The sequence below is a fragment of the Vulpes lagopus genome, chromosome X, assembly GCF_018345385.1.
Source record: "Vulpes lagopus strain Blue_001 chromosome X, ASM1834538v1, whole genome shotgun sequence".
Lineage (NCBI taxonomy): Eukaryota > Metazoa > Chordata > Mammalia > Carnivora > Canidae > Vulpes > Vulpes lagopus.
The window spans coordinates 88,254,563-88,398,741 of NC_054848.1; the positions used below are offsets into that span (position 1 = coordinate 88,254,563).

At 41.4% G+C, this 144,179-nt stretch overlaps 1 protein-coding gene, 1 non-coding gene and 1 pseudogene across 4 annotated transcripts; 2 read left to right on the plus strand and 1 right to left on the minus strand.

Annotated features, from left to right (window-relative positions):
• Positions 1-6,290: 6,290 nt before the first annotated feature.
• On the minus strand, positions 6,291-6,393 carry LOC121483645. Its single transcript, XR_005985774.1, has one exon. It is a non-coding gene; the product is annotated as a U6 spliceosomal RNA (small nuclear RNA).
• Positions 6,394-12,104: 5,711 nt separating this feature from the next.
• Positions 12,105-12,695, plus strand: LOC121483579 (annotated as a pseudogene).
• Positions 12,696-21,391: 8,696 nt separating this feature from the next.
• On the plus strand, positions 21,392-110,330 carry PLS3 (plastin 3). 3 transcript variants are annotated; one of them, XM_041741220.1, is made up of 17 exons: positions 21,392-21,531; positions 66,695-66,799; positions 70,163-70,243; positions 82,327-82,490; positions 89,588-89,717; positions 90,115-90,247; positions 91,811-91,892; positions 92,849-93,014; positions 95,940-96,082; positions 98,633-98,728; positions 103,597-103,792; positions 104,775-104,853; positions 105,628-105,742; positions 105,951-106,084; positions 107,050-107,173; positions 107,392-107,516; positions 109,084-110,330. In XM_041741220.1, exons 3-17 carry the CDS (start codon positions 70,171-70,173, stop codon positions 109,214-109,216), a joined length of 1,893 nt encoding a protein of 630 aa, XP_041597154.1. In that variant the 5' UTR covers positions 21,392-21,531; positions 66,695-66,799; positions 70,163-70,170; the 3' UTR covers positions 109,217-110,330. The 3 variants fall into 3 exon arrangements, with proteins under 3 accessions (XP_041597154.1, XP_041597152.1, XP_041597153.1); XM_041741218.1 differs by having other exon boundaries at positions 66,695-66,778; XM_041741219.1 differs by lacking the exon at positions 21,392-21,531 and adding an exon at positions 25,194-25,212 and having other exon boundaries at positions 66,695-66,778.
• Positions 110,331-144,179: the final 33,849 nt, after the last annotated feature.

The window sequence follows — 144,179 nt, forward strand, 5'->3', positions numbered from 1 at the left end:
TCGGGCTCCCTGCATGGGGCCTGCTTCTCCCTCTGCCTATGTCTCTGCCTCTCTCTGTGTGTCTTTCATGGATAAATAAACATAATCTTTAAAAAAAATTTTTTTAATTAGTTCTACCTTTCTGACTCAGTTCCTAGGCTTCCCCCCTTCCCCACCTCAGCCTCATCTCCATCTGGCTGAGCCTTCAGACCAAGAGCAACAGAAAGTTGAGACTCATACTGGAGGCTCTACTCTAAATGATGGAACCCAGATCAACAGGTGAAGAGCAATTGGGACAGCACAAAAAAGGGAACAAAAAGAGGCTTTTTGGCCACTTTTTTTTTTCAGAGTGGTGGAAGGCTCTAAAATTATTTTATTTTTTAAAGATTTTATTTATTTATTCATGAGAGACACAGGCAGAGGGAGAAGCAGGCTCCATGTAGGGAACCCGACGTGGGACTCAATCCTGGGTCTCCAGGATCACACACTGGGCTAACGGCAGTGCTAAACTGCTGAGCCACCCGGGCTGCCCTAAAATAATTTATTTATGAAATGAATAGTCTTCTTCAGAGAAGACCTTTCCATTCATTCAAAGAAATCTTGTATGTTGAGGAGACATGCAGAAATAGGGAAAGATGAAAACTGCATTTAAAAGCAAACCAGGGGGTGCCTGGGCAGCGGAGTTGGTTGCCCTGTCAGACTCTGTTTTGGCTCAGGTCATGATCTCAGGGACTTCAGATTGAGTCCTAAGTCAGGCTCCCCCCTCAGCAGGGAGGAGCTTGCTTGAAGAATCTCTCCCTCTGCCCCTCCCCACTCTCACTTACACACTCTCTTAAAAAAAAAAAATACAGCAAACTTGCCTCCTAAAATTTCACCAGCTCACTGGAATATTATATAATCAAGCAGCAATGTCCCCTAAGGTTAGGATTGTAGGATATTACATGGGTCATAATTATACTAAAAAACTATTTGTTGTTTATCTCAAATTCAAATTTAACTGGGCATCCTATAGTTTTGTGGGGGTTTGTTTGTTTTTGCTAACTCTGGCAACCCTATTGAGGTGCTACTCCCTCACATCTGTGGCATTTAAAATTTAGAGTCAGGTTTTATAATATTCTTTAAAGAATAAATACTTTGGGGCACCTGGGTGGCTCAGTTGGTTAGGTGGGGAGCCTACTTCTCTCTCTGCCCCTCCCTTTGATCATGCGTATGCCCTCTCTCCCTCTGTGTTGGTGTCAAATAAATAAAAAAGTCTTTTAAAAAAATAGACTTTTTACACAGTTAGGTGTAGGAAAAATAACTTGTTTCCTTTGACTGTAAACAGAATTTGAAATCTAACTCTTCTATTGCTTTTCTAAAGGTTAAGACAGTAATGACTTCACCTACAAAACTAAGAGTCTAAGTTCTATGCAGTATGAATATCAGTGTCACAGTAAATCCTAGGTTTAAAAGTTTTCTGGCTTTCCATGGATTCCTGGCCTTCTCAATCAAGGCCTTATATCTATTGATACCAGACTTTGTTTCAGTGAAATTGGGAGACAGGGGAAAATTCAAGGAACACTCCCTTGCTATTTGTCCTGGCTCAGTGAGCACAATGTGGGTTCTATGTCTGCTTCATGCTTGCTGAGCAACAGAGAGTTAAAATCTTTTTCAACATTGCCACTCAAATTGCTGTTTACCATCTAAAGTACAGGGTACAGAGTGAGGAGAAAGGCCACAAGGGTCATTATGCTGTGGTGGCAAAAGACCTATCATTATTTTCATTCTATTCAATGCCAACAAACCATTTATTAAAGGACAAAATTGGAAATTCTCCACTTTGCTCTTTTTGAGGACTTTTTATTTTATTTCCACAACCTGAGGAAAAGAAAGAAGGCTTTACAGATGAAGCACTGCAATTGTCAGGGTCTTCTGATGCCCACAGGCTGCCCTCATCCAATGACACTATGCTCATTGTTGGGACAATCGAATTTCATTTTTTCCTTACATTGACTTGAAATATTTCAAAATCTTGTTACTGAAGCTCAGCTGGCTTCTTGAGCCTGAAATATTTGGTCAATCAGTGGGGGAAACGAATCACATGAGGTATTCAGCCTGGAGGAAACCCTCCCTTCTCTGAAGATACATTCTCTTTCATTCGTACCATGCACAGAACACTCATCCCTTTATGCCACGTAGCAGGGGTGGCTTGTAGCTTGCCTTCCTGTCAGATCCCAGCGGGCTTTCATTTAATCAATTCAGTTTCACTCATCTTAATCCTCTCATCAGAACTTTACATTGCATATCATAGGTTCTTGATAAATATCTGTTAAACAAATGAATGTGGGAACTGTTTTTAGGTTGTACTAACTCTCGCACCTTCGTACCCAGATGTGTGGGGCTTAGAAAGGAGTTTCTTCCCTTTTCACCAGCTCAAAATAAAAGATGTTTACAGCTCTATTATTGACAGCTGCTTGGAGGCAGAGAGAAAGAGAAGAGAGGTTTTGGGATTTTTCCCTGCTGACCAAGTCTAAAAACTGAGTAGCGCTCAGCAGTAACTCCTTGGCCCACTGTGGGTCAATAGAGAGGTTTAGCTAAAGTGAGTATTGACCATAGCGCAGTGTATTCTAGAGTCTTAGAACAAGTCTTTTGTCATGGGCTCAAAATCAAGTGGTGAAAGCTCTAGCCTGGTTAGGATATCTTTCCTCATTAGTTAGATTTGAGGTCAGCGTGTTCTTTCACATCTGTAGGAAGACTTGAATGTAGCCAGAAGAGGATGACAAAATCTGGAGGGCTACAAAAAGTTACTCTGGAATAAGGAGGGCAGGAGAGCTTTAAAAACCGGAGATACAAAAGCAGAATAAATGATGCAAAATAAGCAAGCTTGAGGAAGGGCCAGGAAAAAAACGTGGGAGGCTAGTTGAAAGAGATTCCTCTGAGTAGAAGAATGGGAGAACATATTCAGTACTTAGGAGGCTGAGGACAGAATTTTCCATCTAGAGAGAAATGGCCCTAGATTCCCGAACAAAAAGAACCTCACTTCCTTAGAAGTCAAGGTCATGGTGGGGGGACGCCTGGGTGGCTCAGTGGTTGAGCGTCTGCCATTGGCTCAGGGTGTGATCCCAGGGTCCCCGGATCAAGGCCTGCATCTGGCTCCCCGCAGGGAGCCTGCTTCTCCCTCTGCCTCTCTCTCTCTCTCTCTCTCTCTCTCATGAATAAATAAAATCTTAAAAAAAAAAAAGTCAAGATGGGAAGGAGGAAAAAACACGAAAGAGAATGAGAAAAGCTGGGTGATACAAGGAAAGCTGAAACCAAGAAAGAATTGTGGACCCCACAGGATGAGGACTAAAGCAAGGAGTTGAGGCACGATATGAGAAAATCAGATAAGAATTACTGAAATTGAAAAAAACAGTGATTGAAATTTGATTAACCAACTAAAAAAGGACACTGTGCACTTACTGTGTACCAGTCAATACATCAGGTTCTTTCACTATTTATATCTGATTGAGTCCTCAAATAACTATTCAAGTAGAAATTTTTATTTTCTGTTTCTAGATGTAAAAGATGGTGGCTCATACACATCTTATTCAAGGTCAAACAGTAAGAAATTGAGAGGAAATTCCAACTCAGAAATAATTCAGGTGGTTCCCAACAGATTGAATCCCATGCTCTTTCCACTAGACTTAATGAGTGGAGTTTGCATTAGGCTGGTTCAAATAACTATGTATATCGCTATTTACTCTGATGTAGTCTATTTATTACCCACTGAGATTTAATAACTCTGGAATTTATTAACTTTGCAAGAAAGGCAACTGAAATCCTATAGGGAAAAGAAGTCAAAAAGGAAATGAGATGGGACGCCTGGCTCAGCAGTTAAGCATCTGCCTTTGGCTCAGGGCCTGATCCCGGGGTCCTGGGATCGAGTCCCACATCGGGCTCCCTGCATGGGGCCTGCTTCTCCCTCTGCCTGTGTCTCTGTCTCTCATGAATACATAAATAAAATCTTTAAAAACAATAACAACAACAGCAACAAAAAGGAAATGAGACTGTTCAGAAGACATACTTCTCATTTCCTGAGGTTGTAACAACAAAAAAAGGAGATACTTCTTGGAATCCTTCCACTTTCTCTCAACCCCCATAGCTTCTAATCCTAATTCTATGAACCAGTTTAATGGTCACCTCTTCCGGGTGTACCTTCACCTCATACCCTGACAGGATCCTGGCTCTAAATGGGGAAGAGAGAGTCACATCACTCAGGAAGACGGAGACCCTTGAAAGAGTCTGACAGCTCTGGTCCTTCCAATGTGGGTCTGCCTATAACCTGTGCTCCTGCCAGAGCCTTCACTTGATGTCCTGCCCTCTCCCTCCCCTCATCAACCCCCACCCCCACTTCAAGTCCTTTCAGGGACAGGATTTCTTGACCCTGAACTCTATACCTGTCAACACTGAGTCTCTGGTACCTGGTACCACATCATCCAGATGCTGACCACCACCAGCACTTCCTCTGATTCTATTATTAACGACAAAACCTATGAACTTTACAAATGTTAAATTCATATTTCCCCTGGCCTTTACCATCTTGTATACTTGGGTACAAGTGTTTTTTCTCCTCATTTTAAAGATAAGAAGCCTGAAGAGTTAGGACTTGCCTGAGGACACAGAATATTAAGTGATTTTTTTTTTCTGCTGAATGGGACCAGTGCTTTCACCTATGCCCTGTTGCATTCCGACTGTCCCTTCTGCCTACTGGGTTCATATACGGGCTTGAGATCTGTGACTTTAAGGTCTCACATGCTTGCATTTTATTCTTTGCCTCCACAGATCCACTTCTATTTTTTTTTTAAGATTTTACTTATTTATTCATGAGAGGCAGAGAGAGAGAGAGAGAGAGAGAGAGAGAGAGAGGCAGAGACATATTCAGAGGGAGAAGAAGGCTTTCCCCAGGGAGCCCAATGCGGGGCTTGGTCCCAGGACCCCAGGATCACGACCTGAGCTGAAGGTAGACTCTCAACCACTGAGCCACTCAGGCGCCCCACCCCACCCCCATCCACTTCTTAAAGGAATGCTCCTTCCTAGCCCAGAGATTCTCAAAGTTCAGAGTTCACAAGAATCACCTGGGATGCTTGTTAAAATGCAGATTCTGAGACCTCAGACACCACCACTCCCCCATGGATCGGATTTAGGATGTTTGGAGGGAGGACATAGGAATCTCCATTTTGAAAATGAATATAAGCGATTGTGACGCAGGGAGTCCAAAGATCACCCTTTGAGAAATGCTGTTGTAGGTATTCTGAAATAAGAGAATCCTCAAAGTGAAAATTGCTGGGGGATTCTTCAGTTTAAGTGTTGTGTTGCCTTGAGTTACAGAGTTCTTACACAATGTGAAGTGAATAATGTGGAACATTCAATCAACACAGTTGTTCACTGCCATAAAATGTCAACATTTCAGATCTTTTTTTTTTTTTTTTCCAAAAGACTTCTTAAGAATCCCTCTCTCCACACAGGGTCATGTTTAAAAGGAATTACAGCTGCTCCTACTTTTGTAACTAACACTTCCAAGTCTATGTAGAAAATATTTAAAAAGAACAAAGAGCAGCAAGAGCTATATTTGCAGTCGTGTAGAACAAATCCATTGCCTTCAAAATTATAAATCTGACTAATTAAAGCTAACCAAAAAAATCTACTGCATAAGAGTGGAATTTTTAAGCATATAAGCGGTGGAAGAAACCGCAAATGGAAAAATCAATAGATTTGGACTACACGAAAATGGAAAAAAAATTGAAGCTCAAAAGCCATTACTAAATAAGAAAACCTAAAAGACCAGCCACAGGCTAGGAAAAATAGTTGCAATAGACACTAAAAAGGAATGATAGATTTGAAATATTAGAAAGCTCACAAAAATCAAAATGGAAAATCCTAAAGAACAGGAACAGAGATAAACACAAACGATACAAGTTCAAGAACCTAGTGAATATATTTTTTAAATGTTCAATATTTTAGGGATGCCTGGGTGCCTCAGTGGTTGAGCGTCTGCCTTGGGCTCAGGGCCTGATCCCAGAGTCCCAGGATGGAATCCTACATCGGGCTCCCCACATGGAGCCTGCTTCTCCCTCTGCCTCTCTCTCTGCCTCTCCCTGTGTCTCTCATGAATAAATAAATAAAATCTTTTTTAAAAATGTTCAATATTTTAAAATACCAGTGATAAGGACGCCTGGCTGGGTCAGTCAGTAAAACATGGGACGTGCAGGGTCGTGAGTTCGAGCCTTGTGTTGAGCATAGAGCATACTTAAAATAACATACCAGTGATAAATACCATTTTTGTCCATTAAATTAAGAACTTTTAAATGATCATTTGGGTGTCATCCTTGCATAGGGGTCATGCTAATCCTCTCTGTATCGTTCCAATTTTAGTTTATGTGCTGCTGAAGCGAGCACTTAAATGATCATTTGGGAGAGAATTCAGTGAAATGGACAGGCACATTGAAATATTGCTGGTGGGCAGGTAAATTAATAGAAACTTTCTTTAAACAATTTAAAAATTATTATCATGAGTGTATTTTTTTAAGTAAACTCTACCCCAGATGAGGGGCTCAATATTATGACTCCAAGATCAAGAGCTGTATGCTCTGCCCACTGAGCCAGACAGGTGCCCCTCTTGAGTGTTTTTTGAAAAAAAAAAAAAAATCATACACTTAGACCTAGTAAATCCCTTTGTAGGATTCTAGTCTAATGAAACAGATATTCAGACAAAGATTAAGCACAGAATTATTTTTAAGATGGAACAATTGGAATCATACCAAACGTCCAACAATAAAAGGATGTTCTTTTTAATAAACAACACATGGTATAGTCATGTGACAAAATGTTACATAGCAATTTAAAATGCTTTCAAATACTTAACGGCGCTTGAAAATGTTTCAGATATAAGGACACTTTGAAAACCCAAGATATAGCATTTTTATATATAATATAATGCCAATAAAAATATTTCATAAGCACATTAGAAAGCTGTAAATAAATACAACAAAATGCTAATAGCTGTTATCTCTAGGTGTTGAGATTTTTATTTTCCTCTTAGTACTTTTCTGTACTGTCAATTCTCTGTAATGATCACATTACTATTACAATCAAACTGCAACAAATGGTATTTCCAAAGTTCCTCTGAAAGCATAACATAAAGAAGGAAAAGTTGTCAACTTAATTAATTTATAGTTTGCAAGTGACAGAGAACACTCACCACTTGTTTCTGTGGCAGGCGCTGGAATCCACTTATGGAATGCCAGTGACCTTATATTCTCAAGACAACTGCTTATCTGTCTCCCTAATTGAAAGACTCGCGGATATAGAGTAGAGACGACAGTCTCTGGGAACAGATGTCCGAAGGGAGATAAGACAAGTATTGGGATAAAGTAAAAGGCAAATTTTACTAACAATCCTTAGTCTAACTACATTCTCATTTGGACTCTTAGACTAAAACCTTTCTCTTTGTACAATCTGATACATCATAACACCATTAATATTTATGAGGGTTTTTTTTTTTTAACAGAAAAGGCTCTCCTTCAAGAATTGAAAATTGTAATCATAAGAGAAATGTCTTACTCCTTTCTTGATGACACATGCTAGGATACCTGACCACCCAATCAAAGACCAGCTTTGCAGGAGACAATACTGAGGAATCTTAGGCATCCATCTTAATTTTGCATTGGTCACTGGTCAATTTTGTATGGGTCAACTTGACAGACTGCTAAAACAGATAATTCTGGGACACTACTTGCTAGCTGAATACCCACCTAGAACACAAACTTCTTCATATTAAAATCAGCGTGTAAAATGATCCCTTCTAGGTTACTGAGCGAACAAAAACAAAGTGGGGGTCACTTTAGGTAATCTGAAAGGAAGGTAGGACCAAGATTTTTCTCCTCGCTCCACAGGAGATTATTACTCGAGCATTCCCGAGCTCAGAGCAGGCAATTAGACTTGATGAGGTTAATTCTCTATATTTAAAAGGACAAGTTCAAAACCGAGAGATTTCACAGGTCGGTGCACTATCTCTAACTTACCACACCTCTCTGCCCAGGGCTAGACAGGCCAACTAACACACTGGATAGTCACCATCTGCAATGTAATTTGAAAGATATTTTAAGGATTATGCATCCAAATTTCCACTTCCTCCCAAACAGGCTGTCGTGAAGCCAGATATACCATCATTTGCTGGGACATTTACATTAGAGCTGGATTGAGGCACCGATTGGGAAGGGAGAGCAAGGAGTTAGCTAACGAAACTTAGCAGAGATGAGTTTACCTAATTCAGACCTATCTTTTGGTACTTAGCAAAAGAAAGCAGAAACTGAGAACAAACATGAAAAGACAGATATTTTAAGGATCCTGCAAGGTGGGAGGAGAGTTATTCAAATCAAGAATCCGTGAAAGAGCCCTAAAGGCAGATTTTCCCTGCATTAATGCAACAGACATTTATTGAGTCAGGCCCTGTTTCAGTGTTACAAATAAAAGGAAAGAGTCCTTCCCTTAGATTTCATGGTCTAGGGGGGTAAATATGTGAATTAAAAAGTATAGTCAAGGGGTGCCTGGCTGGCTTGGTTGGTAGAGCATGCAACTCTTGATCTTGAGTTCAAGCCCCACCATTGGGTATAGAGATTCCTTAAAATAAAAAAAGTCAAATCCTATGTTCTAACAAAGCTCTGTTAGACAACTCAGTCTCTTCATCTTTCAACAAACATTTAGTCAGTCGCTCTATCATATACCTGAAACTCTTAGAAAATAGAGACACAAAGCCCAATAAGGTGGAATCATGGCCCTAAGGGAATGGACACCTAGTTGAGGAAATGGACAGATTACAATGGCAACACAATGCTCTGAGAAGTAGGTATAAGATGCTATGGAAATGCGAAGATAGAACCATTCAGTCTGCCTGGAGGGGCTGGAGAAATCATCTCCAAAGACAGGTCATTTGATGTGGGACTTGAAGAATGGTTAGGGATTTGCTAGTTTACAAAGGAACAAGACAGCAGAACTCACAGGGGGACAGAAGAGAAATGGTAAGAGGTACTATCTACCGATACTATTGTAAACATTATAGTTGATCCTTCATTCAGTAACAGTGATCTGAGCGCATGCTATATACCAAACACTGTGCAGAAGTACTAATTCTCTGAATTTTCATAAGAGGATACAAAGGCATACAGAGACTAAGTGATTTTTCCAAAGCCACACAGATAAGAAGAGGCAGATTCAAACCAAGTTCTGACTCTCTCCTAAACACACATGTTTTCCATTCCACCCCCAAAACTGGATTGTATAGGTATACAGGCATATTTGGGAAATGATGAAATTTCTGGTTTGGCTAGAATAAAAGAGAATGTGGGGAGGAGGTGGGAAGTGGCAGCAGAAAATTTGTGGAATGTTTCACTAATTTGCATGTTAAGGTTTACATATCTGATCATTTGCATTTGATTTTAGAAAAAGGGATATCATTCTTTTTTTATGCCTTTCCAAGAAGGTCCTGGAACAGGTACAATAATAGCTTTTTAAAGTTTTTAGAAACTTATGACCCCATAATGTGGAGATGGAAAAAAAAAAACAAGAAGGAATTAAAATTGATTCTTAATGCAACCATTTTTTACTTGCAATTACTTTAAAATACCATGAATATCTATCACTCAGCTTTCCAGACAATATGCCAGAACCCAAGCAATGATAAGGGAACAGCTATCTAAAGCACATGTGGAGGGATCCCTGGGTGGCGCAGTGGTTTGGCGCCTGCCTTTGGCCCAGGGCGCGATCCTGGAGACCCGGGATCGAATCCCACATCGGGCTCCCGGTGCATGGAGCCTGCTTCTCCCTCTGCCTGTGTCTCTGCCTCTCTCTCGCTCTCTGTGACTATCATAAATAAAAAATTAAAAAAAATAAAAATAAAAATAAAGCACATGTGGAGAAAAGTACCAAATAAAAATGGCAACCTTGACATTGTGTCATCACTGTATTGTGTTTATGTAGTTGCATGTTTACATATCCCAAAAACATTGTCAAGATCTGCATATACCTTGAAAACTTGTTTCTCACAAAATGAAATCTCATTACACAATCTAAAATTATGTTAAGTGGTGCTACCAAAGAAAATGGCAATAAAAATTGAGTTGCTGATAAAATACTATATGTTCATTAGTTGATTTTATTTTTTAAAAAGATTTTATTTATTCATGAGAGACACACAGAGAGAGGCAGAGACACAGGCAGAGGGAGAAGCAGGCTCCATGCAGGGAGCCCAATGTGGGACTCCATCCCAGGACTCCAGGATCACTCCCTGAGCCGAAGGAGGCACCAAACCACTGAGCCATCCAGGGATACCTTTAAATAATTTTAGTTGATTTTAAATAATTTTTTTTTAAAAAGATTGAGTTGCTGAGTAGTGCAAACCTATAGTCACTTCATGAGACTTCTGTTTTGCCTTCAGATCAATCATTGTAATGACCGATCTTAGTGGTCATGTTAAAGAATTGTACCCAGCACTGAGGCTTAAGATGTTGGCTTTAAGTTTGTAGACATTAATGTTTATAATGTTTAAGCAAATATATCACTTCTGTGGTGCACCAAAGCATTATCATTAATTTAAGGGCTCTTAATAGGAATAACGGAAAACAGAGGAATTAGCTCCGAGCACTGCACTTTCATTTTAGATAAAGTAATTGAAAAAATCCTACTAATGGTTATGCATTTCTTGAATTTATATAATATTTCATGCTTTCATATGTGTCATACACATTGTTATAAATTATGCACCAATTTCCTTTTTAGAAATTGAATGTGTATTTCTACTTATTTATAAAATGCTATGAGACATTTGAGAAAAATTATACTATTACTGATAAGCATTCAATTAACCCGATTTTCTGACCTGCATGTTGAAGGCTGAGCTGTTCCATCCTTCAGAGGATTTTCTTTCCTCCACACACTCAAAAACTGGGTTGATATAAATATTAATGGCAGTATTGATTCATTTTTGAAAATTTTACATTTAATTCAAAATAGAAAATTAGGCATAGGAAAGACCTTAGTGTTCTGAATCATTTCTGGTAAAAAGAATGATGTATATTACTTACTATTTTAAAATATTCCAAGACAAATTTTAAAGAAGAAAGAATCCCCAACAAGCGATTCTAGTCCTGCACATCCATTCTGTGCATCTGGGGAGCTCCAACACATAGTCATATGTTGCTGGCAGGTTGGAGAGGCTGGTATTCATATTTGGGTTTCATCTTTCCAATTCTTTTTTTTTTTTTTTGCAATCTGTTACCTATACCTCGCTCCTTGGAATTTTCTGCTCTGCTGAAGTTGTACCCTACAATGAGACAGAATGATGAGTCCGTTTTCATGAGCAGTACATGCTTCCATCAAGGTAAAAAAAATAAATTGGAAAGAATGAAGAATCTCTTTTTCAGGTTTAATGAAGACACAGGGCTTCATTGTCCTTTTACAGAAGAGAGTCTTAGAGAGCCAACAATAAGGTAGGGGAGAGAAGAGAATGAAGGAAGCCAACTAGATGAAGTCCCTCCATTGTGTGGCAGAATGACCTGACCAGTGACCTCTTTGCAGACACGGACTTGCTGCTAATGATATAAATACTTTCCTCCAGCTTCCCAAGGAATAATGTACTTCCTTCCATGCCTCTCAAATCGGGGTAATTAACTAGAGGACACAAATATCAGTCCAAACTATCTCTCTGCTTAGTTACAACTCAGGTTTTCTTTACCTTTACCCAGCCTTCTCGTCAAGCACTCAGATTATTAGGTCCTTAACGCTTGGATTTTGCATTTGTTTTGGTTAACTGAGTGCCTGGCCTTGGTCAGTCCTGGCTCTAGGTTTGCTCTGCAAGGTGTAAGGCTTTGGAGACCCACTTACAGCCTGCATGCTGTTTGACTTCAGCCAGTACCCTCTTGTTGACTTCCTTTGTCCAGGAAACGAATAGCTGGAAAGGACCTCACCCTGCTACATGGCCCAAGTGATGGCAATGTCACTGCAATGCATCTTTATTTAGCATATTTGCGAATCCACACTTGAAGTTGAGTTACATAGAAAGAAAAGTATAATCCTCAAAAAGCCACCCTAGCTCTTTCGTCTGGGTTGCCGACATGCCATCCAAACTAAGGAAGGCCCAGAACCATTGGGGCCACGGGAGCCAGGGCAATGCCCCACAGGCAAGCACCAGAAGCCCCCAGAGGGCCAAGGTAATGTTGGTGGCATGCATCACCACAGGATCAACATTGACAAATATCACCCAGGCTACTGTGGAAAAGTCGGTATGAGGCATGACCACTTAAAGAGGAACCAGAGCTTCTGCCCAACTGTCAACCTTGATAAACTGTGGACCTTGGTCAGTGAGCAGACACAGGTAAATGTTGCCAAAAACAGGACTGGAGCTGCTCTTCCCATTCATGTGGTGCGATGGGCTACTACAAAGTTCTGGAAAGAGAAGCTCCCAGAACAGCCTGTCATGGTGAAAGCCACGTTCTTCCTTCAGTAGACACATTGAGAAGATTAAGCATGTGGGAGGTGGGGGTGCCTGTGTCCTGGTAGCTTGAAGCCAAGTAGAGGGAGGTTCATTAAATGCCAACAAGTGCTTTTCTCTTCTAAAAAGAAAAGTGTCGCCCTAAGGGAACTTTATAAAAGGACTTTGAAAGAACCAAAACTTAGGGCCAGTCATTTTGCTTCTGTGGACCTCAGTTTTCCTAATCTGTAAAGTGAGGGAGATGGTCTATAATATTTCTTCTGGGCAGCCCAGGTGGCTCAACGGTTTAGTGCCGACTTCAGCCTAGGGCCTGATCCTGGAGACCTGGGATCAAGTCCCACGTCAGACTGCCTGCATGGAGCCTGCTTCTCCCTCTGCCTGTGTCTGTGCCTCTTTCTCTGTGTGTGTCTCTCATGAATAAATAAATAAAATCTTAAAAAAATAAAAATAAAATATAATGTTTCTTCTAATACAAAAATTCTATATTAATGATCAAATTATTTTGGTACTTAAATGTGATACTTCAAGAGGCCCTATGTGAAATAAAATGTCAGCTCTATGCTATGGGAGATTTTTTTTTTAAGATTTATTTATTTTAGAGAAAGAGAGAGAGCACATGCACACAAGAAGGAGAGAGGTAGAGAGGGGAGAGAAACCCAAGCAGATTCCACACTGAGAGTGAAGCCAGGCGATCTCATGACCCTGAAATCACGACCTGAGCTGAAACCAAGAGTCAGATGCTTAATGAGCTCTGCCACCAAGGTGCTCTTATGCGATGGGTGTTTTTTTTTTTATCAACACTTATCTTAGAATATGCTTCAGCTGCTTAAAACTACCCCCCCCATAAACACAATGATTTGTGTGACCTGTAGTTCAGAGTTCATCAGGTAAGACAACTTGGGCTGTTAATAGTGTATTTTGGGGAAAATTTGATAAATTATGCCTCTGTCTTTATCCTGCCTAGCAGATAAACTGAAAATCTGCTGTTGTTTTGTGTTTGTAACAAACAACTGGTTTGATAAACTTTTCACTAAAATTATCCTAGATTTTAAAACCCTGTAGAGGGATCCCTGGGTGGCGCAGCGGTTTGGCGCCTGCCTTTGGCCGGGGGCGCGATCCTGGAGACCCGGGATCGAATCCCACGTCGGGCTCCCGGTGCATGGAGCCTGTTTCTCCCTCTGCCTGTCTCTGCCCCTCTCTCTCTCTCTCTCTGTGACTATCATGAATAAATAAATAAAATCTTAAAAAATAAAAAATAAAAAAAAATAAAACCCTGTAGAATATAGACTCAAAACACCCTTTGCTTCCAGTCTTCATAATATTAAAACATCTTTTTAAAAATTTTTAAAATTTATTTGAGAGAGAGAGAAAGCATGAGCAGGGGCAGGGGCAGAGAGAGAAGCAGACTCTGCTGAGCTGGGAGTCCAATACAGGGCCCGATCCCATGACCCTGGGATCATGATCTGAGCCAAAGGCAGAAGCTTAACCCACGGAGCCACCCAGGTGCCCCATAAAAATATTTATTATTAGTCCTAGACATCACCTACAAATATTACAAAAGACGAAGATAGGATTATATTCTTCCTGCTGCCATTGGCATACATTGCTATTACATGGATCCACTGACCTACTCTTTAAACTTGACAGTGCCATTTGGTGGAAAGAAAACACCTTGTACAGAATTACGAAAATAAATGCATGCTATTATACACACCTAACATTAGATTAGGCATTACTGTAATAAACATGCCTGCTTACCTGTGAGATTTACTCCTAGTGGGCTAGCCACTTTCCATAGAAATGAGAAGAAGGGTGAAATACTCAGTAGTGCTCCTGTGCTTTATTTCTTGGGATAAAGCAGGGAACATTGCCTATAACACTGTGGTTCTGATCACAGGCTGCAAAGATAGAACACTCTCCTGCCCACTCTCACACCTGCACCCCACTCCTGCATTACAAGCCAGGTGACCTGCGTAAACGTTTACTTATTCTGTAAGCCTTAGCTTTCTCATCTTAAAATGGGGATATATGCCCATTTGTGGAAGTTATTAGCATTAAATGAGGCAATATACGTAAAGTTCCTAGTACAAATCCCGCCTAGTACAAATCCCGCCACGTTGAAGAACTTAATAAGGGGTAACTGTAGATATTGTCATTTTTCCCCTTGGTGAAATTTTGTCATTGTGTTTACATTCGAATTTGAAAAGTGGAAAAGAAATGACAGTAGGATATAACCATCTATCTATTGCTTAGTATTAAGATTGTGAAGACCTAAGATTGTACTGAGGGAAGGGTGCTAATTTCCATTTTAACTTATTTCGTATCTCCAGCTGTGAACCAACTGGGTTTTTTTTTTTTTTTTTTTTTTTACAGATTTTATTTATGTATGTATTTATTTGAGAGAGAGAGCACAAGTGGAAGAGCAGAGGGAAAGGAACAAGCAGACTCTGCACTGAGCAGAGTCCAAAACAGGGCTCAATCCCACAAACTGAGATCATGACTGAAGCAGAAACCAAAAGTCAGACGCTCAACCTATGAGCCATCCAGGTGCTCCATCAACTAACTCTTACTTAAATACCCCTTTAAGAACACAAATACACCCAGATGCCAAATCCATATTGAAGCAAACACAGGAAACTAGTCAGGGGTCCATTGGCAAACTACAGCAGCAAACCTAATCTATTGTTGCTTATTTTTAAAAATAAAGTTTTACTGGCACACCACCATGCCTGTTTATTTAGTGTCTGTGGCTCCTCTTGTACTACAACAGCAGAGTTGAGTATTTGCAACAAAGACTGTATGATCTGTATGCCAAAAATATTTACTATCTGGCCCTTTTTAGATAATGAATGTTTGCTGACACCTGAGCCAGAATAGTCCTTAAGAGTCTGATCTCATTTCACATGATGTTCTTTCCAAAGGACTCCCAAATATTTAAACCTTTTTAAAAAGCTAAGTTTAGTTAGATGCCTACTTCATTCCATCTACTAAATGAGATGTTGTTTGTATGACCCTATGGCATTGATAAAGAAACACACAGGTGAAAGCATTCTTGGTCCTGAATTATCCAAGAAATGTTTGTTGATTCAAAATGAAACTTCTGTGACACTTTCTAAGGAACCCTTTGGTTATTTAGACCAGATCTTCTAACTGCAATTAGTTATTAAAACCTTGTCACAGGGATCCCTGGGTGGCGCAGCGGTTCGGCGCCTGCCTTTGGCCCAGGGCGCGATCCTGGAGACCCGGGTCGAATCCCACATCGGGCTCCCGGTGCATGGAGCCTGCTTCTCCCTCTGCCTATGTCTCTGCCTCTCTCTCTCTCTGTGACTATCATAAATAAAAAATAAAAAATAAAAAATAAAATAAATAAAATCTTAAAAAAAAGTAAAATAAAATAAAACCTTGTCACAGTTTAAATCTTTAAAGCAATATAGTCATGTACTTAAACTTTTCTAAAAGTATTAGAAAAGGTATATATCATCTTTTGCTATCTGGGTTCTGTTTCTGGCTTGTTTAAAATGTTTTTTGCAAAATGTAACTCTCTTTTGTGGTATATTGACAAAGTACTTTGTCCTTTTTCGATGAAAGTGGCAAACAAGGGCTCACGCTTAACCAGGACATAGAATCCTTTATGGTCCAAAACCCTTTTGATTTCTGAGGGTAGTTTGTCTCTTCTAATACAGATCCTTATAATAACTTTTTTCTGCCATCGCATGTCATATCCTCATTAGTATGAGTTTCCTGTGTTTAAACAGCCTGTGTCAATCTCTTTTAATGCAGCTTTATTGAGATATAATTCAGTCATTATTCAAGTCACCTGCTTAAATAATACCGATCAGTGGTTTTTAGTATATTTAGAGTTGTGCAACCATTATTGCAATCTATTTTAGAACATTTTCATGACCCCAAGAAGGACCTCTGTTAGCAGGAACCTCCCCCATTTTCCTCCATGGATGTCTCTATGGATGTTCCTTTCTTGTGCATTTCATATAAATGGAATCACATAAATGTCCAGATTCTTTCATTTAGCATGTTTTCAAAGTTCATTCATCTTGCAATACTGTCAATTACTTTTCAAAGCCACATTTTGCATATTTAGTAGACACTCAAATATTTATAGCATTTTAAAATCTGATTATATTCTCTCTCTCCACACACACACACAACCAGACACACAAACACATGCACACATGCACTCACACGGTCCTAAATTCACCAAAATCTAGCCTAACATTTGAGCATCAAACAACCAAACATAATAGACTAGACATGACTGTTTCTTTTAGGAGTCTGATTAGTGGTGTGGAAAATTATGGATAATCCTTATGAATTTTGAAATATGCTCTACAATTTATTCTGAGAGCTCTCTAGTATATCTTTAAAAGACCCTTCTCATAGGAAACTTTCAGTGTTTGAAATAATTATATTCTGATGCAGATTGAATATTCCATCCAAAAGAATGCTCTTATAACCCAGACACACAAAATAGTGAAGCCAAGATATGCATGGGAGCTAGTGCACTCACCTACTTGCCCTGTAATTTACAGGTGTGTTCGTTTTTCCTCCCAAACCAAAATGTGACATGTGCTAATTAGTTATGTAAACTTCATGGGAGGGACTAACATAGCAGTATCTAAAGCAACTGTCAAAATTGCTATAACCAAAAGCAAGATCTCCTGTAATTTGCAATTTAATCACTGTAAAACAAGGTTCAGAAGTCTGTACTATCTCTAAAGGAAGTATAACAGATATTTTATCTTTGAAGTGGATTAAATAGACGTCAAGCCACTTTCTTTCCTGATTGATGTTATCACTGGACCTTTATAATAGGCAAATTCAAAGCTTTTGTTTTGCAGATGGAGAAGTGGAAGCCTGTAAAGGAAGTCCAATCCCAGAAACTCACCCAAAGTTCTTTTGCTTTCCTCCTTGAAATGGAATGCATTTCCACTTAGCCTTATCACGTTTTATGCATCTTTTAAAGCCTAACTCAAGTACCATTGCACAAGAGATGCCTTCTCTGACTGCTTCAGCCTAATCATTCCCATTCCTTCCAGAGTTACTATAGCATCCCTTGTATATTCTATCTTGAATTGTTGTCTCAGTATTTCATCTACATTGGTTTTGCTATTGAATTATTCAACTATTAATTCCATGTGTGTTGAGACCATACTTTTTCTACATTGCATATAATTGATTTTTAAAAGATGATTTATTTGAGGGAGGAGGGGCAGAGGGAGAGGAAGAGAGAAACTCAAGCAGACTCCATACTGACCACAGAGTCCAACATTCCACAACCCTGAGATCACAACCTGAGCCAAAATCAAGAGTCAGATGCTTAACCCCAGCGTGACGTAATATTTAATTCAATGCCCAAAACATAATAGGCGCTTAAAAGAATATTGTCCATTAATGATATATTTGACAGGAAACCTGAGGGTAACAGTTTAATTCTGAGCATTTCTTGTGATGGAATAGTGACCTTCATTGGATCTACATAACAGAAGTTTACTGTTGATCAAATATATCCTAATCTTAGTAAAGACATTTCATTGGACTTTTTTTGGCCTTTTGTTCTTCCTTTTAACAAATGAAAATATGTGGGGCACCTGGGTGGCTCAGCCATTGAGCTTCTGCCTTCAGCTCAGGGCCTGATCCTGGAGACCCGGGATTGAGTCCCATAACGGGCTCCCTGCATGGAGCCTGCCTCTCTCTCTCTCTCTCTCTCTCTCTCTCTCTGTCTTTCATGAATAAATAAATTTTTAAAAAATGAAATGTGAAAACACTCTTGGACATGTCACAATAATTTCTTTAGGAAAATGTGCTTATAAGATCATTGGCAAGGGCACCTGGGTGGCTCAGGGATTGAGCATTTGCCTTTGGCTCAGGTTGTGATCCCAGGGTTCTGGGATCCAGTCCCACATCGGGCTCCCCATGGGGAGCCTGCCTCTCCCTCTGTGTCTCTCAGGAATAAATAAATAAAATCTTAAAATATATATATATATAATTGGCAGGTTTTAGCAGTCATTCAAATTGATAGTAACTGCTGAGACTTGAGAAATATTTTAACACACCTATCCAAAGAGTTAACATTCGTGTGTTATACATGCATACATTTTGAGTTGGCAACTTGAAAACCACCTTCACTTAGTAAACAATGGAAATAACTTGCAATTATTATATTCTGGGTAAAAAAATTTTAAGAAGTTTCCAGGTCTACCAAGATCAACCTCATGCTTTAATATTTAAGGATAAGAGAAATCTTTAAAATCACATTTTTTTAAATCACAATTGAAAAATCGTATGTCACTATTTGCTATGGATATTATCATATAAGCTATATTTTTAACCACATATAACATGTTGAATAAAAAAAAAAAGAATCAAGGATCAATCCAAGAACATAAAAATATCATAACATGAAATAGAATTATCATACTAAAACATAAGATGAAAGCAAAATATATTGGTTCCTGGAAATTAACTGATAAATCACAAAGCAATTAATTAAAATAGATTGGTACACAATTACACATTTAGACAGTGAAGAGACCTTTTAGATTTGGGGCAACACAAAGGTAGCTTAGTTACATCAAAATGCCTATTTTAATAATATCCATCAAAATGCAGTTCTACCTGGATTATACTGGTGAGTTTGTTACATAGGAATCTCAACTAGCAGGTTCCTGGATGGCTGAGTTGGTTAACTGTCTGCCTTTGGCTCAGGTCATGATCCCAGAGTCCTGGGATAGAGCCCCTGCATCTGGCTCCCTGCTCAGTGGGGAGTCTGTGTCTCCCTCTGCCTCTGTGTTCTAGCAAATAAATAAATCTTAAAAAAAAAAAAAAAAAAAAAAAAGTAGGGGGAATCTCAGCTAGAATCCAAATAGGTGGTTCCATGTTTAAGGTATATTTTTTCTGTTGGAGATTCTTGAGGCCATGAGTAGTGCCACCACTTAGGCACCCTGCAGCTTTGAAACTATAGACCACTGCGCTTCCATTAAAGTGACACTTCTCACCAACAAACTCTTGCAGAATTCTACATCCTCACTGTTAGTGGTGAACAAAGACTTTTATTAAACTTTCAACATAAGCTTTTCTGATTAAAAAAGAAAGCAAAAATAGCCTATGCATAGGATTCTTAATATTTTGACATCCTCTAAATTCCAAAACTTGAAAAATAAACTGAAGTCGAAAATTAACTGAGACAAATATATCTATCCTCGAAAACTTAGCTTGCCGAGTTCCTTCACACTATTGCTAAGTCTGTCAGTTTAAGTCGGAAAGCAGGTGGAAGCTTTTCCGGGGTGACTTACAGGCAAAAGGTAGAAAACCAAAGTACCATATTTAGCGTGTCTCGAAATTCTGTGCAAAGCATTCCAGAAACCAAACCAAAACGCGGGACAACTACTGGAAGCCAGAGATCTCATTCTGGAGCCTATTGTAAATGTGTGTGGCACGGCTGCCCAGTCACCCTAACAGCAATGCGTTGAAATCCATATTTTTGTGGTGACCCCAACCTGACCCAGTATGAAATCTCATAACAGAAATTTAATGTTTCTGAAAGCATGATTGCCCTCTCATTTCTTTTCCACCTTCCTGTGCCTTTCATAAGTCCTTCTGGTTGGTTAATCATTAATAAATATTTAACAAGTCTTTTTTTCTCCAGTGCCAAGTCCTCTGCTTATCTACCTTTTGGGCAGTCTCTGGACTCCCCTACACCTTCCCATTTAAGAAGTCCTGGCACCCACTACAGATTAATTTCTCCAAGGGAATTCATAATAGCAGATCAAATGGGGGTCTCTTTACAAGAGCATTCAATCTTTCAGGCCACTCTTAGTTTAGCATTTTTCCTAAAACACATGGAAAATGGGATGGAACTGAACCAATTTTAAGTTTGTAAAAAAAAAAAAAAAAATCAAGGACACAGTTCTGGAACCAGATGGTTGCCACTCGAACGGGAAAGGGCTAAAACTTTCCCTTCGACAGCTGTCCCACAAGCCAATCACTTGACCTGACCCTGAAGAATGCCCTCAGATTCCGGCCGTCTGAGCCGATTTTGGACCTGGAGTGAGCCATAGGATCGGAATGCAGATACGGAGGGAAACCTCCCAGTGTAGTAATGGAAGAAGCCAGCTCTGACCTGGAGGCAATCTCATGGGCAAAGAAGAAAAGCTACTCTGGCAAACAGAAGAGGTACTCCGGGAAGTAGTAGCACGTCTGCAAGCTTTCTCTGGTGGAAAGAGATTGATGAGAATTGACATCCGTTTCCAGTCGAACGAGTGGAAGGACCTTGCTTCCACCATTCCTTTCCACCGCGACCTGTCACCCCTTTCCGCATGGACAAACCTACCTGACAGGTGGTCTTGCTCCACGACTAATTTACTTGGCACGAAACCAAAGACTTGAGAGCCTTGTCCTGTCCATATTCTGATCCCCGGACCCCGGAAGGGAAAAGGGAAGATCGCTAAGGTCTCACACCTGGGCTCATCCGCGCAGACGAAACTACTAGCAACGTCCCTCCTTGCGCCCAGATTATCTTCGCCGTTCCGGGGGTGGGGGGAACTGTTCCCTCGGGCTTAAATAGGGGCTTGGTGACTCTCAAACTCCCATTCCCAACATTCCCATTTATTTATCTATTCCACTTTTTTTTTAATTTTTACTTTTTTTGCATATGACTGAGCCAGGCACCGAGGGCTTCTAATGCCTTGGTAGCCGGGGAGAGGGAGAAGCCGGCGCGAGGGACCGCTCTCCGCTCCGGCCGCGGGGTTAGAGCCCCCATCCCGCCAGGGTGCCCATCCCGGTGAGTCTTCTCCCGGCTCCCCACCCAGTTGATGTGACAGGCTCGTGGCCCAATCCCCTTCCAGGTTCCCAGGCCGACTGTTAGCACCACCCGAGCCAATGGCGGCGGCCGAGGGGCGGAGGGGGCAGGCGGGGGGAGGGAGCGCTGGCTTTAGAGCCGCCGCCGCCAAGATTCCAAGAGGCAGAAGTTGTCTGAGCGCGTCGGTCGGAGGCTGGGAGGCTGCCGGGCCGGGGCCGGGACTCTGCGACTCCCCGTAAGTGCTCTGGGGGCGCGCAGGGCCCGGCGGGAGCGGGCGCCCGGGGCGCGGGCAGGCGTGCGTCCAGGGGAGAGCATCTCCCGGAACTTGGGCTGGAACGTGCCCGGCGCGGGGGGGACGCGGGGGGACGCGGGGGGACGCGGGGCGGAGAGGGGGCTGCAGACATTTGCGTCCTGGACCTTGGGCGCCGAAGCGGTCCTCGCACCCAGGATGGGTGGGAGTGACAGCGTTCCCACGACCGCCCGCCGCAAAACACGTTTTCTGCTCTTAACGACCGGGGTGGTGGTTTTTCGCTAGTTGCTCTTAACTTGTTGCCTACCTGGGGCCGCGGTCCTTGACGCCCACCCTTGCCCTTCTCCCCCGCCGTGGCGGCGGCCCCGAAGCGGGAACGGGGCGGCTAACTTCCCTTCGCCGTCCTCCCCCTGCCCCTGCCCCTGCCCCCCCGCCCGGGCCTCGGGAAATCCCGGAGCCCGCAGCCTGCGACGCCTCCGGCCCCCGCTCGCCCACCCCGGGTGACCTCGCGGGCTCACGCCAGTTCCGGGGCCCCGAGCGGCTGCCTTGGCCCAGGCAAGGAGCCGGGTTCCGACTGCCGGCCTCCCGCTTGCTTCCCTGGCCATTGGCGAGAGCGCCGCTACCGCGCCGCGTCTCCTATGAGTAAGCACTTTTTTCTCTTCAGTAGCACAAGCTCCGCGGGCCGTAGGGGCAGAACCCCTCGATCCTCCTCTCCCCGGACCCCGCGCCTTCCGTGCGCTCCTTGCCCGGCTCCCCCGGCTCTGCAGCCACGAGCGAGCGCGCGCGGCCCGGGCGGCGGCAGCCGGGACCTCCCGCGGCTCCTGGGGAGGCTGAGCGTCAGGCGGAGCCCGAGGGGGGTGATCTCCCCTCCCCCGCCCCCCAGCTGCACTTGCGGGTGTTTACTTTCCTCCGCCGCAGCACTTAGGCGCGCTAATACGAGGCGGGGGGACGCTGAGCACCCCCGCCCTGGCTTCTCGCCAGTCCCAGAGCTGCTGCCGCTGCTACCGCTCTAGCGCTCGGGCGGCTCCAACCGCCCGGCTCCGGGACAGCGGCTGGTCCCAGGCGGGGGGTGGAGTGGGGCCAGTGCTGTCTGACACTTGCCGGACGCGGTGCTTCTTGCCGCTCCCCGGATCTGCACCCCACCCGCAGGGGCGCTGGCTGAGCCTAGAACTGTTGGCGAGCCTCGCCATTTAGGATCCGACGGACGGGATGCTGGCGGGGGCGGGGGGGATGGGGCCCAGCGCCTGGCTGGCCTCGACGTAGGTTGAAAACGTCAAGTGAAATGACAGACTCCTGAGAGAGAAGCACTTAGCGCCACTTTATTGATGTCACAATGTGTCTGGGAGCCTCAACTTGATCCTGGAGACCCGATTTACAGTGAATTCCAGCGAAGTGGCCGAAGTCCCACACTTGCTGATTGGCATCACGTGCCCCAATCTGATGCCCCTGGGGTAATGGTCACATGACTTCTTTTGCCTTGAAAACTGGAATGTAATGGCTGAAGCCCATTTTCCAAAACTACCACGACAAAAAAAGAAGGGGGAGTGTGAACTAGCCTCTACTCCAGGGAATTCTACTTGGATTTGGAGGAGGGGAACAGAAAGGGAATTTGGTGCTCCGATTTTATCCGAAGTAAAAACGGGAGCTGTTTTTAAAATAACTATTTGAAATAGGTTTGTGCTGGGATATATATCTCCCCAGTGGCTCTCCTAAGTTAAAAAAAAAAAATCTTACTAATTATTTGGTAGGGAAGCCGTCCATTAATTCACACCCACTTCATCCCTAAATGATAGTTTTGAAGCCATATTCCGTAAGAAAGTGTCACAAAAAATTAGGATTTACACATATTCCTGGTTCTGGCCTATATTCTAAATGAACTGTTCTCTTTAATAGGCATCTACGTGAAGGTGGTGGTTCATTTCTTGACTAAAATTAACCACCAGTAATTTGTAGTTTGGAAGTAATTGGACCAGAAATCAGCTACAAAAACAGTGGATTCTAAATCTGATAAATCGAGTTGGTTGGGTTTTTGCCTGTCAGTATCTAGATAGAATGATGAGAAGCCCCTGAAACAACTCGGGTGACGACCAGTACTCGCCCATGTGGCCCAAGTTAAGATTGCTGTTGGAAAAATGTGGCAGTTCTGATACTCAGATTATATTGTGCTGAGTATAGAAATGGGCAGGGCGGGGTGGGGGAGAGAAAAATGGGCAGAGGAGTCTCTGAGGTTAGGAGTTTAAAAACTTATTTACAAAAGTGGATCCAGTTGATACATATTCAGCCTTGAAACTAGGGCAGCTATAAATGAAAGTGGGAACATTTAAGAGATTTTTTGGCTTTGTAGGCATTAGCCAAAAAAAACCCTCTGTCTACTGCAGCAACCTCGGAATGACTGGAGCACTCCATTTTTGTGCTGTGCCTGGGTTTCTGAGCCTAAAAACTAGAACTACTTAAAGCATATAGTTCTGACTCAGGGCTAGCCTTGTGGCACAGATTTGCTCAAAGTGGGATTAAAGCCACACCTGAGCTGCTGGAGTTAACTATACTGGTTGATAGACCCCCCTAGTGGAAGTGAGGTGATCATATATTTTAGATTAAACTCCTAATACCTATCTTAACCTCAAAGAAAGAATACAATTATCCAACCAGGTTAAAGTGATGGGGACATAAGCTCTTTTAAAAATATTAACACATCAAAATAGTATCATCGCTAGGCTCTCAGTCGACCAAGCATTTCATTTCATTGTCTTCAAATGTACACTCATTTAAAACCACTGACTCTGTTACTGACTTAATGGGGGGGGGGGGTATCATTTAATGAACTCAGGTTTTTCTTAAGATTAGGAGGTTGTGAGTCTAATTCTTATGTCTACTGTTAGATCTAGCAATTTATCAACCAGTCTCTTTCCCCGGGGTGGGGAAGCCAAACAAATTATGCTCTGCCTTGACTTAGTGCAGACAGTCAACGCTGAAGTTGAAGGGTCTCCAGTCTGATGCCATCATTTAGATTCCATAGCTAAAAACGTCTGGGCTTATGGCATTTGGGGTAGAAGGATTAATTATAACTGGTGAGTAATATTTTGGTTGAGATTACATCTCTTCTACAAATGGTTACATGCACATTAGACTTGACTATTTATACTGGCAGACTGTCAGTATCCAGGGCACTATCAGAAACCAACTGAAATTTTGCTCCTAGGCAAACCGCATGATTGTTACTAAAAAGAAGGGGGTAGCTTGGCCATGGTACTCGAGAACTAAAGTGATTCTTTTTGGTGAAACCGACAGGGGTGAAAAGGAAGAAAGTCCGCTTTCCATTGGCTTTAGGCATCATTTCTCCTTGCCTTTCCAAGACATATACTGATATATTTTTTACCACATATGATAAATTCAGGAATCCGCTCTTCTGTTTCATGGAGCTCAGCCTCGGCAAAATGCAAACACTAAACTTTTTGCTGTTAAGTACGGATTCCAAAAGTAGCTGGTATAAAATTAAAAACCATCATCTATCAATATACAATTCAGGTATCTGTCTTTAAAATTGTTTCATATTTGCTCACGTGATCGTTTTTCTTTTGGTTGAAGGTAATCCAGGGAGGGAAAAATTTGATCTGTGAAACTAATAAAACACAGATTGGATGAAAACAGATCATGTTTTGAGTCTGTGTAAGTATTCTAGAAAGTGATCTGCCATATATATGTACATTCAGTGTGTTGGGAGGTTTCAAAAGCTTTTTGGATACATTACACTGTTGGAAGTTCTCAGACACCAATGGTCAGGACTAGCTGTTTTTTGTTATACAGCTTTGGTTACAGTTATGGCTTAGAAATACAAAAAACTGTCTAATCATGAAATGTCAGGCTCAGAAGGTCATAACTCTTGGGCCAACTTACTGTAGTTATGAAGGTAAGGCACTGTCAAAAAAATTCAGTATGTTTAATAATACCTAATTTGCCTTAATCTTGGCACTTGAAAAAAAAATCTTGGCACTTGAAAGACAAATGTCAGTATTTGATGTTTTAGGGATGAAAAAAAAACATGCTTTTAAGTGAAAATTGAAATACTAAGGGAAAAATATATCTACCTTCAGAAGAGCTCAATTTTACACGTCTCAGCTACTGACTGACTCCTAGTTTGACCTGGGGAAAGTTACTTAAAATTACTATATTGAGGGGCGCATGGGTGGCTCAGTTGGTTAAGTGGCTGCCTTCAGCTCAGGTGGTGATCAGAGTTCTGGGATCTCGAGCCCCTACCCCCGCCCCCCATGGGGCTCTCTGCTCAGTGGGGAGTCTGCTCCTCCCTCTCCCTCTGACCCTCCCTCCTAGCTGGTGTTCTATCTCAAATGAATAAATAATCTTTAAAATATTACTATATTGATAATGCACATTGAGTACATTATACATCTTCTCATTTATACAATTGTGGGCATGGCTCAAGGTTTTGGGTTTGCTGGGGATTCCCCCCCCCCCCCCCTCCAAATAGTTGTAGTCTGGCTTATTTCAGTTTTGTTAGTTGATTTTTCAAGTTTTAATGCCCCCATACAGAACCAAACTAACTACCTCGTTGGCACTTTGGTAGCTATTCAGGAAGATGGTCACCAGTGGCCTATTCTATGACTCGTGTTAGCTCTTTAAAATATAGAGGTACTGTTAACATCATTCTGAGCAAGGATTTTGGCACATTAAACCCTACTGATTTTGTATTATGAGAAAGCTTAATTTTTCTTACCGTTTGTTTGAGGGAAGGAGGTGGTGTCGTTTATTGGCAAAGGCAGTGAGCATGGAACCCAAGGGCTCTTAGTCCTCTACAGTTTGGACATAAAGGCCATTGTAGGTAAATCACACACGTTCTCTGTGTTCATATTTGAATTTTACTTTATTAAAGCCATCTGTTTCCAATCTGTCACAGCCATGCTGAAAGGATAAGTGAGCTATGGATAAGTGAGCCTTGGCTCTTCAGCAGACAGGTGCTATATAAAATCAAAGTACTGTAGTAGTAGGTCACAGGCACACTAAAACTTTTAACAAGAGTCTACGGAAATGGTAGACTCCTCATCACTTCAGTCTCTGCCCCGTTTTTGCTTGCCGGCAAATGTTCTCCGGCCATCCAGTTTTACGAGCAAAGGAGAAATAGAGCCAGGCATAATCTAACGCAAAATAAGGAGAAACGGCAGATAACAAGAGAACCAAAACCTATATGTAATGCTGGAAGCAATTACTGTGATCGTTTTTTTGTTTGTTTTTCTTCTCCTTCTCAAGTAACTACTGAGCAGGATCTTACTGTTGGTAATCTTACAGAATCCAATGGCTTATCCAACTTCATTCATAGTTTTGTGACTGCCCATAATGGGGGGGCCCCAACTGCTCCCGAAAAAGCCAATGCTTCTCCTTAAATTGCCCTTTAGAGGAGTACAGGTTTGCAAAAGCTTCTAATGGAGGAGATAATCTGTGGTATGTAACTGGTAAGCCCTCATGAACACAGAAAGGGAAGTTAATGTAGATCTGCATTTGAGAAGCCCGTTGGATAGCTGGCTGCTGAGGGGTCAGAGTTAATGCCCACCCTTAAAACCATTAACCTTGAATTAATTTTCAGTGTTTATTGTCATCTTGCCAATTACAAGACAGTGTGTTAACTCTGTCATTCTTTGAGTTACCGTGCATTTTTATTTCGTCAGTTAAAATTATGGTTTTACTTACTGAATTCCAGTATGATTTAACATACAGTGTTACACTAGTTTTGGCTGTACAATATAGTGATCCAGCAGTTCTAGACATTGCTCAGTGCTCATCACCATCAATGTACTTTTAACCCCCTTCACCTATTCCGCCCCCTCCCCCCGGTTGTTGTCTATATTTAAGAGACTTCTTTTTCGTTTTTCTCTTTTTTCTTCACTTGTTTCTTAAATTTTCTTAAATTCCACACATGAGTGAAATCATAGGATATTTGATATTATTCAAATATCATTGGTAAAGTGATAGTACTGAATTAAAATGAAATAAGCAGAAACCTCTGAGTTAAAGGGCTTTTGAAATAACCTGGTATCATGTGGCTGGTTCTGAAGAGTGGATTTTTTTTGTTCATAGTGGTCAATTTCTTTTATAAAGTCTGATCTCTTGTTTCTACTATCTTTGGTTTAAAAGATTCAATAGCAAGTTATTTTTGTAACCCATTTATTGAAAATCTAACTCAGATCTTTTAAGCTGCTTATATATGTGTGTGTGTGTGTGTGTGTATATATATATAGTAATTTGCATAGAATACATATGTTTTTCTCTATAATAAAATTTGTGAGGTCAGTGTAATAGCTTTGAATATTATATGCTCTAATTACATGGTGTTGCACTCAGATTGACATTTCTGCTATTGACACTGAATAATACACTATCTTTCATAAACTAATGTAATTTGTAAGCTTTTTTCCTGTATTTAACTAGCTTGTGTATTTCTGGTTTTGTCCTTTCTTATTCTTTTTGATATTTTGGGGCTTGTATTTCAGGTCAGAGAGAATTACCATTATGGACTGCATAGTGTTTTCTAGAAGTGATCACGATAGGAAATGCTACAATAGTCATTATGTATGATTTAGTTAATCTACTAGAAACCTATCTTAAGTAGTGAATACTTAAAATATTTTTAACCACTTTGTAATCATAAAAATCACAAAGTAATCATAAAAATTTTAGAGGAAAATATAAAAGGATTTATAATGAAGAAAATAAAAATTACTCATAATTGTACCACCTGCTCATATTTTTAATCTATTTCCAGTATAGAAAGTTATATATTTTAAAAATTGGAATCATCCTGTATATATAGTTTGTATTCCATTCTTTTCACTTACTTACTATATGTTTTCTTGTAATGAAGTATTTTTTTTTAGAGATTTTTATTTATTTGAGAGAGGGAGAGCACAAGCAGGGGGAGGGGCAGAGAAGGGAGAGGTAGAGGGTCAAGCAAACTCTATGCTGAGTATGGAGCCAGAAGCTGGGCTGGATCACAGGATCCTGAGATCATGACCTGAGCTGAAGGCAGACACTTAATGGACTGAGCCACCCAGGCACCCGTGTAATCAAATATTTTTGAAAATTTTAAAAATTACTATGATAGTCCATATAATGGGTATTTCATAACTTACACTAATTCCAGGTTGTTGCAAGTTTATGGCATTCCCATATTTTGTAGATAATGCTTCACTGAACATCCTTGGGCAAAAACCATTTTGCAACTCTGATTATTTCCTTGAGATAAATATTGAGAGGAGAAATTGCAAAGATTTTTCTCTTTAAAGATAAAGTCCTCTGCCAATCGCTGAAATTTAAACATTGGCTTAAGCAAAAAGAGGCCTTGATTTCAAACAGTGGTATTCCAACAACAAAAAAGGACTGTTCTTTATATAGTGTATGGTATTTGACTCTAAACTGAAGCTGATTTAGGTAAAGTATATGTCTTGGAAATATTTTGGTTTCCTCTGATCTACTTAACAGGTGCAAAGCAGGATAAAGGAGAATCGTGTGGGGCATACAATCATAGGAAGTCTATTTTTAAAACGGAACTGTTAATGGGGGAAGGGAGACAGGTTTGTTTTTAACTTGCCCTTAGATTTCAGGTTGCTATAAAACTCAGTTCAAGTATCCAGAGCTTATTTGTGACCATAAACCTTCAGTATCGTAAAGGAACTTTTATTTTTTTATTTTCTTAAGATTTTATTTACTAATTCATGAGAGACCCAGAGAGAGAGAGGCAGAGACATAGGCAGAGGCAGAAGCAGGCTCCCCATGGGATGCCTGATGCAAGCCGAAGGCAGATGCTCAACCACTGAGCCACCTGGGCATCCCTGTAAAGGAACTTGTAATCCTGGAGTTAGTTAAGTATATTTGTTGATAGGCTTTTCTCTGTCTCAGGCTGTCTGTCCCTTAAATTACCTTGAGATCACTCAATAAATTCGAAGTTTTGTATTTCATTCACATTGCTTAGATAACTCTGCAGAGATTTCAATAGTGGTGGAAACTGATGCTACTACTTAATTTGTGCCTAATTCTAGTATATGGTGACTCCCCAGATTACAAACACTTGATTTAAGTAATAATTCGTATATTTGAATGGGTCATTGTACACTGTACCTCTCAAAACTTGTCCCGTGCTGTTTCACAGACCCTTCCCTAATGTTTTTCTCCTTCCCCCAGGTCGCCAGTCTCACTAGGGACCATATTGGTCTGGGTGTAGCATGATGACCCAGAAGTGATAGAGAAAATTTGACTGACCTGGGGCGCCTGGGTGGCTCAGTCAGTTGAGCATCCGACTCTTGGTCTTGGCTCAGGTTATGATTTCAGGGTCCTTAGATTTAGCCCCACATCAGGCTCTGCCCTCAGTGGGGAGCCTGTGTGAGATTCTCTCCCCCTCTCCTTCTACCCCTACCTCTACTCACACGTGAATGCTCTTTCTCTCTCTTTAATAAATCTTAAAAAAATTTTTTTGTCTGACCTGACAACTCATTCCTACCATCTCCATTATTTTTTCTTTTCAGAGAGATCATCTACAACTATACTTCATAGTCAGAATGGATGTTAGCATAAAATATGGGTTCCAAGGGCTTTGCTATTTTATGTCTCTGTGACATTAGAGAAGTTCTGTAACTGCTCTAAACCTCAGTTTCATCATCTGTAAAATGGGGCTAATACCCCTTGTTTTCAGTGTTGTCCCTAAAATGAAATGAGAACATTAACAATGAAGCTAGCTGGTAGTAGGTACTCAATAAATACTTCCCCTTTACAATAAATGTTTCCCCTTAGATGACCTTGTCAGATATCTGTATCCACCTGTTCATTTTCCTCTGATTCAGACGCTTTTTCCTTAAGTATCACTATTCCAGATAAACCAGATAGTTTATTTTTTTCTGCTTTATTTAATGGTGTTGTGAAAATATTGCCTTCCATTGCTTTTTATTGTGGATAGGTAAGATTTTAACAATGTTCCAGGTTGAAAAAGATTCTTTACTTAGCTAGGAAAACTGCTTACCATTTAATTTATCTTTTTGTGACAATATGCCACCTAACAGTTTAAAAAGTTCACCTTCAAAGGAAAATTGGAAATGTGACTCTATACATACATTACAGAAACCATTATTAAGCCCATTGTGGCTAACAAATACAGCTTAGGGGTGCCTGGGTTGCCCAGTTGGTTAAGTGTCTGCTTTTGGTTCAGAGGGTCTTGATCCCGGGGTCCTGGGATCAAGCCCCTCATGGGGCTGGGAGCCTGCTTCTCCCCCTCCTTCCTGCTTGTGCTCTGTCACTATCTCTGTCTCTCAAATAAAATCTTTTTTAAAAAATACAGCTTAGATCAGAGTGAAAGGTAATGATAGGTAATGTTGATGCTTGATGGGGAGGTGGGGAGGGAAAAAAGCTTCAGCGTCTTTAGTGCTTCTGCAGTAGGAGGAATAGAAATGTGAGTGTTGGGAAGTTTACCTTTGTAAAAATAGGAGACGAGAAAATAGTGAAAACTTAGTGTTGGGGAATGCAGAGAGGCAAAGGGTTATAAACGAAATCAGCATCTTTCCAAGATGACATGTAGCCTTTGGAAAATGGGTGAATCCAAAACTTGTTAATCTTAAATTTATGATGTCCCTTGTTTCCTCTAGTGGAAGTTTTCAAAAGCAAAAACCAGGAAATGATGAAGGACACTGACACATTCAACAAATATTTTGAGCACTTTGTGGGTCTCCAGTTTAAAGCTACAGTTGAAATCATTTTTACATGTGACCATGAATAATTCACATTTATATCTTATTAAAAAACAAATATAACCAAACTAGTATTAGTGTATGTAGATCACCAAAAAGTAATACTGACAGATTTACATGTTTAAAAATATAAGCCAGCCCACACATTTGGTGTCTGATCCTAAATCAAAGTGTTCCAGCATTTGTTGGCACGGGGGGGGGGGGGGGGGGGGGGGGGGGGGGGGGGGGAGGCAAACTAGAATCTATTCATAGGTGCAAGCCAAAGATGGGAAACTTCCCTAACCAGAGATTTGTGTAAAGAGGAAGGGAAGGAGGATTTGTCAAGTCCCTCAAGATATGTAAGAATTACATAAAAGAAGGCCTCTAGGCCAGTTATTTGTTATTTTTCAAAGATGTTATTTATATATTTGACGAGAGAGAGCGCGCGAGCACGCACGAGCAGGGGGGAGGGATAGAGGGGGAGGGAGAAGCGGACTCCCTGCTGAGCGGAGAGCCTGATGTGGGGCTTGATCCCAGGACCCTGAGGTCATGACCTAAGCCCAAGACAGACGCTTAACCCCCTGAGCCACCCAAGCGCCCCCTAGGCCATTTATAAATAGATGTAAACTCAGGAAAACTTTAAAATGTGCCCATAGTTCCCAAATATATATTGAGAATAGTATAAACTCCAGATGAAGTACTAGTTAACCAGGGATAGTAACATAGATGATGCCTTAATTACTGAGTTTGTGGGATGGTTTCATCATTCAAAAACAACGACAAAAATATGTAACAAAGACTTTTAGATGCCATCACTGTAAAGGTGGGTAAGATACACCTGCAGCCTAGTAGAAGCAAAAAATACAAAATATTGGATTTCATGAAAGCTAAAAATATTCTTCCATGTAGAAAATGAACTTAAATATGGCCCTTTCTCTCAACATAAAATAATTTCTAAATTTAAACCTTGTGTGAACAAAGACATTCATTTATAACCCAATATAATCAAATCTAAACTAAGAACAAATCAAATTTAAACATTGTTATTTCTTTGCAATAATTATTGCATCCTAAAAAACAGTACCCGCTATGAGTTAATTTTACTTAAATAGAACATTGCTCAGCCTATAAATGAAGGTCAGCAGACAGCAGTGTCTTGGAATAAAATAGCCCTTTGGCAAGAAAATGAGCCACACCCCATTTAGTTTTTACAAAAATAAAATTCTTTCCAGCTTTACTAAATTGTAGATGTTGTGCACAGCATGGAGCTCTGCTGTAGTTGGAGCCACAGCTGTGGAAACAGCCATGTGTGCAGAAGCCCCGAGAAACATTGATAAGCCGTTAGTTGTACCTGCAGTTCTTGGACTTTCTGTAGTACAGTATTCTGTTAAGTTTTATCTGACTCCAGAAGAGTAGTGAGTACCTACACCTTAATTTCCTTCCTTGAACTTCTTGATTGTCACAGACTTTACAATGAGCAGGAAAAGCCCAAATTCCAAATCTCATCATCATTTCATTTTGGTGGGAGAGCATCAGATGCTCTGTGGACTATGTCTGGGTGTACCATGGAAAGAACTGTGCTTCTAGAGAGAAAGGAAGAGGAACTCTGAGGGGAAGCCCCATTCTTCTAATTCTTTCACTGTACCTAGCACAAGGCAGATCTCCATACATACATAACATTTAAAAGGACGAAAAAGATGGGATGCCTGGGTGGCTCAGCGGTTGAGCATCTGCCTTCAGCCCAGGGCGTGATCCCAGGGTCCTGGGATTGAGTCCCGCATCAGGCTCCTTGCAGGAAGCCTGCTTCTCCCTCTGCTCCGCGCTCTCTCTCTCTCTCTCTCTCATGAATAAATAAATCTTAAAAAAAAAAAAAAAAAAAAAGAAAGAAATGGCTATGAATAACCTTTACAGATGAAGATTAAATTTGAAAACCTAACCAGCATAATTTGTAACTTAGGAAACACACCAAATAAAATACATAATCGTGAACCTACAAGAAGACTAAGCCAATGGTTTCCTTGGTTTTCTTTCTCGTTCAGTTGTTGTAAACAAATAGGAGTTAATGTTATGGCTGGCATTTGCATTGTGATAACTGCTTAATTTTCGACTCAAAGAAGAAAGTGGGACATACTAATTTTTTTTAACATTTTGAAGTGGTTTTATTGAGTACAGTGTACAGCTTCAGCGGATTTTGGCATATTCAGAGATACGGATAATCATCACCATGGTCAATTCTTAAACATTTTCCTCCCCTCAGAAAGAAGCTTCATGCTCTTGAGTTATTATTCTCCCCCGCCCTCTACGTCCCTAGCTTCCCCCTCATTCTTCAGCAACCGCTAATCTACTTTCTGTCTCCATCAGTATCCACATTCTGACTTTCATACGAATGGAACATAGAGCCACATGGTCTTTTGTGACTGGCTTCTTTCACTTGGTATAGTGTTTTCAAGGTTTATTCACAATGTAGCATGTACCAGTACTTCATTCCGTTTTATGGCTGAAAAAATATTCCATTGTATGGATATGTACCACCTTTTGTTTGTCCATGTGTCCATTTGATAGACATTTGGGTTGTTTCCACTTTTTGGCTATTAGGAATAATGGACAATGCTAATATTAAATGACTAACCACAGGTCAGCTAATGATGTAGAAGAGGTACTGACAAGATGCCGTTTCAATTCTCATTACTGTATTACTGTAAATCTTTGCTTTGATTAACTCTCAGCAGTACTGATTTTTACATCTCAAGGTAGCTGATTTTTGGTTTCCTAATGTTTAGTTGCATATTATCACCTTGTTGCCGATTCCTTTTTCTTTAGTAATATTTTCACTTGAATAATTGAAAGCCTGTGCAAGTTGTGTAATCACCTTTTCTAAAATTCACTGTAAAATAAATAACTCACTGTATAATAGATCTATACAGAATTTCTTGTTTATACGCATTTATTGAACACCTATTAAGTATTGAGCACAGTGGTTTCAGCTGATCTAAAGCATTATTGAACACATCTAATATATTTTTTTAATTTATTTCTCAAATATGAAACATTCCCAGAACAAAATTCAAAAGCTATAAAAGGACATAAAAGAAAAGGAGCCTCCTGCTCCAGACCTGAGCCTCCATTTCCCTTTACAAGAGCTGACCATTAGAACTAGTTCCTTGTGTATCCATCCAGAAATAATATTGAGTACACTTAACGCTTGATGTTTTCGGAAGAGCATGGTGTTCCACATTTGGAACTGATGTTAAGGTTGAGGAATTCTTTACTTTCTGCCTTAAATATGAGAATGAGAGATTATCAAAGAATAATTAAAAGCATCGCCTTTAGTTTCAGATCCATTTTTCTTTCAAGCACCCTTGACCACCTCCAATTCACCTGCATGGCATCAGGTCAAAATAGCTAATGATACTAGAACTGACTTCTGCCATTATGTTCTGGATTCAACCCATAGAGAAGTTTCTAGACCCAGTCTCCTTAGTCTTTTTTTTTTTTTTTTTAACATTTTATTTATTCATGAGAGACACAGGCAGAGATACAGGCAGAAGGAGAAGCAGGCTCCCCAGGGGGAGCCTGATGCGGGAGTCGATCGATCCCAGGACCCCGGGATCATGACCTGAGCTGAAGGCAGACGCTCAACCACTGAGCCATCCAGGCATCCCTTTTTTTTTTTTTTTCTTTTAAGTAGGCTGCAGGCCCAACGTGGAGCCCAGTGCCAGGCTTGAACAGTCTTTTTTTTTTTTTTTTTTTTAATTTTTTTTTTTTTTTATTTATGATAGGCACACAGTGAGAGAGAGAGAGAGAGAGAGGCAGAGACACAGGCAGAGGGAGAAGCAGGCTCCATGCACCGGGAGCCCGACGTGGGATTCGATCCCGGGTCTCCAGGATCGCGCCCTGGGCCAAAGGCAGGCGCTAAACCACTGCGCCACCCAGGGATCCCCCCAGTGCCAGGCTTGAACTCACAACCCTGAGATCCAGACCTGAGCTGAGATCAAGAGTCAGACGTTTAATCAACTGAGCCATCTAGGCGCCTCCCCACCCCCCAGTCTCCTTAGTCTTATGGATAGTGTGTACCTAACATAAGGCTAGGCCTCCCTGAGGGAGGAGGGTTGTAGTTCAGCTAAGAAAAGATATAATTTCCGGGAGAGCCATTTAGAACTTGCTAGATAATTACTTAATTCATTTAACAGGCCTTTATTAATTATCAACAGTGTGCCAGGCACTGGTATCACCAAGAGAAATCAAACAATGGCACATTGTTTGAAGAGCTCAGAGTCTAATCTGGCCACTGATTTTTACAGATGAAGTGACAGGTTTAGTTGATTTTGACTTGCCCCAGCATCCAGTGGTCGAGGACAGGGATGGAATGTAGAGTTGCCTGTTACCTAATTCATCACGTTTCTCACCATGAATTCAAACCCCACATCCAGAATCCAACTTTGTTTACTAGGAAAGCCTCTTCCTCTCTGAATTAGCTCATACTAAAGGGCGTTTTCCTTCAAGTGTTAAGAAAATGGCAGATGCCAAGTCATTCAACTTGACAGGAACTGAGATACACTTCACCTATAAATTAAGCAGCTTGGTTTAACTCGGCCAGCACTTTGTCACTAATGGAAATTCATTAGAAATGGCTTTACAGTGGTGGATTATTTTTCTAGGTCATACATTTAGTCCAGACTACTCTTACACTAACAAAACTGCAGTCCTGATTACTGATCTTAAGAGAGTTTCCTATATTGTGATGTATCCAAAAGATTTTGAAAACTCTAGTGTCAATATATTGGATATACATTATGAGATTGATCACTCTTGATTTCTTTTGAAGTGGTTTTTGTCACTCTCTGAGAGTTGGTATTTCCTCTTTGTCTTATTACACACATACACAAACACAATTCCATTTCATGCATTTATACAAATATTTACTGAGTGCCTTCTATAGGTCAGGGGGTGTCCTAGGACACTGGCAATGATAACTTTGAATGAAACAAACAAACAAAGGTTACCATCCTTATGAGGCTTACATCCTACGAGGGAAAGATAGAAAATAAATGATAATATAGTGTATTTGATGGTAGTGTGTTGTGAAGAAAATTGCAGCAGGATTAAAGATCCAGGGAGTGGTGATGGGCACTGAGGGGGGGCACTTGATGGGATAAGCACTGGGTGTTATGCTATATGTTGGCAAATTGAACTCCAAAAAAAAAAAAAAAAAAAAGATCCAGGGAGTGGGAAGAGGGGCATAGCTATCTCCAAGTCAGGTGGTCACAGAGGCTTCACTGACAGGAAGATATGTGGGGCAGGACATGAAGGAGATCAAGGAGGGAGCCATGATCAGTTCCTGATCTGGGGCGAAGTGCCAGTTAACTAAATAATTCCAATAATGGGGGATCCCTGGGTGGCGCAGCAGTTTGGCACCTGCCTTTGGCCCAGGGCGCGATCCTGGAGACCCGGGATCGAATCCCATGTCGGGCTCCCGGTGCATGGAGCCTGCTTCTCCCTCTGCCTATGTCTCTGCCTCTCTCTCTCTCTCTCTCTCTCTGTTGTGTGTGACTATCATAAATAAATAAAAATTAAAAAAATTAATGAAATCACAGAATTTGTAAAATTTGGGGATTTTTTTTCACTCAGCATAAGTTTCTGGAGATTCACCCAAGCTGTCTATATCAACACTTCCTTTTTATTGCTGAGTAGTGTTCAGTGGTGTAGATGTACTACAGCTTTGTGAACCATTCACCCATTGGAGAACTTCTGAGCCATTTCTAGTTTTGGCTATTACAAATAAAGCTGCTGTAAACATGTGTGTACAGGTTTTTGTGTGAATGTAAGTTTTTATTTCTTTAGGATTCATGCCCAAAAAGTGCAATTTCTGAGTTGTAGGAGAGTTGCATATTTAGTTTTGTAAGACACTGCCAAAACATTTTTCCAGAGTGACTGTGCCATTTAATCTCCCACCAGCAGTGTATGAGTGGTACAATTTTTTCACATCTCTGCCAGCATTTGGTGTTGTCACTTTTTTTTTTAAGCCATTCTGATAGGTGTGTAGTGATTTCTCACTGTGGTTTTATTTTACATCTCCCAGTGGTTAATGATGTTGAACATCTTTTTATGTGCTTCTTTCCTATCCGTATATCCTCTTGGGTGTAATATCTGTTCATGTCTTTGACCTATTTTTCTTAATGGGACTTTTTAAATGTTGAGTTGTAAGAGGTCTTTTATATTCTAGATAGTAATCCTTTGTCCAATATGTGGTATACAACTATTTTCTCTTAGTCTGTAACTTGTCTTTCCATCCTCTGAACCAAAGTCGTTCACAGAACAAAGGTATTTATTTTGACGAAGCCAAATTTGTCACTATTTCTTTTTATGAATTGGCTTTTTAATGTCATGTCATGTCTAACACCCCTTCACCAAACATGGTTCTGAAAGAGTTTTTCTAAGTTGTTTTCTAAAGTTGTATGGTGTTATGTTTCACATTTAAGTCTGTCACCCATTTTGAGTTAATTTTTGTGTAAAAGTGTGAGGTTTAGATTGAAGTTCTTTTTTTTTTTTTTTTTTTTTTAATGGTTGTCCAATTGCCCCAGCACCACTACTTCACTGATGCACTTCTACACCCTTGTCACAAATTGGTTGAGTATACTCGTGTAGGTCTCCTTCTGGGTTCCTTGACCTGTTCCATTGTTCTGTGTCTGTTGCTCTGCCAACCCCACATTGTCTAGATTCATGCAGCCACAAGATAGGATTTGACACCAGACAGATCCACCTTATTTTTCAATATATTTTACCTGTGGCAAGACCTGCTTGTTTCCACAAAAGTTTTTAGACTAAGTTGGTCTGTGACTACACAAAACTATGCTAGGATGTTGATAGAAATTGCATTAATGAATTAGAATTTTGAGATTGCATACATAATGTTAAGTTAAAAATTGTAATTCCAATAAGGAAGGCAATTTAATTTTTTCTGTGGTCTCATGCTAGGTCTTATTTTCTACAGTGGTCCCAATTTTTATGATTTTAATTTTTTATCTTTTTTACAGATTTATTTATTCATTTAAGCAATCTCCACACCCAATGTGGGGTTCAAACTCACGACACTGAGATCAAGAGCCACATACTCCACAGACTGAGCTAGCCAGGCACCCCGACTGCTATGATTTTTAAATCATTGAAAGAATATTAGTCGGTCATTTCTTTCCAGACATAACTTAGATGCCTTTTTTTGATTGCCAAAATTAGAAGTTTCCTTTTTTCCAAATGAATGTCACATTGATATATCTTGATTAGTATATAACTTTCAGGTTCTAAATCATTGATCTAGTTTTCAGTTTAAAACTTTTTTGAAGGCTTACTTCCAGATTTTTTTTTTAAAGATTTTTTTATTTATTCATGACAGACACAGAGAGGCAGAGACACAGGCAGAGGGAGAAGCAGGCTCCATGCAGAGAGCCAAATGTGGGACACCATCCCGGGTCTCCAGGATCACACCCCAGGCTGAAGGCAGCACTAAACCCCTGGGCTACTGGGGCTGCCCTTCCAGAATTTTTAAAACACCCCCCCCCCCATTAGATAGGTTTCCTAAACCTATTGTTCTACCTTAAAGAGATTATGGTTTACCTTTCCTGTTGTTTTAAACAAATGCATTTCCTCAAATAGCAAAACAGAATATGCCACTAAAGCATTGGGATTTAGGGTATTGAAGTTTGGGATGTGCTTGTTATTCACAAATAGTAAACCAAGTTTTAAAACTTTTGGTCATTCTCATGTTTTGATTTTTGATTCTGCAAAATAAAATCTTAAAAATTACAAAAAGAACCTGGTAAACTTCTTAGTTTAAATAGGACACTTGGAAACTGATTCTTAGGTGTAAAAAAAAAAAAAAGTGTTAAATTGATTAGGGCTGAAGAAGAATGGAAGAGAAAATGTCACCTTGTTGCTTTTGGGTAAGGGAAAGTGAATGAGATCATGCTCTCATTTCTGTCTTGCTTTCTCAAGATAAAATTTTTCCACCCTTCTTTCTGCTTAATGAGGGTGGAGGCACCAAAAAACCTCTGGCTATCTTTCCTATCCTGTTTATATTCTAGATTGGCTTTTATTGCTTTAACAGAATGTATCACTGGTGGCCTATAACATTATGTATGTGGTATTAAGTAGTTAGGCTTAGACAGGAACTTGAAAATCACAGTCCAAGGATACTACCTTGATAAGTACAGTTAGCAGAATTAATTTCCCAATAATGAAAACTTCCCTAAGTTAGAGCCTATGGCTCAGTTTTAGTATAATCATCATAGTGAAATTTACTACCACTGATTTCACCCATTGTTTCTCCCCCCCGCCTCACCTATACCTAACTTTGTTTAGGGAATGGTCAAGCTACCCCATAATCTTCCCTATAATCGGGGGAAAAAGTGTAATTTAAGGAAGAATGCAATGAAATGGTGCTTATCATAAACATATTCCAATTTCTTATTTTCACATGTAGGTTATCTGCATTTGTTTTTATTTATTTGGTCTAATGAGAGACTTAAGTGCCTTCTTTAAAGCAGTGAATTCTCAGAATCATTAAGCCTATGACAGTCTACCCCATCAAAAGAACACTGCTAATGGCTTTAGCCAACATCTAAGGTAACATAGTACCAGGGAGAGGGATAAACTCAGAGAAGGATGAAGTTACTCTGGTGTGGGTGACTTTTTGCTAACAATACGATTTTTAGCAAGTGAAAGCCACACAAGCCATTTGCTTTGTGGCAGAATTATAATGAGACTTTTTAGTTTAACCAGGTAACAGATTGCCAAATAAAATACTGAGCAAGCAACACTGGTCAGTTAGAATTCAGGCTCTAAAAACCGGAGCCAGTGTAGTGTAATGTTTACAGATTCAACTTCATTTTCAAAGAAATGAAATTGGGGCATCTCAGCAAAACTATAATTAATAACATTTATGGGGCATCTCCCTCATGTTTGAGCAGTATGGGCAAATAACACTTTATGAGCCCACAGTATTTTTGTACCCAATCTTAAGGATAACCCTACATTGTGTTCAGGATTCTGTACTGGGCTAAATTTAACAAATGACCATTATGTGTGGAAAATAGCAACCATTGTTGTTGAACTAAACTCTCTGGAGGGCAGCCTTTGTGGCTCAGCGGTTTAGCGCCACCTTCAGCCCAGGGCCTGATCCTGGGGGACTGGGGATCGAGTCCCACGTCCGGCTCCCTGCATTGAGCTTGTTTCTCCCTCTGCCTCTCTCTCTCTCTCTCTCTCTCTCTCTCTCTCTCTGTGTGTGTGTGTGTGTGTGTCTCTCTCATGAATAAATAAATAAAATCTTAAAAAAACAACTCTCTGAAGATCAAAAAATCTTTTAATTAAGATACTAAAAATTAATGGCAACATAACCAAAGAAATTAATCATAAAAGAATGGATAGAAGCAGAAAACCTCATGCAATTGTTGAATGATACCTAGTAAAGGAACTCTAAGCTGGGGGCTGTTTACTTATCTAAAAAGTTCCAAAAGTATATATACAGAAAAATGTGGATTTTTAAGCTTAGACCTTCAAGCTGGCTGTTCATGACAAACTCCCAATGAAACGAAAGTAATTTGTGTTGTATTTCGAAAGTGTATATATGTGCTTGCAAGAATTATATGGGAGAATTAGATTTACCTAGAGTACCTGGTGGTTCTTATAGGAAATATTGGCAGTCTTAAAGACGTTTTGTTAGACAATGAGGCAACAATTTTTTTTCTCTGGGAACGTGTCTCCACAGTAATAGCGGAAGTCAGAAAATATTTCACATGCAAATATATCTGAACCTCTTCATGAATGCATTTAACACTTTGAAGTGATGGCAACATCTGGTAACAAGTAGAAACCAGCGTCTTATAAACTAGAGGTTCATGTTACCACTTCATCTGAATTAGTCATTTAAAGGGGTTTTATATGTCTTCCTAAGAACTGACAAGGTTAATCTTGTTCTAGGGCAGGCAGGCAGGAAATGCTAAAGCCGCTCTTTCTTTTGAAGATTTCAGTATTCCTTGTGAGGTCGAAATGTACTCGTTTTAAAGTTTAGAGAACTAGAAGCAGTGGTATCTTGACAGCTAAGTGAGATTTTTCTTTCTTTGTGTGGTAAATTTGAGGGAAAAAATAAAATTCAGAGTTCTTTATACTTTCCATTCTACTTCTTTTCTCTGAAGTACCTTGATTTTCTCAAAGTGGAGAATTTTAAGAATCCTTCCCTTCATATTTCATTCAAATGTGATCGTGGATTCAGTGCCACTAGGAAGATGTAACCTACGATTTGTGTTGCTAGATTGGCTCTCAGGAATCCTCTTATTTTGTAGAGTTACCCAGTGTGATAAGATAAGACACCTTTTGTGTTTATATTTATTTGGTACGTATTACAAGCACTAAAAGTTTGCTCTTGGTTATGTAATCACCCACTATAGCAAATGAGTTTAATTCCCTTTGGATGCAATGTCATTATCATATATTATGTATGCCAGGCACTGTTCTAGATGCTTGAGATAGATCGGTAAACAAAACAGACCAACCACTGCCTTCATAGACATTAACTAATATTAAATATTGAAGCAGTTGAGCAATTTTAAATCATTTAATGCTCTCAGCTTTTTTTTTTTTTTTAAGATTTTATTTATTTATTCATGAGAGAGAGAGAGGGGGAGAGACACAGGCAGAGGGAGAAGCAGGCTCCATGCAGGAAGCCTGATGCAGAACTCCATCCCGGGACTCTGGGATCATGCACTGAGCCAAAGGCAGATGCTCAACCGCTGAGCCACCCAGGGATCTCCACTCTCAGCTTTTAAAGACTTTCATTGCATGAGCTTTGAGAACTCTTATACATTTTATCTGAAGTTTGAATAGGGAAAAATTGACAATTTGTTTGGAATATATGACACTAAGCTGGAACCTGATAAGTAAATAATTGATTTTTTGGTTATCGCTTTTATTTTTCATTTATTAATGTTATAATCAGAACGTTTTAGTAACTGAGGACTGTTACCAGTCGAACATGTGGATTTACTCTTCAGGATGGGCTTAGTTTGTGTGGAGGGAGGTGGTGAAAAAGACACAGTAGCCCTAGAAATTAATGCTAACGTATGGCATTTATAAATGTTGCCTTCAGTCACTTGGAGGATTCTAGAATTCTTAGTGTTCACCATGGAAAATGAATGTATCACTCAGTTATTTTTGCCTATGTGAGTAGTACAAGAGCTGACTCAAAGGATATGACATGATGGTTCCTGTCCTGCAGTGAAATAAGATGATGGCTTGTGGTGGAAACATGATGTGGTCATGCCCATATTCGTTCACATCCCTTGTTCGTTTCCTTTTAGAGAGGAACATCAGAGAGACTTTCTTGTTTCTTAATTTCTCGGTTTCTTCTTTGTATTTTCTTTTTCTGCCGTTTGTCCTTTCTCTTTTCTGAAAATTGCATTGTGATTACTGGCAATTCAGTTGGCCCAGTGTGTGCTTTGCAATAGTGTAAGTACCTCTGAGGACGGTCGTGGCAGAGGCATTATACCCATTTTAGGGAATTCATGACATATATGGGCACAAGACGCTCTGAGTGAGCCCTTTGGGTGTGATAGGCATGTTTCATAACCTTTGTATTTCCTGATGCCATCTAGGACAGTGCCTTTTACAGAGTGGATGCTCATTCGGTATTTGTCTAAGTGAATTAGTAGAAGCCAGGAACTTTATTTTTGCTTGCCAGTGTACTAAATACTCTCCTATAAGCACATGGAATTTTTTATAACTTATTTTCATGGAAATTCTCAAACATATGAAGTAAAATAGGATAGTGAACCCCCCCTCCCCCGGCTTCAACAATTATCAATATTTGATGTTCTTTTTTTTATAGTAATTTTTTTAAATTTATTCATTCATGAGAGACGAGAGGCAGAGACACAAGCAGAGGGAGAAGCAGGCTCCATGCAGTGAGCCCAGCGTGGGACTCGATCCCGGGCCTCCAGGATCACACCCTGGACCAAAGGTGGCACTAAACTGCTGAGCCACCCAGGCTGCCCCAGTATTTGATGTTCTTATTTTATCTTTTTTCTCCCCTTTTTATTTGGGATTTGCTTTAAAATATGCCGTATATTACCCGTAAGTACTATAGCACACCCAGTTTTTGGTTTTATTAATTTATTTTAAAGAGAGACAGAGACAGTATGCAGACATGCGAGTGAGGGGGGAGACAGAAGGAGAGAATGCATCCTCAAGTAGACTTCCCTTTGAGCCTGGAGCCAGCATGGGGGCTTGATCCTGAGGTCACAACCTGAGCTGAAATCAAGAGTTGAAACTTAACGGACTGAGCCACCCAGTGCCCCATAGCACACCTAGTTGTCTTTGGTTTTTTTTCAAGATTTTATTCATGAGAGACACCAGCAGAGACATAGGCAGACTTCCCAGAGGGAGCCCAATATAGTACTCAATCCCAGGACTCTGGGATCATGCCCTGAGCTGAAGGCAGACACTCAACCACTGAGCCACTCAAGTGTCCCCACAGTTTTTAATATTTTATTTTTTTATTTGTATTTTTTTTAAGTAAACTCTAGGCCCATTGTGGGGCTTGAACTCACGATCTTGAGATCAAGAGTCACATGCTCCACTGACTGAGCCAGCCAGGTGCCCCTAGTTTTTAATATTTTATTTATTTATTTTTTTAAATAAATTTTTATTTATTGATGACACTCACAGAGAGAGAGAGAGAGATAGAGAGAGAGAGAGGCAGAGACACAGGCGGAGGGAGAAGCAGGCTCCATGCACCGCGAGCCCGATGTGGGATTCGATCCCGGGCCTCCAGGATCGCGCCCTGGGCCAAAGGCAGGCGCCAAACCGCTGCGCCACCCAGGGATCCCCTTAATATTTTAAAATAGTAATAATGTCTGCACTTCCCACAGACTTTTTTAACTTTAAAACCCTTTCTATTTTAGTTTATATCTGAGAAACACTGTTAATCTGATTTGCTACCCATGAGCTGGATATTTTGAAACAGTTTTTAACAAATTTATTGCCGTTAATCTTTTTATTTTTAAAAAAGATTTTATTTATTCATGAGAGACAGAGAGAGAGGCAGAGACACAGGCAGAGGGAGAAGCAGGCTCCATGTAGGGAGCCCGATGTGGGACTCAATCCCGGGTCTCCAGGATCATGCCCTGGGCCAAAGGCAGGTGCTAAACCGCTGAGCCAACCAGTGTCCCTGCCATTAATCTTTTTAAAAAATTTATTAAAAGTTTCTGAACTACACTATCATAAATTTATGTCTTTCAGACATGAACCTGATTCTGCAAAATGTGCCTTGGAATGGATAAGCTGTATAATGGTCCTCTCAGAATTGATATCAATGCATTAATTTTTCTTTTCATAATTCAATAGCCACAGAACTCCCATGAAAACCTACCTATGCAATTCTGGTAATTGTATTCTCAGTTTTGAAATTTCTTGTCAAAACCTGCATACCTGGGCACCTGGGGTGGCACAGTCAGTTGAGAGTCTGACTTTTGGTTTCAGCTCAGGTTGTGATCTCAGGGTTGTAAGATGGAGCCCCGCGTTGGGCTCCATGCTCTGCACGGAGTCTGCTTCAAATTCTCTCTCCCTCTCTCTCTCTGCTCCTCCCACTCATGCTCTCTAAAATAAATTTAAAAATAAATAAATCTTTTTAAAAAAAAAACAAAACAAAACAAAACCTACATACCTTATGTGTTTTATCTCTCTGAAATTCGAGGACTCCATGATAAAAGTTAATAAATAAAGCACCAGTTATCAAAAAAAGTGTTGATCTATAAGCCTTTGGGGATCAAAATGACTTGGATACTGACACTAGGATGTTATTTGCTTTTTTATCTGTGTTGACATTTGTACCAGTGGTGCCAAAGCAATGGTAGTAAAACTACTGGTGCTTCTTAGCAAGAAGCAAGGCAGCAGCACCACCACCCTGTATTAGTAGTCATTGTATGCAACGCCACATACCCTTACAGTTAGATAAAAACCTACAATGTGCGTTTCATTTATAAGTGTCATTAATGAAGCAGGAAAAATTAATTTTATTGAGTCTGAAGTCTTGGGCATACATCTTTTAATATTCTGTATGATGAGATGGGAAACATACATAAAGCTTTTCTACTGTATATACATGTACACGGGTTATCCTGAGGAAAAGTACATGTGCAGTTGTTTGAGTTGCAAGCTAAATTAGCCACATTTTTTAAAAATGGAAAACTGTCGGGGATCCCTGGGTGGCGCAGCGGTTTGGCGCCTGCCTTTGGCCCAGGGCGCGATCCTGGAGACCCGGGATCGAATCCCATATCAGGCTCCCTGTGCATGGAGCCTGCTTCTCCCTCCGCCTGTGTCTCTGCCTCTCTCTCTCTCTCTGTGACTATCATAAATAAATAAAAATTTAAAAAAAAAATTAAAAAAAAAAATGGAAAACTGTCTTTAGGGCAGCCCCGGTGGTGCAGCGCTTTAGCGCCGCCTGCAGCCCGGGGCGTGATCCCTGGAGACCCTGGATCTAGTCCCGCATCGAGCTCTCTGTGTGGAGCCTGCTTCTCCCTCTCCCTCTGCCTGTGTCTCTGCCCCTCCCCCCTCTGTGTATGTCTCTATGAATAAATAAATAAAATCTTGAAAAAAAAGAAAAAAACCTGTCTTTACTTCAAAGATTGAATGACATGTTAACTGATTATCCAGACCTGAGTATTTGGGAGATATGTCATCAAAAATGAACCAAGTGAGCCTCACTGGCTCAGTCAGAACATGTGACTCTTGATCTTGATGTCGTGAGTTCAAACCCATGTTGGATGTAGAGATTACTTAAAAACTTCTAAAAATGAACCAAGTGTTCCTGTTACTACAAGGCAACCACTGAGAGTATTTGTTGCCAATGATAAAATTGGAGCTTTCAGGCAAAAATTCAAAATCCTGAAAACTTGCATCAGCCGTTAAGTGTCAATACTTAGATTTTTCTGAGATTGGTGGTGTTTTTAGTGAAAGTGATTTGTTAGGGACGCCTAGGTGGCTCAGTGGTTGAGCCTCTGCCTTCAGTTCAGGGCGGGATCCCACCAGGAGTCTGCTTCTCCCTCTGCCTATGTCTCTGCCTCTCTCTCTGTGTGTCTCATGAATAAATAAAATCTTTTTTTAAAAAGTGATTTGTTAGATATTGTAAAATGAAGTGGGACAACATTTGGAAAATCTGTATTAGTCAAACAATATTGTTCCAGGGGAGCAATGCTTGATTGTTACATTTGATGTGCAAGGTAGTCCAGGGAGTTTTAATGTAACAGGGTAGGAAAAATTCATCTGTATGATACCAAATTCCACACTGCAACCAACATTTAAGAAGCTACCAATTCTCAAGTTTTGCTGTAGCATTATAAGGAAGAATATCCATAATTATCTGAAAGGGCTCTTAAAATACTTCTTTCAACAGTGTATCTGTGCAAGGCCATATTTTCTGAATACGCTCGCTTGAACCTAAAACAACATTGAATGCAGAGGCAGACATGAAAATCCACCTGTCTTTCTATTAAGTTAAATGATAAAGCTGTTTGCAAAAATATAAACAATACACTGTCCATTTTGGGGGGAAAATTTAGTGATTTTCATTAAAAATGTTACTTATGTTAGCATGTAATGGTTTATTGTTACTTTAAATAAATGCCTTAAAATTTTCCCAGTTGTAGTTTCTAACATGATAAATGCATTCGTAGATCTACCCTCATATCAAAAAGCTCTTTGGTGTCTTCAGGTCCTGAGGCCAAAAACTGAGGAATTGCGGAGTTGAATTTTTCTTGTTTCTAGTCCTTTCCTTTTTCCTCTCCCATTTCCTTTTCTTTCCTCTTTCCTTTTTTTGAATGAGAGACCCTCAGGATAGAAAAGTGTAGAGGATCTGAGTTGTTCCGTATGGTTTTACTAGCTGTGAACAGAACACAGATGGCTTTTTTCCCCCAGTGTTATTGAGATGTAATTGACATTAACATTGCGTTAGTTTCAGGGGTACCACATAATGACTCGATATATGTATATATTGTAAACTGATCACCATAAAAAGACTAGTTAACCTCCAACACCTCATTTCTAATGATGAGAACTTTTAGGATTTACTCTCTTAGCAAACTTCAAATACACAATTCAGTATTAACTGTAGTCAGACAGCTGTCTTTTAAATCTGTTCTTTGCCCTGTCTGTAGTTCAACTATTTCTAGAAGACTCGAATGCTTCAAACTACCTTCTATTTATGTCAACCTTTTGTTTTAGTGCATTAGGACAAGGTATATAATTTAATGTATAATAGGACATTCTATTTTAAGATTCTGATTACTTTGTTACACAAACACTGAGCTAATAAATCCTTATTATTGAGGAGACATCCCTTGGAATTAAGATATATTTGTGGGTTATTTCCGCCTCAAATATGAAACGAATGATAACATAAACCAGACACGCTTGATTGTTAAAACGGACATATCCATGCTGCAGGAAGACCATGCACCTACTACTACTCCTGGTATAAATATCCTAAACTTTGAAATATAGTCCAAAAGACAGTAGCAGTTCCCTATATGTTAATTTCTGGATGATCCCCTTGCTGTGATGCTTCACTCACTGTGGGAGTTATTTGTTTGCTTTATAAGTCACGCAGGTGGGTAAAATCCTGTTTCATTAGAGGACAATAGGTCAGTGTTACCGAGGTGTGTCATTAAGCACAGTGGGAGGGGCCCTGGTGTATATGTCATACATGGAAAGAATATACTCGGTATGGGTGCGGTGGGGAGCACAGTGTTTCAATGAGAGTCACCCTGATACGTTGGTGAAACTCTCAGGAAACTTCGGGTGTGCCTCTTTCCTTCCTTTCCACTCTTAGGGGTGTGTGTGTGTGTGTGTGTGTGTGTGTGTGTGTGTGTGTGTGTGCAGAGGTGCGTGTGTGTGAACTTTTACTTTACAGATTTGTACCACCTGAACATTCATCATGATGAATTTTGGAATACAGCAGCAGAGTAGGTTTTCATCCTGTGACCTGCTGAGAAAAGACATGACCTGTCTTCCACAACTCCTGCCACCATGTCCTATTCCCACACCAACTTTCACTACCCACAGTAAAAGCAGGTTCTGTTCCCACGCGGCGTCACACAGAGGCGCTCGCAGCAACCTGCACACCCACACATACTCAGATGAGGATGCATGTAGGTTACAAAATGGGCCGCAGACTAAAACTGGTTCAACGACTGATGCGGTAGAGCAGTCTTTTAGAAAATGGCCTCATATCTCCTAAGGAGAAGATGTGCATTTTTGAAGGGAGTAGCCATCTATTCCTGGCACTTTCACAACCTCATGAGGTTTTGCAGTTTACAAAGTTCTATTATGTTGTAAATGGACTTTAAAACCAATGACCAGGGGCGCCTGGAAGCATCTGCCTTCGGTTGAGCCTCGCCTTCAGCCCAGGGCATGATCTTGGAGTCCTGAGATGGAGTCCCACATCGGGCTCCCAGTGTGGATTTCTGCTGCTTCCCTGCCTGTGTCTCTGCCTCTCTCTATGTCTCTCATGAATAAATGAATAAAATCTTAAAAAAAAAAAAAAAAAGACCAGCTGTTGATGGGATTTCCCTGTGATCAAAGATTAGTCTTGGATTCACGAAGCTAGCAAGGAGATGCGCTCCATCCGATGGATTCTGAAGGGAAGGTCAAGAGAAGCTGATTCCAGGTACCATTATTATTGAAGAGATTAATAGCACTTGAGGCAGACCCTTCTAAGTGGTTGGAAGTGACAAGGATGGTGCAGAAAAGGTAAGGCTGGGAAAACACACTTTTTTCTTTTTTAAGATTTTATTTTTATTTTTATTTATTCACGAGAAACACAGAAAGGGGGAGAAGCAGGCTCCCTATGGGGGAGCCCGATGCAGGACTCGATCCCAGGACCCCAGGATCATGACCTGAGCCAAAGGGAGAAGCTCAACCACTGAACCACCCAGGTGCCCCAAAAGCCAACATTTCTGGTCTAACAGTGATCCTGTCATCTTACTGAGGCGATTGTCTGCACCCTAATTTCCTCCCATCTGTATGATGCACCATAACATATACGAGTATCTCCTTTCCAGTTAGCTTAAAGTGTTCGGAAAGTACTTACTGTCATATATTCCCTGGCAGGCTACAGGCGGATGGTGCTGTGCTTATTTTTACAAACGGTGAAATTGAGACTCTGGAAAGTTGAAGGGGCTTCACAGAGTGAGTCAGCAACAGAGACAGATGGAAAAACACATCGTCTGGCTCCTGCCGCTATATTCCTACTGTTCCGGATTTGTTGCCTTTTGATATTTCATGCAGTTTTTGTGATTAATGAAATAAAGTGCTTCCATTAAGGAGACAAAATGTTATGCAGAGTATACTAATGGTGGTTAGTGATGAGGACAGGAGAACACTCTGCCTCATGACGTGGACCATCCTGAACCCTTTTACAAGCGAATGCAGTAAGAGTTACCTCCTTATTTTAAGAATTCAATATGTTGTCCGAACATGCCTTGGTTTGCTTTCTATTATTTATAAAGGACTGGAGTTTCTCTTCTCTCACTTTCTTTTTTTTTTTTAATAAATTTATTTTTTATTGGTGTTCAATTTACCAACATACAGAATAACACCCAGTGCTCATCCCGTCGAGTGCCCCCCTCAGTGCCCGTCACCCATTCATCCCCACCCCCCGCCCTCCTCCCCTTCCACCACCCCTAGTTCGTTTCCCAGAGTTAGGAGTCTTTATGTTCTGTCTCCCTTCCTGATATTTCCCACACATTTCTTCTCCCTTCCTTTATATTCCCTTTCACTATTACTTATATTCCCCAAATGAATGAGAACATACACTGTTTGTCCTTCTCCGATTGACTTACTGCACTCAGCATAATACCCTCCAGCTCCATCCACGTTGAAGCAAATGGTGGGTATTTGTCGTTTCTAATGGCTGAGTAATATTCCATTGTATACATAAATCACATCTTCTTTATCCATTCATCTTTCGATGGACACCAAGGCTCCTTCCACAGTTTGGCTATTCTTCTCTCACTTTCATTCATATTAGGTAGATAGGGCAGATGGTAGTAGGCATGTTGTATCCCAGAAAGATTATAAGGTCTGCCACTTAGCACCTTGCTGAAGCCAAACACTCTTATGTATTTCTGTCATCTCCTTTAATCATTATAGTAACCCTGTGAAGTATGTGGAGTTAGCTCGATTTTACAGATACAGAGAAGCTAAGTAGTTGTTCGAAGTCAAACAGTTCAAGTCTGGCAGACTCCTAAGACCCTAATGCTTGCACCATGCTCCATTTCCTTTCAAATGTTCGACTTGCCCCATGTCAGTATTGGAAATGATCTCTTAAGGTGCGCCTGGGTGGCCCAGTCGGTTAAGCACCTGCCTTTGGCTCGGGTTATGATCTCAGTGTCCTGGGATGAAGCCCCGCATTGGGCTCCCTACTCAGCGGGGAGTCTGCTTCTCCCTCTCCCTCTCTCTCTATCCCTCCACCCACTTGTGTTCTCTTTGTCAAATAAAATCTAAAGAAGTGGTCTCTTAAGCCTAGCACAGTACCTCTATGAATTTTCATGTTCTCTCCCCTAAAAGGCACCCCACAGAGAACCAGTTGCTTCATTTAGCAATTGACTGATTAGAATTGCTTGATTGGTTTAAAAGTTTTATTTATTTTTATTTATTTATTATTTATGATAGTTACAGAGAGAGAGAGAGAGAGAGAGAGAGGCAGAGACACAGGCAGAGGGAGAAGCAGGCTCCATGCACCGGGAGCCTGACGTGGGATTCGATCCCGGGTCTCCAGGATCGCGCCCTGGGCCAAAGACAGGCGCTAAACCGCTGTGCCACCCAGGGATCCCGCTTGATTGGTTTAAAAGCAAATTTCAATAGGAAGAATTCCAGTGATCCCGTATCTAAGGCCTGCCATGGGCCGGGATATGATCTCAATTTATGTAGAGGCGCAGGAGCTGAGGCAACTCGCCCAAGGACTCCCATAGTCCTGAACTACTCTGCGATACTGCCTCTGAGTAGAAGATTATTCAGTTCAGCCAAGTATTGGCTTAGTTCCTATGCGCTGCGCCTATAGAAAATATAATTCCCACACTTAACAGCTGACATTTTCAAAAGAGAACAAGACCTAGATCCTCAGCGATAAATGCTACATAACGCCTAGCATAGGGAACATAAATGTATGAATAGGTATAAATCGAAATGAACAATAGAGAATGTAAGTGGTCTGAGACACTTTATTTGTCTTTCTAAGTAATGTACTTTCCTATGGACGAGTGACTTGGGCACTTGGGAGAAGCTGGTTCCATGTGTTCTAAAATAAGCAGGTTACTTGGCTAATGTTCAAGCTCTAAATAGGTATGTGGGTTGTAGCTATTTGACCTGAACCAACTTTTAAATTCCCTTGTGGTCTCTCGCAGGATTTCAGTGGAGCCGGAATTTTTAAAAATTAACTTTTCACTAAATCTTGTAAAATTAGAATTTATTAATATTTGGCAAAATACCGTAAGGCTGTCAGGAAGAGGATTCGTAAGTATTGTATCATTCCTTTGTCAGGGTGTTCTCTTTTTCTAGCAGGAAGTGTTATGACTTGCTTTCTAAAGTTGCAATTGTAAGAAGAATGTTGGGTTTCCAGATTGGCTTTCTGGGCGTGGGAGGTTCCTTCTATTAGTGCTGGGAGAGAGAAAGAAACAGGTTTGCTCTCGTCGCAGAAGGGTAACTATTTTAATATTATTTTGTTAGGCTCTAACTTCTAGGTGATTGAATATTTAAGCAGAAATTTATTTAAAAACCTTGAAATTCTTACTGTGTGTTTGGGTAGTTAAACATTTGGAGATGCATTCTAAACCTTGCTTATTCAAAGAGAACCAAATAGGAGAGAAAAGTTTTGAAGTTTTAGAATCTAAAATTTTGTCTTTATATTCTACCTTTTTATTATTTGAGGAATATTCTAGGAACTTTGTACTTTCTAAAAATTGGTTTTGAAATCTTAATTATATACCTGTATCTATCAAGTGAGAGGCCCAGAGGTTTAAATGACAGAAGCTATTACTTTATATCTTGTCAGGGTGGAGGGGAGTGGAATTTCAAATGCATTTGATGCCTTTGATCCATAAATGGTTTTTCAAAATTCTGGAAAAGATGAGGTAGCTGTCATGATAGAATAGGTTATGATTAGGCCAGTATTCTTCTCATATAAAATGACTTATGACAAATGTTGTGTTACTATTTATATTTTACAAGATACATGAAAATCATTGGTGATGAAATTTTGGTGCTGTTACTGTAATGCGGTGGTGATAGTGCATTCCAATGCCCACAAAAAGTCCTCCGGGATTTCCACCCATTGGTTATCATATATTTCTCCTTTTTCCAGCAGAGCTAGCTATCTGCCTCTGATACGTGTATGAAGTAAGAAGTGTTTTCTCCGTTAACAAGTACTATATCTTAGAACATGTAAGCAGGGTATGCAACACTGTGGGAGGCACTTTGAGTACGTTTTCAGTTTTTCAGCGTAGCTCAAAGCCTAAGCTAAAATTGTATCTCTAGTGACTTCTGAATTGTACATCATAATATTTTGGTTTGAATTGAAGCATGGTAACTAGTCTGACCTTGCCTTGTGATGTGTGTGTTTATGTGTATATATATGTGTGTGTGTGTGTGTGTGTGTGTACGCGCAGAAGCCCCTGAAGGTTGTCCTTGACTTCCATGTTAATTTTCATAGGAAAGGACAATGGAGGGCATTCCTGGTGGCTCAGCGGTTTAGCACCACCTTCAGCCCAGGGTGTGATCCTGGAGACCCGGGATCTAGTCCCACGTTGGGCTCCCTGCATGGAGCCTGCTTCTCCCTCTGCCTGTGTCTCTGCCTCTGTTTCTCTCTGTGTGTCTCTCATGAATAAATAAATAAAATATATTTTAAAAAAGAAAGGACAATGGAAATACCCCTCGGATGTGAAGCTTAATTAATTTCATTAGCAGCAAATGTATTTTTTCATGAATTACTCAGATATCTGAAGAAAGTGTCAGTGTTCACTTAGGCAATATAGACAAGCTTAGATTTTTGCAAAGGAGAATGTGCTGGGGTTTTTTTTGTTTTGTTTTGTTTTTAAGATTTTATTTATTCATGAGAGGACACAGAAAGAGAGGCAGAGACATAGAGAGAGAAGCAGGCTTCCTGTGGTGAACCCGATGGGGGTACTCGATCCCAGGACCCCGGGATCAGGACTTGAGCTGAAGGCAGATGCTCAGCCACTTAGCCACCCAGGTACCCCAAGAGGGTGCTGATTCAGTCCAAGGAATTAATACAAGCTTAGCTTTGTAAAGGTGGGAGGAAGAGAGGGACTACTTTGTTGTTTGATCTTTGGCTTTGTTATAGTATTCTTCATCACATCAAGAGGGGCTTTTAGAATATGATGAGGACATACCTTAAATATCTGTAAACTCTTGACTGGTAAGAATGTAAAGAATGTCTTCAATCTGACTAGATTGAATTGAATGTTTCCATTATTGGAAAAGTAACCAACTTATTTTTAAATAGCCACTACTTTAAGGTCTTATCTCTCTCTCTTTTTTTATTAAGTACAAAAAGAAGAAACATTTACTTTAAATGGAAGTATTTGATATCCCTCCAGGAAATGACACAGGATTGGGCACCCTTTAGGGTTTAAGTGACTCATAGATATTGGTACTTGGAAAAAAAAAGATCAATTAGAATCTAGCTTATGCCGGATTCTAGAATAGAATAGAGGTATTTCCAGAAAATGAACGCATTTCTTAAGAGAGCTATGTAGGGCAAAACCATGAGATGTCTGGGGTTTGCTTTAAAATAATTCAAGAGAGAAAGAGATAGAAAAGGGAAGGGGGCGGGAGGGGAAGAGGAGAAGGGGTGAAGCAGGGTGCGGGGAAATCCTGATCAATGTACAGTCTGGGTGGGGGTTTATGAGTGTTTATTGTACTATTTTCCCTTTTGCGTATATGGAAAATTTTCATAATAGAACATTCAAATATAGCTTTATTTACGTTTATTTCCAAACATTACTTTTACCTATGACTTATGGATTTGTCAAAGCATGATTGGTGCCCGGTATGTATTATTAGAAAGGTGAAATGTGCTGCTTGGTTGTCAAAATTGTAGCAAGTAAAAACTGTTCCTGGAAAAAAAGAGAAAAACCTTTCTGTTGGACTTCCAGCTAAATTCAGAGGACAGGCTGCAAACATCTTGAGTAGTTTTGTAGTATCTTGAAGCAGTAAACAAGAGTAAATAGCTAAAGCATGCTAATAGGCCAATTGCATGTGAAGGATATGGGAACATTATTTTGTCTTGACTATTTTGTTCACAGCTTTCTCTAATAGATTATGCATTTTTAAAACCAAGGAGACAACTATTTAGCCTGCTTTATGTTTAAGTATGCTCTCTTTCCCTTCTTGCCTCAATCAGAGTTCATTTATTCAACACACATTTTTTAGGGTCTTATTATGAGCCAAGATACAAAGTCAAATAAGAAGAAAAAAAAAATAAGAAAAAAAAAAAAAGTCAAATAAGATACCAGCCTTGCTTTCAAGGAGCTCCCAGACTGGTGGAAGAAAAAGAGAAGTAGGTGGTCATCCTATAGTGAGAGGGGACAGGGCTACAGGAATTGGGGTGGGGGAGTTAGTGGTTACCAACTAGGGCTCTGTGGTGCATCTCTTTTAAAACGATGGAAAGAAGAGGCTCCTGGGTGGCTCAGTGGGTTTAGTATAGTCTGCCTTCTACTCAGTTCAGGTCATTCTGGAGTCCTGGAATGGAACCCCCCACCCCCTGCTCAGTGGGGAAATCTCTCCTCCCTCTGCCCCACCCCCGCCTCACACGTGTGCACTCTAAATAAATAGAATCTTTTTTTTTTTTTTTTAAGATTTTGTTTATTTATTCATGACAGGCAGAAACAGAGAAGCAGGCTCTTCCCAGGGAGCCCAGTGCAGGACTCGATCCCAGGACCCCCAATCCCCGGGATCACAACATGAGCCGGATGCTCAACTGCTGAGCCACCCAGGTGCCCCAATAAATAGAATCTTTAAAACAATGCAATCAAGAGAATTTGAGATGGCTTAATTATTTGTAGGTACTAGAGAAATCAGAAGAGGGCTAACATAGCTTAGTTTAATTAACTCTGTGCAGTTACCATGTATGACCTCGCAAGTAACAGCCGTCTCTGCTTCCTTGCACTTCTTAATAAAAGCCTTTATACTTCTCTCCTACATCTCAAGGGTTGTTGGAGCAGCGTACCTGCAGGAGATAGCAATGTCTTCCTCACATTAAATAGTAAGCTAATGTTTAAGTCTCCTTAAACATTCAAGGATTCATCCAAGGCAAAGTTGCACTTGTAGGTGGGCCACTATGTGGGGTGGGGTAGAGTTAGCCTCCGGTCACTGATGAGCCTTCTAAAGTTCATTTCTCCATCGATTTGGAGTTTGAAACCCATTGTCATGGAAGTAGTAGGTAAGGTTTTTCAGGTCACTTCACAAATGTTCCTGACATGATCTACTGTGTTACCCGAAGTAATATATTGTTGTGTTCATGTTATTTTAATCTAAATGAATTATAGAAGCATAGTTTCTAAATGTAGCCAGATTTATGTTCCATCAGCCAGTTGCTTTAGTCTGGAGTCCTCAATCCTGTATGACCTAATACCATCTACAACACTGCCTCGTGGGAAAATGCTGTCAGTTTTATTTGGGGTCATCTAGCCGTGTCCTCTGTTCAGTTTTACCAGTTTGTGGCAGAAATATCAAGTAGAATTAGCAGCAGATCTAGGCCTGACAACCTCACTGAATCAAGTATGCTGTACGTGTTGAATGTTGCTTTCGTAGAACTTTGCTCTCCACATTGGCTATCGGAAGCAATTTGTCATAATGCTGAGGTGCTGGGACAATCGACAGTAAAATCTGTCACCACTTTCTTTCTGCTCTGACCTTTCCCAAACTCTCAGGACTAGGACCCTGTGACGTGGGAGGGCATTTAGAGTTCAACTCCCTTGTTTTGACTTTCAGAGCAACAAATCATTAAACTGAGAAAGATGCACGTAACCACTTAAGCTCTCACAATTAATTATTCCTATACCAAGATTCCACCGAAATTTTCTTTTTTAAAGAGGATTTTGGGGCAGCCCAGGTGGCTCAGCAGTTTAGCGCTGCCTTCAGCCCAGGGCCTGATCCTGGAGACCCAGGATCGAGTCCCATGTCGGGCTCCCTGCATGGAGCCTGCTTCTCCCTCTGCCTGTGTCTCTGCCTCTCTCTGTGTGTCTGTCATGAATAAATAAATAAAATCTTAAAAAAAAATTTATTTGAGCGAGAAAAAGTTAGAAGTGTGGGGAGGAGGTGGGAGGGGTGCAGAGGGAAAAAGTGAAGCAGACTCCCTGCTGAGCAGGGAGCCTGGAGATGTGGGGCTCAATCCACAAACCCCCAGATCGGATCATGACCTGAGCTGCAGGTAGATGCTTAACCGACTGAACTACCTTGGCGCCTCTCTGCTGAAATTTTCTAAAAGAAAGCACACAAAACTCCAAACTGCTTGCCTCTTGAGAAAAATCAATTGTTCAGTTTAAGAACAAATCACACAAAACAAAGAAACCGACTATGGGTGCCGTAGTGATGACTTACATATAAAAAAAAGATCCTTAAAATAAGTAAATCCCGTAGATACTTGAGTCTTTGCTTATGTTTGTACTAAGTTATTAGCACTGATACAGTGGGAGTGGTTGTTCACAGTACTTAGCATTTAAGAGGGTGAAATGTAGTCATATTAAATCCAGTGAAGCATGAGCCTATCTTATAGAGGAATGAATGGGCCACAAGAGAGGTAAGCATTGGTGCCCTTACTTCTTAAAAGTATGGTGTGTTTTATTGTTGGTACCCATTTAACATGAATGTTTTGAAGAAAGAACTTGTAGAATTCCATAGTATATAGTGTTTACTGAACCTGTGTCCTGTATTCTGTATGTTTCCATAATAGGTTTTAGTGATTTCAATTCAAGTTGAATTGAATTCAAAGTTACCCTTTAACGAAAACAAGTTAGTATTGGCTAGGGAGTCATTGTCTACGTTTTCTGGTAACTGCATATTTTTCAGTACCATGGTCACATTTGTTAAGAAACTTTCGGTGATCTTGGGTAGCCACTATAAGGGCATGAGCCTTCTTTCCAAAAGCAGTGTGTAGCCTCTTTGTTTTTGCTTTTACAGTAAGAGTACTTCGTTAACTTCACTCCCGCACACTCTTCTAATTTTACACTTGTGGTGCAGCTTTGCATCTTGGGTAAAATCATGTAACTACCCTAGGCTCTGGTTTCTTCCTTAAGACGGTTTCAGTAGTGGTTGGATATTGAGCTTGCTGGGAATCCTCACTACCCTCAAAACCCTGCAGTCAGTTGAAATATTTTTTTTGAGCCACACCTCTACTCAGGATCCGACAGTGGATCATTATGGTGGGAGTATGGAAGAGGAAGATGGAGTAAAGACTCTGTTCTTGAGATATAAACAATCTTTGAAATGAGACTAGCAGAGCAAGTAGTTAGCACACACAAGTATTTGTGTGCTTTTTTCGAAAGAAGGAATCCCTTTTATTGGGGAAGAATATTCTCGAAGCAAGTTGGAGGAGCTATATGGAGGAGGGGGCAGGTGAAATGAATCAACTAAGATGGCAGATGTCCCAGCCAGATGGGCCTCATATGCACTTTTGTAACTAAGGGAGGAAGGCTATAATGAAATTGCCAGATTTTGCTATAAGATTTGAAAGCCTATAGGATTTGAAGAGGAAGGGCTACAGAGGGCAGAGTCACTGGGAAACATGCTCTGGAAGAGGGTGAGGCTTCTGCTAAACTAGGAAGGGTGAGTACGATTTGGATAGGGAGAGAAGGAAAGTGATGAGGGCATTCTAAGTGTGAGAGGTGAAGACAGAAGGGAGCCTTAGTGGGAGAGAAGGAAAGAGGAAGGGGCAGGATAAAACAAAAGGTACTGATGTAGGAGTTAACAGGACACATTCAGGAGGATAGTTTTGATCAAAAAGCTGAGTGTTGCTGAAATGTAAACCTGGTGAGGTATGTCCGGTAGGACCATTTCAGAGGACCTGAATATCGGGCAGAGATTAGACAAGCTCTTTTATTTTTTTAAAAAAGATTTTATTTATTTATTCATGAGAGACACAGAGGCAGAGACACAGGCAGAGGGAGAAGCAGGCTCCACACAGGGAGCCCAACGTGGGACTCGATCCCGGGTCTCCAGGATCATGCCCTGGGCTGAAGGCAGTGCTAAACCGCTGAGCCACCCAGGTTACCCTGGACAGGCTCTTTTAAACATAAGCAATTACAGCTTACTAGAAGGGGACAGGCATGATCAAAATGATTGTGGGCACTAGCTGTGGGACATATTTTTATTCAGAAGATATTTATTGAAAATGCGCTGTGGAGGCACCTGGGTAGCTCAGTCAGTTAAGAGTCTGACCCTTGATTTCAGCTTAGGTCACGATATCAGGGTCATGAGATCAAGCCCCATGTCGGGCTCCATGCTGGGCTTGTAGCCTACTTGAAATTCTCTCCCTCTCCCTCTGCCCACCCCCTCCACTTGCATGCTCTCTCTCTAAAAAAAGAGAAAGAAAATGCACTGTGTTTATGCATTTTTCTAAGTGCCATGGTGAATACAGAGATAAGTAAGCCGTATCTTCACTCTAATAAGGTTATAGTCTTTTTGGGGAAATAAATTCATTCAAAAAGCTGTTATTTCAGTAGGCTGCATAGCAGAATGATTGAGAATACCATTTTGCTGCTTACCACTTTAGTGGCAAGCAGACCTAGGTTTGAGACCTGGCTCTACCTCTCAAGAGCTGTGTGACTTTGGGAAAGTGACTCAACCTCTCTGAGCTTGTTTGCTCTTTTGTAATAGGAGAATAACAGTATCACCCGGTTTATAGAGTTTCTTCTGAGACGTAACTTTCATAATGCATATAAAGCATTTAGCAGAATGCACCTACATAATAAGTCCTCTGTAAATGTCAACTGTAATGTAAACTTATAATAATATTATATTATCTTAATTATTATTATTATCTACTCTATAGGCACTGTGATCAGGGCTGGGAGTATGAAGATGAATGGGATATGGCCCCTTCCGTCAAAGAGCTTTGTTATAAATGCTATCTTTGTGACTGCATTTTCCCATTCAAACATTGGTACCTAGGCTCTGACAGTAAAACAAGGTATTTAAAATTGGAGCTGTCTGAAAAAAATCCTGTGCTGGCTGTTATAGAAGAAAACACAGCCAGTACTGGGCAGAGGATTGTCATCTCAGGTGGGTTCAATCTGAAGAGACATCCTCAAAGATGTGTTTGAAGAGCAGAAAGGAGGGACACCTGGGTGGCTCAGCGGTTGAGCGGCTGCCTTTGGCTCAGCACGTGATTCCCCGTCCAGGAATCAAGTCCCACATCGGGCTCCCTGTGTGGGGAGCCTGCTTCTCCCTCAGCCTGTGTCTCTGCCTCTCTGTGTCTCTCATGAATAAATAAATAAAATCTTAAAAAAAAAAAAAAAAAAAGGAAGAGCAGATAGGAGATGTGTGGAGAGCATTCCACTACAGAAAAAGCACAGGAGAGAAGGAATGGGGGAGGGGTAAGAAACGGTGGCCTGCTTGGGAAATGGACTTTTTCTTGAGTGTGAGTCAAGGGTGCCAAGCATGTGATGGGAAGTGACATTGGAAATTTACACAAGTATCAATACAGAAACATGTAGGGCCTTGAGTGTCACGCGTGAAAGGTGGGATTTTGTGTTTTGCAGAATCGATCATAGATCTCTTCAGAGAGCTGGCAGGGTAGAGATTACATTGGAGGGACACAAGACTGGAGCTAGACCAGCTAAAAGGCTTTCGGAATAGGCCAGACATGAAGTGATCAGGGGCATGATGGAAGAATCCAGACTGCTTGTTTACTTCACCCCTCCCTGTGTTTGTTGTGGCCAGGCTTCAGTTTCAAATTTGTAAGCCTGCAGAACATGAAAGGGAAACCTGATTTGGCCGGGGAGATAGCTGAAAAGGGGAGCTAATGCAGCAGGCAGTTTAGTATAGACAAGACGCTGCGACTTTCCTGACTAGAAGCCTCCTTGCTGAGCTTCCTTCTCTCTTGGCCAGAGGGTCAAGTCCAGATTCTGAGTGTAGCCCTTCGAAAGTGGATCCTGACCTTCGGCTCCCCGTTGTGTGGGTCCTAAACACGAGGCACAGTGAGTGCTCCAACCACCCTGTGTGTCTCCGCCTCCAGAATAGAATCTTCTCTTCACATCTCTGTGCCTAGAATGCCTTTACCAGTGAGGTCTGTCTGAGGAATTCCTACTTAACGTTCCGAGATAAGGTTCAAAAGTCCTTCTCGGCTAACCTTCCATGACCCCCACCACTGCTCTCACCCCACCACTCAGGAGATAGGACTCGGAGAGCGTGACCGCACTATTATTATGTCTCGGTTTCTCTGTTTCTCCCACTAGATGGTAAGTTCTTGGAGAGAAGGGGACTTGGGGTCCTAATTCCCCATAGAACACAGCACCCAACACAGTGCCTGGTGAGCCTTCAGTTATGGACCAGATATAAATGAATAAGGGAGTGAATATGGTAGACAGTCAAGTTGAAATCTTCTAGAAAGTCCTTTGGAAATACAGGTCAGGAGCTTGAATAATCATGGCAAGAGTAGGTGAGCTTCAGCTCAGCTTTGAGCACCCATGTGACCCGGGGCTAGAGCTGTTATCTTCCCTAACTAGGGAGGAGACAGGGTGGCAGTTTCTGTTGGTGCAGGTGAGTATGTGAAGTGTGGGTGTTCCAAAGCGCTGCCCGGTTTGGACAAAGGAGGGTGACACATACACCTCTTTCTGTTGACCTCTGTTGAATTATTCACACACAGTAGTGGCACTGGTGTTTTTGGTTGTTGTTTTTTTCTTCATTGTGAAAGAATGTGGTTTTCCACATTTTGCCCACCTTTTGTTGCTCTCTTCTTCGTGATGCGAGCTTAAATATGTGTTGCCAAATCTCTGATTTAAGTAACCTGACTTGCTTTCCCAATCATTATTTACCTGGCCTGCTAGTTAGTGGCCGGGGATCAAATCTCTGGTTGAATGGCCCCCCGCCTTTGTCTCCTAGCTCCCTTTCAGTGGCCAGAAAAAGGAATGCAGAGTTCCTCACCAACTCCCGATTATCCACTGATGGGATTCCCAGCGTGTGGGCCCTGCCTCCCGCCCCACATGCTGCTGCTGAACACAAAGATTAGCAAATAGGTCATTCAGTGGCTGCATTCCTCCAGTGAATCGCTGTAGGGGGTGAAAACTGGCACCCCTCCTCCCCTCCATCAAATACCTTTCAGAACTTGACTAATAGTTTCAGGTAGTTAGTTGTAGGTACACCTTCCTCAGCAAAAGATTTGTGTTCAGGATCTGAGTGTAGTTAAATAAGCCGGTGGAGTGGTTTCATAATTGGTGCATTGTTAGTCAAACTCTGTAATTAGGGATGACTTCACTGGCCTAAGATTTCTCTATGGGTGACGCCCTGAATTCAGACCCAGTCGGTCTGTCATACACCATATCCTTTTATGAAGAAACCGACAAAACAAGGGTTTTTGTTTTTTTGCTTTTTTTGAAAATCTGTTTTCCTTTGTCTCAGATGTTTAGGGAGAGGATCTGTGTTGGTTTTGTTGTTTTTTGTTTTGGGGGGTTTTATTGTTTTGTTTTCTGCAGCTTTCCCTTTATAGAGGCGGCCAGCAGAAGACCTAGGGAGGAAACAGAATTTGGGACAGATCAAAGTGCTTTGCAGATGAGAATTCAGAAAAATGCAGGGACCCTGGGAACTTTTACTTTTGATTAGTATTTCATTTGGCTACATTGAAATGAAAGGAAAATATTTCTATTTTCTTGAATATCAGCGTGCACGCTTCCACCCCACCCCACCTCCACCCACCTGTCTCCCATGTAAGAAAAAATTCACTTCTGTGGGAAGACAGGCTGGGGACTAAAAAATAAAAATAAATAAATAAAGGTCAGGCTTTCTTTTGGCCTGCCAATCACATACTGTGAACCTGAGGTTAAACTTTTTCTTCAGCAGGTGAATTTACGTTTCACCTCTTTACCTGTTACTTTTCATCACTGATGGAAAAAAAAAATGTGCAGACTGGAAGGAATAGGACACTATCGACAAGCTGATAGGGATTTTTTTTTTAAGATTTTATTTATTTATTCATGAGAGAGGCAGAGATACAGGCAGAGAGAAGCAGGATCCACGCAAGGAGCCCGACGTGGGACTCAATCCTGGGACTCCGGGATCATGCCCTGAGCTGAAAGTGGTGCTAAACCGCTGAGCCACCTGGGCTGCCCAGATAGGGATTTTTTTAAGTGGTCCTGAAATGTTGAAAGTCAAATCTGCATTTTCAAATATATCTCCTGGACACTCTTCAAGTTGGAGTTAGAAACCAGCCTTGATGAAGGAGCCAAATTGAGTCATGGGTGAAGAGTGGCTGACAGGTTTCATTGGGCCCATCCTTCTTAAATTACTTTGACTAAAGGCTTCTAATTTTTATGTATGAAGGACATCTTTATACTCTGTAGTCAATAATTATAGGGCAAGTGGAAAAACTTTTCACAGACCCCATTTAAAAAGTTCTTACTAGGATTTATGTCTATTTTTATAAAGCCTCTCACTACTTCAACATTCACTTATTCCACCATTTTCTTTCACCAAGGATTTGCAGTTACTGTATTAATATTTTTTTACAGGGTAACTTCACATATGCCATCTTTAATCTGCATGAGGACCCTGGGGAAGGAGGTATTTATTGCTATTTTCAAATGGGGAGACTGGGAGCCAGACAAATAAACTTGTTCTTAGACACCCTGCTAGGAAAGAGCAGAACTGCGCTCCCACTTGGTGTTTACTGATTCCACATTCCAAGTCGTTCTATCTTTCTCTATAACACTCTACGACCCCGGGTGGGAACGACTATCGACCGTGTTTAGGACAATAATGAGGTCAAATCCCCGGTTTTGCTTCATAAGCCCCAGCCTAGGATGTTTTAGTCACTTTGAGAGAAAAAGACCCTAAAGTGCAGTGAAAAGGAATAGAGTTTCTGTAATTTGAATGTGTAAGATTTTCATTTTTAAAATCTTCATTGTAGGGGCACCTGGGTGGTTGAGCATCTGCCTTTGGCTCAGGTCATGATCCCAGGGCCCTGGGATTGAGTCCTGCATCGGGCTCCCTGCATGAAGCCTGCTTCTCCCTCTGCCTATGTCTCTGCCTCTCTCTGTGTGTGTCATGAATAAATAAATACCTAAAATCTTCATTTTAAAAACCTACCCTACAAGCTTTCCTGAATTATTTAAATGTGCTGTTTTTCTCCCAAGATAGGACTTAATGGCTTCATTTCCTTAAAGATACCATCAAATACCTATAAGTAGTCTTGAGGGAAAAAAACCTTCTTTTTAATCCATCATGGGAAAAGGCCTGCATTACATAAGTTACTTTAAAAACTGACTTTGGGATACCTGCATAGCTCAGTCGGTTAAGCATCTGACTTCGGCTCTGGTCATGATCCCCGGGTCCTGGGATGGAGCCCCAACATCAGTCTCTCTGCTTAGGGGGAAGCCTGCTTCTTTCCTCTCCCACTGAGCCTCTGCTCTCCTCTCCCGCTTTCTCTCTCCCTCAAATAAATTAAATTTTTTGTTGTTGTTGTTGGACAGCCCAGGTGGCCCAGCGGTTTAGCGCCGCCTTCAGCCCAGGGCATGATCCTGGAGTCCTGGGATGGAGTCCCACATCGGGCTCCCTGCATGGAGCCTGCTTCTCCCTCTGCCTGTGTCTCTGCCTCTCTCTCTCTTTCTCTCTCCCTCTGTCTCTGTCTCTCATGAATAAATAAAATCTTTAAAAAATAAAATAAACTTTTATTGTGACATCACTAAAGCATCTATGGTGAGGCTTTTTTTTTTTTTTTAAGATTTTATTTATTTATTCATGATAGACAGAGAGAGAGGCAGAGATACAGGCAGAGGGAGAAGCAGGCTCCATGCAGGGAGCCCGATGCGGGACTCAATCCCGGGACTCCAGAATCTCACCCTGGGCCAAAGGCAGGCGCTAAACCGCTGAGCCACTCAGGGATCCCCTATTGTGAGGCTTTTAAATTTGACTTTGGGGGCACCTGGGTGGCACAGTCCATTATGTGTCTACCTTCCGCTTAGGACATGATCCCAGCTTCCTGGGAAGAAGCCCTGCATCAAGACTCCCTGCTCAGCAAGGAGCTTGCTTCTCCTCTCGCTCCCACTGTTTGTGCTCTCTCTCTGTGTCAAATAAATAAATAAAATATTTTTAAAAATTGATTTTGTATTTCCTGGCTTTAGCTCTGGTGTTTCAGGGTAGCATTTATTTGAAATAATTATAAATAAATGAAATTGGGTTTATTTAAGTGAGAGAGTCCTAAATTCAACTATTCTGTTATCCTGGACCAACTTGCCTGGAAATGTTTTGGGGATAAATGCATATTCCAGTTCTTTTTATTCATGTTCCAATGTGCCTCCTGAAGTCTCCTGTGAATCATAGGTGTTTTGGGGGAAGAAAACAATTTTTATTCTGCCCTTCTAGGTTCTTTGGCTGATCTAATGATATTGACATAAGACAGATTAACAAGAGAAAAACAACAGTTTAATGACCTGCATACCTCCTGTATCCAAGGGAGAGACCTAGGAAAACTGAGTAACTCCCTAAAATGGCTGAAGTAACCATTTTAAATACCACTTTCAGCTAAAGACAAAAGAAAATGCTGGGGGTGGAGAGTCAGTTACGGGAGGTGACCAGGAAAAGCATGGTAAACAACAGTAAGCTTGTTATGCAGATTTAAGACTAAGCCTTCCCCCACTAGTAAGAGTTTCTAGAGATTTAGATATTCTCTTCCTGTAGAACAGGGAGACGCTCTGACAAATGGAGATTTCCTGTATGAATATAAATATTTCATACAAAAGGTTAACTTCTTTTCAGAGCTTCACAGATGTTTGCTATTTCTTAAAACTAACCAGGCTAAAATAGTCAATATGTCAAGGAGACATTTCGGGATGGTATATTTTGCTCCCCTTCAGTGTAAGAAAAGTCACTTTAGGCTTTCGTTAAGACGGGAGGATGCCTGGGTGGCTCAGTCTCTTAAGCATCTGACTTCAGCTCAGGTCATGACTCTAGGGTTGTAGGATCGAGCCCCCCCCCCCCCCTCCATTGCATTGCATTGGGCTCCCCACTCAGTGGGGAGTCTGCTTATCCCTTTCCCTCTGCCCTCATGTGCACATAAATGTGCACTTCCTCTCAAATCTAAAAAAAGACAATTAGAAATAAGAAATGAGAAAACTTGAAAGTATATTAATGCTGTGTTATATTGATTTCTTAAATTTACACTTTTGAAGTATAGTTGACATACAATGATTATTTTCAGTTATACAGCATAGTGAATCAACAACTCTATACATCGCTCAGTACTCACCACCATAAGTGTAGTTACCATCTGCATTAATTTTTTTTTAAATGTTGCCTTGAAATCATTTCTGTGAGATCTAAGTATTTCCTAATTTTGTAGGAAGGACAAAGGTACTTATGTCCTGGTCCATCTGAAAAGAAATTAATAATCTTAAAGTCTCCAGAGCCTTTTCCCTTCTATACCCTTGTTGCAGCCACTAATTCCCTTTGTGTCAAATTATAATTATTTATGTGTTACCTTCCCCAGATTGTAAATTCTTTGAGGGCAGGAACTAGGCATACAACAGATGCCTAAAATATTGGTAAAATTGTGTGAGGATGGAGGCGTTGTGTCTGTGTTGGGGATGAATATGAAGAAGAGGGAAAGAGATTTCTGCCCTGGTCAGCCTTGCTGCCTGCAACGGGAAGAAGGGTTTAGTCAGGGTTGAAGAGTCAGACAGGAGGGGTAGCTGTGTCTACAACCATCTCTGTCTAATGCGCTTTTTCATAAAGAAGGGATATGGTAGTATGAGAATAAAATCTTTTTTTTTTTAACTCACATACTTTAGATCATTACTGATGTACAAATTGCCCAAACTGTAAAGGACCTTTAGAGACAAAGGAGAGGCCACATATTTTAGATTTTCTGAGATGGTCTCACTTTCAAACTTTGTGTGCCATTGTTCTACATGGTATATAGTTCATGGAGATGGTTAATAATTTCGTATTGAAAACATGACTACTTAAAACTTGCATAAAGAAAATTGGAGTAAATCCTATATAGAATTTTTGTAATCAGAGTGTTAACACCATAATAGTAAAATAAAGGATGCAAGTACTACCATTAGATTACAGTTTAACATATGAAAAAATGGCTTTTTACTCTTATTTTTTAAAATGCCTACTTCATATCTAACTGAAGATCTTTCTTTACTTTCTAGAGCCTCAGACTACTCTGGAAGGTGATTTACCTAACTTATCTACTGAGGAGTTTGTCCCTCTTCAGTGACATTTTAACATCATAGGTAAGAAAAGTTCATGCAGAAGTAAGTTTTGTTTTCTGTTTTTTAAAAGTATGGTTATGGGGGGCACCTGGGTGGCTAGATTGTCAAGCGTCTGCCTTATGCTCAGGTCATGATCTCAGGGTTCTGGCATCAGGTGGCGTCCAGCTCCCTGCTCCGAGGGGAGTCTGCTTCTCCCTCTCGTTCTTCCTCTCCCCACCCCCTCAAGCACTCTCTCTCTCTCTCTCTCTCTCTCTCTCTCTCAATAAAATCTTTTTAAAAAATAAAATAAAAAGTCTGTTTTTAGGGCACCTGGCTAGCTCTGCCAGTGGAGCATATGACTCTTGATCTCAGGGTCATGAGTTCGAGCCCCATATTGAGGGTAGAGTTTGCTTAATAAAAAAATAATAAAATGGTTTAAAATAAATAAGTAAATAAAAGTCTGTTTCTTTTTTTTTTTTTTTAAGATTTTATTCATTTATTCATGAGAAACAGAGAGAGAATGAGAGAGGCGGAGACACAGGCAGAGGGAGAAGCAGGCTCCATGCAGGGAGCCCAATGTGGGGACTTGATCCCAGACCCCGGGATCACGCCTTGAGCCAAAGGTAGATGCTCAACCACTGAGCTACCCAGGCGTCCCAATGAGTTGGGGAGTAGTTTTTTAACTGTTAACAAAAAATGGGGTGGCTGGGTGGCTCAGTTGGTTAAGTGGCTGCCTCTGGCTCAGGTCATGATCTCAGGGTCCTGGGATACAGCCCCACATCGGGCTCCTTTCTTAACAGGGAGCCTGCCTCTGCTTCAGGGACTCCAGGATCACAACCCGAGCCAAAGGCAGATGCTCAACCACTGAGCCACCCAGGTGCCCCTAGCATATACATTTTTGAAAGGGTAACATCTTTAGGGCCATGAAACTATTTTGTTTGATGCTGTAATGGGGGATACATGTCATTATGTATTTGTCCAAGCCCAGAGAAGGTATAGAGCGAGAATGAACTCTAAGGTTCTAAGATAAACCATGGACTTTGGTGAGTATGATGAGTCAGTGTAGGCTCATTGATTGTAGGGAAAGAGCCATCTGGGGGGTGGATGTTAACAGGATTGACTGTGCAGGTGAGGGCAGGGGGTGGATGAGGACTGAAATCTGTACGTCTGGCTGTTTTGCTGTGAACCTAAAAGTGTCCTATAAAAGTAAAATCCTTAAAAAAGACTGAGGGAAAAAAAGGAACAACAACAACAACAAAAACCCAACCAAACCCAGAGCAACACATAATCATTTTCATGCCTTTCTGTCTTAGTATATGTGCTGCCAAAGTGAGCACTTCATGTCTTTCTGTCTAAAGTTGTTGATAAGTTTGTATTTGGGGATTACCCATTGTGAAACAGACCTCCTTTCTCTATTTACAGGGCTTAGTAAAGTTTGTCTGTAAAGGGCCAGATCATAAATGTTGTGGGCCAAGAGGCAAAATCAAGAATATTACATTCTTGGGACACCTGAGTGGCCCAGCCGTTGAGCGTCTGCCTTTGGTTAAGTGTCTGCCTTCAGCCCAGGGCATGAACCTGGAGTCCTGGGCTCCCTGCAGGGAGCCTGCTTCTCCCTCTGCCTGTGTCTCTGCCTCTCTCTGTGTGTCTCTCATGAATAAATAAATAAAATCTTTTTTTTTTTTTTAATTACATTCTTGGGCAGCCCCAGTGGCGCAGCAGTTTAGCGCCGCCTGCAGCCCAGGGTGTGATCCTGGAGACCCTGGATCGAGTCCCACGTCTGACTCTGTTCATAGAACCTGCTTCTCCCTCTGCCTGTGTCTGCCTCTCTCTCTCTCTCTCTCTCTCTCTCTGTCTCTATGAATAAATAAATAAAATATTTTTTAAAAATTACATTCTTAATATCAAGGATATAATAACAATATTTCCATGAATTTTTGCTAACAACATTCAAAATATAACAATAGAGTACATTTTTTTGGAACACAGATCTACTGGTGAGAAAAATGGAATTCTTTCTTGGAGGGGGACAGCCTTTCCTTTAATTGGGGTTCAGAGTTAACATGCCATATCAAAATTGGCTGCAGGGACGCCTGAATGGCTCAGTGGTTGAGTATATGCCTTCAGTTCGGGTTGTGATCCCAGGGTCCTGGGATTGAGTCCTTCATGAGGCTCCATGCAGGGAGCCTGCTTCTCTGTGTCTCTCATGAATAAATAAGTAAATTCTTTAAAAAAAAATCTACAGAATCGGCTTTAAGTGTTTAAAAATAAACACCATACTTAGCTGGGGGGCCATACAGAAATAAGCAGTGGTCCAGATTTGTCCTACAGGCCATAATTTGCCAACCTCAGCTCTGTCAGATAAATAGATAAAATAGGGCCAAATCGGAAATGGTGTAAACCCAAATAGAAGTTATATGAACAAGGATGTGTTTATTAGCACACATTTGTGTGTATTTCTTTATCAAAGTGAAATTCAAGTTGCTTTAGTTGACTCTAATAGGAGTGATTGATGGGTGTTAGTATACTATTTGAAAATCAGTGTTTTCAAGAACCGAAAATGGCCTTCCCTGGGGGGTCCAGAGGTGCAGCTTTACAGCTTGTCCTTATTTAGACAATTTTGTTCAAAATACTCTGTTTGATTATGTAGGCATGCCATTTAAGGAGGCTTTGAAAAGTACAAAAGGATTGTCTCATTTTTTAATTAAAAAGATAACTGTATCAGCATTAATTAAAAGCATTCTTCATTTGAATATGTTAAAGAAAATCAGTGTTTTCACATTGAATGATTTTTTAAAATTTTATTTATTCATGAGAGACACAGAGAGAGAGGCAGAGACACAGGCAGAGGGAGAAGCAGGCTCCACGCAGGGAGCCCGACGCGGGACTCCATCCCAGGTCTCCAGGATCACACCCTGGGCTGAAGGTGGCGCTAAACTGCTGAGCCACCCGGGCTGCCCACATTGAATGATTTTTAAGTGACTTAATGGGAAAAAATGGTTGCAATGTGAGGTGATGGATGTGCTAACTAGCCTTATTGTAGTAATCATTTCATAATGTGTTAGTATATCAAATCATCATGGTATACACCTTAAACTCACACAATATTACATGTCAATTATATCTCAATAAAGTGGGAAAAAATGGAAGTAGCCAGGAAGAAAGAGAGAGAGATAAGGGCTTAATAAATCAGTTACATATTCCCTGAATTTTTGGCCACATAGTTTTTTTTTCCTGAATAACTTTTAGTAAATAATGACTTCTCATGTGTTTTTTCTTTACTGTGGCTTTACCTATAAATATGGGAATGTATTAGGATAGTTTTAGCAGTTTGCAGTTTAAATTGTCCCTAAGATGAAAATTTCACGGGAATGCTTATATTCATCACAACGATCTTTCAGTCTTAAACTTTTTTTTGTTTCTCTTTAGATCTTTAAATGGAGGAGATGGCTACCACTCAGATTTCCAAAGATGAGCTTGATGAACTCAAAGAGGCCTTTGCAAAAGTTGGTAAGTATTTTTTATAGCTGTAGCAAAGCCATCTTTATTTGGCCCTAATGAAGGTTAATTCTCTAAAAAATTATATGAATGGTTGATCGTGAATCTTGGTATCATATTTTTGTGAGGTGAGGATTTGGAGCTTTCACCATATTCTCACAGGGATGTATGACCCCCGAAAACATTAGATGATGTTTTACCTCATTTTTTTTGCCTCATTTGCTTGGCTTTAGTGCCTTTTTTCATGGCTCTTCTGTGCCTTTGGATAATGCAGCCCATTGTCCCTTCTCACGTTACATTTAGTATCAGTAGATGGTGGGAAGACCTAGCATGCCATTTGGTTTTTCCTTAAGCCTCATAGGACATGTCTTAGAATTTAGCAGCTATGGAAGCAGTTTATAGTATTTACAGTCCAAATTTTAGTGCTCAGGTCAAATCAGTAGAAGATAGTGGGAAAACAGGGTAAGAACTGATTATTGATGTATGCACTCACACGAGTCAACTTGGGCTTAGAGAGGTAAACTACTACTATTGGGTATTTCCTTGATGAAGGGGTATAAAGTCAGATCATAATGATTTGTCATTTAAATCAGGCTTGACTCTTTGACCTGTGTTGCAAATCTCATTAATGAAAAGTAAGGAAGTATACGTCTCTATCTATTTCCATACATTCATGACCAGAATTTTCTGTGAAGGCATTTAGTAAGTAAGCATGCCTTGGGAAGAATAATGACCGCCTCCCCATCAAAGTGACTATTCATAATCTCATCAGAATTCTAAGTAGAAAAAGCGGTTAGGCCTGAATTTAACACACTTTTCTGTGTGTATGAAAAACAAAAAAAGCAGTCTGTTAACTGGCCATAGATACTACTTGCTGTAAGAAGAGTACTACCCAGTCTGATAGAGATTGATTACAAGAAAACAGCAGATGAATTCCTGGCTGCAAGGCTTTTAAAATCTCATTACTCTGTAGAAATAGCTTTATAATTGTTTTAGGGTTGCATATCCTTTGAACCTTCTTTTTTCCTTCTACTCCTCTTTCAGTGTTAGGGACAGCCTAATTTATCTCTTTATGACTAGAAGTTTGGAGTAAGGACCAGGACTTATTATTGCCATTATTGAATCTCCAAGGCCTTGCTTCCTCAAAAAAAAAAAAAAAAAAAAAAGTCTATTGTTGAATACAGACCTTGTTCTCATGTGAAGCATATTGGCCATAATTGTGTGCAATACCTTTTTTAAAATTTAAAGCTATTCATGTATGGTTGACTTGATGGAACTGGAATACTGTTATCAGTAAAGGAGTTTCATTGCTCCTTCAAAGCTTTAACGAAATGAAGAGGGTTGACCAGTTGTTTCCATGGAGGAACCAGGGTTAAATTGCAGGAAGTAAGGGATCAGTTAGAGCTTAGACTGCAAGAGAGGGTCATCTTAGAACTACTGTCTTGTTTTAAATCCTACATCTGGGCAACCTGGGTGGCTCAGCGGTTTAGCGCCACCTTCAGCCCGGGGTGTGATCCTGGAGACCCAGGATCGAGTCCCAAATCGGGTTCCTTGCAGGGAGCCTGCTTCTCCCTCTGCCTATGTTTCTGCCTCTCTCTCTCTGTGTCTTCCATGAACAAATAAATAAAATCTTTAAAAAATAAAAATAAAATAAATCCTACATCTTGGAGGGGTTAGGGTAGACAAAGAGATTCCCAAAGGCACAAGATTGGACCGTACATCTTACTGATGTCCCTAACAGGCACATGTTCATTCCTGAGAGATGCAGACTCTTATTGTTGTATATGCTGTAAATCAAAATCCTGGATTCCATTATTTCTACCTGCTCTGCATATTATTATTTTGTATCCCCTGCTCAGCATCTAGCTCAGTGTTGCACGCATACTAGGTTCTCAATCAATATTTGACTGAATCCCAAGGAATTACACGTAATATTTACATGTTCTGAGACTTTGTCATTATCAACTGTAAACGAAAAGGGCCTCTGTTATGAAGATTTTCATCATGGTGGAATTTATTGCTAGAGGTTTTGGCCATGACATCGTAGCACATAAAAAAATTTTTTTTCAGCATAATAAAGGCTTGTGTGTAGTCTGCCTTTTAGAAAAGTGTTTAAAGACCCGGCTGAATCTTTTTATTTTCCTTTAAAATCTTTGTAGTTTGTAGTTCTTACTTATGGAGCCCTCAGGCAACTGTCAAAGGTGTTATGGAAATCTTTTTTTTTTTCTTTTTTTTCATTCAGGGAAACCTGATTTGAAAAACAAGCTCTAGAACTTATTTTCCTGTCAAGGACAATTCTTCCTTATTGGTGGGGGGAGGACAGGGAGGACCACTTTGTCTCTGTTTAGTTGTGACAAAATATGGAAATCATTATGTGATTTTTCCCATCTATTAACAATAATAGCCTTGATTATCTCTTTAGAAATTCAGCAAAATCATAGTGTGTGAGGAAAATCTCTGTAATTACCACTAACTATAGGTTTTGTCCAATCAATTAATAGTGCTTTGAAATTCTCTTTACTAGCAGTAAATCCAGTATTAAGATTTAAAGTTCTTCTTTCACTCACTTTCTGCACCTGCTTAGTGTTAAGCTCCAAGCAGTATATTTTCATTTAATTATTTTAATTTTCTCAACATTTGTTTCCAGTGTTTCCCACTGGGATAGCAGAAGCCTTGGCTCTGTCCCCCCCCCCCCCCCCATAATGTTTCCGTTTTAATTTAAATGCGTAAGTTCTTTCTACAGAAGAATAAATAAAACTTTCAGAACACTTAAGAAGTAAATATTTTTCCAACTAGAAAATGTCTTTTACCTTCTGAGAATTTAATCTTGTTATAGAAGCTAGAAGTCATTTGGATGATTACTTGTCATAAAGATAAATTCATGTAATGTAAATCTTTTCAGATTGGCCTTACTCCTGCAAACACTGACATCTGACTTTTTCCTCTCCTAAGCAATTGCTACTGAGCTTAAAAAAAACAAAGACACAAATTCAGCACTTTTGAAATAAAAGAATAACGGGGTTTTGTAAATGGCTAGGAATACCACGGGTATATTCCTTTGTGGCTGCCCACCAAACGAAGTCAAAAAATTCTGGTTATGGTGATTTTCTCCTCTCAGGAAGCTGAGTTGTTTCAAATTACTTGATATTCTGTAGTACATAAAAACCACATCAGGATGATGCCACAAGAAGCACAGTGGTTTAATTTACTTTTAGTATTCAATAAAACTACACCAGTGCATATTTGTTTAATTATGACTTGAAAAATAAAACCTATAGGCCAACCAAAAAGATAACTAACCAGTGCTATTTCACTGAGTCATCTACTTAATCATCAGTGGAATATTATAGATGAAGTCTTGGGATGGCAGGGAACCCATGTTTTGATGGTGTGGAAGATAAGAGAACTAAAATGTGGATGGGTAGGCTTCAGAGCAAGAGCACACATGTGTGTGGGGGGGGAACGTGCTCATGTCAGTTTGTGTGGACGCGTGTGTGTATTTTTTAAGTCGGAGAGTGGCAGCAGGTGGGAACTGATGGCCAAACTGCTGGAAATTTTGAGTTGGGAAAGGATAGATAGACAACATGTATGATCGCCTGCATTCAGCCTTCCAGTCTTGCCCAGCCTTCAGCTCCACTTGACCTCCACCTTTGAGGATCCACCATTAGGATGAACTCTTCAGTAGTGACCTCTCTTCTACCCTTAACTGGGACTCATTATACTTCTCTTTATTTGCTGGAATGAGCTACCTCAAAAGGTATATAAGCTGTGAAAGGCAAAACTCATGCTTAGTTAAGCATCTGGAGATAGTTTAGCAGCTGCCTTTTCTAAAGTTTCATTAAATGCCTAATGAAAGCTCGACTTTGCTGCTTAGATCTTAGGATGGAATATAACCTAAATTCTTCTGCACAAGTCTTTTGGCTGAGTCTCCTAAGTCATTATGTAAGAGCATTCAGGATCGCGTATATGCATACCACGCGTGTGTAGATCCATTACTATTAGACACCTAGATTCCTTTTGTCCTTTCTTTTTTAGTGCGAAAATTTTGTGGTTGAACTAAATGGAACTTTTAGACCCCAGCTTTTCAAAAGGATGTGCATCTGTACTTGATTGGATTTCTTCTTTAGGTTCTAATGAGCACTGTCCGTGATGGGTTAGTAAAGAGGTTGCATGTGTGTTACAGATGAGGGCACACATATGCAACCTCTTTATAAAGAAAGACTAGATTTAGACAGATTCAAGGATGGTTAAAGCAGCACAGACACACAACCTGGGAGTCAAAGGAAATCCCGGTTTTTCTTAACAGTCAGGTTGCTAAGATGAAGCAGCACCCCAAAAGATGCATTTGAAGTAATGAATTGCGCCACATTCCACCTGGACATGGGCAGTGTAAAACAGCAGCTAAAATCAAAACCACTTGAATTCTGGCTCAGCTTTCCCCAGACAAGTACTTAAAATAGCTTAAATAACAGGATGCAAGGGGAGGGAAAACATTTCCTTTTAAGGATATGCATTCTTGGTGTGATTCAAACTTCTGCAGGAACATGGCTGTATAATAAGTTTATTTACTTTGAGGTTACTTGGGGGAGGATGTTGAGAGAGTTAACTGGCATTTAAAATAATACTTGGTACAAGAGCATAAATGGGGTTTCTTTTAAGACAGAATGCAGATGTGAAGCTACATGTGTCATCAGAGAGAGAGAGACACACACACAGAGACAGAGCGACAGACAGAGAGAATCTGTTGTTACAAACGGTCGGTTCCTTTCTGATGAATCCAGAAGCCAATACGAAAGACAGGCTTCTCTGGTGCAGCACTGGGAGCCTGTTAGTGATTTTTTTTTTTTAAGTGTAGTGATTTCTCTTTAAAAATAACACTTGGTCAATTGACTGAAATTTTGGCTGTTTACTTTCTGCGGGAACTTTGTTCAGTGGAGAGGTGTGCAGTTTCTTTTTCCCTGCCGTTCGTTAATGTCGACTCCTACCCACCATATTTTCTGAACCCAAAAGTTGAGACCTGCTTGCTCAGAAAGATTAAGGACGCTCTAGATAATACAGGCTCTGTGATGGTATCTACCTTATCAGGCAGTTGAAAACAGGATGCTGAAACAGGCGTCTTAGAAATGGCAAAACCCGTTCGACCCCATGCCAATGTGTAGTTAAAGAAGATGTGGCAAATGAGCCAGAAGGACGTTCCAGAATATTGGCAGCTTTTATGAGAAAATAGAGGGCTGCCACTATGCCGGAAGGTTGTGATGTTAGTTTCCAGTTGTTAAAACTGTTTTCAATCTAGGTCTATGTTCTTTGGGTCAGTTTGTTATTAGATTCTCATGTTTGTGTCAAAACTCAGAATAGAAAAAGATCACCAAACAGTTTTGGGCTCCTGGTTAATAATGTCGCCAATAGGGGCGCCTGGGCGGCTCAGTGGTTGAGCATCTGCCTTCGGCTCAGGTCGTGATCCCGGGGTCCTGGGATCAAGTCCCGCATTGGGCTCCTCACAGGGAGCCTGCTTCTTTCTCCCTCTGCCTGTGTCTCTGCCTCTCTCTCTCTCTCTCTCTCTGCCTCTCATGAATAAATAAATGAAATCTTTAAAAAACAATAATTCACCAATAAGATGGAAGCTTTCTAAAATGCCATTGTGCTATCTCATTTTCTGGCTTTCCAAAGCACAGCATAATAGATCTCTGATAATAGTTTAAGGGTGTGTGTGTGTGTGTGTGTGTGTGTGTTCGCGCGCACATGCACACGCGTGTGTGTTTTGGCGGGGGATAGGAAATAAAATTAGCATAAAACTCTTTAAAAATAATTGCACCCTATTTTGTCTTTCAAGTACTTTTCCAGCTGGGAGATTTTGTAAAATTAATTGCAAGCTGCCTTTTTAGGCTCCCTCTGCCTTTTTATTGAAATTGAAATTGTCTTCAAAAAGATATGATTTAGGAGTTCTAAGAAAGGCTTGCTATAATTTACTAGTACTTAACACTAAAATGTCTTTGATGACAGGAGGTAGTACGAGCTAGATCTGCCGATAAAATATGGGAGAATTGCAGAGTAGGTAAAACTTCTAAAATATGTAAAACTAGATGTATATGATCGATGATTCTTTTCCCAGCTTGGGAAAGATAGAGGATAGCTAGATATTCCAAGTGTCTCCTATTTTCACAAAGATTTTAAAGCCACAGTTTCCGGCAGCTCCAGTGGCTCAGAAGTTTGGTGCCACCTTCAGTCCAGGGCCTGATTCTGGAGACCTTGGATGAGTCCCACTTCGGGCTCCCTGCATGGAGCCTGCTTCTCCCTCTGCCTGTGTCTCTGCTTCCCTCTCTCTGTGTCTCTCATGAATAAATAAATTAAATCTTTATAAAAAATAAAAATAAAGCCACAGTTTCAAGTAAGAACCAGAGAAAGTCGCTCTGATTAATTTCTCTCTCTTTGGTATCTAACTCTGCCTGCCACAGAGTAGGTACCCTGCTTGGTCTGGAGGCTCACTTATGCCAAACAACTGCACACGGTATTTCTTAATACAGTCAGAGGAGGTCTCTACATTTAGAACAGGAGAAGTCCTGACAACCAGCACGGGTTGTCTACTTGGGTACTCCTTGGTGGGTGTGTTCACTTAGAAAACCAAATTACAGATCTGAAGGCTGCCGGGTGGGGACAGGATTAGAACAAAGGGAATGAGATTGAATGTTATTTAAGGGATATTTCTGTCATTATGGTTTCCTGGTGAATTGCCATTCAGTCTTTTAGTGCTATTTCTGTGTTTTTTTTCTTATTGTTTGTTTAATTCTGTTTCTAAAATGCTCATTAGATTAGAGCATTCTTTTCCTGGTTAATAGTTGAGAAGCAGAGTTTTTTTCCCAAAAAATTTTTTCCCGTTGCTTGTTATATGCAAGGTACTGTGCAATGGATTGAGATAGAGATAAAAAGATTTAGAAGAGTCTCTGTTAAGAAATTTGCAACCTAATAAAGTAGATTGCTGTATTATTGACAAAGTCTTACTCCAGCAAGCCCCTTTAAAATGTTCCTGTCACTAACAGCATCTGTTTATTACTACTCTTACTTCAGAATGGAGTTTCCACATGTGGTTATTTTACATTACTTATATTTTAGGGTGGGTACTTCCTGGCATCTTTTAATCACATCAGTGAACTGTCTCCTAATTAATGCCCAACAGAGGTTATTTCAGAAAGGGCTCAAGCAAATGCTGATTCTCACCCCCCCCCCCCTTGTACACCTCCGTTCCACCCTCAGGCTAAGAAACTGCCAAATGGACTAGACTCTGGGTGGGAGGGGAACCTTGGTCAGTTTCATGCAGTTTTGAATTCACAGTTCTCCAATATTTATTTTAAAACATCTCTGCCTTCTGCTTCTGTTATATCACTGAAAATATAAAAGGAAAAATTAACCACCTGTTATATGCTCAGTCAAAACTGGAGCCAATCAGGGATGCCTGGGTGGCTCAGTGGTTGAGCATCTGCCTTCGGCTCAGGTCGTGATCTCGGGGTCTTGAGATCAAGCCCTGCATCGGGCTCCTGGCAGGGAGCCTGCTTCTCCCTCTGTCTGTGTCTCTGCCTCTCTCTGTCTCTCATGAATAAATAAGATCTTTAAAAAAAAAAAAAAAAAAACTGGAGCCAATCACAGATTAAATTATCCTCAGAGGGATCCCTGGGTGGTGCAGCAGATTGGCGCCTGTCTTTGGCCCAGGGCACAATCCTGGAGACCCGGGATCAAATCCCATGTCGGGCTCCCTGCATGGAGCCTGCTTCTCCCTCTGCCTATGTCTCTGCCTCTCTCTCTCTGTGTGACTATCCTATAATAAATAAATAAATAAATAAATAATCCTCAGATATGTCATTTCAGGTATAAAATAAAATACATTTTTAAAATTTTTTAAAGATCAATTTATTTATGTTAGGGAGAGAGAGTGCCTGAGTGGGAGAGGAAGAGGAAGAGGGAGAGAATCCTCAAGTAGACTACCCACTGAGCACAGAGCCTGACAGGGCTCAATCTCAGGACCCTGAGATCATGACCCAAGCCAAAGTCAAAATATCTTAAAAATATCTTTAGATCAGAAATTGCCAAATGGACAAAGTTTTGACAGTGGCAAGGAATAAGCTAGCTTTTCCTAAAAGTTAGAAAAACGAAGGACTGTTGTATTGAGATGATGTGATATAATAGTGATCAGAATTTTAGTACTGTATATGTTTTTTTAATATGTATTATGATTTTACCTCATATTTTTGGAAAGAATGTGTGTGCGTGTATATGTGTGGTTTGTGAAGTCTTGGCTACTCAAATTTAGAATCAGAGTGTGTTAGAGTCAAAAAAGGGAACTTGGAGGCCATTTGATCCAAATGACTCCTTTTACAGATGGGAAAATGAAGGCCTAGAGAGGTGACTTATGCAAATCCTATGTCCCATTACTCACACTTGAATCCCTTCAACTATGCTGTGTATCTTTCACTATGTCACACTTACACCCTAGTACCGAGGTCTATTTTAACTTTTTAATTTATATTATTTTATTGGGGGGGAGGTGGGTGAGGAAGAGAGTCTTAAACAGGCTCCACACCCAGCATGGAGCCCAACACGGGGCTCCATCTCATGATCCCAAGATCATGACCTGAGCCGAAACCAAGAGTCAGTCAGTCACTCAATCAACTGAGCCGCCCAGGCACCCCTCTAATTTTAAATTTTTAAAGAAAATGGAAGTGGGATGCCTGAGTGGCTCAGCGGTTGAGCATCTGCCTTTGGCTCAGGGTGTGATCCCGGAGTCCCAGGATCGAGTCCCACATCAGGCTTCCTGCATGGAGCCTGCTTCTCCCTCTGCCTGTGTCTCTGCCTCTCTCGCGCGCGCTCTCCCTCTCTCTCTCTCTCATGAATAAATAAATTAAATCGTTTAAAAAAAGTAAAATGGAAAAAAAAAAAGTAAAATGGGAGAAACAAATTGGTTTATGTATGGGGAAAAAAAGTGTATTTAAACTCAAGAATTTCATTCATCAAAAGTTGCTAAAATCCTGCCACAGTACCATGTGGATTACTTTGTTCTTTATAGCAACTGCAGATGTTGTCGCTAGATTGATTTCTACATATAAACACTTTACTAGTAAAGTGTTTGATATATGGCCTTTTATTAATTCAAACAAAGAAAGTAAAGATGTGCCCTAGGGAGATTAAGTGCTTTGTCGAAGGAAATATTCGTGATTTTCAGAAGTTTGAGGTAGTTTGAGGATGATGTTTTAGAAGTACAGATACTCTGATAGATTTAAACGTGCCAGTTAGGTTTCAGAGTATTTGTTTGACTCTAGAAGTGTACTTCATTAAAATTAAACCTAGAATTTCATCAGCCCTCAAAGTATTGGGGAAATGGTTTCACATAGGATATTTAATATTAGAATAGTGGACAGAGCCATCCAGGTGGCTCAGCGGTTTAGCGCCGCTTTCAGCCCAGGGTGTGATCCCGGGGTTCGGGGATCGAGTCCCACTTTGGGCTCCCTGCATGGAGCCTGCTTCTCCCTCTGCCTGTGTCTCTGCCTCTCTCTCTTTCTGTGTGTGTCTCATGAATGAATGAATAAAATCTAAAAAAAAATGGTTGACAAAAATTGACTACTATGAATGACCCTTAGATCACACTGAGAGTAAGGTCCAAAGTACTTTCCATGGCCTGAGTGTACATGATCAGCTCCCCTGACCTCATCCCTCACCTTCTCCATTGTTCACACCACTCACCTAATACTGGATCTTTGCTCTTTTCAAAACATACCAGACACTCTTCCATATCACAGACTTTGCATTTGCTCTTTCCTCTACTTGAAATCTCTTCTCCCAGATAACTACTACATGATTTGCTCCCTTACCTCCAATAAGTCTTCATTCAAATACAACTTCGTCAAAGCAACCGTCCTTGACCACTGACATTTTGAGCTGCATAATTCTGTATTGTGGGAGGAGGTCATATGTGTTATAGGGTATTTGGCAGCTCTGCACACGGGATGCCAGGAGCATCCTCTCTCACATCAGCCCTCACCCTAGCCTGCAGTTGTGGCAACCAAAAATGTCTCCAGACATTTCTGAACGTTCCCTAGGGGAGGCGGGCAAAACATTCCCCAGTATGATTCCTTTCCCTGCCTTTCAACACAGCACTTAATGTTATATTGCATTATATATATATTTTATAGTCCTGTCTCACCGTATATGGGTTGTTTTTTTTTTTAAGATTTTATTTATTTATTCATGAGAGACACAGAGAGAGGCAGAGACATAGTCAGAGGGAGAAGCAGGCTCCATGCAGGGAGCCTGATGCAGGACTGGATCAGGGGACTCCAGGATCACGCCCTGGGCTGAACGCAGACGCTAAACTGCTGAGCCACCCAGGCGTCCCTGTCTCACTGTATATGTTATTTGCTTAGTAGTTGTTATTAGAATGTGAGCTCTGGGACACCAGGACTTTTCTTTCTTTCTTTTTTTTTAAAGATTTATTTATTCATTCAGAGAGAGCAAGAGAGAGGCAGAGACACAGGCAGGGGGAGAAGCAGGCTCCATGCAGGAAGCCCAATGTGGGACTCGATCCCGGGTCTCCAGGATCACACCCCGGGCTGCAGGAGGCGCTAAACTGCTGTGCCACTGGGGCTGCCCACCAGGACTTTTCTTTTGTTGGTGGCAACATCCCCAATTCCCAGAACAGTACCCAGTACAGTTTTAAAGGAACATATCAAATAGATTGATTTCACAGTACATTTTCTTGAGTAGTGCTGTGGTCCTCTCGAGTCATTTCTCTATTGAGATTGCATCCTTTTGGGGATCCCTGGGTGGCTCAGCAGTTTAGCGCCTGCCTTCGGCCCAGGGCCTGATCCTGGAGACCCGGGATCTAGTCCCACATCGGGCTCCCTGCATGGAGCCTGCTTCTCCCTCTGCCTGTGTCTCTCTTCTCTCTCTCTGTGTCTCTCTTGAATTTAAAAAAAAAAAAAAAAAAAAACTTAAAAAAAAAAAAAGATTGCATCCTTTTATCATAAGAATTCAATTTATGTGGGAAATTCAGTGGGGGCCTAAGGAGTAAAAAGCATTGTTGAACAGTAGGTATTTGAAATTGCTGGTGAAAGTCCAATTTTCTTTATTTAAAAAAATATGCCCAAGTAACTACATCCCTCAGGACATTAACTCTCTTTTCCGGTAAATTAACTTTTGGTTACCAATTGTTTTTTTCCTGTTTTTAACAGTTTCAGACTAAGCATCATCAACACTTAAGATATATGCTCCATTAGAACCGTCCTAGCACAAAAATAAAAAGGTTATTTATAGAGTCATAATAAACATTTGTATTACTCAGGGCTGCATTTACTTTTATGAACTCTGTATTTGTCTTAGATTAATGTTTATTTACATTAGCTCTTTTAAAAATGGCACTGAAGATGGTAGCTTAATCTCAGGTGTGCTTTGTAATATAATCAGCATCAATTCATAAAATATTCTACTAGACTAATGGAAGGATGAGGGACATAAAACTCCTAAATAGATACAATACAAATTGTTTTATACTATGGCAGTGTTTTATTGGTATATAGTCTATTAAACATTTTTTAAAAGACCTGTCAGCTTCGCGATTTAAAAATAATTTATTAGACAACTCTACTTTGTTAGTATTAGGAATGCTATTTTAAGGGAAGCTACTTATACACTGTTTAAAATACAGGAAACATGATGTAAAAGCATGCTCTTTAAGTTAAAATTTGTGTTTCCCTTTTAAACAACCTTAGATCCCAGATAGTAAGAAGAACAAATGGTGGGGCGCCAAGGTGGCTCAGTGGTTGCCTTCGGCTCAGGTCGCGACCCCAGGGTCCTGGGATTGAATCCCAGGTGGGGCTCCCCGCGGAGAGCCTGCTTCCCCCTCTGCCGCTCCCTCTGCCTCTCTCCATGTCTTTCATGAATAAACTAAAATCTTAATTTGAAAAAAAAAAAGAAGAGCAAATGCTGTATTCAGGTGGGCTTTAGGAATGGAGTCTCAAATGAAGAAAAATGCTCCCATTGTAAAAATACTCTAAGGGGTTAACTGATTTCACCTAAACTTTTTCCTTTTTTGCCTGTTCTCCTTTTGTACAAAGATCTCAACAGCAATGGATTCATCTGTGACTATGAACTTCATGAGCTTTTCAAGGAAGCCAATATGCCATTACCAGGATATAAAGTGAGAGAAATCATTCAAAAACTCATGCTGGATGGTGACAGGAATAAAGATGGGAAGATAAGTTTCGATGAATTTGTCTATGTAAGTATGTGAAACTCCACCGTTATTAGGAGTCAGGGTGGTTCCTTTGTCTAGTAGGATCTTACAGTAACAAGTCCTATTAAGTTCCTAAGTGTATCATATTAATACTGTTACAACTAATAAAATTTCTCTCATCCCACCGAATGCAGTTAGTTCTTTTAGCCATTAGAGTATCTTGGCAAACGGACTGAGGAAGAGAACACTGCCCCAGTCAAAGCTAGAATACACTAGAACCCACTACCTGTGTTGAAAGGTGAACCATTTCCCCCAGGGCTGGGGCATTTTTTTCAAGGTGCTAAGTTCCATGCTTGAGGTGCTCTTTCCCTCTCCCTTGGTGAATAGGGTGCTCCCAGATTTTAGTGTTGCACCCTTACTCACAGCTTTGGAAGCTTCCCCAGTTGAACTTTCTGATTAAAAAGATGTTACGACTCTCACGGTCGTATTATTTAACTCGACCATTTCCCCTAGAATGATAATTTTGATAATTAAAAGGTAGAAACACATCTTTGTAGTCCATTCGAAGAGGCATTTAAAATTTTCATCTTCCTCCCTAGTATCATCAAACACTCCTCGAGGCCCAGGGCTGACTTCATTCTACCACTTGCAGGCACCGGGTTCATAGCACACTCGGTGCCTGCAAAGCAGAGGCCTAGCGCTCCTTACCAAAGCCTGATTCTTTCCCCTCTACCGAGCTGGGGTGACCTGCCCCATTTTCAGCCCATAGTTGCTGATGGAGTATTTGAGATGTATGTTAAGGAGTAGCCGTTGCCTCTTCCCTCGGTTGACAACACCCTTACGATTGTAGTGGTTTTATCTATTAATTGAAGACTGAGTTTGACTAGATCTGATTAAGCATTCCTTTTACTCTATTACAAACAGGTAATTAGTAGCTTGTCTTTATCACAAACTTCCTAGCACTCTTACCCGCCTTTTCCATGGTAACTGAAGCTCTCCCTATAGCCAGGGAAATTCTGGTATGTTCTCTCCCATTACAGTTAACTCCTTTAGAACACTGTTAAGAATTACAGAAACAAATGGACTAAATAATGATGTCTAGTAAGCTGAGAGCATTTGGTGGCGTTGGCGGGAGAGGGGACAGGAGCGGGGAGGGCTACTGTTTTAAAAATGTAGACGTGTCATAATTGTAATGGTGTCGTTCCTGCTGGCTTCTTTTGAAATACTGATTTCCTCCCCACTGTTTTTGTCTTCAGTTATTGGCAAAGCCTTTTGTTTTGAATTCTGTGTTCAATAGTAAGTTGCAATTGACTTGCAGTATGAGCACTTGCATGTCCTCTGATGTATGATGTGTTCCCCTTGTAAGTGCATGTTGAATTGTGAATTTAAAGCAGCTTAGAGAAGGAGTTTAACTATGATTGGTTATTTTTGATATAATTTACTGCCCAGAATTTTAATCTACTAGAAAGAATGGGCCTAAATCATTATGATTTTGCAGTGTTGCCAGTATTATTAAGGACAAAATTATGAGAGTGTCTTTGAGAAAAATGATCTTGGGAAATATTTCATTTTGTAGATCTTGAGATGTCGCAGAATCTTCAGAATCCTTTGAGGCTTTTAAGTGAGAAGGCTTGATTACCTTAGTATATTCTTAAAAAGTAAATGACATGCCTCATAGTTTTGGCATCACTAGGAATCTTTAAAAAATATTAAGGAAGATGTTTTAGGTTAAAATGTACATTTTAAAATTGAAAGGAATCGATATGTTTGTACTCTTTCATTTTTCCAGTCGAAAATAAAATCCTGGATTCCTGAAAAAAGGAAGTAGCCTCCCTGCCATTACACAGGGGACTAGTGGCTTTTTCCAGTTAGCTACCTTCTATTCAAGAAATGTTATATATGAAGGACAGGGATGCCTGTGTGGCCCAGTGGTTGAGCATCTGCCTTCAGCTCAGGTCGTGATCCTGGGGACCCGGGATGGAATACCACATGGGGTCCCGACAGGGAGCCTGCTTCACCCTCTGCCTGTGTCTCTGCCTCTCTCTGTGTCTCTCATGAATAAATAAATAAAATTTAAGGTAAAAAAGAGATATGAAGGACAGTAAAATAACCTGTCTGAGGTTTCAGAATGATACCACCATGACCAAATAGAAAGATGGGTGTCTGACCAAATGTCTGTCCACTTCTGTCTGCTTTGTCACCAGTGAGACATCTTAAAAATGGTCAAAATATGAGTAGGTCTGAGTTATCTGTGAAAAAGGAAGGGAGTTAGTCCTACCAGGTATTAACAGGAAGTAGAAATAAACCTGCTCTTGCATCTTGGGTTTTTTTTTTTTTTTAATTTAAATTGCTTCATAAGAGGTGTTAATTGCAAAGCAGCCTACAGACAAAATCAGTTTATGTTAATTATTGAGAAAAATATGTATAGGGCAAAAAGGAGTCCCTAAATTAAATGTAAACTTCAAACGTTAAAGTTAAATGTAACACCCTGATTTTGTTTCTTCTGAGTATTTCAAAATGAAATGACTGGACTTTTTTTCCTACAATGTAATAGTGGGGTGTTTTCCTGCATCTTTAAAAAGACTGGTATGGCACTTTCATTCAGCAGAGATATCTGCATTAAAGTCTTAACTTTCACAGTGAGAAATATGCTCTTGCAGGATGGTTCTAAGTTGTTGACCTGTTTGAGGACTTTTGCTAGTAGCACCGATGTCATCAGATTAAATAACTTCACATAAGTAAAGTGCTTAGAACAGTGCCAGGCATATAGCAAATACTATGTGGATGTTGTTGAGGGTAGTAATTTGTTTGTTTTTTAAGTAGTATTCTCTTCCTATTATTAATAAGCTCAGGCCTACAACAGATTTAAAAAAAAAAAAAGGAAAAATTCGAAAAGTACTACTTTGGAAACACTTTGGAAAGCAAGCCTCAAACCCTGGAAGCCAGTCAATATTTTGCAATTTCTGAAATCTTTCCTTCCCCTTAAGTCATTATGCCTCCGGATTGCTTTCATCTGGCCACTAGTCCTGTACTGAGCTGGAAAGTTGATAAAGCTTTAAAAAAGAAAAAGAAACATGTATATGTATATGTGTATGTATTCCATAAGAGACCGGAAAAGATGTAGATAGAGAGCCAGAGTGAGCAGTGTATGCCAGGAATTTGTTCGCGCATGACAAAGCCAGCCCTTCCTCATCGAGGGAAAACAGCATGAAACAGTGAGCTCATTAGTATCACAACGGGCAGCTCTGAAAAGATTCATTGAGAAGACTTCAGCACGGCGGTTGGCCTTGTGTTATCTCTGATTTCAGAGATGCTTGTTAAGCCAGGGCTTCTACTCAAATAGCTTTATCATCCACTGTTGCAATTTCTTCTCCAAAGTAGAAAATAAAATGCAAATTTTCCTTCAGTGAATCTGTTGAAGATACATAAATCTTCAGTTATTCCTTTTTTTTTTTTTTTTAATCTAAGGAACAGAGGAAAATACCATGAACCTGAAAACTTGAGCTGGAATAATTTATTTAAAAATATTTAGAGGGGAGCCTGGGTGGCTCGGTTAAGCTGACTGCCTTCTGCTCAGGTCATGATCCCTGCATCCTGGGATCCAGCCCACACAGGCCCCCTGCTCAGTGGGGAATCTGCTTCTCCCTCTGCCTCTGACCTTCCCCCCAGCTCCTTCTCTCTCACTCACTCTCTCTCTCAAATAAATAAATAAAATCTTTTTTAAAAATAATAAAAATATTTAGAAAATGAAGATCAGGGGATCCCTAGGTGGCTCAGCGGTTTGGCACCTGCCTTCGGCCCAGGGCATGATCCTGGAGACCTGGGATCGAGTCCCACGTCCAGCTCCTTACATGGAGCCTGCTTCTCCCTCTGCCTGTGTCCCTCTCTCTCTCTCTCTGGATCTCATGAATAAATGAATAAAATCTTTAAAAAGATAAAATGAAGATCGTATAACCTTTGTAACACAATTAAAAATAAACTAATTTAATTGCAACTCTGCTTTCGTTCCCAAGAATGAGCTTAACTAGAACGACAGAAGTCACTGTATTAGGATATTATACAGCAGACATTACTTTTTTAAATTTTTACTTATTTGTATTATTCCTCTTTTCCATGCTGTATATAAATTTGCATTTATTTTTCAGCTGCACTTGTGATTGTAGAAACCAACCTAATTTTTTATTTTTTATTTTTTTAAAGATTTTATTTATTCATTTATGAGAGAGACAGAGAGAGAAAGAGGCAGAGACACGGGCAGAGGGAGAAGCGGGCTCCATGCAGGGAGCCTGACGTGGGACCCAGTCCCAGGTCCCCAGGATCAGGCCCTGGGCCGAAGGCGGCGCTAAACTGCTGAGCCACCTGGGCTGACCCCAACCTAATTTTTAGAAGGAAAAGATCAGGAGGCAAAATAGTCCGAATTTTTTTAAAAAAAATTACTTTTCATAGGTCATTTCTGAAGCAGTAACATTTTGGATGCCTTTTTTTTTTTTTTTAATACCATGCCAGTGATTTATGTATTCCAGTCTTGAGGGAAAACACACATTTCAGATTTTAATTTACTAGACAATGTCTTACTAAATGGGGTTCCAAATGAGGTAGAATAGTGAATATTGCATTTTTACCGAAGAGATATATAGTTATTGAAGGGGGAGCTATGATGACAAAAATCCATCCCAGTGAAAACTGCTATATTCGCTGATCGTCATTTTGTTGTATGATCTTGGCTCAGAAGTTAAAGTAAATTAAATGAAATCAGAATTGGACTTTAAAAATCAGTGTATGTAAAAATAATGTCGATAATTCAGAAATTACCCAGAGTGCATGAGTAGTCAGCTCTACACCATTTGATACTTGACTGGAGTCAGTATAATGGCCATAAAAGAGGAAAATTCCTTTCGTTGGTCATGTGCAATATTTAGAGTAGTCTGTGTGTATGCAAATATATACATATACAGACATAGACGCATGCACACCCATTCTAAAATTCTACCTCTGAAATGACAGAACAGAAAACAAATCACAGCTGTGGAAATTGAGTAAGCTTGATTTTGTGGAACTTAACTGCTATTTTCCGAAATAAAATTGGATCTCTAAGTCCTAGGAAAGTCAAAATTTTAGAAAGGTAAGAGGAAACCATGACTTCAGGAGAGGCTACCAGCAACACCTACAGTTACAAAGTGGATTAATGACAAAAAGATTCTCTCCTGTGAAATCTAAATATCAAAAGGCCATCTCTGCTTTTGGCCTGACACAGTCTTATGCAGAATCCAGGGCTGGGTTAATGGCACATGGGGCTGAATTTCAAGCTTCTCTGTGCCTGGTCTCTGGTCTCGCATATACAACCTGAACTGCTAGGTATTGTGACCCTGGTCTATGAACTTCAAACATAGGCTGCACCTCCTGAGATGTCTGTGTGTGTGTACCTGTCAATAATGCCAAAAGCCTTTGACTCCTCTGTTTGTTAGCAACTCTTCCATTAGGGTCATACGTTTTCTTCTGTAAGCCCACTTATGTGTTTTAAACACCTTTTCTTAAAACGGTTTTATTTATTTGTTTATTTGAGAGAGAGCAAGCACATATGTGTGCACGTGTGAGTTGGGAGGGTATGGGCAGAGGGAGAGGGAGACAGAATCCCAAGCAGACTCTGTGCTGAGCACAGAGCCCAGCGCAGGGCTCAATCTTAAGACCCTGAGGTCATGACCTGAGCCTAAATCAAGAATCACTTAACCGACTTAACCGACTGAGCCACCCAGGTGTACCTTTTAGAGAAATTTTTTTATGAAGATGCTACATCTTGCTCTTATTTTACTGGAGGTAGCTACTTTAGATCAGAAACAAGTTTGGGCTTAGATCATTTCCAGTATTTAAAAATATATAGGGGGGATCCCTGTGTGGCTCAGCAGTTTAGCACCTGCCTTTGGCCCAGGGCCTGATCCTGGAGATCCAAGATTGAGTCCCACGTCGGGCTCCCTGCATGGAGCCTGCTTCTCCCTCTGCCTGTGTCTGCCTGCCCCCCCCCCTCTCTCTCTGTCTCTGTCTCTCATGAATAAATTTAAAAAATCTTTAAAAAATAAAAATATATAGATAGCCCTGGGGCACTTGGGTGGCTCAGTCAGTCAGGCGTCCGACTCTGGATTTCAGCTCAGCTCATGATCTCAGGGTCCTGGGATCCAGCCCCACCTTGGGCTCTGTGCTCAGTGGGCAGTCTACTTGAGGATTCTCTCTCCCTACCTCTCCCTCTACCCCTCTCCTCCCAACCTGTGCATTCTCTCTCTCTAAAACAAATAATCTTTAAAAAATACAGAGAGATAGCTAGTACTTTAGAATGTCCATTCATTCAATCAGGCAGTTAGGGTAGGATATTAAATTTGCTTTGTTACCACCTGCTCTTGAACAATTAGAATGTACATGTTAATTTTGTTAGCCATGTTCTTCAGTGTGAAGAGAAACTGGATTTCATAAACAAGTCAATCACTGAAAAGTCTCTTCTTTGTGTTTATTCTCCATAGTTCTCTTTTTTTGCCAACTTAATCCATTTTTCACCTTATTATTCTGTAAATTTTGATTGAACAAACTCTTTCATAAACAAACAAGTCAATCACTGAAAAGTCTCTTCTTTGTGTTTATTCTCCATAGTTCTCTTTTTTTGCCAACTTAATCCATTTTTCACCTTATTGTTCTGTAAATTTTGATTAAACAAACTCTAAACCCTCAAAAAGGTTTTTTTGATTGAGTCATAAATTTTCATCTTTCTTTGTGCTAAGAATTGTGGTTAAAGAAGGGGGATCCTTTAGCCTTTTCTCTCCAGGGAACAAACAAAGCCTTACTTGTTGGCAGAAAATTAGCAGATTTACCTATGCCTTTGGACCACACTAGTTTTCAGCTTAAAGCAGATTTGATGCATGTGGCACTTAACGTTTTTGACAAGTGTGTGCAATTGACTGTCTGGCTTCATTTTCAGTAGCAGTATTGTAGTACTTAGTTAGCATCTTAAAAACTCAAGCCCAGTTTTCCATTTCCTTTAACACTCACCACCTGTGTGGGGAAATGTAGGTGAGTGGAGTATAAAAGAAGATAGAAGAGCTTATCCTTGCGCCTGATGTAAAATGAAACGTGAATTAACAATGTATTTTCATTAATAGATTTTCCAAGAGGTAAAAAGCAGTGACATTGCCAAAACCTTCCGCAAAGCAATCAACAGGAAAGAAGGGATTTGTGCTCTGGGAGGTACTTCAGAGCTGTCCAGTGAAGGAACACAGCATTCTTACTCAGGTAATAGTAAGAGTTTCACGTGTGTTAACACAATGACCTAATTAGAGTGCCTGCTATAATGTATTTATTGTATTGTTTTGTTAGCTTGCAAGAGATATTATACAGTATGTACAAAGATAGACTTTGTTGTAATAGAGCTCTGCAATAATGTAAGTAATAATTTTTGAAAGGATTCAGTAACTAACTTCTCTAAGGATCAGTTAACCTTTGCTCTGTTTTCTTGTTATTACTTTTGTACTTCATAATAGCCATGTTGTATTTAAGTGTCTGGGTTTCCAAAGAGGAGAACCCCATGTTTGTGACACATTAACTTTCAGCACTACTGTACAAATTATTTTAGGCTTTAGAGTCAATCTAGAGTGTGAACTAATTTCTTGTTAATTCAACATGACTTTAGAGGAAGAAAAATACGCTTTCGTTAACTGGATAAACAAGGCTTTGGAAAATGATCCTGACTGCAGACATGTTATACCCATGAACCCAAATACCGATGACCTATTCAAAGCTGTTGGTGATGGAATTGTGCTTTGGTAAGACGTTGGTTGATTTTGTGTCCAGGCTTCCAAAACAGCCTTCCACATAATTGATATATTGGTTTCTGAGTGCTTGACAGCTTCAGCTGGGGAAATAATTAGAATTGAAAGTCATCTGAGTGTGTCTGAGAAAGTACCACAAATACAAATCTAAAACTCAGTCATTTAGACTGGGGACTGCTTTATAAGGACACTGAGAGCTTCCAATTTCTTCTCATCCCTTGAGCAAGCAGAACATGACAACTATGTTGGACATAACATATGTCAGTGTCTCCTTATTTCTAAAGCACCATAGCTTCAAAATACGAAGACTCTCCTCTTCAGTTCTCACCCTCCAATTACTTCTGAAAAATGTGTTTGTCCTTGCTACTGCCCCAGAGCTAACAGTGTCTTGGCAGAAAAGATGTAAGATCATCAACACTTTGTCAGTTGATGGGTTGGCTATCTGTTGAGGCAGTGTAGCACGATGGCCAAGAGCATGCTCCATCATCAGTCTGCCTGGATTTGTCTTCAGCCTCTGTCACTCAGAAACTCTATCAGATGAACAGTCAGGATATTCCAACCCCTTTGTATTTCATTTTGCATCTACTGTGATCCCTGTTAAAAAGCATAAGCTATCCCATTTTGTCCATGTATAGACACTAAAGAATTCCCCCATGTGTTTTAATACAGAGAGATAATCACATGATGCTACTGATTTGATATTTAAATTTGACATGGGGGGGATCCCTGGGTGGCTGGCTCAGTGGTTTGGTGCTGGCCTTTGGCCCAGGGCGTGATCCTGGAGTCCTGGGATCAAGTCCCACATCGGGCTCCCTGCATGGAGCCTGCTTCTCCCTCTGCCTGTGTCTCTGCCTCTCTCTGCGTCTCACGAATAAATAAATAAAATCTTAAAAAAAAAATTGACATGGAAAGAAGCATGGTTTTTCCTGTGCAGAATCCCATATTTGGGGGGCAGTATTATAAGCATCTAAAATGTTACCATCTAAGTCCAAATTTTACCAAATGAGATTCTTCCAAATAAATCACAGATTCTAGTTTAATTACTAGAACCTTTCTTCCTCTCACCACTGAATTAGCACCAAATATCATGCCTAGCTCATCATTTAGGCTCTCAATAAATATGATGAATGAAAGAATCTCACAGTCAACGAATTCACCTCCTTGTAAATAAATGGTCATTCTTACTTGCAAATTGTATAATCGAGAAGAGATACAATTTCAGTGTGGGACTTTTTTTGTTTTAAAATTTATTCGTGAGGTTTTTTTCATTATCCAAATTATTGCTTCTTATAAAATAATGAGAAAATACCAAAAATTAAAACTAGGAAGTATTGCTCCAACCCACAACTCAGAAATACCCAACTACTGCAAACATTTTTGTCTTTTTTTTATTTGCATTTTTCATGCATATAGTTTTTTTGTGATCAACATGATAAAAGTCATATATTGCATTGAGTTTTTCAGATTACATTAGACATGTCATGAGCCTTCAAATATTTGTGAATATTCGCAGGCTCTTTAAAAGTAAACCAGCTCCTTGTTTAATTATTGTTTCAGTAAAATGATCAACCTTTCAGTCCCCGATACAATTGATGAAAGAGCAATCAACAAGAAGAAACTTACACCCTTCATCATTCAGGTACGCATACAGTGATCTTGCACTTTCCCGGGAAATTGCCTAGTGAGTGCCTATTCTGTAGACCATCAGTTCTGCCCTTCATTAGCTTGCCATTTAATTCTTACAACAACTCTTAAGTTGTTGAGTTTAGAACTATTATCCAAATTTGACAGAGGAGAACTGGAACTCAGAAAGGCTCCTGAGCTTGCCCAAGGTTAGCAGTGGAAGTGAAGTTCAAATCCAGGTCTAGCTCCAAAGCCCTATGTTCTTTTCATTACACAGTGTTCAAGCATGCAGAAATGAGCAGAAGTATTTAAGCTCTTAACTAATTAGCATGCTTAAGCAGTGGAGCATTTTTCTTTTCCATCAAGTGAATATTATACTCTGAGATAGCAAACTTCCCTTGGGCAAGAGCACCTCTTGTGATGTGGAGATTGCAACTTCTAGAAATTTTTCGGACAAATTCGGAATAGACCTCTCATTTAGGCATTTTAAGAAATATGACTCTTGGGGCACCCGGTTGGCTCAGTCAGTAAAGCATGTGACTCTTGATTTCAGGGTTGTAAGTACAAGTCCCATGTGAGGTATAGAGATTGCTTAAAAGTAAAATCTTTAAAAAGAAAAAAAGAAAGAACTACAACACTTAACCCACACGGATATCCTGACTCGAGTCACTCTCAGCCTTTTCTTTTCATGACAGTGTCAGTGTACTTCAAAAGAAACCACATAAAAATACCAAGTTAATTTCCCACAGAATTCTGGAAAAGACAGTAACAATAATAAGGCTGAGACTTGTTTTAGCTATGCTTGGTTTTTTAACACCAAAGTCTGGAGTTTGTTGTCTGGAATTTGTTTTCTGTGGATCATGTGTGGCTGAAATTAATTTCCTCATTGAGCATTATTTTCAGTAAAGGGAGTCGACTCCTAAAAAAAATGGAAAGGTCAAGAAGCTAATGTGTACATTGGCTGTCTTGCAGGAAAACTTGAACTTGGCCCTGAACTCCGCTTCTGCCATTGGGTGTCACGTTGTGAACATCGGTGCAGAGGATTTGCGGGCTGGGAAACCCCATCTGGTTCTGGGACTCCTCTGGCAGATCATTAAGATCGGTTTGTTCGCCGACATTGAATTAAGCAGGAATGAAGGTAATGGAACACAGTCATCTTGAAAGATGTTTATTGGTTATTTTTTCCTGGTCATGCAGGCTGTCATGCTTTCACTTAATTGAGGTGATTAGATGATAACTAGAATTAAAAGAAGGTAATGCTATAGTGTTATCCTGGGAAACAGTCTAATTATGACTTTTCTTCTTTAGTAGTAATTCACATTTGCCTGGTACTTTAGAATTTGTTTTACAGTAAAGACACAAAAGCGCACGCAGAGAGTTTGTGGAACATTCTCGAGGCCCCCAGACTGGGTATCTGTTCTTTCCTAATCTGCCTCCACAATTCCCACCCCATCCTCCACCCCCAGCTCTACCAATGTGCACCATCTCCTATTATTTTGAATATCTTTTATATTCTATCGCAGATTGAAACCTCTTCAAACTATTCTAACCCACCCTTTATGGTCACAAGATTTCCTCAACTTCTTACAGCATGGGGTTTTATATCACATCATGGATTTGTAGAATGTATAGCCATACACAGTTCGATTGCTGTGTGTCCTAGGTGCTACTACATGATCCTCTGCCTATAAAGCTTAAAAACAGTAAACACCGCTCCAGATATTCCTATTTTATTCCAGAAATCACTCTCTCAATCCTAGTTACCTCTGGGGAACATCTATTTGAGGTTCTCAGGACTCCCAAGGCCCCAGAATGTCCGTCAGCAGTATTATTTTGCACATTTATCCATGATAAGACTTTTTTTGCACTTTTGAGACTATCACTCTTGCTCTTTGCATCTGCTCACAGGTACCTGTTTGAACAAATACTGTGACTCTCATTGCTAGCCTTCTTCATGGTGGTGTTTGTCTTGTTAAAGAACATGAAGTCTGTTCAAAGAGGAAAAGGGGACAGCAAAATGACATTACATTGGCTTGTGTAATACATCAAATGGCTTGTCTTTGACAAGGTCTCAGATACATAGATGTCAGGCTATTCGATCCTTTCTAGCCTTTGACTTGGTGGAGATGAGGAGCAAAAGGAAGGGTCCTGGACAAGCGACTTGCTGGCCCTGCCCTCACTTAAATCCCTCAGGGTCAAAATGATGTGGCATAAGGCAGAGTCTGCGAAAGATGAAATTTGCCTGATGAAGGTGTTAGGTTTTTTTTGTTTTTTTTTTTTAAAGATTTTATTTATTTATTCGTGAGAGACACAGAGAGAGAGAGGCAGAAACACAGGCAGAGGGAGAAGCAGGCTCCATGCAGGGAGCCCGACGTGGGACTCCATCTCCAGTCTCCAGGATCAGGCCCTGGACTGAAGGCGGCGCTAAACTGCTGAACCACCTGGGCTGCCCTGAAGGTGTTAGATCTCTTCAGAAATCAGGCAGTGTCAGTGTGCTCATTCAATCTGGACCTCCTTTTATTTCACGGGAGGTAATTATAGCATCAGGACTACACAACTCATTCCTGAAACAGTGCTAAAATTTAGACAGTTCGCTGTGGAGGCACCTCCACTTCTACCTATTACCTGAGGGAATAACTTACCTGAAACGCTTGGCTTCTCCTACACATTCAATTCAGCATAATTGAGCAGCTTTTACATGTTAGATGCTATAGAAAATGTAAAGTAGGGGCACCTAGTGGCTCAGTGGTTGAGCATCTGCCTTTGGCTCAGGTCTTGATCCTGGGGTCCTGGGATCGAGTCCCACATTGTACTCCCCACAGGGAGCCTGCTTCTCCCTCTGCCTATGTCTCTGCTTCTCTCTGTGTGTCTCTCATGAATAAATAAATAAATCTTTAGAAAAAATAAAAAAGAAACTGTAAAGTAAAATTATATCCCTTTAAAAAAGAGATTTAACCCAGGACACCTGGCTGGCTCAGTCAGTAGAATGTGGGACTATTGATCTCAGGTTGGGAGTTTAAGCCCCACGTTGGGGGGAGAGATTAAAAAATAAAAATACTGGGCAGCCCTGGTGGCTGCCCTGCATGGAGCCGCTTCTCCCTCTGTCTGTGTCTCTGCCTCTCTCTCTGTGTGTATGTGTGTCTATGAATAAATAAATAAAATTTTTTTAAAAATTAAAAAATAAAAATACTTTAAAAAATAGATTTACCCCTTCGAGTCAATTAATTATACTTAAATATTACCGTAGTGTCTCTATACTCCTTTAGTCAAAAAGTGAGGTATAAAGGCTCTACCATTTTAAACATTCTCTCCCAAATCTCTGATTTTAATATGATTTAAAAAGGACAATTTAGGGGGCACCTGGATGGCTCAGTCGGTTGAGCATCTGTCTGGATTTCAGCTCAGGTCATGATCTCAGGGTCATGGGACTAAGCCTCAAGACAGGCTTTGCGCTCAGTGGGGAGTCCACTTGTCCCTTCCCTCTACTCTTTCCCCTGCTTACTCTCTCTCTCTCTCTCAAATAAATAAAATCTTAAAAAAAAAAAAAACAATTTAGGTAAACTTGTGACATAAAATGTTTAAAAACTGTAATTCTTTTTTAAAGATCTTATTTATTTATTCATGAGAAACAGAGAGACTGAGACATAGGTAGAGGGAGAAGCAGGCTTCTAGTAGGGAGCCTAATGCAGGACTCGATGTGGGACTTGATCCCTGGACCCGGGATTATGCCCTGAGCTGAATGAAGGCAGACACTCAACCGCTGAGCCACCCAGGCGTCCCTAAAAACTGTAACTTAATTACCATTTGGAACGTGAAGACCAATAAAGAAAATAAATTATAGTGTGATAATATTTGCTATGCATTCTCATGACATAGTGTCTTTATCAAATCATTGTATGATTATCTACTAATATATGTCTGTTGTTAGACTATCAGCACCTAAAAACGAGGAACTAGGTCATATGTGTTACTGCACCTCTGTTACCTAACAGAATGTCAAAAGACCGAATGAACTTGTAATGACCATTGTCATATATTATGGTGGTTGTTTTTTTTCTTATAGCCTTGGCTGCCTTACTTAGAGATGGTGAGACTTTGGAGGAGCTTATGAAATTGTCTCCGGAAGAGCTTCTGCTCAGATGGGCAAACTTTCACTTGGAAAACTCGGGCTGGCAAAAAATCAACAACTTTAGTGCTGACATCAAGGTAACAGGGCAAGGAACCATCACGCTTTCCGGGGGAGGGGGGAGTATTGTGGATGCCGTGGGTGACTTCCTCCCCGCTGACAGAGGGAACATCCTGCCAGTTTGTCACCAGGCCTTGCTGGCCCTCGATTTGATGTAGATTTTCAGGAGAGATGAAACCTTAGGAGTACAAGCACCAAGCCTAGCTTTCCTTCTGGGGGAAAGGAGCAAAGTATTACAGTCCTAACACTTTATTCTGTCACCTGTTAACCATGGAGTATCTAAGGGTGGGCCACGGCCGTTCCCTTCCTACTTGCCTTCCTTTCCCAGACCTCAGGGTACCTGTTAGTAAATCCTAGAAGACCAAGAAAGGGCCCCAAGATTCCCCTTCCCCTTTCTTATTTGTCTTTGCTTCTATTGTTTGCTCCTACCTTTAGACATTGAGTTCATGAGGGTGGCGATGAGCTCTTATATACACATGGCTGCATCTCCTACCTCAGCGCCGGCCCTAGCACCCTCCTACTAAAGCCCCCCCTCTAGCCACAATACCTGGCACATCAAAGACCTGATAATATTTCTTGTGTTACATTTACTGCGCACGAGCAATAAGGAAAAAACGAGCAGAGGAAGGAGGCGTTGGCAACATTTCTTTGCCACAGGTTGCTCTAACTTCCCAGAGAGAGGGGGCCGAAATTATCATAGCAAAAACCTCACAGAGTTCTCATTAACTGACTTTCTCCAAAATCCAAGTGTTGGGACACAGGGAGCAAATTGAAGGATCTTCACCGGATGTCACTGACCCACAGGGCTATGGAAACAGCAGTCCGTGATCCTATCAATGTGTTCAGCGGCGAGAGGAAGTCGTGGGATATTTGCATTACTGATTTCCTCAGGGAAAATTAAGGATAGCTCCCAAATTATGAGACCAGTAGGCCCCCACCCACCCCATCTTTTAACCTACACAATATGCTTGGCCAGTATGTTTCTGCTTTATGCACTAGATGTGTTCTTGAAAGCCAGTCTTAAATGGATTTTCAGTTCTGGAACCTATTTGAAATGTACAAAAGAAAATAATTGTTTTTAAAAAAATGGAGCCTGCCTTGAATCTTTTTAAAAAGCAAATGATTGTACAGTAATGTGAAAAAAGGCTTCCAGTTTATCTATGCTTCAAGTTCAGTGGCACCTCTGAAGCCCTTTTCAGGGTAGTAAAGACACTGCTGGGTCTGCTCTTTACCCATCCTTCTCAAGTGCATAGGATTCGATTATGATTTATGTACCATTAGGAAGAGATAGTAAGCGAAAGCATTTTCTCGATGGTAATGCCCCATTATAGGGAGGCAGATCCTGTGCTGGCCAGTGATGGGATCTGGGTTTGCATTTCATGAATTGCTCTGAAGTGAATTTCACTCACCTGCTTTTCCCCGTTCTTAGAATCATTTCTGGCATTATGTATCAAACTCACTCAGGTAGCTTATATAAGATGCATCTCCCAGAGATTCATATTTGATAGGTTTGGGGCTGGACCGGGTGGTGTGCATATTGAACGACTTCCCCCAGGGGATTGGGACACACACATAATCTACTAGAGTTTACTAGGAGGAACATTCCTTTATAGCCCATCTGGATTGTCAAGGTTCAGTAATAGAAACGGACTGCCGCTAGGAAGGTCATCTTCCAATATAACAGGATTAAGGAGTCAAAGCCTCCAGTTTCAGCCCCCTAAAGGCAGAAGCTTACTTGACATGTGTGTTGAAGACTCTTCTTAAGTGTTTGCACTGGTGCAGTTGAGTGTCCACACAGCCTGAATTCACCCAGCCTACCCCCATATGAGTAGTACCACTTCTAGGTATTGGGATCCCAAGTAAAAACATTCAAACAATGAATGAGTTCAGGAGCTTAAAAACCAAAAAATCTTCAGGGATGCCTGGGTGGCTCAGTCAGTTAAGCGTCCAACTCTTGATCTTAGCTCAGGGTCATGAGATTTGAGCCCCACCTGGGACTCCATGCTGAGCAGACAACCAAACTTGTTTGGTTAACTATATTCAGGTTATACAGAGTTAAATGTTATCTCACCAGCTCAAGTGTTACTCATTTTAAAAATGTCGTTTAAATTTACAATTAAATACATCTTTAACATAACTAATCTCTTCTCCATAGGTTGTGGTATATATCGTGTTTTGTAATGACATAACTTGTTTATTTTCTCTTTCCCTATGCTTCCTGGATTTCTGCTCCTACTTTCTTTTCTTGCCTGTTTTATCTACCAAGCTTATTGACTTCAGTAATTCAGTGAAGGTACAGAACTAGTTACCTGTTTACTAGCATCATTATATTGGTAATATTAATCAATTGTAGAGTCATGATAAAATCCAGTTATCTGTATTTGAGGCAGACATTAGGCCAGATAGATGGACTTTTCTGGGGGAAAGATCTGTTAGATTAGAAGACAGAGATTTGTGCCATGTATATATTCTCACAAAATCTAATGCAAATATCCTTCCACACATAGGACAATGGGATATATTCATTCTTTGTCAATGTGATCTCACTGAGATTTTCAATTCATTTGTAGGATTCCAAAGCCTATTTCCATCTTCTCAATCAAATTGCACCAAAAGGACAAAAGGAAGGTGAACCGCGGATAGATATTAACATGTCAGGTTTCAACGTAAGTATAGGTGTTCACTTGAATTCTACAGTCTTGCAAAAATAGTGCCAATTTATTCTAAATAACAAGAATTTTTGTAATTGCACGTAATGGTGTTGAAAATTTTGAGCATTATTTTAAAATTTATTGCTGTGGGTATAAATCAAAGGCAGAAAGATTAGCTTTGGTTTGATAGTTTATTAGTGAGTTCCATAATGATGGCTCTGTTGGCTTCTATTGATTGCATAGAATATTCAAAGCAAGGGTGGGGAAATAAGTGGTGAGAACTAACCTTTTCCAATTGTTTGGATTATAATCACAGTGAGAGATTTAATGACTAGATATGCATATATGCATCTCTAATGTTCCTGTGTTGAGAGTAACGTGAATATGTGTTTACAAACTGCTGATCCCTGAAATCCAATTTAGGGACTCACTCATGGACCATGTTCCCTGGTCACATCATTCATTTGTTCAGTGACCTTGAGCAGATTTCTTCCCCAAATTGGATCTCACTCTGCTCATCCATAAAGTAAGGAGTTGGACTAGACAATCTAGTCTCAGGTTTCTAGGATCCACTGGTTTGTTCTTTGGACCCGTTAGTTACAGAATGCACTGTACTAATTTAGAAAATCCATATTTCTAGACTATTATGCAGTCAGATTGAGTAGATTACACTGGCTAAACCACTTACACTGCCCTTAACAGAACTGAACTCTTTGTTTGGGTCACTTGGTATGGATGAGGAGCCATCCTGTGCACTCAAGAGCTGTCTGGGAAGGCTAGCCGAGTGACCTTATGCCCGCGTAAATGGCACCAATATACTAACTGATTCTGATTCACCTCTTCTCCATTCAGTCTTCCCTGGTTGATCATGAAACATTCTTGTTGAGGCAAAAAATGATGGTTAATTTTGTCTGTCTCGGGGCACCTGGTGATTCAGTCAGTTAAACCATCTGCCTTCGGCCCAGGCCATGATCCTGGAGTTCTGAGACGAGCCTCACATTGGGCTCTCTGCTCAGCAGGGACCTTTTTTTTTTTTTTTCGGACTTTTTCCTTATTGGTCAGTGTCCTTCATCTTTTTCAGCCTTATTACCTTCCTTAGGGCCTGATTGATGATTGATTTTTATATATCCAGGATCACGTCAGGTTTTCTCATGGTCCTTTGTAATGCCTTCCTGCCCCCATCCCATACTCCCCCATCCCAAGCAACCATTGATTTGCTTTCTTTCCCCTTACATTAGTTTGAATTTTTGTGAGTTTTATGTAAACAGACCCCTACAGTATGTATTCCTTTTGCATCTAGCTTCTTTCACTCAGCATAATTATTTTGAGACTAATTCATGTTGTCACATGTATCATAAAATGCTTTCCTTTTTTATTTGTGAATTCTATTCTGGTGAATGGATATACCACAATTTGTTTACACATGCACGTGTTGATGAACATTTGGATTGTTTACAGTTTGGGGCTATTACAAATATAGCTGCTATGAACATTCAAATAGAACTCTTTGTATAAATATATGCATTCGTTTCTCCTTGTAAATACCCAAGAGTGAAATGGCTGAGTAGTAAGGTATGTGTATGTTTAACTTTTTTAGGAAGTGGCCAATTCACTTTCCAAAGTGGTTGCACCATGGGATCCCTGGGTGGCGCAGCAGTTTGGCGCCTGCCTTTGGCCCAGGGCGCGATCCTGGAGACCCGGGATCGAATCCCACGTCAGGCTCCCGGTTCATGGAGCCTGCTTCTCCCTCTGCCTGTGTCTCTGCCTCTCTCTCTCTCTCTCTGTGACTATCATAAATAAATAAAAATTAAAAAAAAAAAACAAAAAACAAAGTGGTTGCACCATTTTACATTGCTATCGGCAGTATGTAAAAGTCCCAGTTCATCCACACCCTCACTAACACTCTAGTATGGTTAGTCCTTTTAACTTGAATCATTCTATCAGGTGCGGAATGATCTGGCATTGTGGTTTTAATTTGTATTTCCATGATGACATGTGATGTTGAACATTTTTTATGTGGTTATTTGCCATCTATGTTTTGTTGCTGTTCAAACATTTTGCCCACTTTGCATTGCATTATTTGTTTTCTTATTAGCAAGTTTTGAGTGTTTTTACATATTTTTGACACGAGTCCTTGATTGGATATGTGACTTGCAAATATTTTCTCTCAAATGTTTTTCAAAGAACAGACGTTCTTAATTTTAGCCAAGTCAGATTTAGTCATTTTTTTTCTTTTATGGATCATGCTTTGATCTTGTGTCTAAGAAATTTTAGCCTAAAAAGGTCACAAATATTTCTTCCTACGTTTTTTCCTAGAGGTTTTATAGTTAGAGGCTTTACATTTAGAAATATAGTATGTTTGGGGTTAACTTCAAATGTGGTGTGGGGTAGGGGCTGAAGTTATTTTGGCATATACATATTTTTATTTGATTATTTTTTTATTTCACTATTTTATATTTGACTATTTAAAATATTTTTATTCCTATTTTAAAGCTTCCTTATATTCCAGTTAGGAATGCCAAGATGATCCACAAAGAAAGGATTTTTTTTTTTAAGATTTTATTTATTTATTCATGAGAGACAGAGAGAGAGAGAGAGAGAGGCCGGCAGAGACACAGGCAGAGGGAGCAGCAGGCTCCATGCAGGGAGCCTGAAGTGGGACTCGATCCCGGATCCCCAGGAACAGGCCCTGGACTGAAGACAGCGCTGAACCGCTGAGCCACCCGGGCTGCCCTAAAGAAAGGATTTTAAAATAAGCTGGCAAATAGCATAAAGCAAACAATATGAAAGTAATAACGGACAGGTTACAAGAAATAAAATAGGCTCTATGAGAGGAAATCACTGTGCTCAGAGAGAACCCTGAAGAAAGGGTTGAATACTACTCAATTGCCCAGCTGCTGGAGGCTTATGGATTGTTCTGCAAAAGGTAACAAGCATAGCACAATAAATACACATTGTTCTGGAGTCCTCTACAACCAAGGCACCTCACTGGAGGTTAAAAAACATAATTAAAAGGGCTCCTGGGTGGCTTAGTTGGTTAAGCGTCTCCCTTCAGCTAAGGTCAATCTCAGGGTCCTGGGATAGAGCCCACATCAGGCTCCTTGCTCAGGGGGGAGTCGGCTTCTCCCTCTCTCTCTGCCCCTCCCCCTGCTTGAGCTCTTGCTCTCTCTCTTAAATAAATAAAATCTTTTTTTTTAATGGGGGGGGGGTGTTCTTAAACTAATTAAAAATAGCATCACCCATTGAAGACAAAGTTAAGACTGTCAAATTGTACATGCTGGGCAAGTTTACTTTAAAAGTAACCTTCAGAGGCGCCTGGGTGGCTCAGTCGGTTAAGCCTCTGCTTCCAGCTCAGGTCATGGTTCTGGGGTCCTGGGATCAAGCCCCACATCAGGCTCCTTGCTCAGCAGGAAGCTTGCTTCTCCCTCTCCTCCCTTCTTGTGAGCTCTCTTGCTATCTCTCTCATTATCTCTCTCTCTCTCAAATAAATAAAATCTTTAAATAATAAATAAATGTAACATTCCTCAAGCTTCATTTACCTTTATCTCTCCTTTCCCCACAAGATTATAAACCCCTTTCTCACATGACACTGTTCCACAGAAGTGCTTATGTTTGTCCTGGGGCAAAACTGTAGCGGGTAGATGTAGTAACGTCCCAGTGTGCCACTCTGTTCTTTTATAAGTGTAGGTCACCAGAAACAGAAGATCCAAAAGCCACTGTTCTTCCTGCGGCTCCAGGGTTTTCACTTGTAGCCTTGGGAGGTGGGAGTAGTAGGTGCCTGAGAAACTGTGTTTTTGACATTGGGCTGAAATGATTGGATAACTTAAATTCTTCACCAACCCCTGTGTTAATCCAGAGTGGGAGGTGGGGTAGGAACACCCCAGTGGCTCAGTGGTGGCTCAGTGGTTGAGCCTTTTGCTCAGGTCAGGATCCCGGGGTCCTGGGATCGAGTCCCACATAGGGCTCCCCATGGGGAGCCTGCCTCTCCCTCTGCCTGCATCTCTCTGCCTCTCTCTGGGTCTCTCATGAATAAATAAAACCTTTAAAAAGAAAAATCCAGAGCTGGGCACTTGACTTTCCAGAGGGGAGAAAATAGAATGGGGTAAGGGTAGAGAAGGTTACAAGTGAGGAGTCATAGGAATTAGTTGGAGGTAAGTATTCTTTACAGAAATGAGCAACTCCGCATCTGCCTGGGTGGAAAAGTTAAACAAACAATGACCAGGGACGCCTCAGTGGCTCAGTGGTTGAGTATCTGCCTTTGGCTCTGGGTGTGATCCTGGAGTCCCGGGTATTGAGTCCCACATCAGGCTCCCCATGGGGAACCTGCTTCTCCTCTGCCTATGTCTCTGCTTCTCTCTCTGTGTCTTTCATGAATGAATAAATAAAATCTTTTAAAAAACAAACAGTGACCAAAAAAACAAAAATTCTTTGCACTACTATTGCTATTACTACTAAAGAAAACTACTATTTGAAATATGCATTTTAAACCTGAAATTAAATTCTTGGAAACTGCTATTCTTGATTATTATTTTTAAAATATTTTCTCACAATTTCTCTGTCTCCCACCCTATTTAGGGTCCAATTGAAACGTTAAACAGTTTTAGCTTTTTGAGGAGTTGTTGCAAGAGTGACATAATAATCCCAATTCAATGAAAGGTTTTATACTGAGCTAAGCGATCTGGTGCCACCTAGGGTGTTTTTGAGGTACTGCAGTCAAATTCGGCCAACTTTTTTTGCTGTTGCATTCAAAACAATTTTATAATAAGCACCATATGTTGGCTAAGAGAAAGTCGAATTGTATATCCAGCCTATCATTGTAGGGAAACATTTCTATATTTTTAGTATAGCCTTTTAAAAGATGCCTTCTTATTTTACTTCAACAGGAAACAGATGATTTGAAGAGAGCCGAGAGTATGCTTCAACAGGCTGACAAGTTAGGTTGCAGACAGTTTGTTACCCCTGCTGATGTGGTCAGTGGAAACCCCAAACTGAACTTAGCCTTTGTGGCTAACCTGTTTAATAAATACCCAGCACTAACCAAGCCGGAGAACCAGGATATTGACTGGACTTTACTGGAAGGTAATTGAAGGTTTCTCACATTCTAATGTGTGGGTCTACAGACTAGAAATACAGAGGACGTGGTGATTCCAGGATTTTGACTGAATAAGTTTCCTTCTCCACTTTCCTTTAGCAAATATCTGCTGGAAGTAGACCCAAGGGCTGAGTAAAAAGTGGCAGCTGACAGAAAGGAATGATACCAGATTATATATGCATGAAGTAGAAGGTTCAAAATGAACAAATATAACAGTCATTCCTTGGCATCCCTGGCAGTACTATAAAATCTTTAAATGTTATGCTTTCAGGTTTCACGCAATTTGTTGCTTTAATATAGGCATGGAAAAGGAGTACTCGTGTGTAGCTTAGAATTTATAAATGTGTAGAGGGAAGACGTAAATTCATGAGTATAGAGAGTTCATATGACCACCCCTCCCAAAAAAAATTTTTTTTTGATCACAAAAAAATTTTTTAATGTAAAACTGATAATATCAGTTGCTTTTGAGGTATAAGGATTTGGGGAGATACTGGGGAAGCATTAGAAGGGGGAAGAGATCATAAAAAATTCATAGACCGGAGCAGCCCGGTGGCTCAACAGTTTAGTGCCACCTTTAGCCCAAAGCCTGATCCTGGAGAACCGGGATCGAGTCCCATGTCGGGCTCCCTGCATGGAGCCTGCTTCTCCCTCTGCCTGTGTCTCTGCCCCTCTCTCTCTCTCTCTCTCTCTCTCTCTCTCTCTGTCTCTCATGAATAAATAAATGTTTAAAAAATTCATAGACCTCTAAATTGTGTAGCTGGTTATAATGTATTCTTTGATTTTAAAATAAATTCAAAAAATATTTTAAAAATAAGCCTGTATCTAGAGAGAATGTTTAGAGATTCATACTGGAGAAAACCTCTAGATCTGTACCGAAGAAAATGAAATAATCTTACCCATGAATTGATATTATATGCACATATACAAGGTGTTTAATTAATATATAAACTTTGTGAATATTCTTAATAGGAGAAACTCGTGAAGAAAGAACCTTCCGTAACTGGATGAATTCTCTTGGAGTTAATCCCCATGTAAACCATCTCTATGCGTAAGCCTTTTATACTATTATCTTAAGCAGTCAGGAACATTGTGAATGGATGTCCCAGAAAGAACTACAGCTCTGAACATTTTCCAGATGTCAGTTTACACTGGTTACTTTGACTGGAAGTGCTGAATGGTGACATCCATTATCATTTTCCAAATACACAGAAGCCCAGCTTCTTTCTTTACATGATCGATAAGTGAAAGAATGTATGAATGTCTTTCTAACCCCCTACGGAATAGATCCTTCATATCTTTAAACAGAGACCGGGGAATGCCTTAAGTAGACCATCCATGATGTCTTGAGGCTGTTGTACTCACTGTTCTCTCAGCCTGGAATATTCTTTTCTGCCTCTAATGCCTTACTCCCTTACTATATTCAAGCCACTAATTCAGACCCTGACCACCACCTAACACTCTGCCACCCTAACCCTGGTTCTTGTTATCTTCATAGCAGTTATATACATCCCCGAATCAAATTATCTATTTATCCATATACTTGTTTATTGTCTTTCTCTGTGTCTGACTCTAGTGTAAGGCCAGGGATTTTTGTCCTGTGTGCCCAGCTTCTAGAATACTACCTTGCCAACCAGAAGCCCTCAATAAGTATTTTAAGCAAATGAGATGGTGTTAGCTCTATCTTTAGGACAAACTGTTAGAAAATATGAGCCTTGGGTATTATCTGTGATTTTATGTTTTAGTTGGCGTACTGTTATTGTTTTTAAGGAAACAAAGGCTCAGCTGTCTGAAAACACTGATTAAATGATTTTTAAATCTTTAGTGACCTGCAAGATGCCCTGGTAATCTTACAGTTGTATGAACGAATTAAAGTTCCTGTCGACTGGAATAAGGTTAATAAGCCTCCATACCCGAAACTCGGAGCCAACATGAAAAAGGTAGATCATTAAGTTGCTGCATACATTTGTTACAGGCCATTTTTATGCTCCGTTTGTTTCTTTTGTCGGGAAAACTCGTGAATCTGAGCTTCTGGAGAACAGGAACCATCTCTTACTGATTTTGATGGGTCAAGCTCGGGGCACCGAGCGCACGTGCAGCTGAAACACACGAAAAATCCTCACCGATTTACTCTTTGTGGGTTTCCAGCTAGAAAACTGCAACTACGCTGTTGAACTGGGGAAGCATCCTGCCAAATTCTCCTTGGTTGGGATCGGAGGGCAAGACCTGAATGATGGAAACCAAACGCTGACATTAGCTTTAGTCTGGCAGCTGATGAGAAGGTAGGTGCACAGCGGGACCTGCTGAAGCCCCACGGGCCTAACAGTCTATGACTCGGTCCATGTTAGTGTCTGGCAGGCGTGTCGGAGACCACGAGAGGTTTGCAGTTGGAGAGATGCTGGATGTTCGCAGGGATGTTCCTGGAAAGTCAGGCCGCAGAGCCATGAACGTTTCCTGACTTTATTTTTTTTTTATTATCTTTTTTATTTATTCATGATAGACATAGAGAGAGAGAGAGGCAGAGACACAGGCAGAAGGAGAAGCAGGCTCCATGCAGGAGCCTGATGTGGGACACGATCCCGGGTCTCCGGGATCATACCCTGGGCTGAAGGCAGCACTAAATCGCTGAGCCACCCGGGCTGCCCATTTCCTGACTTTAATAGGAAGCCTGGCCCGTAAATGTGAGCCCCGTTTAGTGTCAGCCAATAAAAATACAGCAAAAAATTCTGAACAGTCCATGTATCCATTTGAAAAAGATCTCTCAACTGGAATGCCGAAAAGCATTCATTATGGTTGAGGACCAGCCAAAGCACAGCTGCTTTACAGTCATTGTCACTGTTGGACTAGTACAGAGAAGGTACCTGCTAGACTGCTGAGCTCGCTTGGGAAAGCTCTGAAACCCCCGCACCAGCACCACCTGCAAAGGGCCAATCAGTGGTGAGCCACTGCTACTTGAATGATTTTATATATTTTTTAAAATTTATATCTATTTTTTATTTATATATAATATATATTATTTATATATATAAATATATGTGTGTGTGTGTGTGTGTATATATATATATATATATATATAGAGAGAGAGAGAGAGAGAGAGAGAGAGAGAGAATTTCTTCCCCTGAAATCTTTAGTCTTTCAAACCTAAGGATGGAAGAAAAGAAATTGAAGGGAAAGCACCTTTCTATTGTCCGCATTTCTTTTCTCATGAAGTAGATTTTCAAACCTCATCTTCCCTTTCTTTGTTTAGATACACCCTTAATGTTCTGGAAGACCTTGGAGATGGGCAGAAAGCTAATGATGACATCATTGTAAGCTGGGTGAACAGAACATTGGCTGAAGCTGGAAAATCAACTTCTATTCAGAGTTTCAAGGTAAGAGTTGCACATTTGACTCTTAACCATTAGGGTTGCTAGGAAGTGTCAGTCATTTGGAAGGAGAGCCTTTGGTTGGTTTGTCGGCGTGAATTTGCGTTGTGCTGATGGCAAGACCCCCATCACTCACGGGCGGGGCGTATGGCAACCTTATATGAGTAACCCCACGCCAGTCTGTACAAACTTAAACTCTCGGATGTATTGTCCTTTGACACTAGGACAAGACGATCAGCTCCAGTTTGGCAGTTGTGGACTTAATTGACGCCATCCAGCCGGGCTGCATAAACTATGACCTTGTTAAGAGCGGCAACCTGACAGAGGATGACAAGCACAATAATGCCAAGTAAGAGACACCAATGGTACTGACGATTAATGTCCTGGCAAGAGCACAGGCTTTGTAGCCAGACAGATCTGCGTTCTCGCTCAGGTCCTACCATGTAAGAACGGTATCACCTGAGGGAAACCTTGGAGCCCCAGACTCATCATCGGTAAAGATGTGAGCAGTAATACTTAGCTGAGAGATTTGGCAATGAATTAAATATCTAAAAGCCTAGCATCGCGTCTGACATAGTAGGGGCTCGATCAGCTGTTGCTTTAGGGAATTACCGAAATACTACAGTTTGTGTTTTTAATGCAGCTCAGCTACACGAACTTCCAACAAGGAGAAAATGAGCTAAGAATATTCTTCTGCCTCACGCTTTCTTTTTTTTTTTTTAATTTTATTTATTTATTTATTTATGATAGTCACAGAGAGAGAGAGAGAGAGAGAGAGGCAGAGACATAGGCAGAGGGAGAAGCAGGCTCCATGCACCGGGAGCCCGACGTGGGATTCGATCCCGGGTCTCCAGGATCGCGCCCTGGGCCAAAGGCAGGCGCCAAACCGCTGCACCACCCAGGGATGCCCTCACGCTTTCTTTTGAAACACATTATTTACGGCTGTCTTTTTTTTTTTTTTTTTTTTTTTTACCATGCACAGATCACCTTTCCTACATATGTTGAGTTTATTTTTTTATTATTATTTTTTTTATATGTTGAGTTTATTATCTTGCTTCCTAAATGAGCAGGATGCTTAACCTGCCACTGACACTGTGCTTTGGAAGTTGTCTGCATTTCAGCAATATGGAGAAGGGCCTTTCCACCTGTCAATTCCCTTCTTCACCAAAGACCTAGACTGTGAGACCTGGTTTTCTAGGCAACCCATGAAAGCTTGATTAGCATACATTGAAAATCAGCCCACTGAAAAACTTCCTTTTTCAGAAACTTGATCATCTTTACAAATTTGTGTTACAAAACCCCTAGAAATGTCTTGTGTATTAATTGTAGTATGCTCCTTCCGATTTCCTGAGCTGGACACAAAAGTTCTTTCCTCCCTTATTTTGTGGACCTTTTGTCTTCCTTGTTCTGACCACTCTGTCCACATACCTTCCAAATTCTTTCCCCTCCTTTGACTGCGTGGAAGATTGCACTGCATCTCCCAGAGCAGCTTGGAATCAGACATGTGACATAGTCTTCCACCCCTCATCTTTAAGATCACATGAGAGCATCCGTTATCCTATTAACGGATGAACTCAATGTGCTCAATGAACATATCAACACTGACTGTACGGCTGATCTGGATAATTGTATGTATTTTTTCTCATCTTCATATCATGTCAATGCTCCAAAAGTAATTCTCCTTGCAGAAGAGGGGTGAATAAAATCAGTCCCAAACAGCAGAGCTTAGAAATGGGATGTCACTCAAGAGTGACCGCCAAAACAAAACAGAAACCAACAAAAAGTAAACCATCCCAATTTGAAGTTTCAATGTGAAAGTTTCACATCCCAGCCAAATGCTTTTATAAGAGGAAACAGATGTCTCATCTCCTGTCCTTGGCTAGCAAGGGGTTCATCTTGATTTTTGTTGCCAATAGGTACGCCGTGTCCATGGCTAGAAGAATTGGAGCCAGGGTGTATGCTCTCCCCGAAGACCTTGTGGAAGTAAAGCCCAAGATGGTCATGACCGTGTTTGCATGCTTGATGGGCAGGGGGATGAAGAGGGTGTAAAAATCACCCGTGGAAATAAAAAACAGCCTTGCTCCCAGGTGTATGATTAGCAGGTCAGCTCTTCCCAGGTGCAGTGCTCATGGCTTAAGGAACCGTTGGTCATTCAAAGGACTCATAGTTGTGATTCACAAGACTCCTCATCTTGAGAACTCACAGGGGAAAGAGTTTTAATGGAAACACCTCCTCTTTCCCGGAGTCAAAGTCGGATTTGTCAGGCACACCTGAAATGCACTCATGGCCAAATCATTTACTCCCGCCTCCTACATCGCTGGCCTTGACTTTTCCCATTGCTGTATTGTCATTTCTGTGTATCTTCCCCCCACCCCTTAGAATGTCCACCTCTTGGGACTTGCTTAGATGATTCGATATGAATATCATTAGACCATAAGTTTGCTTTCCATCCAGGATGCTAGTTCTTGTTTGAGAGCTGTGGCCAGAGGGTATTTGGACAGGAGTATCCTTCGCTTATCTTTGTAGTACTGAAAATTGGCAGAAGTAACTGGCTGTGCAGAAGGTAATAGAAGCTTTTCGTATTCTTTTATTCTTAAAATCAGTATCTTTTTACAGTATTCTTTCTACGTGATCTTTTTTGTACATTTAAGGATATTTTGATTACATTAAATAAGACTGCTGATTTTGCTACTTTTTTTAAGGGGTCTTCAAGTACGTAAAAACCATACATTATAGGTAGAGGAAAAGTGTTCCTTGATTTTGCATCTGCCCTCTCACACCCAAGCTGTAAACAGTTGACATATTTGGTCTTAAAAGACTTGGTTCAATATATGCTTATTTGTTTTAAAACCTGTATCATCAAACTCTCTCTTTAGATTGAAAATGCTGTTGAATATGACACTTTTGAGGAGAGAGTGTGCTCAGAACGTGGACAGGATACATAGGCCAAGCATGCTAAGCATACCATAAATTTTCTAATTTTACACCTAAAACAAGGAGATGAGGTCATTAAAAAATAAAAATACATATGTAAAACTTAATGTACTCTTGCTTTGTCAAGCTGTTTGCTGTACTTTCTGAGATCATAATGTTACGCTAACTCTGAAAAGTGATGTAATCTGGTAGCAATGCATTAGTTCAAATAAAGGCATTTACATAATCATTAGTCTCTGCATGTTTCTACCCCTTCGTGGTTTGCCAGTAATGTCTGCCAGATTCCGCGCCCCCCCCCCCCCCCCGTATTCTCTTTTTCTGGTGTACTGTACAAAGTGACGGTTGTTCAATTTAAGCTTTTGGAGCTGAATTACAGGGACTGAATTAAGGAGAGTCCCAGTGGGCTTCAGAGGGTTTTCTCCAATTTACCAGAATTTCCTTATCCGTTCCTCCCTTTTTCCTTCTTTCCCATCTCACTCAATCTTTTCAATGTTCTGTGATATACAGAAGACCTAAACAATGAGGGATCCAAATAACCAGTGAGGGGAGATTGTTTATGGCAGGTTTTCTTAACCTTCTCACCATCGCCATTTGGAGCTAGATAATTCCTTGCTGGAGCCGGAAGGGGCTGTCCTGTGTATTGCAGGTGGTTTAGCTGGGCTCTGTGGCCTCTACCCCTTAGGTGTCAGTAGCACAGCCCCAGTATGTGGAACAAATATGTCTCTAGACGTGGCCAAATGTCCCCTGTGGGGCAGAATCACCCCTAGTTGACGGCAAGTGGTTCATGGTACCATTTTAAGGATTTGTGTAAATGAGTAATGTGTAATACAGTCCTTTGATGAACTGCATGGTGACAGTGTAAAATACTGTATAGCTCAAGTAAGAAAGATTTTTCTGAGTATAATACAAACCCCAAAGACATAAAAGAATAAAAAACGTGGGACACCTGGGTGGCTCAGCGATTGAGCGCCTGCCTTTGGCCCAGGGCGTGATCCTGGAGTCCCCGGATCGAGTCCCACGTCAGGCTCCCTGCATGGAGCCTGCTTCTCCCTCTGCCTGTGTCTCTGCCTCTCTCTCTCTCTGAATCTCATGAATAAATCAAATCTTTTTAAAAAAATAAAAACGTGACAATTCTGCTTTTGCAAAAAAAAAAAAAAAAACTTGTACAAATAAATACAATAAGCACAGTCAAAATATAGATGACCAGGTGGAGGGGGGCAGTTTGGTCCCATTGCCTTAGTCCCTTTGGGCTACTAAAACAAAATACAGACTAGATAGCCTATAGACCACGAATTTATTTCTCACAGTTGTGCAATCTGGGAAGGCCAAGATTGAGGTGCCAGCAGATTGGCAGCGTGGTAAGGGCCTGTCTCCTGGTTCATAGAAGGCATCTTCTAGCTTGTAACGTCACATGGGGTTGGTGAGAGAGCTCTGTGGGGTCTCTAAGAAGGGCACTAATCCCATTCACGAGGGCTGCTGCACTCTCATGACCTAAGCACCTCCTAAGAGCCCCACCTCCTAATACTATCACCTGGGAGATAAGATTTGGGGGAGACAAACATTTGGTCCATACTGCCCATATGATAGGTTAATTTTCTTAATATAAAGACAGCTTTAATGAATAAATAAAAGGCAAGTCTTCTGCAAACATATACCAGAGTACCTGGTAAGGATAAACCCCGCTTAAGACCTGTCTTCTGCTAAAGAAAAGATTTAATTAGAAAATGGGTAGGGGTGCCTGGCTGGCTCAGTCAGTAGAGTGTGCAACTTTCGATCTTGGGTTTTTTCTTTTTTTTTTTTTTAAGATTTTATTATTTATTCATGAGAGACACAGAGAGAGAGGCAGGCTCCATGGAGGGAGCCTGCTGTGGGACTCGATCCTGGAACTCCAGGATCACATCCTGAGCCGAAGGCAGACGCTCAACCCCTGAGCCACCCAGGGATCCTGTCGATCTCGGGTTGTGAGTTCGAGCTCCACTCTGGGTGTCAAGATAACTTAAAAAGAAAATATTAAAAAGAAAAATGGGCAAAAGAATTGATTATCCAATTCAAAAACTGATTAGCCAATGAACATTAAAAGGGAATGCTGATTCTCAAATTGAGGGTTATGCAATTGAAACCAAGAACTGCTTTTCTTGTCTTTTTTTTAGTAGCCTTTTTTTTAAAAAAAGATTATTCATTTATTCTCTGTGTCTCTACACAGAGAAGCAGAGACACAGGACAGGCAGAGGGAGAAGCAGGCTTCCCGTGGGGAGCCCGATGTGGGACTCAACCCCAGAACCCCAGGATCACGCCCTGGGCCGAAGGAAGAAACTCAACCACTGAGCCACCCAGGTGCCCCAAGTCCATACACTTAAAGTTTATACCTAAGTATTTCCTTTGCTTTGGAGTGAGGTTTTTTGGTAAATTCTTTGGGATTTTCTACAATCACGTATGTCATCTGCAAATGTTTTCTTCCAATCTAAAAATTTATTAAGAGGGTAGATCTCGGACAGCCCAGGTGGCCCAGTGGTTTAGCACCGCCTTCAGCCCAGGGTTTGATCCTGGAGTCCCGGGATCGAGTCCCACACTGGGCTCCCTGCATGGAGCCTGCTTCTCCCTCTGCCTGTGTCTCTGCCTCTCTCTGTGTGTCTCTCATGAATAAATAAATAAAATCATTTTAAAAAATTAATGCAGACGACAACCACATACTGGGAAACAGTATTTGCGCAAGATTTTTTGTATAAAACCATTCAACACCAGGTGTTAGGAACTGCAGTGACTCAGGAGGAATTGTTCAGATTTTTTTTTTTTAAAGATTTATTTATTTTGAGAGAGCATGCACACATGAAAGTGGGAGCAGAAGGCAAAGGGAGAGGGGGAGAGAGAATCTCAAGCAGACTCTGCTGAGCGTGCAGCCTGCTGCAGGGCTTGATCTCATGACCCTAAGATCATGACCTGAGCAGAAACCAAGAGTCCAAAGGTTAACCAACTGAGCCACCTAAGCACCCCAAATTTTTCAGATCTTGTTCACTTTATGAAATGTCCCTCAGTGAAGAACCTAGGACTTTAGTCTTCCTCTTTCACCACTTTTTATTCAACGTACTTACCGAGGATGGAAAAGTTTTCAAAGTTGTATTTTCTGTTCAGGCTACTGTTAAACTATTTTTCATTAATAAACAATATAGAGACCCACTCTAAGGCTTGTATAAGATGAATGAAACACATACTTTTTCTTGAGCACTCTAGTTGTGTATCAGGGACACAAACACTTAACACAAAGTAAAATATAACAGCAGGAGTTTGTATCAGGTAGGAGCACAAAGTCAGAAAGTGTGCATTTTGACAGTGGTAGACAGAACGTGTACAAGTTACAGGTGGTGGTGGTGGTCATAGCAAAATCCCCAATGTGGGCAGCCCAGGTGGCTGAGCGGTTAGCGCCACCTTCAGTGCAGGGCATGATCCTGGAGACCTGAGATTGAGTCCTGCATTGGGCTCCCTGCATGGAGCCGGCTTCTTCCTCTGCCTGTGTCTCTCCCTGTCTCTCTCTCTCTCTCTGTGTCTCTCAAGAATAAATAAATAAATAAATATTTTTAAAAAATCCCCAATGTGAAATGATGATTAGTCTCTGATAAGTTTGGAGATAAAAGGGCCAGGTAGGTGTTAAAAAAAAAAATCCTGCGTATTCCTTTTTGAGGTACAGATGTGACCCATCCTTATTTCCTGGTTTCAAAGTCCTATTTCAAAACTGTGCAGCGGGGGCGCCTGGGTGGCTCAGTTTGTTAAGCGTCTTCCTTCAGCTCAGGTCATGATCCCGGGGCCCTGGGATTGAGCCCCACATGGGGCTCCCTGCTCAATGGGGAATATGCTTCTCCCTCTCCCCCCCTACTTCTGCACGCTCGCCCTCTCTCTCTCAAATAAATAAAAATCTTAAAAAATAAAAAACTGTGCTGTGTTCATTAGATTTCATGGAAGGGGCCCCTTGTAAGGCTTGGCAGCTTAGACTTACAATACAGTCTTCTCAGTCCGGTATCACTGATGAGAAACGGAAATAGCCCCTCACCTATGGGAGCTGGCCTGGCACTCCCGGCTAAGCCTTGCTCTCCGCGAGCTTGGGCCAACGCGTGGGCCGCGGGCCGCATCCTGAAGTGAACCAACGTCTCCCTCTCCTGGCGAATATGCGACGCTGCTGCCGCTTTCCACCTCGCTATCCTCTAGGACGGCTGCGCAGGGTTGGCGAAACATTTCCTGTCTTTAGATACTTAAACCTTGTCTCCAACAGCGATTCTTGATTTTGCCTTTCCCAAATCCTGGCTCCAGATTCAGAATACATAATAAATTTTTAAGATGTCCTTTGTGGGCAGCCCCGGTAGCCCAGCGGTGAGCGCCGCCTTCGGCCCGCGGTGTGATCCTGGAGACCCGGGATCGAGTCCCGCATGGGGCCCCTGCATGGAGCCTGCTTCTCCCTCTGCCTGTGTCTCTGCCCCTCTCTGTGTGTGTCTCTCATGAATAAATGAAATCTTTAAAAAAAAAAGACAATAAGAATACATTTTTCTAACTTTTAATTAAGTCAAAACCCCTGTAAGAGCTTTTTCCTGTCAAATGTCGTAATAATGATGATAAATGTGACAAAAGAGTTTCACGTCCTGTGTGAGTTATGCATAAATAGAATATGACAGTTCTTTTTACTTCAAAGATTGTATTTGAGAGAAACAGAGAGCAAGAACAGGGGCAGGGGCAGAGGGAGAGGGAGACGCAGGCTCCCCACTGAGCAGGGAGCCCCAAGCCCAACTCAATCCCAGGACCCCAGGATCATGACCTGAGCTGAAGGCAGACGCTTAACCCACTGAACCACCCAGGCGCCCCTAGAATATGGTGGTTCTATCTCACTGACCAAATACATTTCACGTTAAAACATACTCAATTTCAGCACAAAGACTGATGCGGTGACTGTCTGCCAGAAATGTTTCCAGGATGCTGGATTCAAAATCAGCTCTTCTTTTTTGCTCCAAATATGCACAGAGAGGCATTGTGGGTATGGATTCAGGCACACAGGACTCACCAGGGGCCTATTGCTTAGATCCAGCCACCAGGACGTAGCCACTTTGTCAACTATGACAGCAATAGCAAAATATGTCAAACTTTAGTAAGCTTCTAAAATCTGCACTAAATGTAATACTTCTTGGTGCTGTATAACATCCTCAATGGAAGAAAAGTGCTCACTAGCTTTCGGCTAGTCACCTGGCCCCCTAAGAAATACTACTGCCTTCTACTTGGCACAACACCGTCAATGCTAGCAATGCTCCAAACCCAGTTATGCTTTTTCCTTTACCTGAAACAGGAAAACCCCTTGATTGCTTATCTCTTTTAGGAAATCACCTGTGCTCTGGACGGGCCTTCTAAAGACTCGCAAATAACTCTGCTGTAGTTCTATTTGTTAATGGTTCAAACACAAAAGGGAAAACTAAGAATTGCTAAACAGGATATGTGATCATAGATTTAAATTTCTCCTTCAAATATAAGCTTCTCGTGGACCTTAAATCGGTTCAGATGGCTAAATGAATTGCCCTTGCCTGCACTTACCATCTGACAAAATATAAAACAGGATATTGGGATGCCTCAGTGGCTCAGTGGTTGGGCATCTGCCTTTGGCTCAGGTTGTGATCCTGGGATCTTGGGATCAAGTTTTGCATCAGGCTCCCCACAGGGAGCCTGCTTCTCCCTCTGCCTCTCTCTGTGTCTCTCATGAATAATTAAATAAAATCTTTAAAAAATAAATAAAAGAGGATATTTTACATCAATAGTAAATAGGTGATTTCAGGTTAGTCCATGATGGCTTAGAAAGAAAGAGATGTCCTGACCTCTCCAGGAACCTGGTTAGTTAAAAGACCTTGAGATGTGTTGCCATTGTCTAAGAAGATAACCATGATAAAAATGGATTTCACCAAAAATGCTCCATGAGATCATCCTCAATGGCAGAGAGGATTTGGCCACAACACTCTGTTGACAGAGACACATGCACATTTTGCTGGTATTGCCATTTTAAAATATTAAATATTTTTAAAATTCTATTTATTCATGAGAGACACAGAGAGGCAGAGACATGGGCAGAGGGAGAAGCGGGCTCCCTATGGGGAGCCCGATGTAGGACTCAATTACAACCTGAGCCAAAGGCAGATGCTCAACCACTGAGCCACCCAGGTGCCCCTAAAATCCTTTAAAGTAGTGCACTGGGGGATCCCTGGGTGGCTCAGCGCTTTAGCGCCACCTTCAGCCCAGGGTGTGATCCTGGAGACCTGGGATCGAGTCCCACATCCAACTCCCTGCATGGAGCCTGCTTCTAGGAGTCTGCACCTAGATGCCAGGTGAAGGTACCCATGGAGCCCTTTTAGTTTGCTGACTCTGGGATCTCTGGTAAGCTTCTCTCAGATGAAACTCTGCTTATTCTGCATTCTGAGCTCCTCTAGTTTGTCCTCATCCTGCTCGGTGGAAGATTGGGGTGTGAGAGACTCCAGATGTTTCACAGGGTATGAAAAATTGGGTGTATGAGAGACTCCAGATATTTCCCAGGTGGGACTTTGTGGGCCACAACATTTGAGTTTGTGGCTGAGCTCATCTACAAAGTAAGGAGCTTTGGAAGGTCCTTATAAGTCTCAGGAATTGTGCACAAGTGTCAGGAAGCAGTTAAGTCTGATTGAAATAGGAAGGATTATTTCAACAAGGGAAAACAATAGGTATCCTTCAATCTAAGAGCAAGATGGCAACCATTAGGGGATTCACAAAGCCTTGAGGTAAGTCCACAGCATAAACTGCTGGGGGACTTGAGGAAATGAATTTGGACAAGAAATTCAGACTGTTTTGACCAAAGGCACATCAAAATCTCAGCAGGCACAAGTTAGTCTAGAAAAACCATAGGACATCTGCCACTGCAAAGAAATCTTTCCAGGCTGCCTCAGTCAGCAGAGCACGTGACTTTTGATCTTGGGGTTGTGACTTTGAGCCCATGTTGGGTGTGGAGATTACATGAATGAATGATTGAGAATAGGTTATCTGATTTAAAAACAAACCATGCATAATTGCTGTGAATAAACTTTGGATCAGTTCTTCATGTTTGAAATCACATGAGCTCAGGAAATTTGCTTGAGGATTCCTAGAGACTTCTTTTGAAAAACATTTTTCCACAAAAGTAGAGTTTCTGTCTTTGCCTTATGTTTCCATTAAAAAAAAAAAAAATCTGCGATTTCCTTTGCTAATTAAAGTGGTTTTCCTTAGAGGAGGTTCTTAAATGTGGAGATGGGATGTAGACAGGATAGACTTACCAGTGTGGGAACCATCTGGATCAGAATTACACCTGCTAACGCCATTATCAAGGTAAGGATAGACGTGGGAGGACCCATACATGAAGAATTCCTTTCACTAAACCTAGGTCAATTCCTCTTGCTTGGCCTGGGACTCGCCAGAGCGACCACTTGGGGGTGTTCTGAGCCAGTTTCTTGTTATGCTCATATTGAACACTCCTGCCATCTAGTGGCCAAATTGCACGGTGCTACTTGCTTATCTAAAATTGACAGATCGTTTCACAGAGCCCACCAAGTTCACCATACTCCTGGTGCTTGGATGAAATAACAACAAAGCCTTCTCTACTTCAAGATGCAATGAACACTTTAAAATTTTGGAAATAGGGGATTCCTGGGTGGCTCAGTGGTTTAGCACCTGCCTTCGGCCCAGGGCGTGATCCTGGAGTCCCAGGATCAAGTCCCACATCAGGCTCCCTACATGGAGCCTGCTTCTCCTTCTGCCTGTGTCTCTGCCCCTCTCTCTCTCTCTCTCTCTCTCTCTCTCTCTCTCTCTGTGTGTGTGTGTGTCTCATGAATGAATAAATAAAATCTTTTAAAAAATAAATAAAATTGTAGAAATAGTCTGCCTGTAATGGGAAAACAAAAGTCTTCATCTGGGAAAAATTGTGATTTGACCTTGAGGCTGAGAATCCTTTGACCCCAACCATGCATGACTATATGTGTGGGTATTTGTCCTGAAATCACAATGGGATACATTCAGGCAACCGAATTCTGAAAGCACAACAGGTGGGCATGCAGATTTCAGGCACAGTCTGCCACACTAGCCTCTCCTACCCACCCCAAGGGTGCAACCAAGGAGTGGGGGGCAGGATCTGTATCCCAAAAGGCCAGACAGAATTGTGGAGTTAAAGGGGATGCAGGAGCTGGGGAAGTGAGCTTGGCACACTGAGTATTGAATTTGAAAACCGAAATCTGTCCACATGGCGCAGGGTGGACAAGTGCAATGGTCAAGAAAAATTCTTGAGATGTTTTATGGTACAAAAAGGTGCTTTTATTATAGCACGGGGACAGGGCCCATGGGCAGAAAGAGCTGCCTTGTGATCGTGAGGAGTGACTGTATACATTTAAGTGTGTGGAGGGAGGGGGTTAGAAGTAATATTAATTTCTAAGGAATTTCTCTATGCTGAACAAGAGGCGTGCAGAACCTTGGAGATTGGGCTATTAAGATATGGTTGTGGTTTTAAGATTTTATTTTTTCATAAGAGACACAGAGAGGCAGAGGCAGAAGCAGACTCCCTGCAGGGAGCCCAATATGGGACTCGACCCCAGGATCATGCCCTGAGCCAAAGGCAGACACTGAACCACTGAGCCACCCAGGCACCCCAAGATATGGTTGTTTTTAGTCTCTAATAAAACATCAACATAGGACGCTTGGGTGGCTCAGTTGGTTAATCATCCGACTCTTGATTTCAGCTCAGGTCAGGATCTTAGGGTTGTTGGATCAAGCCCCCCAGTTGGGATCTGTCCTCAGTGCAGAGTCTGCTTATACCTCTTCCCTCTGTTCCTCCCCCCTACTTGCTCATGCACGCTCTCTCTCTCTCCCTATCTCTAAATAAAATCTTTTTAAAAACTTTTTAAAAATCAACATTAAGGCAGATATGAGTTCCATTCACTCTCTGAATGTCTCAGGTATTTATCAGTGAGCTACAAGTTGTAAGGAGATTTAAGCTATGTTTCTCTTGCTTTTCTCATTTTCTCCCCTGAACAATTTTGACCCTTTAGTCTTTAAGGTTGCTGACAGTGGAAGGTCTTATGTTGTATAACTTCTTCCTGCTGAATAGAGGTGTAGAAATGTCCCTCCGTGTGGGTCAACATTGGTCAGTTGGGGATGTAGGAGTTATGAGAGGCAGAGGTAGCCGAGTCCAAGGTAAATAATGTATGTGAATCTCCTGGAGTAGAATGGATCGTCTGTTGGCTTGAAGTTATGGCAGTGAAGGAGTCTCCACAGCAGGCACAGAGGCATCAGACACAACAAAATAAGATTAATATTATTATAAGAAAAAGAAGCCCAGTAGAAAGATTCTCAACAGTTCACCAAAATCCTCCTCCAGTCCTGATCATTAAAAGAGAGGGAAAGACAAGTTTAGCACCAATTTGAGCATTCATATCTTTTAGCAATCCTGTTACATTTATATGATTATGATTTTAAAAAATCGGTGCTAAACACCATCATATAGACTCTATTTTGTTGAGTGAGCACTCAGGTAACAATCAGAAGCACTTTCATGGAAACAAAAGAAAAATATAGGTTAACGTTTGGAGCAAACTACAAACCCCGTGTCTGATTCTCGAGTCCTGCCAGTAAGAAGATTTTTTTAGATGTCAGGCCTTGAAGCATCCTCAGATGGAGTGGGAACAAGCAGCTGGAATCAGATGGATTTGTCTGGTTTGTAATTCAAATGTCTCCCTCTGGTGATCCTTCTGAATGGCCCATAGAGCAACAGTCTACACAGGAATTTTATGGCAATTTCTCAGAAGCTGACCTCCAGCTGTCTGGCATTAGTTTTCAGGGCTTTAGAGAAAAGGGCAGTTTTAGTTTTTAATGGCTTTAAGTCTAGAGAATGGAAGAAGACTGGAAACATGAGTTTGGAGACCATGACCAGATATTTGAGGAAGCCAGGAGAATTCAGAATCTAGTCTGGTGTATAAAAAATAGCATTAAAATCTAATATCTACAAAGATGTTTACCAAAACACATTGTCCCTCTGTAAGTGCTCTCATTTTCATCAATGATAGCTGAACCAAGACTCCTTTGTTCATGAATTGGGCCCAGCTTTAACAAACTTGGCCTAATTATATATAGAAACTCAGAAACAATAGTGATTGGCCAGCTAGATCTCTCTTTTTTTTTCTTAAAGATATTATTCATTTATTCACAAGAGACACGGGGAGGGGGGGCGCGGGCAGAGACACAGGCAGAGGGAGAAGCAGGCTCCAGGCAGGGACCCCGATGTGGGACTCAATCCCGGGTCTCCAGGATCACGCCCCGGGCGAAAGGCAGCGCTAAACCGCTGAGCCACCCGGGCTGCCCCAGCTAGATCTCTTAAAATCAGCTTTGCTGGAACTTTTATTTATTTTTTTTTCAATTGCTTCATTTGTTTGTTATTTATTCGTGAGAGACACAGAGAGAAAGAGAGGCAGAGACACAGGCAGAAGCAGGCTCCCTGCAGGGAGTCTGATGTGGGAGTCAATCCAGGGTCCCCAGGGTCCCCAGGATCACGCGCTGAGCCACAAGGGCTGCCCTTTGCTGGAACTTTTAAAAAGAAATTTCTAGGGCAGACAGGGTGGCTCAGCGGTTTAGCGCCGCCTTTGGCCCAGGGCCTGATCCTGGAGACCCCGGTCAGGCTCCCTGTATGGAACCTGCTTCTCCCTCTGCCTGTGTCTCTGTCTCTCTCTCTCATGAATAAATAAATAAAATCTTTAAAAGAAAAAAAAAACAAACATAAACTTGTATTTGTCAAAAGTCCTTTTCATGATTCTCCTTGAGGACAAAACACATTTTGCAAGGGCAGCAGAACAATAACTAGAAATGACAAAAGATTTTTTTAAAAATGGTCACAGTTAAAAATCTAATATGAGAGGCACCTCGGTGGCTCAGTTGGTTAAGCATCTGCCTTCTAAGCTCAGGTCATGATCTCAGGGTCCCAAGATCGAGCCCCACATCAGGCTCCCTGTTCAGTGGGGAGCCTGCTTCTCCCTCTCCCTCTGCCCCACCCCACCACTCTCTCTCTCTCTAATAAATAAAATCTTTTTTTAAAAAAATCTGAGTTTAATATAATATAGCCAACAAGGAAATCTGGTTATTTATGTGACACATGACACTTCAGTAATTAGAATGTCAGGTAACGGGATCCCTGGGTGGCGCAGCGGTTTGGCGCCTGCCTTTGGCCCAGGGCGCGATCCTGGAGATCCGGGATCGAATCCCACATCAGGCTCCCGGCGCATGGAGCCTGCTTCTCCTTCTGCCTGTGTCTCTGCCTCTCTCTCTTTCTCTCTGTATGACTATCATAAATAAATAAAATTTAAAAAAAAAAAAAAAAAAAAAAAAAAAAAGAATGTCAGGTAACAACGTTATACCAGAACATACAAAAACTTTAGGAATTTTGGTGCACCTGACTGGCTCAGTGGGTGGAGCATGCAACTCTTGACCTCCGGGTTGTGAGTTCAAGCCCCATGTTGGATGTAGAGATTACTTAAAAATAAAATCTTAAAAAAAAAATTTAGGGGGATGACTGGGCTGCTCAGTGGTTGAGCGTCTGCCTTCAGCTCAGGGCATGATCCCCCTGGGATCAGATCCCACATGGGGCTCCCCGCAGGGAGCCTGCTTCTCCCTCTGCCTATGTCTCTGCCCCTCTCTCTGTGTCTCTCATGAATTAAACAAATAAAATCTTAAAATAAAATGAAATTGAAAAAAATTGAAATAACAAAATAAAATAAACTTTAGGAATATCATATAATTTCTAGAATAGTTATAGCATTTATCCAAAAAATACAACGTAAGGGTTATCGTTAGTTGTTTGACAGTGCTTCCAGAGTAACGTAACGTACCAAAAAAACATGCCTAATGAGTCCAAAAAGATTTTATTTATAATTCATCTCTCAGGGAGGTTTCTCAAAACCCTCAGAAAGTTTTATTTTTTTTTTATTTTTTTAAAGGTTTTATTTATTTATTCATGAGAGACAGAGAGAGGTGCAGAGACACAGGCAGAGGGAGAAGCAGGCCCCATGCAGGGAGCCCTACATGGGACTCTATCCGGGGTCTCCAGGATCAGGCCCTGGGCTGAAGGTGGCGCTAAACCGCTGAGCCACCGGGGCTGCCCCCCTCAGAAAGTTTTAAAGCACATGCCTAAATAGGATTACAGATTATTATGAATATTTACATTTACCAAGGTGGCAATAAGGGATTCTACAGAAATCTATATAGTTGTTAGGAAAACTTAGCTCCTTTTAACATTGAAAAGTTTTAACTTTCTCAAGTAATCAAAGACCTGATAAAGACAAAACAGAGATGCTTGGTTTTCTTGGGCAGATAATAGAGGGGGAATAAAAGACCCTTTATTTACATTTTCTTATCAAGAGCAGACCAACAACCCAAGACAACCTTGTCTTTTTAACAGAAAGGAATGCAGAAGTTGAATTTTATACCAGTGTACTTTAAAAATCCATTCAACTGTTTTATTTATTCAACCTACTTGTATTTTTTTTAACAATTACCCATGAAAACTTTGAGACAAAAAAATTTTTTAAAGATTTTATTTGAGAGAGAGAACAGAAGGAGGGGGAGAAACAGGCTCCCCACTGAGCATGTGGGGCTCCATCCCAAGACCCCAAGATCATGACCTGAGCTGAAGGCAGACGCTCAACCGCTGTGCCACACAGGCATCCCTGGATTGCAAGATTTAAAGAAAGGACATGGGATGCCTGGGTGGCTCAGCGGTTGAGCGTCTGCCTTTGGCACAGGGCATGATCCCAGGTCCAGGGATGGAGTCTCGCATCAGGCTTTCTGCATGGAGCCTGCTTCTCCCTCTGCTTATTTTTTTTTAATTTATTATTATTTTTTAATTTTTTATTGGAGTTCGATTTGCCAACATATAGCATAACACCCAGTGCTCATCCCATCAAGTGCCCCCCTCAGTGCCCGTCACCCAGTCACTCCAACCCCCCACCCACCTCCCTTTCCACCACCCCTTGTTCATTTCTCCTCTCCCTCTGCTTATGTCTCTGCCTCTGTGTGTGTCTCGTGAAAAAATAAAATCTTAAAAAAAAAAAAAAGGCCTCTACATGGCAGCCATGAGTTCTCTGGGGGATCCTATCCTGAGGACTCACATCTCAGGTGTTTGTCCGGAGGTTGCAAGTTGCAAGGGGATTTATATTTAGCTGCATTTCTCTTGCCTTTCTTGTCCTCATCACACAAACCAGGAGCCGGGGCACCCAAGTGAACGAATCCTTAGGGACCAGAGCAGAGGCAAAACCAGAGCAAACAGGAGCAAATCAGCACCAGGTCAGGATGGTTCTGACTGTTGTGCCCAAGATTGCGAATCCGAGAAACCACCAAGGAGCCGACACCGATGCAAGTACACGAGGGTTTATTTACAAGCTCGAGTTTGGGTCCGAGTATACTCCACACAGCAGAGCAGGGGCTTGGACCCCGAAGTGGGTTACAGCTGGGTTTCTTATGGGTTGGTCTAGGGTATCTTCAAAAGGGTGGAGGAATTTTTTCCATTCCAATATGGGGGAAAGGGTGGGGGAGTTTCTTAAAATCTGATACGGGATTCTCTGCCGAGGGCATTCTGAGCTTTATTGTCTTTCCGATATGGGATTCCCTGCCTAGGACAATCTGCAGTTTTTCCCATAAAGCTCAGTTCTTATTCCCAGGGGCCTAAGATGGCTGTACTTGTGCTAATGCTAAACTATAGGTGGGATGGCCTTAATTTTTCTCGGCCTCCACATTTCTCCTTCTCAGAGGAACCTAAGGAAGGACCCAATCATGGGTCCAGGCTGGTCTCAGAGTGAGCCAGTGGGAATGATTAAATCATGATTCAAACCAACCTTGTTGCTGTTCTCGCTCCCATTTACGTCTAGCCAAACCTTTTCTGACTTTTGCCATAGATTCCGGGACTCTTCCTGAGTGGTCAGTAAAGAAGCAACACTCCTCATTTGGGGCAGGCATAACCCCCCTTGCTTGCAAAAGCCTCTCTACAGTTAAGATGCTCCTATCTTTTTAAACCTTAAAAGACTTTAAAAGCAAGGCTGAATTAGGTGCACTTTTTTTTTAGGTGCACATTTTTTAAAAATTTTATTTATTTATTCATGAGAGACAGAGAGAGAGGCAGAGACACAGGCAGAGGGAGAAGCAGACTCCCTGTGAGGAGCATGATATGGGACTCAATCCCCAGACTCCAAGATCACGCCCTGAGCCAAAGGCAGATGCCCAACCACTGAGCCACCCAGGTGTCCCTAGGTGCATATTTTTAAATGGCTAATGGGGATTGGTTCTGGCACGAAGAGGACAGAGCATAAGCAACATTAGTGGGGTAAGTGAGAACGACGCAGTCTTAGCTTTAGGGGATTGTCCTTGTCTGGTTGGTCTTTCCATTCTGGAACAAAGTCCCTGAGAACGGCATGTGGGTCAGCTGGCTGGACGTGGGTGTAGTGGACCCAGGGAGTAATCCCGTCGACCTTGAGAGTGGTGGGAGTGGTCAGGATCACGATGTAGGGTCCCTTCCAGCGAGGCTGAAGTGTCTGGTGTTGGTATCTCCGCACGTACACCCAGTCACCTGGCCGGTATCGATGGGGGTCCGGGGGTGGCCCAGTCTCAGAGGGCCCTCAGCTTAGGCCACACCTGTTCATGGGTTCGTTGTAACATTTGGAGGGAGAAAAGGAGTTGGTGATCATCAAATTCAGCAGCACCTCAGGTTTTAAATTGGGGATAATAGGTGGAGGAAGACCGAACATGATCTCGTAGGGGGTCAGTCCCATCTTATATGGGGAGGTCCTCACCCTATATAGGGCGAAGGGGAGGAGAGTCACCCAGTCCCCGCCAGTCTCCAGGGCTAATTTAGTTAAGGTCTCCTTTAATGTTCTGTTCATCCTGTCTACCTGTCCTGAGCTCTGGGGCCTATATGCACAATGTAATTTCCAATCTGCCCCAAGTACTAGTGCCACTCCCTGTGTTACCTTAGAGATAAATCCTGGTCCATTGTCTGACCCAATCTTAACAGGAAAACCATGCCTCGGTAAGATGTCTTCCAGCAGTTTCTGTGTCATGGTCTGTGCTGTTTCATGTTTGGTGGGAAATGCCTCTGTCCATCCTGAAAAGGTATCTACAAACACTAGTAAATACTTGTACCCGTATTTCCCAGGTTTTACCTCAGTGGGCTCCTGGGCGGTCCCCTTGGAGCCGGGTGCCCGGGTTAGATCCATGGACGGTGGCATTAGTTAACTGGCATGCGTGGCAGCCTGCCACAATCTGCTCCATCTTTGCTCGAGAGTCTTTAATAGTGATCTTTGCATGTCGTCTGAGGTCTTCCATCTTCCTTGTTCCCATGTGAGTGCTCCGACGCATTGGACAGACAGGCCACGCCGTCCTAGTTCCTCTGGCAGGATGATGCTGGAGTCTGCGGCCCTCCACCAGCCACGCAAGCACTGGGTCAGAGGCAAGCGTTTGATCCAGTGTAAGTCAGTGTCAGTATAGTCGGGGGTGTCGGGCAGGGTTGGTGCCCCCGGATCAGGCAGTGTGGTTGTTAAAGCCTGGGTCACCGTAAGGGCCGCCTCCTTAGCTTCTGAGTCGGCTCGCCAGGTTCCCCCGCTACTGGTGTGTCTGCTCTCTGGTGCCCGGACAGTGGATGATGGCTAGGGCCTTGGGCAGCCAGAGGGCCCTCAGGAGTTCAAGGATCTGTTTTGCTTTTAACAGTCTTTCCCTCTGCTGTCAGGAGCCCTGTCTCCCTGTAAAGGGCTCCGTGGATGCGAGCGGTGGCGAAGGCGCACCTGCTGTCGGCGTAGATGTTGATTCGTTCACCTTCCCCCATGGTCAGCGCCTTGGTCAGGGCATCAGTTCTGCCCTTTGAGCCGCCGGTCCGGCTGCCAATGGCCCTGCCCAGACGGTCCACGTCTCCGTGGTTACAGCTGCCCCCGCGTACCTGACTCCTTCTTGGACAAAACTGCTGCTCTTATCAAGAGCAGACCAACAAATCAAGGAAACTTTTGAACAGAAAGTAGACTTTTAATTTTATACTCTTGTACTTTAAAATCCATTTACTTTGATCTTAGTCTGTCCTGAACACCTCTAAAATTCCTTTCCAAGGATTTCCCTTCACAACCCTTTTACACCTTCCTCTGCATTCAGAATTTGTCCCAAGCCATTTCTTTCCAGTCTCCTCTGGGACAAAATTACTTTCTTTTACCTTGAACAAAAATATATTCCCATTCCTTACATTTTTCTTACATATCTCCTTTTCTACATACAGAGTTGCTTTCTTTATCAGTCATCAGTCTTATTTTAGCAGAGTTTTTCCATTCTTAGGAACCTTAGTCTCCAGTGAAAACTAAGGAGTAACCGATTTTTGAACACCAGAACTCTTTAGACAGCAAATTTATGAAACAGTTAAGTACAAAGCATGTTCACCAACAGATTCAAATCAGTGTTTCAGCACTTTTTCCCGTTTGGAAAATACCTAGATGTCCGATGAATTTAATTCCATTTATCATCAAAGTGTAACTAAGATTTCAGGTTACCAAGGACTTTGAAAGGTATCTTAATAATTACTTATGAAAACTTGGAAACAGACAATTAACCATCAATTTAGCCAATTTTTTACTAACAAATTGCAGAAAGATAACAGAACTTATGTGACCTTCAGTAAACCTCAATAGAATAAAAGTTTCAGGCTTAGTAGTGATAATTTTCAAGACCTATTTGCTATGTCCCATCTGGATCCATTTAAAGTCAATCAATTTGCTCCCCATCGTCAATTTTTATCTGAGACACTGGTGGGGGAATCTGGAGGGGGCAGTGTTAAGTAATTGGTGGTCTTCTTGCTATTCGTCTTCTAAACTCAGGACAAGCACCTGAATTGGGTGCCCTTCCTTGTTTAGGATTTTTGCCCCTTCGGGGTGGAAGCAAATTTGTGCCCCCATCTTGGTGAGCAAGTCCCGACCTAACAACGGGTAGGGACACTCAGGGATGACCATGAAGGAATGGGATACCCGGCCCATGCCAAGATCCACAGTTCTTCAGGTAGTCCATGAGTACTGTCTGGTGCCCGTGGCCCCTTGCACCCATGAAGTCTTGCTTGCCAATTTCCTTTGGGTCTGTAATAAAACCAAGTGTTGTGCCCCAGTGTCCACTAGGAATTCAACAGGTTGCTCCTCCACTCTGAGAGTTACCCTGGGCTCGGGGAGGGGTGCCGAACCCCGACTCCCCTAGTCATCCAGGTCCTCCATCTCTAAGATCTTGGCAGGGGCCTTAGGTCTTTTGTCTTTCACCCAGTGGCCCTCTTCCTTGCAATGGCACATTGGTTTTTGTTCAGTTTAGGGCGCTCCCGATGGGGACCAGGGCCACCCTCCTTACCTGTCCCTGAAGCCAGCTTCTTGAGGTGCCTCCGTCTTTCCCGTGGGTCGTCCATGATTATGGCCAGCAGGATCTTGGCCAGGTTTCGGGTCTGCTGGTCACTTAGTTTGGTTTGTTGTTCTTCCGGACTTTATTATTATAGACTTGTTCTGCTACTATTACTAAGTCCTGCAAGCTCTTCTCTCCTAGTTTCTCTACTCTTTGCAATTTCTTTTCTTTTTTTTTTTTTTTTTTGCAATTTCTTTTTAATGTTCAGAATGGCCTGATTAACAAAAGCCATGATAATTGCAGCCTTTGTTTCCGGGGCTTCTGGGTTCATAGGGTGTACTGCCTAAAAGCCCCCATGACTCTAAGAAGGCCGCTGGACTCTCATCCTTACCCTGTCTTACACCATAGACCTTGGCCAGATTGGGAGGCTTGCCCGGGGCAGCCTTGAGACCTGCCCCTAGAGTCTGGCGGTGGACCCAGAGTCTCTCCTTACCTTCAGCCGAGTTGTAGTCCCAGGTGGGGTGGAATAAGGGGAAGGCAGCATTTATGAGTCTGGGTTTTGAGTCGGCTGTCTGTCCTCTCCCAGGATAGACTTCCGGGCTTCCACCTGAATTCGTTCTCTCTCCTCGGTGGTGAAGAGAACCTGCAAGAGCTGTTGGCAGTCATCCCAAGTAGGCTGGTGGGTAAAGAGAACAGTATCTAAAAGCCCGATTAGATCTCTCGGATTATCAGAGAACTTGGCATTTTGGGTTTTCCAATTATATAAATCACTGGCGGAGAATGGCCAGTACAACATTAGCTATCCACCAGTCTCGTCAGGGGGGTCCCATGGCCTGGAGGGGAGGGGCGGTGGAGTCCACGGCCCTGCGTTAGGGTGTGAGGCCGCCTGGTGGGTCCGTCAGCACATCCCCGCTGCTGGCCGGCGCACAGGGAGGGATGGCACCCCTTCTGCAGCCCCCGGTGCCTCCAATGGAGGGGCAGAAGGGTGAGGGGGTGCCCAGTAGGGCAGCGGGAGGATCAGGTCCTCCGGAGAGGAGTCCTGTAAAACTGGATAAAGAGGCACTTTTGTCTTACAGTCAGTCTCCTTCTCAGCCTTTCCGCAGGGCTAGAATCTTGGTAGGTCCTGCTTTGGGGGGTAAAAATGGTTTTAGCCAAGGAGGGGGACTCTCGATCATGTCCTGCCAGGCCAGGATGTAGGGCACCTGGTCAGGTGGCCGTCCGGTTTGTCCCTGAAGATCATGGCCTTAACCTGTAAGATAATAGGTAGGTGGACAGTTCCTTCTCGGGGCCATCCCACGCCAAAGGTTGGCCATTCTGACATGCAGTAAGTCTGAAATTTCCCTTTCTGTATGTCTGTGCTCAAATTATGAACCCTTTTCTTAATGTCCGAGAAGTGGGAGAGCATAAGGGACAGGGGTGTGGTTTGTGTCTGCCCCATTATGTCCCCCATCCACACCAAGGCACAGGCAGTTATGACAGTTAACAAAGAACACGGTCAAACACAAAACAGTTAACAGTGAACACAGTGACACAGACAAACGTTCCAGTGCAGCCACAGAGACAAAACAGAAAGTAACCCGAAGGGCTGGCAGTGGGCCCTCCTTACAGATGAGGACCCCATCCTCCAGGCGGGGACAAGGGACGTCTCCTCAAGACCCCCGGTCGATGGCCCGCCAGCGCGTCCACCTAAGCCAATGTCGACCCAATCCAGATCCGAATTCCTACAGGTAAAAGTACAGTTTAGAGCTCTCAGAAAATATGCGCACAAAAGATGGAAAAAGTTGAGTGCACTCACCACGCGTGGGACCCTCCGGATGGGGTCCTGGAGGTTTCTTGGATCCCGGACGAGCCCCCTAATGTTGTGCCCAAGATTGCGAATCCGAGAAACCACCAAGGAGCCGACACCGATGCAAACACACGAGGGTTTATTTACAAGCTCGAGCTTGGGTCCAGTATACCCAACACAGCGGAGCAGGGGCTTGGACCCTGAAGTGGGTTACAGCTGGGTTTCTTTTTTCTTTTTCTTTTTTTTATTGGTGTTCAATTTGCCAACATATAGAATGACACCCAGTGCTCATCCTGTCAAGTGCCCCCCTCAGTGCCCGTCACCCAGTCACCCCCACCTCCCTCCCATCTCCCCTTCCACCCCCCCTAGTTCGTTTCCCAGAGTTAGGAGTCTCTCATGTTCTGTCTCCCTTTCTGATATTTCTCACTCATTTTTTCTCCTTTCCCTTTTATTCCCTTTCACTATTTTTTATATTCCCCAAATGAATGAGACCATATAATGTTTGTCCTTCTCAGACTGATTTATTTCACTCAGCATAATACCCTCTAGTTCCATCCATGTCGAAGCAAATGGTGGGTATTTGTCGTTTTTTATATATATATATATAGATTTCTAAATTTATTTATTCATGAGAGACACAGAGAGAGAGAGAGGGCAGAGACACAGGCAGAGGGAGAAGCAGGCTCCACGCAGGGAAAACGCTTTGACTTGTGCATCTGCGTGAGGAAATGGCCACCGCTCCCTAACGTAAAGAATGCTATGAAAAACTGTATGCCAACAAACTGGACAATCTATAAGAAAAAGATAAATTTTTAGAAACGTACAACCTCCAAAACAATCAGGAAGAAGTAGAAAATTCAAACAGAGCAATTATCAGCAAGGAAATTGAATCAGTAATCTAAAAACTCCCAACAAACAAATCCTGCCATAAAAGCCCAGGAGCAGATGGCTTCACAGGTGAATTCTATTGATGTGGGAAAGGAAGGCAGAAGGAAATATAGATTAAATGTAAATGTCCTTAGTAACCTGTAGCCCATTGACAAATACTTGAGGCAGGCCGACTAGAACATTCCCCCAGGATGCTCCCAACTGTCTTAATGTTAATGTCTTGCTAGAGGGAAAAACAACCTTAATCTGACAATAGCAAGGCCTCTGGTATCCTGTGGGTCTTCTTTAGCATATGAAAGTGCTTTTGAAACTTCTCTTATCTTTACCTCCCCCAACCCAAAGTATATAATCAGTTGCTCCTCAATTTCCCAGGGCAGCAGCCCAGGGGTCCTGTCCCCCTGCTTTAATATAACCACCTTTTTGGGGCCCCTGGATGACTCAGTGGTCGAGTGTCTACCTTCAACTCAGGTGGTCATCCCAGGGTCCTGGAATCGAGTCCTGCACCGGGCTCTCCATGGAGAGCTTGCTTCTCCCTCTGCCTATATCTCTGCCTCTCTCTCTGTGTCTCTCTCTTTTTTTTAAAAGATTTTATTTATTCATGAGACATGAACAGAGAGAGAGGCAGAGGGAGAAGCAGGCTCCCTGGGAGCCTGATGTGGGACTAGATCCTGGGTCTCCAGGATCACGACCTGAGCCCAAGGCAGACACTCCACTGCTGAGCCACCCAGGTGCCCTCTCTCTGTGTCTCTCATGAATAAATAAATAAAATATCAGAAAGGAAAAAGAAAATTGAAAATATATCTGCACAGAAACTTGTACAGGAATGGTCATAGCATCATTACTCATAAGAGCCAAAAAGTGGAAACAACCAAGTGTCCATCAACTGATGCACTGATAAATAAAACTTGAGGGACGCCTGGGTGGCTCAGGGGTTGAGCGTCTGCTTTAGGCTCAGGGCCTGATCCCAGGGTCCTGGGACTGAGTCCCACCTCAGGCTCCCTGCAAGGGGCCTGCTTCTCCCTCTGCCTATGTCTCTGTCTTTCTCTCTGTGTCTCTCATGAATAAATACATACATACATACATACATACATACCAACACTGATATGTGGCTGTTCCCTATCAGACTGGCAAAGGTTAAAACAGATCATTCTTACTGTTGTGAGGCTGCATTCAAATGGGAACTTTTTTTGCAAATGAAAGAAGTTACTCTTTAACATACAGTGTTTTATTAGTTTCAGGCGTACAATATAGTGATTCGACAATTCCCTACGTCACCTGGTGCTCATCAGGACAAGTGCACTTCTTAATCCCTATCACCTATTTCACCCATCCCCCCCACCACCTCTCCTCTGGAAACCATCAGTTTATCATCTATAATTAAGAGTCTGTTGGGGCTCAGTGGTTGAGTGGCGCCTTCAGCTCCCGGCATGGTTCCGGGGCGTAGTCCTGGAGTCCCAAGATCAAGTTCCCCTTCGGGCTCCCTGCAGAGAGCCTGCTTCTCCCTCTGCCTGTGTCTCTGCCCCTCTCTCTCCTGTTCTGTGTCTCTCATGAATAAATAAATAAAATCTTTTTAAAAAGTAGAGTCTGCTTCTTTTAAAAATAAAAAGATTTATGTATTTATTTTTAGAGACAGGGCACGAGTACGAATGGAGGGAAGGGGCAGAGGGAAAGGGAAAGAGAATCCCAAGCCAACTCTATGCTGAACATGGAGCCTTTCATGGGGCCTGACCCCACGACCCATGAGATCGTGACCTGAGCCAAAATCAGGAATCAGATACTCAACCAAGTGAGCCACCCAGGTACCCCAAGAGTCTTTTTCTTGATTTCTCTCTTCCCTTTTCTCATTTGTTTCTTAAATTCCACATGTGAGGGAAATAATACGGTATTTATCTTTCTCTGAATGACTTATTTTAGCATTATACTCTCTAACTCCATCTTTGCAGTCACATATGGCAAGATTTCATTCGTTTTTATGGCTGAATAATATTCCATATATACCACCTCTTCTTTATCCATTCATCTGTCAATAGACACTTGGGCTGCTTCCATAATTTGGCTATTCTAAATTATGCTAATATAAACAGAGGATGCATGTAACCTTTGAACTAGTGTTTCTGTATGCTTTGGGTAAATACTAGGTAGTAAAATTGCTGGATCTTAGGTAGTTCTATATCTAACTTTTCGAGGAAACTCCATGCTATTTTCCACAGAGCATCACCAGTTTGTATTCCCACCAACAGTGTACAAGTGTTCCTTTTTTCTCCACATCCTTCCCAACATCTGTTGTTTCTTGTGTTGTTGATGTTAGCCATTCTGTCAGATGTGAGGTGATATCTCATTGTAGTTTTGATTTGCGTTTTCCTGATAGTAAGTTATGATGAACATCTTTTCATGGGTCTGTTGGCCACCTGTATGTCTTATTTGGAAAAATGTCTGTTCATGTCTTCTACCCATTTTTTTATTGGATTATTTGTTTTTGAGGTATTGAGTTGTATAAGTTCTTTATATATCATGGATACAAATCCTTTTTTTTAAAGAAGATTTATTTTTTTTTAATTTTTATTTATTTATGATAGTCACACAGAGAGAGAGAGAGAGATGCAGAGACACAGGCAGAGGGAGAAGCAGGCTCCATGCACCGGGAACCCGACGTGGGATTCGATCCCGGGTCTCCAGGATCATGCCCTGGGCCAAAGGCAGGCGCCAAACCTCTGCGCCACCCAGGGATCCCACAAATCCTTTATTTGATATGACATTTGCAAATATCCTCTCCCACTCCATAGGTTGCCTTTTGGTTTTCTTGATTGTTTTCTTCACTGTGCAGAAGCTTATTTTTATGTAATCCCTATGGTTTGTTTTGCTTTTGTGTCCCTTTGCCTCAGAAGGCAAGAAAAATGTTACTACAGCTGATGTCAAAGAGGCTACTGCCTTTATTCTCTAGGATTTTTATGGTTTCAGGTCTTACATTTAGGTCTTAAATCCATTTTGAGTTTATTTTTGCATATGTTAGAAGAAAGTGGTCCAGTTTCCTTCTTTACCATGTTGCTGTCCAGTTTTCCCAACACCATTTGTTGAGGAGACTGTCTTTTTCCCACTGGATATTCTTGCCTGCTTTGTGGCAGATTAATTGAGTGTATAATAGGGGATTTATTCATGGGCTTTCTATTCTGTTCTACTGATACGTGTGTCTATTTTTGTTCTAGCAGCATACTGTTTTGATTACTACAGCATTGTAAAATAACTCAAAATCCAGAATTGCGATACCTCTGGCTTTGCTCTGCTTTTCAAGATAGCTTAGGCTAATTGGGATCTTTTGTGGCTCCATACACATTTGAGGATTTTTTTGTGCTAGTTCTGTGAAAAATGCTCTTGGTATTTTGATAGAGATTGCATTAAATGTGTAGATTGTTTTGGGTAGCATAGACATTTTAACAATGTTTGTACTTCCAGTCCGTGAGCATGGAATGACTTTTTTAAAAAAATTTATTTATTTATTAATGAGAGAGAGAGAGGCAGGCACATAGGCAGAGGGAGAAGCAGGCTCCATGCAGGGAGCCCAATGCAGGACTCGATCCCAGGACCCTAGGATCATGACCTGAGCTGAAGGCAGATGCTCAACCACTGAGCCATACAGGTGCCCCAGTGTCTTTCTATTTCTTTGTGTCATCTTCAATTTCTTTCATCAGCATTTTATAGTTTTCAGAGTACAGGTCTTTCACTTCTTTGCTTAGGTTTATTCCTAGGTATCTTATTGTTTTTGTGCAGTTGTAAATGGGATTATTTTCTAAATTGCCTTTCTGCTGTTTCACTATTAGTATATAAGAATGCAAGAGATTCCTGTACACTCATTTTTATTCTGTGACTTGAGTTCATGTATCAGTTCTACCACTTATTTGGTAGAGTCTTTCCGTTTTTTTTTTTTTTTTAAAGATTTCATTTATTTATTCAAGAAAGACAGAGAGAGGCAGAGACATAGGCAGAGGGAGAAGCAGGCTTCACGCAGGGAGACCAATGCAGGACTCAATCCCAGGGCCCCGGGATCATGACCTGAGCTGAAGGCAGACACTCAACCACCGAGCCACCCAGGGTTTCTGTATATAGTATCACAAAAGTTGAACTTCTTCCTTGCCAATTTGGATGCCTTTTATTTCTTTTTGTTGTCTGCTTACTATGGCTAGGACTTCTAGTACTATATTGAATAAAAGTGGTGAGAACAGACATCCTTATCTTTTTTTTCTGAACTTAAAGGAAAAGTTATCAGTTTTTCCCCATTAAAAAATGTTAGAAAAAAAAAATGATGTTAGTGGGGCAGCCCCTGGTGGCTCAGCACTTTAGCGCTTCCTTCAGCCCAGGGTGTGATCCTGGAGACCCAGGTTCAAGTCCCAAGTCGGCTCCCTCCATGGAGCCTGCTTCTCCCTCTGCCTCTGTCTCTGCCTCTCTCTCTCTCTCTTGTGTCTCTCATGAGTAAGTAAATAAAATCTTTTTAAAAAATGATGTTAGTGGGACACCTGGGTGGCTCAGTGGTTGAGTGTCTGCCGTCAGCTCAGGACGTGACTCCGGGATCCAGGATCGAGTCCCACATCGGGATCCTCGCAGGGAGCCTGCTTCTCCTTCTGCCTATGTCTCTGCCTCTCTGTGACTCTCATGAATAAATAAATAAAATCTTAAAAAAAAATTTGTTAGCTGTGGGTTTTTCATATATTGCCATTATTATGTTACAGTGTGTTCCCTCTAAACCTATTTTGTTGAGGGTTTTTAATCATGAATGGATATTGTACTTTGTTAAATGCTTTTCCTGTATCTATTGAAATGATCATATAGTTGTTACCCTTTCTCTTGTTGATGTGATGTACCACATTGATTTCCAAATGTTGAAATACTCTTGCAACACAGGAATAAATCTTACTCGATCACAGGGAATGATTTTTTTAATGTATTGTTGGATTTGTTTTGCTAGTATTTTGTTTGTTTGTTTTGTTTTGCTAGTATTTTATTGAGTTCTGCTTCTAAAATTTTTTTTTTAATTTTTTTTATTTATTTATGATAGTCACAGAGAGAGAGAGAGAGGCAGAGACACAGGCGGAGGGAGAAGCAGGCTCCATGCACCGGGAGCCTGATGTGGGATTCGATCCCGGGTCTCCAGGATCGCGCCCTGGGCCAAAGGCAGGCGCCAAACCACTGCGCCACCCAGGGATCCCTTGAGTTCTGCTTCTATATTCATCAGGGATATTGGCCTGAAGTTCTCTTTTTTAGTGGTGTCTTTATTTGGTTTTGGTATCAGGGTAATGCTGGCCTCATAGAATGAATTTGGAAGTTTTCCTTCTTCTTCATTGAATAATCTGAGAAGAGTAATACCTATTCTTCATAGAATTCACCTGGGAAGCCATGTGGCCCTGGGCTTTTGTTTGTTGGGAGTGTTTTGATTACTGATTCAATGTATTTTCTGGCTATTAGTCTGTTCAAATTTTCTATTTCTTCCTGTTTCAGTTTTGATAGTTTATATGTTTCCAGGAATTTGTCCATTTCTTCCAGGTTGTCCAATTTGTTGACATACAATTTTTCATAATATTCTCTTATCATTGTTTGTATCTCTGTGGCGTTGGTTGTTAAATATCCTCTCTTGTTTATGATTTTATTTGAGTCCTTTCTCTTTTTTTCCTGATTAGTCTGGCTGGACATTTATCAATTATACTGATTTTTTTTTTTTTCAAAGAATCAGCTCCTGATTTCATTGACCTATTCTATTGATTTTTTTTTTTTTTTTTTTTTAGTTTCTGTATCATTCACTTCTGCTCTAATCTTTATTTTTTCTATTCTTGTGCTGGTACTAAGTTTTGTTTATTATTTTCTTTCTAGCACCTTTAGGTTTAAGCTTAGGTTGTTTATTTGAGGTTTTTCTTGCTTTTTGAGCTAGGCCTAATATAGTTACATACTTCCCTCATATAGTGCGTCTTAAAGGTTTTGGACAGTTGTGTTTTCATTTTCATTTTTTTGATGTAGATTTTTTTATGTCTTCTTTTATTTTCCTGGTTGACCCATTCATTGTTTAGTAAGATGTTCTTTAACCATGTGTTTTGTGGTCTTTTTAGATTTTGTCTTGTGGTTGACTTCTAGTTTCATAGCATTGTGGTCAGAAAAGATGGATGGTATGACTCTGATCTTTTTTAATTTGTTGAGACTTGTTTTGTGGCCTAGTATGTGATCTAGTCTGGAGAATATTCCATGTGCCCTTGAGAAGAACTGTATTCTGCTGTTTTAGGGTGGAATGTTCTGCATATATCTAGTAAATCCATATGGTCCAGTGTGTCATTCAAAGCCATTGTTTCCTTGTTGATTTTCTATTTGGACTATTAGTCCATTTATGTAAGTAGGGTGTTAAAGTCCTCTACGATTATTGTATTATTACTGATTAGTTCCCTTATGTTTGTTATTGATTGTTTTATGTATTTGGGTTCCTATATTGGGTACATAAATATTTATAATTGTCATATCTTCTTATTGGATTATCCCCTTTATTTACATTGTGTCCTTGTTTGTCTCTTGTAATGGTCTTTGTTTTTGTTTTGTTTTGTTTTTTAGTATTTTATTTATTTATTCATGAGAGACAGAGAGAGAGGCAGAGGCACAGGCAGAGGGAGAAGCAGGCCCCACGCAGGGAGCCTGACGTGGGACTCGATCCTGGGTCTCCAGGATCAGGCCCTGGGCTAAAGTTGGCACCAAACCGCTGTGCCACCCGGGCTGCCCTGGTCTTTGTTTTAATGCCCTGGTCTTTGTTTTAATGTCTAGCGTTTCCAATATAGTATTGCTACTCTGGCTTCCTTTTGACAACCATTTGCATGATAGATGTTTCGCCATCCCCTCACTTTCAATCTGAAGATGTCCTTAGGTCTAAAATGAGTCTCCTGTAGGCAGCATATAGATGGGTCTTGTTTTTTTACCCATTCTGTCACCCTATGTCTTTTGATTGGAGCATTTAGTCCATTTACATTCAAAGTAATTATTGATAGACATGTATTTATTGTCATGTTATTGTTTGTTTTGTGGTTGTTTCTGAAGATTTTCTCTGATTTTTTTTGGTTTTCTCTCGTTCATGGTTTGCTGGTTCTTTTTACTGATATATTTGGATTTCTTTATTCTTATTCTTTGCATATTTATTAATATGGTTACCAGTAGGTCTATGTATAATCTTTTCTGCATATAGTAGTCTGTGTTGATTGTGGTTTAAGTTTGAATTCATTCTTTATTCGTCGCCTCCCAACACATTAGGTATATGTTATATTTTATATCATTTTGTGAGTCCTCAATTTTTTACAGAAATATTCAAATTTACTGCTTTTGTGTTTTGTACCTTCATACTGTCTCTTTTGTTCTCTCCTTTCCACTTAAAGTGTCCCCTCTAATATTTCTTGCAGGGCTGGGTTAGTGGTCATAAACTCCTTTAGTTCTTGTTTGCCTGGGAAACTATTTATATCTACTTCTATTCTGAGTGATACCTTGCTGGATAGAGGATTCTTGGCTGAAGATTTTACCCATTCACTATTTTGAATATTTATAATGCCACTCCCTTTTGGCTTGGAAAGTTTCTACTAAAAGATATCCCCTGCTAGCCTTGTGGGTTTTCTCTTGTAAGTTAAAGGTCTTTTTTTTGTCTTGATGTTTTCAGATTTTTTTCTTTATCCCTGTATTTTACCAATATAATTATAATATATATATTTTTTAAAAGTTTATTTATGCATTCATGAGACACACGGAGAGAATGGCAGAGACATAGGCAGAGGGAAAAGCAGGCTCCCCACAGGGAGCCTGACATGGGACTAGATCCCAGATCCTGGGATCATGACCTGAGCCAAAGGCAGATGCTCAACCGCTGAGCCACCAGACATCCCATATAATTATGATATATCTTGATTTGGGTCTACTTTTTTTTTATTATTGATTTATGACAGTCACACAGAGAGAGAGAGAGAGGCAGAGACACAGACAGAGGGAGAAGCAGGCTCCATGCACTGGGAGCCTGACGCGGGATTCGATCCCGGGCCTCCAGGATCGCGCCCTGGGCCAAAGACAGGTGCCAAACCGCTGCGCCACCCAGGGATCCCCTGGGTCTACTTTTGTTGATTTTGTTGGGGGTTCTCTGTACCTCCTGGATCTGGATATGTGTTTCCTTCTACAGATTTTGAAAGTTTTCAGCTATTATTTCTTCAAATAAAATTTTTGCCCCCTTTTTTCTCTTCTTCTTCTGGGACTCCTATAATATGTATGTTATTATAACATTTGGTGGAGTCACTGAGTTCCCTAAATATATTCTCATTTTGTATAATTCTTTTTTCTCTCTTTTGTTCAGCTTGATGACCTTCCATTACTCAGTCCTCTAGGCCATTAATTCATTCCTCTGATTCTTCTAGCCTGTTGTTCATTCCATTAAGTGTGTTTCTCATTTCATTTATTCAGCCCTTTGCCTCTGTTATGCTATTCTTTATTTCTGTGTTAAAGGTCTCATTCATGTCTTCCTCCCTTTTCTCAAGTCCAGTGAGTATATTTATGATCATTACTTTCAATATGCCATCAGGCATGTTACTTGTATCTCTTTCACTTAGATCTCTGGCTGTGGTCTTGTCCTATTCTTTCATTTGGGATAAATTTCTGTCTTCTAATTTTGTCTAAGTCTCTATACCTATTTCTGTATGTTAGCAAATTTAGCTACATCTCCTAGGGTAACGGTCTTATGAAGAAGAGATCCTATAGTGCCCTGCCATGTAGTGTCCACTGCTCCCCAGGGCCTGGTGCTTCTGGGATTGTCTCCAATGTGTGCTGTGTGTGCTCTTTTGTTCTGGTCCCTTTATCCTATGGGCCAGTTGTCTACAGAGGCTTTCTTTGCCTTTTGTGGTCAGTGTTTGGTTTCTGGCCTGAATGTGGTGCATTTTAACTAGGTGTGCTTTTGTCTGCTTATGAAATGAGACCTGTCACCATTGCCACTAGAACGGAGGCTTTGCAAAACTCCCAGGTTGGGAGATGTGCTATGAGCAGGGGTTTGGGCTGGTCTTCTAGAGGGGGGAGAATGTAGCACTGGGACAGAGCCAAGAAAGACTGGGAAGGGCAATTCCATCAGAGTGCAGGGAAGTAGGGCTTGGTGCAAGCAAGTTAGGTAGTGACTGAATGCTGTGTTGGTTGCCATGGGTGGACCTGGGTTTATGCTGAAGAGTTGGGGAGGAAAATGATGCTAGCCAGTTCCTTTGTTACTGGAAGGGTCTCTCTATGAATGCTGCCTCTCTGGGACATGCTCCAAAGTGAGCAAATAACATCTCCAGTGGGTACCCTATGACTCTTAAGATCCTTATTTCCATGCTGTATGTCCATAGGTTGTTTGCCTGCCTTCTCTCCAAGAGTAGTGAAGTGCCCTCTGGGTTCTATCCCAGCCAAGCTTGCTGACCATTTAAACCAGGCTTGGAGCACCTGGGTGTCTCAGTCAGTTAAATATCTGCTTTCAGCTTTGGTCATGATCCCCGGATTCTGGGACTGAGCCCCGCACTGGGGTCCCAGCTCAGTGGAGAGGCTGCTTCTCCCTCTCTCTCTGCCCCCACCCCACTTGTGTGCTCTCTCTCTCTCTTTCTCTCTGTGTAGCTTGTTCTCTGAAATAAATAAAATCTTAAAAAATAAAAACCCAGGCTTCAAGCCCCACTGGTTGCTAGAAGTCCTAAAATGTGGCCTTGCCTGCTTTCCAAGCCAGTTGCTATGGGGATTCATTTTTTCCATGCTCCCCTGTATGTTAGTCTGCCTCTCATCCTTCTCCATGAACACAGCTTCTCACTACCACAGTGATCATGATCCATTTCTCTCCCAAATCATGTCTCCACACTTCCTACCTTCTTCCATTTGGCCTCTTCTCTACCTTTAGTTGTGGAGTTTGTTCTCAGTCTTTAGGTCAATTTCTGGGGTATTGAAGCAAATGGCAAATTTCATACAGTGTTGAGGAGATTGCACATTGTGATAGAATATTTAAAGTTCATTTTGGAAAATGCATATTTTACTAGAGGGGAGGTGGGTAGGGCAATGTGTGCAATAGGTGACAGGGATCAAGAGTACACTCATCTTGGGATGCCTGGGTGGCTCAGTGGTTGAGCGTCTGCCTTTGGCTTGGGGAGTGATCCTGGAGTCCTGGATCGAGTCCTGCATCAGGCTCCCTGCGTGGAGCCTGCTTCTCCCTCTGCCTGTGTCTCTGCCTCTCCTGAGAGGAAGGAGAAGTTTACAAACAGACACAGAAGGAATGGCCATGTGAACATGGAGCAGAGAAAGACATGTCCACAAGACAAGGAATGCTAAGAGCCACCAGAAACTATAGGAGGCAAGAAAGAAATTGTCTCCTAGAGCCTCCAGGGGGAGCATGGCCCTCCCAACACCTTGATTTTGGACTTTTGGCCTTTAAAATTGACATAAAAGATTTTGTTTTTAGAAGCCATTCTGCTGGGCAGCCCGAGTGGCTCAGCAGTTTAGTGTTGACTTCAGCACAGGGCATGATCCTGGAGACCCGGGATAGAGTCCCACGTCGGGCTCCCTGCATGGAGCCTGCTTCTCCCTCTGCCTGTGTCTCTGCCTCTCTCTCTGTGTGTGTCTCTCATGAATAAATAAAAAAATGTTAAAAAGAAGAAGCTATCCTGTTTGTAGGTATTTATTATGGCTGCCTTAGGAAATTAATGCATTTATCCTTAGACCACTTTATTAATTCTCCTTTCCTTTCTTTCTTTTTTTTTTTTTAATTTATTTATTCATGAGAGACACACACAGAGAGAGAGAGGCAGAGACACAGGCAGAGGGAGAAGCAGACTCCATGCAGGGAGCCCGACGTGGGACTCTATCCCCGGTCTCCAGGATCACGCCCTGGGCTGAAGGCAGCACTAAACTGCTGAGCCACCCGGGCTGCCCTCTCCTTTCCTTTCTATATGAATTTTATATCTCTATGGAGTTAACTCCATAGAGTTTCCAATTGAGATACTGTCTGATGGAGAAATATAAGATGATGAGCTCAGGAGGGATATCAAGAGTCAGTAGTCTTATTCTCTAACCTTATATAATACCCACAGGTATGCAGTTTTCATACATTGTTAACCAGAAGATGCTCAAGAACATTCTGCAAAGTTTTCCCTTTGATGAGTTGATTCTTACAAAGGAGAGTCAAGTCATGCAGTTTAAGAATTAATGCATGGGGGACACCTGGGTGTCTCAGCGGTTGGGTGTGTGCCTTTGGCTCAGGGCATGATCCTGCGGTCCCAGAATCGAGTCCCACATCAGGCTCCCTGCGTGGAGCCTGCTTCTCCTTCTGCCTATGTCTCTGTCTCTGTCTCTGTCTCTCTCTCTCTCTCTCTCTCACATGAATGAATAAATAAAATCTTTTTAAAAAAGAATTAATACGGGGATCCCTGGGTGGCGCAGCGGTTTGGCGCCTGCCTTTGGCCCAGGGCGCGATCCTGGAGACCCGGGATCGAATCCCACGTCGGGCTCCCGGTGCATGGAGCCTGCTTCTCCCTCTGCCTGTGTCTCTGCCTCTCTCTCTCTCTCTGTGACTATCATAAATAAAAAAAAAAAAAAAAAAAAGAATTAATACTTGCATACTTTTATTTCTGCTTTATTCCATAAGAGACAGCAAGTGGTGATTTTGGAGAAGGAGGTCCTCCCACAAAGGTGATAGTGGTGGTGATGATTTACCACTTATTCTAGGTAAAGAAGTTGGAGAAGGAGGAGCAACTCCTCTGAGTAGAGAGGGCGTGGGTAGAGATGGTGGTGGGCATGGCCCTCCATCTGCCTGTGAATGCGGTGAAAGAGCTCCTGAAATTTAAGGGCAACCTGTGGGCTCATGTTCCTGTAATATAAAGAATCCAGTGTTTAAATGCTGGCAATATTAAATGTAGCAAATAATTCATAACAGTAGACATTTATATTTTCTTATACATTCAAGGTGATTAAAGCATTTTATCATGTTTTTTGGTATTTACCACCACTCAAGGATTTAGTATATGCACAAGACTTTACAGATATTTGATCAGCATTTTAAGCTCTGCACAATGACTGCTTCTGCTAACACTGATACTAGAAGATTTGGCACTCTCATCAAAAGCTCTATAAGCAGTACTCCCAAATAATGCAAACTTAGATTTCATGATGAATGAATATACAGAAGAATTAACCTACACAGCCTGGGCCTGTTAGACTAGTTGGTTCAAATATGGATTATTAGGGGAACCTGGGTGGCTCAGTGGTTGAGCGTCTGCCTTTGGCTTAGGTGGTGATCCTGGGGTTCTGGGATCGAGTCCTGCCATCAGGCTTCCTGTAATGAGCCTGCCTCTCCCTCTGTATCTCTAATGAATAAATAAATATAATCTTTTAAAAATATATGGATAATTAATATAGGGTCTCAAAATATAGGTGATTCGTATAAGGTCATGGTTTGATCCCCTTGGGAGCCAATTAGCTTCAAACAGTCTGTCTCACAGTGCCAATGACCTAGCTGTCTTCTTCTTTTTTTTTTCAAGATTTTATTTATTTATTCATGAGAGACACAGAGAGAGAGAGAGAGGCAGAGACACAGGCAGAGGGAGAAGCAGGCTCCATGAAGGGAGCCTGACGGTGGGACTGGATCCAGGATCTTGCCCTGGGCTAAAGGCAGCACTAAACTGCTGAGCCACCCGGGCTACCCTAGCTGTCTTCTAATAATGCAAGTAATATCCATTTGCATAGTACTATGCTTATCAAACTTTTTACATCAATTATCCCTCTTGATCCTCATTATAACTTTGTACCGTAGGTAGGGCAAGTTTCCTCTCACTTCTTCTGGATGCAGAAACTGAGACTCCCAAGATTTAAGTGACTAAACAATGTTCATGCTGTTACTATGACACATGATTAGGACTTGAGTGCAGGTTTTCACACACCTAATTTAGCTCTCTTTCTTTCTTTTTTTTTTTTTTTTCTTTCTTTTTTTTTTTTTTTTTTTCTTTCTTTTTTTTTAAAGATTTATTTACCGGGACCCTGGGTGGCTCAGTGGTTGAGCGTCTGCCTTGGGCTCAGGTCATAATTCTGGGATCCTGGGATCGAGTCCTGCATTAGGCTCCCCATAGGGAGCTGGCTTCTCCCTCTGCCTATTTCTCTGCCTCTCTCTGTCTCTCGTGATTTTATTTTATAAAAAATAAAGATTTTATTTATTTGAGAGAGAGAAGGGAGGGGGAGGGGCAGAGAGGGAGAGGGAGGGGCAGAGAGGGAGAGGATCTCAAGCAGACTCCCCACTGAGGTGCAGAGCCTGACCCAGGCTCGATCTCATGACCCATGAGATCACTACCTGAGCCCAAAGCAAGATTTGAAGGCTTAACTGACTGAGCAACCTAGGTGCCTGTCAGCTCCCTTCCTAGTACAGTAGCAGATTATCTCCTAAGAATGCATGTCATTTGTCAGGAGCTGAGGACAGAACCCTGGGGAACAGCCCCCTCGGGGTGAAAAAAGAGAGAGTAACTGACTTCTCAGAGATGTGAAAAAGGAAGAAGAGGGATAGGAAAAATAAATGTAGTGGAGAATTATAAAATATTACAATGAAGCAGAATAGAGCTGGGAAAAGGCCACTAGATTGGGTCATTTGGAGTTCACTGGCAACTTTTGACATAACTTTTTAGTAGAATGGTAACAAGAGACAAATTTAAAAAACAAACACCTAGTGAGCTTAGGAGTTTAGACACTCTTAGGAAGATGTTAAGTATACATAGAAGCTTTTGTCAAGGTGGGTAGATAAGTCCATGGGTTATTAATAAATGATGGTCAAAAGGTCTAAAGAGGGCTTGGGTAATCATTAAATTGAGGATTTTCCTTTTGCAGGGAGTTCTTGTAGACCCAGTTATTCAAGTCATCATGAAAATTTCCTCCCGAAAGCAGTTTTGCTTGCGTAATATATTGTCACAAAACATTTAGTGTGGTTTAAGAAACTGATACCTGAGTCTTTTCCACACATGAACATGGTTCTTAAAAAATCAA

Excerpts from the sequence above, each read along its gene's own strand:
- PLS3 (XM_041741220.1), top strand. The coding sequence starts at position 70,171 with ATGGAGGAGATGGCTACCACTCAGATTTCCAAAGATGAGCTTGATGAA. Across the intron at positions 89,718-90,114 it reads AACACAGCATTCTTACTCAG|AGGAAGAAAAATACGCTTTC; the intron begins GTAATAGTAAGA and ends ACATGACTTTAG. Across the intron at positions 91,893-92,848 it reads TTACACCCTTCATCATTCAG|GAAAACTTGAACTTGGCCCT; the intron begins GTACGCATACAG and ends GCTGTCTTGCAG.